Source organism: Amblyomma maculatum, chromosome 1, assembly GCF_055883805.1.
Source record: "Amblyomma maculatum isolate TAMU_Amacu chromosome 1, ASM5588380v1, whole genome shotgun sequence".
Lineage (NCBI taxonomy): Eukaryota > Metazoa > Arthropoda > Arachnida > Ixodida > Ixodidae > Amblyomma > Amblyomma maculatum.
Window position 1 is genome coordinate 94,369,032 of NC_139344.1, and position 138,920 is coordinate 94,507,951.

General features: G+C 47.1%; 1 protein-coding gene and 1 pseudogene across 3 annotated transcripts; both read left to right on the forward strand.

Moving 5' to 3' along the window:
* The first annotated feature begins 1,206 nt into the window (after positions 1-1,206).
* On the forward strand, positions 1,207-96,761 carry LOC146203225 (calcitonin gene-related peptide type 1 receptor-like). Of its 3 annotated transcripts, none has more exons than XM_084588580.1 (15): positions 1,207-1,641; positions 30,884-31,145; positions 33,326-33,522; positions 37,859-38,076; positions 52,015-52,137; positions 52,778-52,881; positions 53,465-53,556; positions 77,298-77,448; positions 78,402-78,552; positions 78,967-79,027; positions 81,216-81,279; positions 82,571-82,656; positions 89,388-89,523; positions 95,079-95,120; positions 95,190-96,761. In XM_084588580.1, the coding sequence occupies exons 2-15, from the start codon at positions 31,074-31,076 to the stop codon at positions 95,316-95,318; spliced, it is 1,626 nt and encodes a 541-aa protein (XP_084444706.1). In that variant the 5' UTR covers positions 1,207-1,641; positions 30,884-31,073; the 3' UTR covers positions 95,319-96,761. The 3 variants fall into 3 exon arrangements, with proteins under 3 accessions (XP_084444706.1, XP_084444708.1, XP_084444707.1); XM_084588582.1 differs by having other exon boundaries at positions 52,778-52,872; XM_084588581.1 differs by having other exon boundaries at positions 30,911-31,145.
* A 1,224-nt stretch (positions 96,762-97,985) lies between these two features.
* On the forward strand, positions 97,986-98,862 carry LOC146203226 (microtubule-associated protein RP/EB family member 1-like; annotated as a pseudogene).
* The last annotated feature ends 40,058 nt before the right edge of the window (positions 98,863-138,920 follow it).

The following is a 138,920-nucleotide window of genomic DNA, read 5'->3' on the forward strand; positions in this document are numbered from 1 at the left end:
TTACTGGAGCTTTGTATAAGAACGAGGTCAAACCACTGCATAATGCAAGGTATAAAAGCTAATGTAGCGCCCACTCTTTGGAAAGGAGCCGATGGCACAAAAAGGCCATCCACATATTTCTCAAGCACAGTTCTCATGCGATGGCTACAACGTGTGTGTGTGTTTAAGGTGTTGATTCCAATCGCGCCACGAGTGCCCTGGGGCGCCAGCACAAGTTTGTTGAGGAAAATAAAAAATTGAACTCTAGAGTTGTATTAATTACTAAGTTTTTCTTATAAGCTTGACGATATGTTCTTGCGGATATACTCCATCACGCACGCCCGCCGCGGTAGGGCAGTGGTTAAGATGCCTGACTACTGTGCCGGGATTACCCGGGTTCGATCCCGACCGCCGGCGGCTGCGTTTCGATGGAGGCGAAACGAAGAGGCATCTGTGTACTGTGCGATGTCGGTGCACGTTAAGGATGCCCAGGTGGTCGAAATTACTCCGTATCCCTCCATTATGGCACTCCTTTTTTTGTTTCCACTTTCACTCCCACTTTCCTTTTTTCCCTTCAGGTGTTCACAGAACAAGTGTGCCAGGTACTGCGCCTTTTCCAAGTGAACCAATTATTACTCCGGTACGCACGTGAGTTGAGTGTCCAATAATGCAACTTACAATAGCCTTATCAGCTCTGATACTTCCGTGCTTTTGCACTACTTGGAGCAAGAACCGGAGTGCCGTAATTCTTGCTTTAGTTCTCCAAATCGGGCTAGCTTATCACGTGACATCTGGTTGTTGATTAATTATAGCCCCTACCGTTCAGATGACGATCCACACGCTGACCGACTCATTTCATTGCGTTCGTGAAACATAGATTCCTCATGTCGCGCTGCAAACTGCATTTTTTAGGTCAGCCACAACGTTTACGACGAGAGTCAGTACGCTTACGTGGCTTTCGCAATGGAAGAAGATGCTGCTCTTGTGTGTCTGTTCTACATGAGGCGCAAGCACGTAATTCGCGATTGTGCGTCAGGGGTCTTGATACGGCGTCCGGACGGTGAATGTCGCCTTGGTGCTAAAACACCGTTTCTTATCGGTCTTAAGAGTTGCAAGACATAGGTACGTACCGGCCCGGCGCCGTACCTCTATCGGCGCGCTATCGTAGGGGCTGAGCTTATCGCAGTGCGTGGCAAGGTGCGTGTCGCGGGGGAATCCGGCCGAGCCCAGCAAGGACGCCAGAAGCTGGTCTCGCACCTGCAGCGGCGTGGGAGCCTCCGCACGGCGTTCCTCAACTCCGGCTGGCCTTCAAGCGCCAGTCTTGCCCCACCTGCAGTAAGCTGACCGCTGCTCTGCACTCAACTCAGGGCCGTCGACCACACAAAGGGCTGCGCGTGCCTTCCGCAGTCGTGCTGCTGTCGAGTCCGGCGGCTGAGGGAGGGCCCGCTGAGGTCCACGGAGGTGGAATACGGCCCGAAGAAAGGGCGCGTCGCTCGAATGTTCTCTGTCAACGACCACGGAGGCAACTCAGTTCACTGCTGTAAAGAATTGATCGCTTAATATTCTTTAGTCTCTCCTGCCTTCGCACAGCAAGTAACAGATATCTATAAACGAGACTCTTCCTGACCGCAGCAAGTCACTGGAGAAGCCAGGATATAGACGGTGAGTCTGCATATCTTCTTGCATTCAAAGAAGCCTGTGTCACACGAAAGTGACTCCTGGCCTAGACCTTATCTGCCCGTAGAGGCGAATTGAGAAGCTTTATTTCGAGCAATACTCTTCGAACAGCAGTGTTTCCTTTGTGGCTTTTATTCACGTTTACTAATCATTCCTTCGGTTCGGTGCCAATGCGGGTCGCTAAGATTATGTGCTCTCCAAGCTCACGTGCACGGGCACGGACGCACCATGACCGCCACCCTGCACCGTGCACGTCCTGCATGGAAGACTGCCGGCGTAATACGGCGTTCGCGTCAACATGTAAGGTGGCTGTTTCCCACCGTCAGTGCCAAAGTCGAGCGGAACTGCTAAGCAGACAGAGTGTCGCGTCCTGTTTACAAGCCTATCAGCTGTTAGTTTTGCAAAGGCCGCGAGTGCAGATGAATGGACATTCTTCCGGTGACGCTTTTGTGTAGCGTTAGACAGGGAGGCTGGCTCATCGCTAAGTAAACACACGTACACACACGCCTCTCTACCCCCTTAGATGCACAATATAATTGAGCGAGAACTTACTCAGGAGGTCACAAGAATGTTCTGTATTTTGCACAGCAGGAAATACATCGCATTTTCGCAGCCAAGGAGAAGACACTGACTGAGGTTAAAAGTGAGAAATTTGGAGTCTTTTGTGCCGCTGTAAATACTTCAGCAGTGTACTTACAGATTCCTCCTTTATTTGCACCAAGATTTTATCTGAAGGAATAAAAAAATGAGCTTAAATAACTAGTTTCAGCAAGAAAGCGCTGGCACAGCTACATAGTGGGAACTGCTGCTTATCATTAGGAAACTTACGAACTGCGATTCTATTATGGACGTTATAATGTAATGCGGTTTGAAAGATAACTGTCGTGATCTTTGCCAGCAGCCATGAATTCACTGCATGGCTAATACTTTATAAAGAGATGCACGAAAAAGAGAACTGTGGTTTATACTTCACTGTAAACGCGAACATGCACGATAAACCAAAAAAATGCTTGGCTGTACCTATGCCCTAAATAATTTGTACTCGAAAAGAACACCAAACGTCCCTTTTGCAATTTTGTTCCCTTCTTCACACCCTCCGTTCAATATTTTTTCAACATTACTACTGGATTGAACTTTGGCTTAATCAAAAGTCAAGACTACACCAGCACTATATACGCCCGTCTACGAGGCAGTCGCAGTAGCGAATGTCTGTACCTGTAACACAAGAAAGCGTTGACGTAGTGGTTGACGCATTTGCCTAGGAATTCGAACCCACTCGCAGCAGTCTAGGTGCATTTGGTAATACCTATATTACTGTCTGAAAGGAACTGGCAGTAACAGGAGCAAGGCTAAATGCCGGATTATTTCGGGACCAGTGGGACTATCGCCTGCCCGGGGCAATCACTGGTCGGGTTCGAACCCCGAACCAGGACGAACTTTTCTTTAACTATGAAGTTTCTGAGAAAGTTGTATATCTTTACTCTGTGCCGGTATGGCTACGCTCGAATGGATGATGATGAGAAATTACTCCCGTGTTGCAAATGTGCTCCATCTTGAGGGATTCCCCGAAACATTGGACCAAGAGAAGAAAAATGTGCTTACCGATGCCAGTTAAACGAAAGGTCTGTAATCTATAATTTGGAGGATATTAAATCGAAAAGACTGAATGAAATAAAGTTGCTCAAAAATGAAATCGAGCAAGGTTGTGAGGTGGAGGCGTCAGTTGCAATCAAGGATTATTAGTCATCCGGGTGTAGTAAGCTTGCAAAGCCTGCACAATAATCCACGTGTCACCACCACATTTCTGCCGCATACGTCATACTTTTATAACGAAGCACATCCCATGTTGAAGTCATTAGTGTATGGTTTTGTTCGATAATCAAATGCTTCTTGAAATGTGTGTGCAGGCTAACTGACGCCAAAGAGACCTAATTTGACAGCTAACTGCGTTGTGCGCAGTTTGACATATACACTGTAGACGTAGTGAATGATGGCCGCTCATGTAAATACCTTTTCGCGAGGACCATGCTACGCAGAGAACTATACTCTAAAGATATTTCCCCTCTACATGGCGGGGAGAAGAGAAATACCAGGACGTCTTGTTCTGCTGGTATTTATATCGACTTTCCATTATTCATTCTGGCGTTTCAACTTGATGTTTCAAATGTGCTTTGATTTCTCAACCCTTTAATTATAATTCTTATTTCATAATTAATTAATCAAAATGAATGCGTATTCACTTTGTTTTCAAAATGGCTGTAAATATCAGGTGTTCTGAAATCACGCATAGGCCTGACTAATCACGAAATAATTTGAGTGACATAGAGTTTGGAAGGTGAACTAAAGAAAGACAAACAGTTAATAATGCGACATTAGAAGCTCCAATGGGACGGAAACGCGGCTTCTCTCAAAAGGGACGCACGTCTTCTTCAGAAGGCGAAACTATTAACCACCTGCCAACATCCGCCTGTCACAAGTAATTGAACCAACGAACCTGAAATCATTACAAGCCTCATTAGAAAAAAAATACGATGTCTCTCAGAAATGGGCGTATATTCTGAAAAAAATTAGGAGGATGCTAAGCTTCGCCCTATGCTTAGCATCCGATATATATCGCGATATATCGCCTTTAACACCACCTTTTCATACCTCGAATTTTTGGGATTGAAACAGTGGCATAGAGTTTGGCAAAGACAAGTCTTTAGTTTTGATGGAGACGAAACGCAGAGGCGTCCGTGTGTCGTATACGATGTCACCTATACCAGATCGCACACCGCACCTGGCACACTAGCGCAGGCATAACCTTTTAGATGTTTCGAACGAATTTGCCTTGAATAGCACATGACGTAAGGAGTCCAAAGATCGGGCAGCAATTTTGTGTCGTCACCCGGGTAGTTCGTGGTTCACAAACATTATAGCATCACCGCCTAAAAAAGAAAAAGAAAAAGAAAATGCACAGGAATGCGATTTTTAAATCGCGTTTTAATAGTACGGCACGAATAAATTCAATCATACGATGCATAACCGTGCAAGGTATTTAACAAACGTTACAGCATGAATAGTTCCCTCCTCGGAGCGGGATTTCAACCCACGAAACACAAGTGCGACAGTTCGGCCTCCCCGAGAGTGGTGTCATTCTTTTAACGCACTAACCTGCTATATAGCCCTACTGCAGTTTGTTGTACGCAGTTTCGTTAAAAAAAAAAAAAAAAAAAAAAGATACGATGCTATTAGCGAATCATGTAACAAGAAAGTGTCTGGAGGACAGAAAACAGGGCAAGTTGGTTCGGATACTTGTGATAGTACTTGGTACTTGGCGACGGTACTTGTGAACCGCTGGGTACCTGAGAGAGCACGCTAGGTGTGAATGCGTATTGTTTTTAGTGAAATTGTTGCGGGTAGTATGGACAGCCTTAGGCGAACGGCAGGAGGGACCGAATTCCAGTTTCATCACGAACATCATCGCAATTACTGCACCGATCAGATGCGAATATTTTTGCTCATAAAGCTCGCAGCTGTCTTCTGAATGTTCAGTTTGCATTGGGGGTTACTCCGTCGTGGACGCTGCGGCCATGTTGCCACACTCGTGGCGGCCTAATAGGCATTGATGCAGTTCATATGAATCTGTGCTCCCATAGTTTCATTGAAAACGTCTTTTCATGACCCAGACCTTTGGCCGGTGATGTTTTTGTTGTTGAAACATGCTCCCCTGTATCGCGGCTCTTCGGCCGCACTCACCGTTTTTGAGTTTGGGCACATTTCGATTTTGTCTTTAGATCTTGCGACTCAGTGTCACATTTATCCTACACAGCACTTGGCTCTGTCAGAGCACGGTCGCCTGCTTACAGCAGGTTCCTTCAGGCGCCGTAATGGCGCATCATGCACTCGTATGAACGCTGTGCAAACCCTCACTGAAAAAATTCCAGGCATTGTAGGAATAGTGAGGGGGTATGGCACTGCCAGAGACCACGCGTAGCTCCGTCAGCACATCACAGCTGCAAATTGGCAGCCCATTATGTTGTCGGCGGTATGCGGCGTTCGGGTACTGCCAGTAGAAATATATTTCTAGGATATACAGTTTGAGTTTTGCATAAAATGCGTATTGAGGCGTCCTATTTTACGTACGCGCCGCGTACTCTGTGGCAAGCGGCCTCATAGAGCGTATATACGTACGTTCTCGCCGCGTCGTCTGCGTTGCGGCCGAGTGCGCTGGATGAAGATGTCGGAATCGGCAATGTGAGCGAAAAATCACAAAAATGCCCCAGGCAGGCAATAGATGGGAGGCGACGGGGCTGTCGGTGGGTTGTGTGACGTCACGAGACCACATGACGTGGCTAACTTGGCAGAAACTCCTGTGCGATGGGAGGGGGAAATGGGAATCAAAAACACCGGAACCCCTTGAATCCCGAGTCGATCATCATTTCAAAGTTAAGCGCTTATCATGTCGTGCATCTACCTAAGCACATTCATTCATAATACTACGTACTCTCTGAATGGAACGCTCTGCCATTACATGTCGCTACTGCCATTGACCCTGATAAATTTTACAAACTGATGCCTGTTACAACTACTTAGTTCTTAACTTCCTTGGGTTCACTGTTGTCAATTTTGCTTTGTATTCCAGTGAATTCATGTTGTATTATTTTTTATCTTGTTGAAGTTGTATAGTAGGTATTAACTTTTCCCCGTCTGCTTTTCTGTTCAAATATTGTTAATTTAGTTTTATTCTTTACTTATGATCTAATGTTAACTACAACGAATTAATATTTCCCTTCCAATGTCACATGCTGTGCTTTTTTTTATTCTCTTGATGCTTCTTTCTCAATATTTGAGTATTTTTGAGTAAGATTATACTGGGGCACTTAAGGCACCGGCATGCAGTTATGAAAAAAGCATTGGAAGGACATTTCGGCCCAACCCGCAGTTTAGATTATGGGCCACCAAATTTTGTTGATCGGCCAAAGTTTACACTGAACGTTTCGTGTGAACACCCAAGTTTCTTCGCGGTTTGGCCCGAGCCATTTCAAAACTTCAAGGATGTCTCAAAAAGTTTTGAAGTGGGCCAAGGTTGACTTAAAACTTTTCATGTAAGCTCTCAAATTTTTTCAGAGGTTGGTCCAGGCCCATAAAAACTTCCGGCATAAGCACCTATATTAATGGAACCGCCGGCTGATACGGTAGGTTTAGTACGGTTTATTATACGCTTTATTATTACCGCATACATTTATTAGTGGAAATGCGTCAGGTGTCATTTGCAAATGACCTAATATTTCTGTTCTTCTTAAGACCTTGGTCTTGTTGTTTCCTTTGCTGTTTAGCTTTATTTTAAAGTTCACGAGAAGGAGAAAATTTTCTGCATGGTTCAAGAACTGAAAAATAAAATAAAAAACAAAACGGCAATCATGGCCATTGAACCGCACTACGTCGAATAAAAAAAAAAGTCTTACTGTATGCAGGAAGACTTTTAGGGAGGAAAAAAAAAAGTCTGTCAAGCAAAATTACACTTTCTACTCATGCTTAGTATTTTTTTCTCAATATATATTTTTGATCAAACTGAGCATACCTCAAATTACTTGTGGGGGAGAAGGGGAGGTAATTATCGTGCTCATTCAATTTTTTTTTGTAGCAAAAAGCTTAAATCTTGTAATACCAGTGGCAGCAGCAATTATAAATTTCATTTTAAGTGCGTATACATTTCCATCGAAAGTTGCCAAAAATTGTCAGCCGATGTATTCGCCGAGAAAGAAATGTATTTATATTTGTGAAACGCATTGCAAAAAGATATAGAGTGTTCCATGGAACCTCATGGATAGTAGCAGCTGCGCTAAAGTCTCGAAAAAACTATCAGCTATATTTATTGGATGAATTTGCGTGCTCGCCTTCGTTCGCTCCATGCGCTGGTATGTTGTGTTGGGATGCCACGATGCCCGCTCCGGCTGGCCCATCGAGACACCTTCTATTAGCAGGAAAAATCAACATTGCGGTGCCAGTCAACTGAAACTGGAATCATAAGTGGTTACGACGGTAACAATGCTCTCGCGCACAAATGCGACAAGATTTAAAGCGAGCGGAGAAACAATGGGTGGACACCTTCATAGCGTGTTGCAAGGTTGAATTCAAAATGCTTCTTGTGCCACACCCCATTCATGCGAGTAAGACCGAACAAAATCAGGCAACTACAGAAGTGACGAAACTACTGAACACTCGAAGTGGGCTGTGCAAACTCAGGAAGACATAGGAGTGCAAAAAAAAAAAAAAAAAGGGCGGGGGGGGGGGGGGGGGGGGGCAAGACGAGCGCTTATCTTTTTTGCGCTCCTGTGTCTTCCTGAATACGCACCAACACGCCCAATGCTACAAGTACTTCTGAATTGTACAAAGCAGCGTCAAATATTTATAGAAAATGTTAGCTCAACCAATAGCTCACAAGCGACAAACTAAAATCATTTTAGCTATCAGCACAATAGCTTGGAAGACCCATAAGTTGGATCCCGGCCGTTACCGATCCCAACACGGGGCTTAATGAACTGGTGACCTCACTCTGGTAATCATGTTTGTAACTGAGGCCCCATCTTCTAGCACAACTGGTTGACATTTTGGCCATGCCTTATGTATCGCACTAGCCAGATGGCATTTTTGTCACGCCGACTTCATTAGCCGATAGGCTCTATCAGCTATCTTCAGCTCAGCAGTAAAGGATCAGGCCTATCCAGTGCTCAGGGGAACAGTGCCAGCAGTTTCACGAACCTCATGCAGCCTCATTGCCACATTCTGAACTACACCAAGTGAGCAGTTATGGGGAAAAACCCTGAATGCGGTAGACAGAACACGTGACAGAAGCCTCGATAAAGAATTCCGCGTCAGGAAACACCACGCCTGGCAGTCTCTCCCATTACAGGTCAGCACGCGCTGCTAGTTGCGACCACGCCTGAAACAACCCCTAAAGACGTTTTCGATAGGAGCCAGCCTGATTGTGCGTTTGCGGCTTGTGTTTGTCACAGGTGCGAATGCTCCCAGGCGCGCCAATTGAGTCACAATCACCTGCATTTCCAGCAGTTGCGAGAAGAGCTGTTATTTCCTTTACCATTAATATTTGTTCCTTCTCACGTGTTTTTATCCCCGAGATTAGCGTTTCCTCAGAGCGTGCAACAGCTATCCAAACTGTATGTTGTTGGGACTTGGTTAGCGACGCCATCGGCTCCTCCGGTGTCGGTGCCGTGCTCGAAGAAGCGAGAGGCTCAGTTGAGAGGAGAAGAGAAAGAGACTTTATACAAGAGGTTACATGTTCCAGGTTCACAGTGAGAGAGAGCTCGCATACGATGGAGCTCGGTATATCTACCGAAAAAGTTCCCCAGGTCCCCACACAGAGTCCCTAGGAACGCACGTCACATCACGTAACTGTGGGAGAGAGTCCAGAGGAACGCCCACGGTCAAAGGGCAGCTTGACGCGGGTTAAAATTTATGACCGCGGCGGAAGCGGCCGCTCCTTGGAGGTGGTATCCGAAACCCTTGGAAAGGGCTGCGCCGCCGGCTCCGTCCGCTCCGCTTCACGGCAAATGGCCCCGGAGTCGCGTCTCGGCCGCGGCGCGAAGTGACGAAAACCGAGCAGTTAGACAGCACCGCGTAAACGCAGTTCTTGTAAGATCGGCGCCAACTGCTCTGTTTGTTTCTCTTTTTGGGCGGAGAAGGCGCAGACAGTCATAAATTCCCAATACACGTCGAAACAAGGACCGAAGAGAATGCGTGGCACAGGAAGTCGTTCCCTGTGGCCTCTTCGAAAGGCACTTGGCCAGATGTCCCTTTGAAGCCGCCGTCCGGACGCAACAGCACCCCCGCCGCCAGACACTGCATCAGGAGGTCGCGCAGTTTGGCGCTGCTCGGCTGACCTGATGCGTTGACTCGAAGGCTCGAACGAGTGGTCGGCTCCGCTTTTCTCCGAATCTCTGGTTCTCTCTGCTGCATGGTGTCCTCCTCTCAGCACTCAGCGGCACCCGTCGCTGGGAACTTGTGTACGCTTGGCGCGCTCAGCAAGACTGCCTTTGCCAAACACACCCAGCACAGTAAGCACCCCGTGAAGACCACTCGAAACGCCAGATTTTCAAGAAACAATCGTTTCTGCTAATATGCTATTAAAAAAAAAAACGAACCAGAGTGCCCGACAAGTGTAAAAGCCCAAAGAAGACCTCCCGCAAGGGCACCTTTACACCACGACGCCATCTGATTATGCAATTCGACTAAATGAATGTCTAAAATGCTAGAGCATATCAGGCAGGCGAAGGCGACGGCTCATTGTACTAGGAGCGTTGCATTACTCCCTTCTATATCTAGCTGTTTCGATTTAAGGTGACTTCGAGGCCCCCGAGGTTTTGCACACCTTTTGACAACCTGCACACATTCCCTAGTGCGCATTAAACATAGTGGCACTGCATTAAAACTCAAAGCGCGCTTATTCGACTGCATGCGGTACATACCATTCTGAAATCATAAACTCTATCAATACAATGCATTCGGTTACACAGATGCATAACAAGGTAGGAAAGGGGTTGAATTGATTTCAGAATTCTCGACTGAGACCGTCAGCGTTGGTATGCAGCTTTCCTTTCTTGTATCGCACTTCGAAGTTGTGCTGCTGAAGAGCTAAACTCCACCTAAGTAAGCGGCCGTTCTTTGAGGACATGCTTTGCAGCCACGTTAAGGGGCAGTGGTCAGTCTCTATAGTAAACTTTGACCCGGCAACGTAGCAGGCGAGCTTCTGTACAGCCCAAATGAGGCATGCACACTCCTTTTCTGATGTGCTGTACGCTTCTTCTCTAGTGCTCAATTTGCGACTAATGTACAGAATGGGTCGCTCTTGCCCATTCGAGTCGGTCTGACAAAGCACGGCTCCCAAACCTCGGTCGCTGGCATCGCACTGAATGACAAAAGGCTTCGCAAAATCGGGCGCTGTGAGAACAGGTCTTTGACTCAACACCCTTTTCAAACTTTCGAACGCGGCCTCTTTCTTGGCGTCCCACTGAATGATCACGGGCTCTGTTTTTCGCAGGCAATCTGTCAAGGGACTTGCAATCTGGGAATATTGCCTGACGTAATGCTGGTAATAACCAGTAAGCCCTAGAAAAGCCCTCATTTCTGTCTTAGTCTTCGGGCGACGATAGTCTGCCACGGCAGCTATTTTAAGTTCAGATGGTCTACCCCTTCCAACGCTATGCCCCAGGTAGGTGACTTCCGCGCAGCCCAAGTGACATTTCTCAGCTCTTACCGTGAGCCCTGCCGCCATCAACCTCTCCATTACCTTACGCAGGTGATCTATATGATCCTCCCACGTGTTTGAAAAGATCGCTACATCGTCTAGGTAAGGAAGGGCGAACTTCTCCAGTCCGTGTAGAACCCTGTCCATTAGGCGAGAAAAACAGTAAGGGGCATTCTTCAGCCCAAAGCTGAGCATCACTGGTCGGAATGTTCCTAACGGGGAAATAAAAGCTGCGTAGCGACTGGCACGCTCAGTAAGCGGAACTTGCCAGTATCCGCGAACAAGGTCTAAGGTTGAAATATACTTAGCCTGGGATACTGTCTCAACCCTTTCTTCGATGTTTGGTATAGGGTACGTCTGATCGACCGTTACCGAGTTTAAACGCCGGTAATCTATGCAAGGTCTTGGATCTTTGCCAGGGACTTCAACTAAAATCAATGGCGACGTGAAATCGCTTTCGGTTGGAATTATCACCCCTAATTCACACATCCGGCGAATTTCAGCCTCCATAATTTCCCTCTGCTTGGGAGAAACCCGGTACGCCTTGCATCGAATCGGCTTATCATCTGTCAACTCGATATCATGTTCTACCAAGTTTGTTTTGCCTGGTCTGTCTGAGAAGACGAGAGAGAAATCCTGGACTACTTGTTCCAAGTCGCTCTTTTGACTTTCGCTTAAACCGGGCTCTGCCTCGATTTTGGCGAGCAGGACACTGTCTGCCGCAGTGGTTCCCGTCATGACAGGTGGAATCTCAGGGGTTTCCTCCTCTGGGAGGTTAAGTGCCAGGTTCACCACCGCCTCTCGCTGAATGTAAGGCTTCATGAGGTTACTGTGGTACACTCTAGAGTGTTTTCTTCCAAGCTTCACCTCATAATTGGTGTCAGAAAGCTTGGACACCACTTTGGCTGGCCCTTCCCATTGAACATCCAGCTTTGTCTTTTTCGAAGGGCATAGCAACATGACTTCATCGCCCTCTTTGAAATTTCGCCTGCGAGCCGTCCTATCATAGCGTGCCTTGGCAAGCGTCTGCGCCGCTTTCATATTGCTTTCCACTATCTCTCGGGTCTATCCCAGGCGTTCCAGCAATTGCAACACGTGAGAGACTACGTCAGGATTCTCGCCTTGACCCTCCCACGATTCCCGCAATAATCGTAGCGGACCCCTCAAGTTACGCCCGTACACAAGCTCTGCCGGACTGAAACCTGTGCTCTCGTGAGGAGCCGATCTGAGGGCAAACATTGCCGCAGGAATGCAACTTTCCCAATCGCGTTTTTCTTCAAAACAAAGAGCCCTTAAAATTCTCTTCAAAACGGAGTGCATTCGTTCAACCGGATTCGACTGCGGATGGTGAACCGAGCTATGCACGACCTTGATTCCACATCGCTCAAAGAACGTCGTCGTGAGACAACTAGTGAACACGCTTCCGTTGTCACTTTGGATCTCTGCTGGGAATCCGATCCGCGAGAAAATAGCCAGCAAAGCATCCACGACGCATGCCGAAGTTAGCTCTCTCAAGGGGATCGCTTCTGGAAATTTAGTGGCTACGCACAGCGCGGTCAAGACGTAGCGGCAACCTGATTCCGACATTGGTAGCGGTCCAACGATATCAATAACTAGCCGCCGGAATGGCTCAGTAATTATCGGAACCAATTTCATCGGTGCCTTCCACTTGTCAGTGGACTTCCCAATTCTTTGGCAGGTGTCACAAGAGCGAACGTAGTCCTCTACCTCTTTCCAGCACCCGGGCCAGTAGTACTCTTGTACTAACCTTGCTTTAGTTTTTCGTATGCCCAAGTGGCCGGCCCAAGCGTTGCTATGTGCCAGGTCTAGAATCTGCTTGCGATACTTCCGCGGGACCAACAATTGGTCGTATACTCTACCTCTACTGTCAGAGTATCGGCGGTACATTAGATCATCTTTTTCATAGAACGAAATGTTCTTTCTGGGGGCGCCTTGTTTGACACTCTCTAGCAGGGCACTCAATGAAACATCTCCTTTCTGCTCGGCAACAAGTGTTACCTTGTCGAGCAGAGCGAGCTGCTTCCAGCTGTCGGACGCAGGTGACAATACTGAGCCTGCGCCCGGGTTTTCCTCAGCAGGCGCCTCTGTGCTTTCAGTGCCCTTCCCTTGACTCCCATCGTCTGGAGCGCGGGGCTGAACAACCGGCGGAACAGCGTCGGACTCAGCTGTCGCATTTACTGGCGCTTCTTTTGGCGGTGTGCTTCCGAGCTTTCCGGAGAGTTCGCGAGCCCTCGAACGGGTTAACGCCATGCAAGCTATGCTATTAGAGAACGACTGACCCCGTTCCTTCAGTATCTGCTCAGATTTATTTGAAAACAAATAGGGGAAATGATCAGGTAGGTTGGGAGAAATCGCCGCCTCTGTGCATACTTTCCCGAACGGGCCTTCTATGCATATATGACCACCTTAGCCAGTGGCAGGCAGACACTCTGCTCTTCTACTACCTGCCGGATCCATGCGCATTCTCCCGTAAAATGTTCCGGAGAAACACAACGCGGATGCGCCACATCCATGGTGGCCGCAGAATCTCTCAACACTCTGCATTTCTTACCATTAACAAGCAGCTCCTGCATGTACGGCTGTAAAAGCCTCATATTCTCATCAGAATCTGCAATGCTTGCAAAAGCGACTTTCTTTTTGCAACTTCTAGCCAAGTGGCCCCGTTCCTTGCAGTTATAACAGATAACTGGCCTGCGCGCCTCGAATGCTCTTGCGTTGTCATCAGGTGGCTTGGACCTTTCCGCTGGATTCAGCGATTTTGCCTGGCCCTCCGTTCCGCTCCCCAGTGCCTGTGGAGAAGCTTTTTCAAGGTTTTTCGGAGGAGAAAATCTCCTTCCTTCGAGCCTGCGAGGAACAAAGTCCGTTCTGTCGCTTTTTTCCTGTTTTGCCAATTTCGGGCGTACATTTCGGCGAATGTTGTATTCTTCAGCCAGTTCGGCTGCTTTATCCAAACTTAGTTCCGTCATTCTATCCTGCACCCAGAATCTAACTTCCTCCGAGATTCCTCGATAGAATTGCTCTAGGCCAATGCACTCGACCACTTTATCGTGATCTTCATATGCGCCTGCGCTCTTTAGCCATTCTGTCATATTAGCTTTATCTCATAAGCAAACTCCTGATGAGATTCTGTACCCTTCCTCGCGTTTCTAAAACGCTGCCGAAAGGCCTCAGTCGACAGACGGTATTTCCGCAACAGCGCCGCTTTAACTTTATCGTAGTCTTTAGCCTCGTCGTTGCTAAGGCGTGCGACTACCACGGAAGCCTCGCATGGAAGTACAGTCAACAGCTTTTGTGGCCATTCGTCCCTTTCGAAGCCGACCTTTTCGCATGTGCGTTCAAAGTTAACGAGAAAAAGTGCTATGTCCTCGCCCACCCTAAACGGCTGCAGAAGGTCCTTCATTTTGGACTGACCACCTGAAGAAACAGAGCGCCCCGTGGAAATACGAAGTGCCTCTATCTCGAGTTTCTTCAGCTGTAATTCGTGCTCTCTTTGTTCTGCTTCCTTTTTTTCTCTCCAGCTCCTTCTCTTCTAGTTTTTTCCTGTCTAGAACTGTTTTCCAAGCCTCGTCGGCTTCTTCCTCAGTCACCTCCTCTGCCCGCATTAGCTCTAGAATTGGCTTTTTGCGCTTTGTTGGGCCAACTGATATGCCCAACTCCTGGCAGATTTCAAGAAGGTCTCGGACTTTAAGCTTGTCCATCCTGACTTTGCACTCTGCGTCGTTTGCTCCCTGCTAAATTTTGTGCTCAAACCACCCAATTCTTGGCCTGTGGCAACAAAATTTTTCTGCAATAATTAAATTGCACCAAACTCGACTAACGAGTCCCTGCGCTAGACAATCTGGCGAATCGAGAGACAAACACGCGGCACTCACCGCACCAGGATAGCTGACGCCGGCTCATCCCACCGAGCTGCCATCCACTGTTGGGACTTGGTTAGCGACGCCATCGGCTCCTCCGGTGTCGGTGCCGTGCTCGAAGAAGCGAGAGGCTCACTTGAGAGGAGAAGAGAAAGAGACTTTATACAAGAGGTTACATGTTCCAGGTTCACAGTGAGAGAGAGCTCGCATACGATGGAGCTCGGTATATCTACCGAAAAAGTTCCCCAGGTCCCCACACAGAGTCCCTAGGAACGCACGTCACATCACGTAACTGTGGGAGAGAGTCCAGAGGAACGCCCACGGTCAAAGGGCAGCTTGACGCGGGTTAAAATTTATGACCGCGGCGGAAGCGGCCGCTCCTTGGAGGTGGTATCCGAAACCCTTGGAAAGGGCTGCGCCGCCGGCTCCGTCCGCTCCGCTTCACGGCAAATGGCCCCGGAGTCGCGTCTCGGCCGCGGCGCGAAGTGACGAAAACCGAGCAGTTAGACAGCACCGCGTAAACGCAGTTCTTGTAAGATCGGCGCCAACTGCTCTGTTTGTTTCTCTTTTTGGGCGGAGAAGGCGCAGACAGTCATAAATTCCCAATACACGTCGAAACAAGGACCGAAGAGAATGCGTGGCACAGGAAGTCGTTCCCTGTGGCCTCTTCGAAAGGCACTTGGCCAGATGTCCCTTTGAAGCCGCCGTCCGGACGCAACAATGTCCGGATGTTGTGGTGCCTCGAAAGAGCAACGTTTGGAATTTCTGCGCGACAGTTGCTATATTGGAAGATATTTTCACAGTACTGCGCTATGGAACGCCACGTAGATATACGAATATAATAATTTGCTGGTCAAAAACAGTGCCGACCGAGTGGTTTATGGTTTTAATGATATCGCCAAGGGCTACCAGACTTAGTGGGATTTTTACCACAGGTTCCGCAGACTAGGAACAGAGCACTACACTTTCAAAATAAAGTGGCTACAGCATATACAGATGGCACTGCACTTTTGACATACAGGTCGAACATTGTTACAGTATAGCACCATCCACCCAGATGTAGATTCCAGCAAAATCAGTTTCTTCTATCCCTAGAATTCAAGGATAACAAAGACAAAGAGACAGTGTCAGAGAAAGACGTCAGTAAAAAACGGCTACAGTACTGGCAGCTTAAAAGGAGGCAAAATACCTAAAGCTGTGCTTTTAGAATCAAATTTTGTGCAGTTTAATGGTTGTTGGAAATTATATTCGAAAAAAGGGGGAATTAATTATTAGGCAGTTTTCAAGATACTTATTGGTAAGGTTAAGAAAATAATGTGAATTTACGGTTATGACGCAACGATGTTAACGGCTCTCATCCTGGTTCACGTACATGCACTTTCAGTCAGTCAGTCAGTCAAAGCAACTTTATAAACTGCTTGTTGGAAATTATATTCGAAAAAAGGGGGAATTAATTATTAGGCAGTTTTCAAGATACTTATTGGTAAGGTTAAGAAAATAATGTGAATTTACGGTTATGACGCAACGATGTTAACGGCTCTCATCCTGGTTCACGTACATACACTTTCAGTCAGTCAGTCAGTCAGTCAAAGCAACTTTATTTCGCAACTTTACAAGGCGAAAAAGGTGGTCACAAAAGAAGCGGCGTCACTGCAGCTTGACTGCGCTCCAGCCACCCATCAGCAATGAAAGCGTATTACATTCAGCTTTGCTATAAATACCAACCATATCTGAATAAATTAAAAAAAAACATAGATACATTATACATCACGCACAGTAATCTAAAAGACATATGGACTTACGGAAATTTTAAATTACCATGGTGTATGGATAAATAACTTTCATCAGGGACACTTGTGCCCTACGCCTAACTTAATTATGTACCACATTTCTTGGTCCGCCAGTATAAAAGTGATTACTCATGATGCAAATCATGTCCTACCTAACTTACGACGTTACCATTAGCTTTTTCTTCAGTTAACTCCCTTGTAACCCTCTCGCCTATACATAAAGTTTTTCATTCAGTTAATTCGTCCTTAACTCGAATATGCATGAGCTGTTCGGGGCCCTCACATATCTTATTTGATTGAAGTATTGGAATCAGTTGAAAACCGCACGACAAGATTCATCCACTCTAATTCTTCTTATCGTTCTAGTCTCACAGCCCTGGAAGGTAAAGTCATTTTGCTTGACCTCGAGAAATGGTGGAAGGGACTGAGCCTCTTTCATAAATTTTATCACTCATCCCTCGCAGATTTAAACCAGCTCGTCCCGTCTCCCTTCTTACCAGTAAGGCCAAAGCAGTTTATCCACCTCTCGCATATACTACTGCACACCTGCTTTCTCCACACCAGCACCGTTCATTTTAAAAACATCATCGACTATATTATGCTCTAAACCAAGTGTCACTCATTTTCTATTAGCATTTTAGTTGCACTGTAATTCCCCTCATGTAATACCCCGGCCAGGGGCATAAATAAATAGATACTTAATAGAAGGGCTGACTGTGCATGACACACATGTACAAGGAAAAAAAATCCTAATAAATTGACCACTCACGGGAAATGACTAAAAGACGACTGTCATTTTCCACACTGCACTTTGCACACAGTAAAGCAGTTGAGCATATAGACATTTGCGTCGGGCGCGGGAGTTGTCGAAATTTCTCCTCTCTGGAAAATCGGAAACCGGTTTCGTTGCAGCTTCCACAGTGCTTGCGAAGGGTGCACATGACAGTCCAGTAAACAATATGGCAGAGCCCAAGGAGCCTAAAATTTAAAGAACTTAAAATGTGCTGTGAAAAATAAGCCTAAATACGATCTTGAAGGAAATGTAGTGTGGTAGGACTTCCGTACCTAAGCAAAATGTGGAACCTTGGAATACTTGTAGACAAATAAATGTTCCCTATGACTTAAGTAAACAATTTGTTAGCATAGCGATGTCAATATTCAGTGAGTAATAGCGATTTAAGGCCTTAGCAACGTGTTTTGCATTCTCTGTTGGCCGTATACTTTATGCGCGAAAACGGGACATGCCGAGGAGGTTAGTGTGGTGACGAAAAGGATATGTTATAGTGGTGTACTCAGGTTGTGCAAGGTCGAGAAACACGTCTAATCTGCTCTGGCAGCTTTGTTACGAGAAAACAACAGTGTGCGAGAGTACAGGTCTTGAACCCTAAGATTAGATGTTTTTAAAGCGTAAGCTTTACTAGCCCTTAAAGACAAGGTCATCGTCACGGTAAATTTGACCTTCAAGTGGAGATGTGTCTGTCACGTGACGTGCTACGTGACTCTCCGCCACAGCCGTGGTGCTCGATCGTTCGCCTCTCACCTACGCGGAACCACGTGTTCCTCCGCTCAACAAAATAAAAGCGCAAGACGTTTGCTTGACGTTGGCAGACGGCCAGAGAGGAGCCACGTCCGAAATTAGTGCTTTGACTGTGTATCGCAGACGCCGAGCTGAATCTGATGATCCTTAGGATATAATGCAATATATAAGAGCGTGCACACACGCCAGCTGCCGCCTCACAGTTTCTCTCTATGGATGAAGCGCGAGTCGGCGAGGAGGGAGACACGTAGAAAATAGATTTTAATTAGTTCACAGAATTGCGTGGGTAGTTTTCCTTAGTCCAGGATTCCAATGGCTTGGGCTGCCTCCCGGGTCCTGGTGAGCAGCTCGCACTGCTCGGAGGATATATCGGGATTCCATATCCCGGGACCGTCTACGCTGTCGGCATGGTCTCGTAGACGACGGGCTGGGTTTGATCACCCGGCCGACGTTGCCAATCGTGCTAAGTATTTAGCACGATGTAGGGATGAGTATAACCTTAACCTGCTCTCGGAACAGAGCATAATCAAGCATAACAAAGGTTTCGCTTGCATAACCAGGCTTAGCCGAATAAGTCGCAGCACCCCCCCCCCCCTTTTTTTTTTTTTTAGAAAGAGACGCGTGGTGTGTTCTAAATAGGAAGTATTTGATATCGCGCGAACCACTTTTTTGTACTACTGTGAGTTTGAGCAACCTTTCATCTATGGTAACACCAGATGCCAGCTCACAATAACATAGGAGTTAAAAAGCACATAGTGAAATAATCATTTCATCGTTGTCAGGAGAGTTTGTTGGGGTCAGATTATCGTGCACACTGTTTTGCACAATTTACCCAATAACGAGTCAGCGTGCCGTTTCCAGGACATATATTCACTAACTGTTATGCCAAACGTTATCGCGGAATTTTTGACGGAAACCTTGCACAAATCAGGCATAATTGATCCAGGTGTCTTAACTAACGTTCCCAACGTAAGAAACAAGACACACTTTATTGCTAAATCATCATCATCATTAACTTGTTCTCTTAAAGATCCCATTAGGGATATTGCATAAGGGGGAGGGGAGGGGACAACGGTGTGAAGAGATATACTGTCGCGTTAATGAGGACCCTCGCAGTTGCGTCCGAGACAGAGCCCACCGAGTCGGGAACGGCAGGGTTCAGCCGTTCAGCGAGAATGCTCGAGTCTTGTTTAGAGCCGGCTCACTTCCTCTTTCTACGCTTCCTGTCATCGTCGTCACCTTCAACGCTTTCCGCAATACATAAACATATAAACATAGAAAAAATTAATGAAATTACTTTGGTTTGAAAGCGACTCAGGCTATGAGAGACGCTGTAGTAGAGGGCTCCGGAAATTTCGACCACCGGGGAATCTCTAACGTGCACTGACATCGTACAGAAAAAAGACGACACTCCTTTTTGTCTCCATCGAAACGCAGCCGCCGGCGGTCGGCATCGAACCCGTGTACTCCGGCACAGTAGTCGGCAATCTTAACCACAGCGCCATCGCGGTGGGGCTGAATAAAATTAACAAACTGGGTAGAATACATCAGGTAACCAAAACAACGCAAACCAAATGCAGCAAACCATGCAGCAATATGTTAAAAACGCTATGCGGCAAATAAACAATAAACCGAAGTGGCAAAAAAAAAAAAACAACAACCCTGAAATGCAGGAAAATAAGTTATGGTAAGACAGTACAAACAAATATCTCGCCTCTAAAGGGGCGTAAGGGGGGAGAGTGCAAATGTGAACAAGGGGGTTCGGTGGGAAATGTCAACCAATTATTACTCTGTGCAAATGTGAAAATTCTCGGGATGCCTGTCGCTAAGAAGAGTAGGAAGGTTGTGCTCACTACGCGCTGACTACAAGAAACCGAGAACACAATGGCAAATTAGTAGGCGGATGCTTTTAACAATGTCGACATGCTTTAGGACCGGTAGTTAAGACGATTCATGTGCTGCATTAGGTTGGTCGTGATTCTTTCTCTCTCAACAGACACATCGGCAGTTTCGCGACTAATATATTACTAATATATTCTATTGGTAGGACATCAGTACGCGTTGGCAACTTTTCAATCTGCATGCAGCAAACAGCTTGCACCATGTTGGCGGAATGGAGATGTCGGAACTCACATGTAGAGAATACGAAGTAAAAGGATTTCATGTATGTACGTCTGTCACAGCTTTTGGCCAGTGAAAGGTTCTGCCTGATTGAAACTGACTGATTGAAAGCACTCGAACTGGTTGGGGGACTAAGTCGGTTGAAGGGGTGTTTCTCTGTGAACTTGCATTATGAGACCGTGCTTAACACGACCGCCCTCCTAATAGATAGCCGCACATACAGCCCAACGCCCCAAGCTGCAGCATGACGAGGATTTCTGGCTACCTCATGTCAGAAGCTCTACTGCGTTCATTGGCGAGCTTCGCATTATTCCTGGACCTAGCAAATGGAGCCACGTACTTGTGCGCCGTATATTGTTTCATCTCGCGCTTTGCAACAAACGCCGTTTTCATCGTACTAGAGCACTATGCAGCCAATCATGCCTCGTGAGAAACTACATGCACACTTCTTTTTCTTCTCCCTCGTTATAAGAAGTGTTTGCGCTGTGCAGTAAGCATCGTGGTCTTCATCAACTTCCATCAGCAAAGCACTCTCGCGCTGTACATTGAACATCGCCGTCTTCATGAAGATCTATATGTACCGCTCCTTGATATAACATGGGTAAATGCGTTCTACACATATACCTCACTGAAGACAGACCACAGCCGTGTCAGACAGGCAGCCGAGATCGACTATATATAAGAGAGCACGTTGTTGGGCTAGTCGGTCATACATACTTAAAAAAGGGAATTGCGCTGAAAAAGACACGCACGAGAAGAGGACATGGACGGGCGCATGTCCATGCCCATGTTCTCTTCTCGTCCGTGTATTTTTTAGCGCAATTCCCTTTTTTGAGATCGACTATATTATAGCCCTTTGCCGAGAGGCTTACTAAGCGCGGAAGTAAGCCAAGATCGAAGCGGCAGGACTCAGGAGCGACTGCTGCCGATGGCTAGCGCTCGTGAAACTTGGTTCAAGGATAGTTGAATTTCAGCAATCATTTGAACATGCCATGAAACAGCCAGCAAGCGTTCAACAAGAAACTGATGCAGTGGGGTGTAGATGTCGCCAGTGGCGTCGCTAGGGTCATCCGCACCCGGTGCGGAGGCGCGACGCTGCACCCAATCACGCAGTGCGAGTGGCATTTCTTTTTTAAAGATTTATACGCAGTGATCGTGCCCCACGACTGATAATTCAGTAAAGCATCACATCAAAAGCACTTATGTCCGACAAAGGCAGAAACATTAGCACGTGTAAGTTGCGAGAAAATTCACTGAGCAAGAGGCTTATCAGACCATATCAGAGTATTAGACCATAGGAATAAAGTGGCTCCTGAACTACGCAATGTATAAACATTAAACGTGTGAATCACTGTAGCCGAATGCAAACAAATGTAACAAAGACGTGAAGTGGTAAATGCCACAATGATTATAACGCAATAGCAATGCAGCTTCGAATACATATTTAGAGACTATCAAATAGAATCAGCGAAGAAAACGTGATAACCCGTATAGAAGCGCCTTCCTGTGTCTGCCTTGGGTTAGTGCTTACTACACTGGTTACACGAATTCAGCGTAAGAATAAGTTTCCAACGTGCAATAAACAACTGCTCAATTATGCCAGTAATAACGGCTCAGAGGGAAGGAATGGCGAACACAAACAATGTCAGGCTATGCACGTTATCACGCGCACAGGAATATACATAGGAATGACAAGTGAGAACTAGATAGGCAAATCTATAAGTCAGCGACAACTGGAACACACAGAAAATAACTAAAGTCATGAAACAGACAAGCCGTTAATAAGTACCCTTAATGGACATGGCAGAAAACACGACACTTGCAAAAGTCACAAGGAGAAAAGAATTATGTCTGCCGCATATACAAAATTTAAAAAACTTACACTTATACCTCGAACGCGTTCGTTAAGCAATCAAGAACCGATCGATATGCAAAAAATTCATGTAAATTATAACAAAATTATCATGGTTATTTCAAAAGCAAAGAGTGCAAAGCGCAATTACAATGAAGAACTGATCGATATAAGTAAAATTTCGGTGATACGAATCCAGTTGATATGAATTTTGGGATGATACGAATTCGCGAAATTCCCCAGCCGGAGTGCATTGTGTACAATGTGCAAAATTTCGGATGTTCCGGTCACTTTCCCGCGCCGCTACGAACTTGAACACGCGAACTGCGACCGCAACCTTGAGCACTACGCAATCGCCAGCCGCGCTGTATGCACGCATCACGAGCAGTTCGCGGTGATGCGTAGTCCGCACATCGTACTCTTCGCGAGCAGTCTGCGGCGCCGTTCAGCCGGCGCGTCGCCATCTTTTGTCGTGCTGTACGCTCCAACGAGAAGTCCGCGGAGGCACGTCGCGCGCACAACGCCGACGTCGCGATTGCCTGTCGCGCTGTGTGCGCCGCGAGTGGCGGGCTGTGACAGCGCGACGGTAATAAACCTTCTAGGACGTAAACAGCCCTGCGCAACTGTCTTTCCCATGATTGTGCAAACTTATTCTCTTTCGTTTTGATGATACCAATGTTCGAGTGTTGCGAATTCTTTCGTGACCCCGTGAGATTCGTATAACCGTGGTTCTATTGTTACAAAATGTTTGAGCACTTAAAAACCACTTTTATTCATGTAAGTTGTAACAAAAAAAAAAAAAAATCTCGGTTATATTAAACGCAGATATTCACGGAGTGTAAACAAAAATCGAAACTTGAATCAAAATTTTGCTTTCCTGGCTTTCAGGACTGCAAAGCTGCTAATCACTTGATCAAAATCGGTGCTTTTTGCCAGCTCACTTTCAATCGATAATAATGCCAGATCTGATAGTCTAGACTGACCCATTGTAGACCTCAATTAGTTTTTTTTATTAGTTTCAGCTTAGAAAAACTCCCCTCACACACGAGCCCCCAGACACACATATCGTGAGAAATGCTACAAACCTAATGACAGGGTGGGAAGGGAGTCTACAAAATCCCACTGCATAATTAATGTCAAGAAGTTCAATGCTGCCTAACTGTTGGCGACTTCGAGGGCAATGCCGGCTGCTTTGAGGTGTCTCCTCATCCTAGGAATTATAAGGAGTGGTGTCGGACAGTCCGTCATAGCATTCGATAGTTTCGGAATAGAAACTTTGAGCTCTTCCTCAGATAAATAAAGAAGGCTATTTGCTTAAACAGTTCCAAACAGAATTGCCACTTCTCGAATCGCTTTTGGACCTTGTGCAAAGTTCGGCATAAAAGCTGTCAATGCATTCCAGCATTATTTTCTTCCTGCAACAGGAGTCTCCAATCTCTGGCTTGTTCACCTGCCATCCTCTTCCTCAACCTGACAAGCCTCTCAACTGCAATTCCAAGTTCATTGCATTTTATGAGCGCCTGCTGAACAGCATTTTCCACTAGGTGACCACGTTCCTCCCCGAGAAAAAGCTTTAGGGCCTCCAACTTTGCTACTACTTTGTCAAGGGATAGTCCTTTCGTCTGCAAATACAGTTGCGCACCATTGACTTCAAGTACAGAACACCACAGGTGCAAATAACACAGGTGACCTCCTTCTCATTTTTTTTTTTTTTTTCTTCTAGTCAGCCCATAGGGATCAGACCTGTCATCTCCTGAGCAACAGGCATTCCGTGCCCTTCGGCGTTTTGAAAGTGTGAAGCAGATGTGTGACTGGGCCGAGGAGCGAGAAAGGTACAGGGGATAAATGAACAAGACAAAATAAAAAGACTGCTGGAGAGATGCGGCCAGCGGGCCTAGCTTGGGAAAGGAGAGAGGTGCACATAAACAAGAAGAAGCGATGCGGTGGCGCAGCCGCCGACGGGTGTCGTTTAACAGGCTCCCGCGCAGGAGTTTCCGATGGGTATCGGGTTAATGCTGGTCTTTCCAGGGCACACGCACGTACACAGCCCCGGTCCAACGTTGACATGGCCTGGAGTCTCTGGCGTAAACTAAGGCGTGTGTTTTCAAGCGCTCCTCACAACAGAATGATTCGTTCTACGAGGGTATCACACTTGATATTCAATGTCTCCACCAATGCGCGCCTTTTCGCGTGTTTCCACAAAATTTATTTCGCCCCCCGCCCGTTCCCCCATCTAACTGCTGCACCCCCCCCCCCCCCTCGCACCCCCCGCACCCCCTGAGCGACACCACTGGATGTCGCCAGGACTCGGACCTTAACGCGCGCTTTATGTCTGGTGTTGGCCACGAGCTATGATGAACCGACATGTCAGCCTTAACATAAGGGATTTATTTTAGTACGCGGGCCCGCAACAGGTACACTTCGCAGCGTACGTGAAGACACCACGCAACCACGGGAAACCTGAGATGCGAGCTGGCACGCTATGCCATGCTCGCTAGCTCGGAGGTGACATGCTCGCTTAGAGGAACTGTCTCTGGAATACACATCCAATACACATATGGACCTCGAAATACGCCGAGCTGGACAATTTCTTTTTTTCTTTTTTTTTTTTTTACAATGTTAGACTGAGCATGTATTTGTTTGTATTGTATGCATAACTAGAAAACCTCTGAAAAGGCGTGGAGGATCATAAAAACTTTTGCAGAAACTGCTGTTTCTGTCTTGCATGTGAGGCAGCAACATTTGTGAACAAACTAAATAAATAAAATAATTAAATGCTTTCGCTCGTGTAATACTGTCCTGGTGACATCTATTACCAAGAAATGTGACAAAAATATTGTCGCGTAATCTAGGATTTCTGCCTGCCAATTCTTACTCGTCTTCATTTTCCTCTCCTTCTAAAATTGCCCGCTCCTGATCTCCTCCTCCTAAAACCACTTCGATAGCGAGGACATTCAATCCTGCTTAATTCATAATCGGCCACGAACCACGAAATATCATGCACGCTAACAAATATGCCCTTTATTTATATCCAAGCGTACTGTCATCCCTGTGAGCTGCGACGCAGATAGATCCGGCACGCAAGCCCAAGAACGTAAATGCGCGCTAAAGAAACGCACGCGGAAAACCATGCAGGTGCGGGCATCGCGCCGTAGTAAGTGCCCGACGTCGCTCGGCTGAACCATTTCACCGTCTGGATATCCGACGCTCAGGAACTGAATGACTTTGCCCAGGCAACCACAAGCGGCATTTGAGCCGTTGAGGCATTCGCTCTACCGGATGTCGATATTCTACACTCGGGAATCGGGACATCGGATAATTCTGGTATGGTAGCCTGAGAACAGAGAACAGTAGGAAAGTGTCCTAGAAGGGCTGCACACTCTACACCGAGCCGCGCACAACAGAGGTCAGTGTGTCCCCATTTTTGTACTAAATTGGCCGCTTTGATAGCTTAAATGCATCGAGGGGCATGTTGATTTAGTATGTGCGGCAGACTTTAATTATACATTTGTCGCTTTTACAAGCGTTGTGTTTTGCGGTGCGGCCACTGAATGCCGCGAATGGCTGCTTGTCTGTTGCATAACTCCAACTCTTTTCTGTGTATTTGAGTCGTCCTTTCGCTGTAAGCTTGTTTAGTTCTGGACTTCCATTTCCATGCAAATCCCTGCATATCACGTGGTCTAAACCAAAGACCGCCTTCCAAAGGCATGCCTGTGATGTTTCGTTCCCAATGCCGACGGCGAATGTTCTTGCGAACGGGACGGATGGAAGGATAGAAGGCTTGCACTGCCGCCAACAGACTTTGGCGTTTCATAATGATAGCTGCCTGATGGCCTTCTCCAGGGCATATTCTGGACACTGGTCGCGGTGTCGTCATATGCCGCTCTCAGAGGTATCTCCATATTCAGCTGTTAGCCAAAGGGAGTCTTATCCGCGGGTCCAGCACACATATGCGCCTAAAAGTAGGTGTGCTATCTTGAAGTTGGGGGAGGAAGATTCCCTTCACAGTCAGCTACACTTATCGGATTTCACTCAGGGAATAGGGGGTTTCTGGATATCTGTTTTCATGTTGTTTGCGTCCCGGGCGCCCAGATAGACACGTTGACATTGCACCATCGCCATACCCGCAGTGACCAGCCTTCAATGAAAGACAGAGAGAACGAAATAGATTGCCTAACTCAGTGTAATGCTGTGACGGACATGAAGACAAGAGAATGGCGCTTCCTTTAACAAGTAGCGCCGCCGCTGCGAAGCAAACCATCTGGATCACTTTGGCCCCAGCCTTGTGTGCGTTGTTCGCCCATATAAGTGATATCGTAAACACAAATGTTACTGGCTTCTATAGGATCTTTGAGGTGCATAATTGATTGAAACACAAACGATGGCCCTATAGGGTATTGGAATGGCTTATCGCCTACTATGCTGCTTATTCTCCAAGCACAGGAGGCAGTACGGAGGGCGGCGAAGCGATTGCGTTATCGGCGCTGCTGGCGCCCGTTTCCGCGTCGATAGCGCTTCTTGTGAAACCCATTAGTGGTACGGAGAGCAAGATTTCCCGAGTAAACTGCGCGTGTAGATTATGACACCTTTAGAATAGGGTCGGAGCGCCTAGGGAGGCGCTAACCACACCTCGCCACACCGTAGTATTCTGCGCGTGTTCTCTGGAGCCCAGCTATTCGCCTTAGTCTAACCGATAGGGCCGGGCCGCTCGTTTCTGGAACTCGCTACTATACTGCTGAACTATCACACGGTTTGATTTTCAGAACAGTCGAAAGAAACAATAAACGAGTGGACGGTACAGTTTACGCGATTGTAGGGCTTTCCGTGCCTTTATTATTTGAAACGCCATTGCCAGCAAGAGCTGAAGTTGTGGTTGGCAGAGAATACACCGCATTTGCTCGCGTACAGTAAGTGTCGAATTAACCTTTTTTTTTTTAATCGCGTTTTGTAAAGTACTAAGCAGGCCAACGTTCGAATCACGGCTAGGATGAGGCGCCAAACCGAATACAAACCGAGAGAAGGAAAGAGAACAACACCGACAAAGTTCTACCACGAGGCGTCCTGTACAGGACGCCTCGTGGTAGAACTTTGTGAAAGCTTGTGAAAGCTCGGAAGCATCCAGAACACGTGTTCTGGATTCTTCCGAGCTTTCACAAGCTACGGCATTTGCTGCCACCGTTAGGCGCCGCGCCTTTTTAAAGATAGCCACACAAAAGAATCTCGAATAAATCCGGTACAAGGGTAATCACGGATCTCCGCTTCGCGCACTTTAGAAGCCTCGTCGTAAAAACGAAACCTTCCCATTCGTTCAGCCGTGAGTTGAGTCATCCCTCTCGACCTTCGGCGACCGCTACCGACAACATTTAAACGAGCAGGTGTCCTTAGCGCGGTGGCGCCGAAACATTAAGTGGCAGAACACGAGTAGAATCTCGTTGGAAAGTGCGCCACAGACTGGGAAGGCATGCCAAACACCTTTTTATTTGCATTAGATACGCGAATCTTTCCGCGAATCCGTGAAGGATTACTGCTGTACGATAACGACACCCCCATGACACCCCCACGAAATCACCCTGACCGTGCACATTCCTCGAGAGTCGTAGAGCAAAACCGATGCTTATCCTCTGACAGCGAAGTGTAAACTTTTTCCACGCGAAACCTCAGCACCGCTAAAAGCTTGTTACTTGAACAGTTTAGCATTTTCTTTTAGCCATTTTACAAAAAACGCTAACTTTTATCACAAATAACTTTACTCTAAATGAAGCAGACAGCTGATATTTTCAGGAAAAAGCAAAACATGCACGACCTCCAACTGTGCAAAAAAAATCTCTGCATCACAATGCATATCTTGAAAGTTATTTTATACACAATTGCCGGTTTTATACACTTTTCAAAGACGCGTGGCTAATAAACTAAGCGATACACCCTAATAAAAATGCTTAACTTTGTTCATTAACATCTATTATCTAAACAACTCGAACGGGTTTTCTCTAGGTGCAACAGGTTTTGCACAATTTTGCAATTCCTGAGACAAGTAGAGCTTAAAAGCCGTTTCTTACCTTTGCATTTTTCTTTAGAGCTTAAACATCTTTGCAGCTATTTATAAACAAAATGCACCATTCGAAAGCAGAGGAAATACGTTTTGCAAAGATATTAAAACCACGTTTATAAACTAAGCGAGTGAGGCACACTAGTCGTATGAATATCACCAAAAAAAGTCATCTCTTCACCGCTGGAGTGGGACCGCCACCTTAACGCGTTTACTCTTCGCTTATTATTGAGCTGACCAGAATGACGCGTCTTCGTGGTCGGCATGTGATGAGTTTCTCACGGCGCTGCTGCAGCTGCATGATATTGCATGTTGACGACTCGGAGCTTCCCTCGGTGAACATTCCAGTTTAGTTATTTTTTCCCTGTTAGGGTGGCGACCTATACTATATACGACTTACATCGATGGATGTACCTGTAAATAAGGCAGACTTGCCTGTAGCGGTTACCATAGATGCGAGTCGTCATTCATCTCATTCTTTACCAGTGAATGATATAAAAGTCACTGTGAATTCGCAATTTCAGCACTGTTGAGTTATCAGTTTTACAAATATTTCTTTGTAATATCCAGAGCAGAAAAACATAACAAGCTTTTCTAAACGCTAATAAAAAGTGACGAAGTGAAGTGTCGCTTGGACGAGCGCCCCTTTAAGAACCTCTTCAGATAAACGAGGTTTCACCGCAGCTTCTGCCCTAACGCTAGTGTGTCCATTACAAATGAGTCTCAGTTCAATGAATTTCTGCTCACCGGGACCTTTGGGTTAACCGAAGCTTTTGCATATCACCCTAGCGCGGATCCAGGGTTTGGATGCGTTACTTCTGCAAACTTCAGCAATTACCGTCTACGAAACGGCGGGTACTGCAACTACAAACCTCCACTGCAACCCATTGCAGCTTCGCATTCGTTTCGTCTACAAAAGTATCACGAGCTCACCTGACATATCCCCTGTGCAAGTGATGCGTACTGGGGATGCATTAGGTGAGCGTATCGGTCTAACATTTGTTTGGGGAGTGTTGTAATCCCATTTTCACAAATACGTTGCTATTTGCTCCTTCCAGCGTACTGACCACGGTGTTTTCTCTTAGTTTGGCGGTTCTGGTAATAAACGTTATTCAACGGTACAGCTCAGGTTGCCTATGCGTTGTTGATTTTTGTGGTTGTATAAAACCCATCACTTTGAATTTATGTTTGAAAAGAGGTTAGAAAGTTTAAGTAACGGTACATAGGCATCATGTTATTTTTATGAGTAATTTAAAACATGTTGGTATTGGTAACGCTTTGGTAGCAGAGAGTATTGAGTTCGGAGTTCGGTATTGAGCATACTCTGAAGGAAGGTAGCCAGTTTGTTGCGGAAAAAGCGCACAAAGCTTTATTTAGTAATATTTTGGTCGTAAAAAGGTAGGGTAAAACGTAGGGTAAAATGTAGGGTAAGCCTGTCAGTTTACACGTAGATGTAGTTTTTGTAATTTGCTTACAAATACAGAAGATTTGCAAATAACATTCACTGCCTTTCTCGCGAGTTTAGGCGCAACCTTCCACAAAATAAGCGCCTATAATGCAGCCGTCTGTATTGATTGTGATCCCAGTGCGATTAGTGACGTGATCTAAAAGACTCTAATATAAAACTATCCCTGATTGTTTCGGTGTAATGCGCATTACGACAAAATGGACTCGCCTGCGCGCGGTCGGTTCCTTCAATATTTTTTTTTGTGCGTGCGTGCGTTCACCGCTTCTGCGTCAGTGAGTGGAAACTTACGCACGGTAGATGCCACTCAGTGCTGCGAACTGACTCACGCCCTGTAGCACGAGAGCTCGCCACGGGTAGCGCGCAACCTGACTCTGCTTTCGTTGGCTGCGTATCGCCAGGGGGCTTAAGCTAGGCGATTAGCCCCTGGCAGTCGACTGCGAGCAGTGTCTGGTTCGCTCCTCCGTTTTCTTTGTTTTTTCAGTCTATCTCTGTTTTGTTTCCGTCCCAGCCACGTCGTCTTATCACCGTATGCCACGCCGTTTGTCTGGCTACATCGTTCATCTATCGGAGAAGAACGTAACAATTAGGAAACCTATTCCGTCGTCATTGGGGCACCCTCGACATCAAATTTCAAATTAAGGGACAGAAGGTTGCGAATTCTGTCAACATATCGACACTATAGACATTGAGGAATGCGTTTGTTGAACGCCATCCCAGCATTTCTTGTTAGAAGAGGAATGACGTAAGCGCACTGCGGCTACATATATAGATTAACGTCAAGCGTTCTTCAGCGCTAAATTTCAGTGGTCTTGCCGTATAAAATTAGCGCAGAGAAAGCGATGGGAGGGGTAGGGGGATGAATTTTCCAGGTACATTGGTCAGAATAGTGCGCTGCGGCATGCGTCAACAAAAAGAAGGCGCGTGTTCGGCAGCTCAAACGACGTCACGGCAAGTCTAAAGGAAGGCGACAGATACGCGAATGAAAATCACTAAGGTCGCAGCAAGAGAGGCGGTTGCGATGTCCGATTATTGAAGAAAAATAACATTTGTACGTGTTTTAAAATATTAGCACTGCACCAGTGTTCACGTACTCACGAGTCTCTAAACTGAATTTTAGGTTACTTGTACTCCATTTGCTCCCCACCATGGGCATTTTTATCATTACGTGTGCATAATATCACGCAATATATCCTCGCTCATTTGATGTCGTTCTCTTCCAGCTCAAATAAGCTCGTTCTCATCCAGCGTCCCCGCCTTTCTTCTCATTCAATTACTCGTTCTCTTCCAGCTATACCGGTACTATCCCACTTCGCAGGTGACCAGCCTTGCCAGTCGATCCTGCGCATGCATAGTGTGGATCAGGGCCGAAAGTGGATGCGGCCATGACAACCTTGCAGCAGAGAACAGCGTGGTCATGCTGGCTCCACCTGCTCTGACGTACAGCTGCCTCAGCCGACCCGCCGTTGCTGTGGCCCGATATGTCTTACCACTCGTCACGTTGGTGGGCATACTGTCTCATCTTCGCGTTCGCCTGCCAGCTGCTGCTCCTCGTGAGTACCGCACCTGCACATGTTCGCTGCGCAAGTGCCAGATCTGCTGAGCCATTACATGCATCGAGGCATCTGCACGTGGTGAACACTGCACTCTGGTGACACGTCCAATAGCTCTGACGCAAAAAAAAAAAAAAAAAAAAAACTTTGACAGGGTCTTAGGCACTGCGGAAGAGTTGACGCCTAGCGTGAAAGTTTTTCCAACAGGTTTAGCGACTGTTGGCCCGCTCGATGCCAGAACGCGGCAGGGCGCCCTTTCGGCAGAACGAGTTGAATACGCAGCCTTTGCTTCGATTGCTGGGCCGTAATACATATCCTAGCGAGAAGAACAAATATTTTTTCAGGCGCTGGTGTAAGGCGTTTTCACACCACCTGCATGAACTTGCAGGGATCAGATTGCACGCTGTGTCGAAGCTTCGCATGGCGTGTGTGGGATAACCGGGCTAGTATCTATAACGCTGCTGAATATGGTCGGTCTTTTATCGCGAACCAAGCGGCTAACAGCAGCATTCTTGAGACGTGCTGTGGAACAATTGCAGCGCCACCCAGGCAGCGCAAGCTGCCTATATATCATCGCATAAATTAACAGAGAGTAGAACTCCACTTTAACCGATTAAGACGTGCGAAAGCACTGGTTCGCACGGTTTTCCACGGTTTGGCTAGGCTGTTTGGCACTGAGAGACTGGCACAGGGTCTGGCAAAGTCTTAGTTTATTTTTATTTGGGGGAAGGAAAAGCGCAGTATCTGTCTCACTTCTCTGTAGACACCTATACTTACATATGTCATCAGTTCGAATCCCTATCTCAAACTATCCTCCAACTTAACTAGAAGATGAGATCGAAATGGAAAGCGAAATTGCATGTCACCACCATGAACGCTGCGCAAAGTACGGTTGCGTGACAACGCGGGTACGAAATCACGCGCATATTTTTTTCCCGCACATTTCTTTCAATCATAGGTCACGGCGACGCTTTTTTGAACGGAACGAGCTCTATACGCTATCGCGTAAAACTCCGCTGTCGCACCATTCCTTATTTTATAGTCCGATTAGCGTTAGATGTGTGAAGGTTGAGTACGTTTTGTGGCAAACGAGTGCAAATGTCTTCACTAAAGTTTCATTAACTGGGATGGCAGTCAACCGAGTTTTTTTTGGCACCGAGTCGATAATGCACGTCTCGTCGGCTGCGAGCAGAACCATTACGGACTACAACAGCCGAATGCATATTATTAATGCGTAAGCATTGTATGGCTGTGTCGGCGGGTTTCGCGTGAGCATGACCTTGTCGGCACTGTGAAAGAGCAACCAGTTGCTATATCGGTAAAATAATGCTACCATCGGATAAAACGTCAAGAAAAGGTGTGTAAGTGACAAAATGGTTTGGTTTGGTTTGTGGGGTTTGACATCCCAAAGCGAGACAAAATGGTTGATGTGGGATAGGTAGTTAAATAATTACAGCCAGTTAAGTCAATTAGACTTCGAAATAGCCGGGAGGGGTATGTCGACGTTCAAAAGGGGTCACGTGGTACCCGGCTTCCGGTGACGCAGGCCTAACTACAGGTGGAGGGAAATTTGAAATGTTTGAACGTGAACGAGCTGAAACGGCTGTTATTTGCGTGCTCAAATGGGCAGGTAGGAGTGGTTATAAAGTGTGTAAAGAGACGTAATCAATCAACTGCAGTCTGAACATTTTCGAGAGCACTGCAGAGAAACGCAAAAACCTGAGAGCTGTGCTGCACACGGTACATCGCGCGGCCCTTGTCGAACACAACCAGCGTTCTGTTGAACGCATCAAAGTTCACCGGCGCTCTATAATTGGTTTACGAGAGAGGAAAAGTACAGTATCTGTCACTCGCAGAATCCCGCTGACACATCTCGCAGAGAGCACAGCAACGCTCAGACTTACGCATTTCTCCAGTGCAGGTTCTGCAGTGATCTCGGATTTTTTTTTTTTTTTAACTTGAAGCTATGTGCATGAGTCAGTGATAATACGTTAGTCTACGAGACGCTCACCGACCTGTCTGCTACGAGGCCTGCGGCTACGTTTCCGGGCCGACGCAATGCTTGTGGACTCGGGTTATCTTTACGCGCCTCGTGAACGTTGTACAAGTATGGCGCGCCTTTGTCAGAGACACAGAGCTGCACAGGTGGCGGGCCAACGCAGTTCTTTGGACGCGCGCAGGTCATGTCTGGTGCGGCGCTGGAGTTTCAGGGGCGCCACCTTGCCCACGCGCCGGAGGGCCACCGCAGTGACATGCACGTGGAGAATGAGACGTGCACGTTCCGCGGGGACCCGTTCACCGTTGACGAGTTCACCAAGAAGGCTGCTGTGGAGTGCTACATGTACACCAATGGCCTTCGCGAAGAGCACCAAAAAAAGTGAGCCCTCGGCCACGTAGTCTATCTTTTGTCCCATTGCCAAGCACCTATGCACCGCTGTTAGCCGGCACTGAAACGGAAGTTTAGTTTTGGGCCAGCGTCTCCAAGGCAGCACGGTACAAACTTTTCGGATGTTGCAACACTGTGATTGGCCGGCGTTTTGACTATCGTGCGCAGGGTTACAACGATGATCCGAATGACCTCATCAGCCTCGAGATGATCGCATGCACCAGGCGCATTACGAGTCCGGTCCTTGATTTCTTAGCACCAACTCTAGCCCCCCCCCCCCCCCCCCCTACACACACACACACATATCAATACCAAAGTATTTGAGGTGCAGAATATATCAGGTTTTCTCGGCTAAATTCAACGAAACTTTAAAAAGTCGGTGTATCCTCGCCTGAGTGAAAGCAACTGATTGCTGTTGAGAGCCGTATGGGCTTGTTGTAAACTTTATTAATTAGCAAATATTTTATACTTGGCTAAGCACTTAAATTGTTGTCTTGAGGAACATAGCATCAATACAACAGTTGTAGGTAATCTTCAATAACACCTGACTGAACTAGTTGCTCCAAGCTGCCAAAGTAATTATTTTACGAGCCTTAAAAATTACTTAAGCAATAAAAAAAGCTTCCACGTGGCAACGGTACTACGCAGTACCCAAAGACGAGTCTCAGATAACAAAAGCTGCTTTTTTCTGAAGCCCTCTCTCTCTGCGATGGGGCTTTGCGTGCACAGTGGGCGAGAGATATGAGTCGGCAGCTGATCACGAGAAAGATTTATTTGAAGGTCAGTAAATGAGGCTGCATAAATAGTACCTCAAACATCGAGCTAGCTGTTTTTTAAGACAGCCTACAACTTCTGGACTTGCACTTTGTCATTCACGCCAGTAATTAAAAGTAGATAATTGGTCTTCATTGAAATTACCTTCAGCGAATTAAACTATATCCTAGAGTGAGCCAAACGACTCTACATAGCTCTGAGTTGGTATCACTTTGCTGGGACACTTACGGTGTCTTCTAAAAGCTTGGTTACATTTAGCTGGGTCACATGGTATGTATATATGTGTAGTTTCAGTGTGTTTTGGTCATATTCGTCGATCAGGTCATGAAACAGGTGAACCTGGCACAGCGTCGCCTGTTAAGGCTTGCGCAAGCTGAAGCCCTGAAGTCACAGAGTGATCCGAAGGCCATTGAATCGAGACCGTGGTGCTATAGATGCATTCGCTTGGAGGTTTTAATCCTGTCTGTACGTGGGAAGGAAGAACAGTGTTGTGCATGGCTCAGTAGATAGCTTCATCATCATTCCGAACAGGCAAGTCCGAAAACGAGGTAAGGGAAAGAGGATGGCCATCCGTTCCACCGAAATAGGTGCGGCATTGTGCAAGAAGGCAGGTAGGCGCCTTTTCGCGCAGCTGTGATACGTAAAGAAAGAGGCTTGTTGTGTAACGCAACTGAGACCCTGCACACGCCAGCCGGCACAAACCATTTGGAGTACAAGTCTCTTGAGCTCAAGTACTTTCGCATTAGCGTCTTATCGCTTTTGCCTATGCCGTCAGCGCCTCCTCGGTGATCCGATGTACACGCATTCAATACCGAAGAAAGCAGCAAGAGCTGCAAACGTATCGTCTCGTGTATGGACAAATGTGCACTCCGGGTGAACATGAGAGTTATCTGGAACTGTAGAACTGCGTGTAGTTTGTTCGGGGCAGCATATGCTGCGAAATGCAGCTAGTTTTTCAATATGTAGCGTTCCGGGGAATTTGGCTTGAACCTTCAGAAATACGTTCGATCAGGACGTGGAATTTCTGCACCCCATGAAGATAAACCTACGAACTATGAGAATAAGTAAGCGGTAGTTGCAGCCCATTAGGGGTTGATGACTGAAACGAAGCCTCGGAAAGCTGTTGGCAGTACGTAGCAGTATTGATTCATCCCCCCGTGCACTTAGTGTTCCTCAACAATGCAGTTTCGCGGCTACCTAGCTGTTCTTTGTTTTAGTTACGAAAAGCTGTAAGGCAGGGAAGCATAGAGAAAATTTTTAGCAATAAGCCTAGCTGCAGAAATAAGAATGCACGTGTGGTCAAGCAACGCAACATTCTCTACAGAAGATGTTGCCAAGTATATTGCTCGATGAAACAGTTTTACGCTCTCAGTTTTAAAGTAAATAGCTTTCCCCAGTTCTTGATTCTTAGTCGCTCTAGGCTCTCAGTAATTACTAATGGGGAATACGACCCCACATGTTCAAATTGCAACAACGGAGAACCCGCCACTCAGGCGCACATCCTCTGGGGATGCGAAAATAACCCGCCCCCAAGGGCCCTCCTGCCAGCTCCTTCTTCGGAAATCTGGGACCAACTCCTCACCAAGCCAGGCAAGAACACACAACTTGCACTTATTTCGTGGGCCCAGGATGTCGCCCCCACCTGGGGACCATACAGGACCCACCTGCCCTAATTCACGACATCTGGCGGAAATTAAGTTGTTTCTCTCTCCAGTTCTTGAATTTCATAAACATGTAAGCACGTGAACGAGCAGCCACTTATCCGATCCTAAATGGAAATGTCCTTTGTAAAAAAATATATATTCATCTGCTTTACAAGAGTATAGTTAATAACTGGGCGCTGAAGTTCACATTCAGTAGGTGGCTTGAAAATGTATTTGAAATGTTTAAACGCGAATGTTTGATAAATGTTCTTCCGTGGTAACTAAATTATCCATAGAAATAAAGCACTCTAATTCAATAATCGATGGAAGTTTTCCACCCTCGCACAACTTTTGGCTTTTTTAGTGAAGACGCAAAGGCACCAATTTCGTGTTTCCCAAAGTTCAGTGTTTACAATGTGCGTATTTCTTAAATTGGAATGCAGTAAAAAAAAAAAAAAAAGAAAGAAAAGTAATATCAGTTGAGTTTTCCGAACTACTTGAGTTTTCCGAACAAACAAATTTTGACGAAAACAATGTAATGTTTGCCGAACAAGTAGACTTTTTGCTTTTATGTACTTAAGTAGGAGAGCCAAAGCCAAACTAAACGCGTCGTTTCGCGAACAGTGATGAGACATACACAGGAATTCACGTTGGCAACATACCATTCACTCCTCCTTTTCCCGCCCCTGTAAAAATATATAATAATAAACAAGGTAGTGTGTACAATAACTAAAGTTCGGGGAAAGCGTTTATGATGAAATCCTTACTGCAGCGATTGGAGGGCATGTCTTAGCACAGAACATGCACCTGCGATTCCGATCCGAAATGGGAAAGAAATCGTGACAAATATAGCTGGTAGCGTTTGCTGATATATTGTCATGCGTCGTTACTCAGGAGTGCTAGCAGTGAGGTGAAAGCGCTGCAGCTCTTGAGCTCTAGAGCTTACAACACGTCACCTATTGTGAATTAGTTATTCAGTCTGAACGACCACTCTTTATACCTGACGCAGTTTTTCGTATCACGTGTGAGCTTGTGAGAGTGATGTCTCGTATTCGCCAAAGAGAATTGCCTACAAAACATAACGGAGCTGTGTCTAGTTCTGACTGACTGCGGTGTTTTCTTCGTTTGGAAGAACGCGAATTCCGCTTATTATGTGGCCACCTTCTGCTATTGCAAGGGTGGAAGAACGGACTAGTTTTTAGTTCATCTTGGGAAAGAAAACAGCGCTGAACTCTTGAAACATGGACAAAAAAAGAAAGAAACGACAACACAACGCTGTGTTGTCGTTTCTTTCTTTGTCCATGTCTCAAGAGTGCGCTGTCTTTTTCCTTTCTGCTATCGCTAGATGTCTGCAACGTTCACACTTCGCACCAGTTGTCCTCGGATGCCGCGTGCTTATCTATTCACCAAGAAAGCCTTTGTCAAAAATGGGCAGCCCAACAGACTTGCGTCTGAGCTTTGTAGTGTAGCTCAATTTGTGTCGGCAACGCTCAAAATCTTTTGAAATTGACACGTTTACAGCCACGGGCACTCTAAAAGAACTTTATTAGAAAGGCAGAGCCGGTGCGCTGTACATTTCTGGCAAAAACTGTACAGGTAAAAATGCATTTCGATGCGACCGGAATGTGGAGGAGCGTGTGAAGTGCCGAGGCCCTGACGTAGTTGATGTAACTCATTTTGTTCGTTGTGTGAGCTCGCGTGGGCTCCGATCCGACGGCGTGAGAAAGTAAAGGCAGAAGTGTGTATGACGTGTGACAGTTGACGGTACTATGTGAGTAGCCCGCATCCACCCTCTAGCCACCCCTTTCCCCAATGTCAGAGCATCCATGTCATTCTTCGGGTGTCTTTTGAGCGCATACTGGTCGGAAGGAAACCGAAGCAAAGCTGTGTTATGGTACACGGCCTTGCAGGGTGTGCTACAAAGCTCGCTACCCAAAGATCTGCTTGAACTGCACTGACTCGAAGAATCCGAACGAAGCGGACTGCCACCTGCCCGACTACAACGACGAGAACAGCCCGCTCTTTCAGGCCTTCCGCACCAAAGCTATCGGCCGCCTGTGGGCAAACTGCGTCCGAGAAGCCATCGCTTGTTGTCGGTACATGCGGTACGCACCGCCGCGCAGGACGGGTAAGTGCGCCTGCCCGTTCGCTCGAGTTTTCTTGCTTGTCACGAGCAATGCTTTCTTCGCGTGCTGCACGCGTTTCGGGTACGCTTTACGAGGTGCTATCGTCACTCGTCACCGTCAAAATCTCTCTCACTGATCTCCGATTAATCTTTTCCTGTGCCAGTCATTGCCCAGCTCACTATAGGGCGCACTCAAGCTCACATTGAGGCCATGATCTGAGTAGTGAATGCATTCAGCCTAGGAGCATGGTCTTTGTTTTCGTGACGATGGTGTGCCCTTTACTTTTTACTAATTTTTTGACAATGGAGGAGAGGATAGGTTATTGCCGCGACCTGCACGCCAGAGGGCGTGGTGGCTTGGCGATGTTCACTCTAACCGAGGCCCTGGGGTTTAGAGGTAGCAAAGGAAGCGTGAATGAATCGGCGGTAGAGGTTAGCAAGAGGCGTTTGGAAGATTGGTGGATGAATAGCAGCCAGGGGACGCATGGAAGCTAAATCGAAATTAAAGAAGGGTATTTAAAGATAACCCGTATCTGAAAGTAAGGCCGTTAAGGATGGATGACTCCAAATTATGGTTATGACAGATAATACGACAGAGAGTGGATGCCATGGTGACAGGAGGACATGACTCTGGCCTACTCCATGTTGGAAGTGGCGTTTATTGAGTAAAAACAAAGGGATTCTTAGGGGTGCTACTAATTACATAACATGACACCACACAAGAATTGACAAAACGAAAAAAAATGACCACATGAGGAATCTTGAAGGAATTCTCACTGGCCTTCCTGAGCGCGTCTTCTTCGGGAGCGCTTGAAGTCGCGCAGTTCTCGGGTCTGAAGTTCTCGTGCGTGGGGAATGGTGCGGCTCATTTTCTTTTGTCGACTCAACAGGATAGTAGTCTTCAGGTTTTAGCCTGGGGATCCCTTAAGCAGCGCCGCACTCGTAGGTGATGTCGGTTATGCATGTATGCTTGACCGTTAGCTACTGTAACTGTATACCTTCATGACTCTGGGCTTACTTTCGTCATGACTGCCTTCTCCCATTTCTTTCCATTCCAAAACCGCACTGGCTGGTTCTTGCTTAATGGCGGCAAATCTCGAGCATGCTGGTCTGCGTGCGTGCGCTGTGCCTGCTGCCTTGTTTGAAGTTTTTTATCTGGAGCTCCTTGTGCGGGTAGTGTGGCAACAAAATACTGGAATGGGCAGGAATAAACATTCGTATCCTTCTTCCCATAAGCATCTCTGCTGGGGAAAGGAGGCCATTCATCGGAGCTGCTCTGTAGTTCAACAGTACCACTGCGAGTGCCTTGCCTTCGGACAGCGCGTTTCTCATTGTTGCCTTTATGGTCTGGATGGTTCCCTCAATTTGTCTATTTGAGCGAGGGAAAAGTGGTGATGTGGGTTTGTGGACAATGTCTCATTCCTTGCTGAAGTTTCTAAACTCGGTGGAGTCAAATGGAGAGCCTTGATCACTCACAACTTCTGAAGGTATGCCAAGCATACATATCCTTGAGCACTGTGATCACCGATGAAGCTGAGGTTGCTGACATTTTCTTGACCTCCACAAACTTTGAATAATAGTCCACTAAGAGTAAATAAGTAGCACCACTGTGCTGAAAGGAGTCCACTGCCAATTTCTCCCATGGACATGTTGGTAATTCTCTGTCAAGGAGCGGTTCTCGGTGGTTAGCTCGTTGATGCCTTTGGTAGACCTTGCAGTTTGATATCATCACCTCAATGTCTTGGTTTATTCTGGACCAGTAAACACTCTGGCGAGCTGTGTTCTTGCATGAGAAGATGCCTCGATGGGTCATGTGCAGCTTAGAGATCACTTCCTATTGACATGTCAGGGACACGACAAGTCGTTCACCAAACCACAGAAAACTATCAGTTGTGTACAGTTCATTCTTGGTGGAGTAGTAGGGCTTCACTGCTGGGGCAACTTTTGAGGTCTTATCAGGCCAGCCCTTCTGAATGTATGTGGCTACACGTTGGAGTGTGCTATCAGTACCTGTGTAGTTTCTTATCTCAGCCAGCTTGATGGTTGAAGCTTGTACCAATGTACATGCCATAACCTGATACTATTGGTCCGAGGTCTTAATGGTGACTGCTGGATCAAGAGCTCGAGACAGCGTGTCCGCAACTCTCAGGTGTTTATCAGATATGTACAGTCGTGAGCAAAAGTGGTATACAACACTCGGCCAGTGACGAATCTCCAGAAAACTGCATGTCAACTTATTCTAGCAACAGTTATCTGAGATTGAGGCAATAGTGGCGGTGCGCCATTTTATCCACATGCTGTGTCGCTATCACTGTCCCTGACGCTGTCGCAAATGGCATTTCAATGCAATTTTCCCGAGCATGGTCACCGGCTGAGTGTTGCATACCACTTTTACTCACGACTGTACACTAACTTCACAGTGTAGCGCTCGAGCCGAAGTAGTAGGCGTTGTAGTCTGGAGTAATTTTGTCGAAGCCCTTACATTGAAGACCAATGAGAGGTTTATGATCAGTTTCAACCTCAATGCTGCGACTATAGATGTAATAGTGAAACTGTTCACAGGCAAACACAACAGCTAACAGTTCCTTCTCAATTTGTGCATAGCGCTGCTGTGCTAGTGTAAGTGCTGCAGATGCATAGTCTACTGGATGTCCATTTTGAAGAAAGACGCTGCCGATTCCATAGGAACTTGCATCCGTGGATATGGTGATAGGCTATATCGGGTTAAAGTGTGCAACACTGGTGCTGTTGTCAGCGTGCACTTGATCTCGTTGAAAGCATCTGCCATCTTGGGAGTCCAGCGCCGTGAGATATCACACTTAAGTTGTTCTCGAAGAGGCTGTGTCTTTGTTGAGAAGTTTGGTACGAATTTCATTCATGAGGTATGTTGCCATTCCCAGAAAGCTCAGCTCAGCTATTCTTGTTGGAGCTGGTATAGCGTTGATGGCGTTGAGCTTGCTGGGATTTGGGGTTATGTCTTGCTTTGTCAGTTGATGTCCTAGATAGGTAACCGAGGGCAAGCCCAGTTTGAGTTTGTTGTAGTTCAGTTTAAGGTTGTTAGATCCTGCTATGTCAAGCACTCTGCGTAAATGAGCTAAATGTTCAAGTGTTCTTGACGCGCTAAAGATGTCGTCGAAGTATGGGGTTACAAGGCCTTGACATTCAAAGATACTATCAATTTTTTGCTGAAAAAGTTCAGGGGCTGTATTGAGATCAGATGCTATCCGGAGAAACCTGTAGCGTCCCCAAGGTGTGGAAAATGTGCATAAATACGAGCTGCTTTCGTCAAGTGCTAGCTGCCAAAATGCATTCTTAGTCCCCAAAACTTAAAACACTGTACAACCACTTAGTCGTGTAAACAGTTCTTCTGGAACCGGAATACGCTAGTGATGTCGCTTCACTGCTCCATTTTAGGTTTCTTATGTCAAGGCAGATTCGCGCACTTCCATCTTTCTTTGTGGTTATGACAATCGGAGACACCCAGTTTCTTGGTTTTATCACACGCTTAGTTATGTCATTCTGCGCCATTCGTTCTTGTTCAGCTTTGACAGCCTTTTCTAGTGCACTTGGTACGCGGCCAAGGGTGGCAACTGTAGGTTTTGTGTTTGGCTGGAGGCGTATGCTGTACTCTCCTGGTAGCTTGCCAGTACCTTTGAACACATAAGGAAATTCTTGAAGCAGAGTTTCAAGCTTCTGAGAAGTTGGAGGGCATGACTCTTCTGCTGTGATGTTCCTGACTCTGTGCACCAAGTTTAGCGCCGTGCATGCAGCTGCTTTTTGACTTGCAAAAATTTTAGAAAGCTTTGCTGTTTTGCACTGAGCAAGAGAGTTCACATTCATATCCAATGTTGAGATGCTTCCCTGAGGTAAGTTGTGACCTTTGCTTTTGTTATTAGGGAGTTTTAGAATAGGGGGAACCTATCGGTTATGGGGATAGGGTAATAGCGGGGCGCGAGTGCGCATGCGCAGAACCCAAGCGGGCCTTTGGTTTTTGGGTCAGCGGACGACGGTCACCCTACCTCGGCGAAATAGCGTGGACCCTATCGCCGGGTAGGGTCGGGGAAAATGACGGCGTCCGGCCAAGCGGCGGCCGCTCGCCTCGGCACACATTCGTCGTTACCGCTCCGTGGTGTCACGCGTTCAAGGCAAACGAAAGGCCAACGAAGCTTGTGTTATGTCTCATGATGCCCGCACCACCAAATATAAGCGATAAAACGCCCCATATTTCCTTATTGCTTCCGGATTTACCGAGTCGCTAGGCTTAGTGAGTTCGCCTCGTTTGGTTGCCATGGGGACCAGGCGTCGGAAAGCGCGGAAGGTTCAATTGAGGTTTCCAGGCTCAGCCTGGATTGGTAAATATTGGCCGATTTCGTCTTGTCTGAAGAAAAGCGTTTATATAACTGGTATTTTTAAGATAGCTTTGTGCAATGACAGCAGTTTCTGTTTAATAAAATAGCATTGGTTGGCTTTTATATATTTCAATGCTTTCACGGTTTACCGTCTCGGCGCTGCAATCGACAAACGCAAGCCCCGCTCCGCTGCGTCGGTAAAACCCTATTCTAAAATTCGCCGGTCGGCTCGAACTTTGCGCCACGGCACGCTATTTTCTTGGGGGCCCCAAGCATTGGGTTCCCCTATTCTAAACCTCCCTATTGGACACGACGTCCGATGTGAATATTCTTTCTGAGAGCTAGGGTTCAAATGGAAGCGTCAGCCAACTGTGACAATAGGGAGTTTTATAATAGGGAAACCCAAGCCTTGGGTTCCCCTATTCTAAAACTCCCTATTGTCACAGTTGGCTGACGCTTCCATTTGAACCCTAGCTCTCAGAAAGAATATTCACATCGGACGTCATGTCCAATATAAAATTCACGTTCTAGCCATATAATTCGACACTTTCGAACCAGTCTGACGATGTGTCGTCTGCAATTTCCACGGTGAGGCTTCCCAAGAAGAATTCTTGGTCGGAGTCGTCATCATGCTCAGCGCCAAGCATCCCAACTTTTCTCTGCGTTGTTGGTTGCTTCTGGCGACAAACACTCGCGTAGTGTCCTAACTTCCCACACGCGTAGCAGGTAGAGCTGTAAGCAGGACACTGTCGGGATTGGTGTATGGTTCCACACTTTCCGCATGTATGCTTAGGCACTGATTCGTTGGCTGGCTGTTTCTTCTATGAGACGCTGGTTGTCCTCTCGGCTGTTGCATGCCAGCTACTTGTTGTCGAACGGGCTTGTATTTTCTGCTCAGGTTATCCACCGTCGTTTCTTGTCCATCTGTAATCGTTGCTAGCGAAGACGCATGCTGCTTGGAGATTTCCGCTGCTCTCACGTAGCGATGAGTTTCTCCAGTGTCAAGTCTCTCTCGCGTCACAAATGCCGACGATGATCCTGTCGCCCAGGAGGCGGTCATGCTTGTGCCATGCTTGTCACCGAAGTCGCACCTTGTTGTCTGATGCTGAAGTTCAGCAATAAGCTCGTCGATCGGCTGGATTTGTTTCTGAGTCATGCTTTTGAAGATGGCGGTCGCTTGCATTACGTTTTTGTAAGGAAGGTACCTCTTGGCAAAATTGGCTGCTACCGTGTCGCTTCTCTGCTCAGCTTCGGCTAGCACAGGAAAACAATGTCTCCACGACTTTCCGCGCTGTTGGGCCATGACGTGAAGTAGCAGTGCTCGCCCTGTTGCTTCTGACTTTGTGGTACATTCGCATGCTGCTTCGTGAAAGGACGACATGACTCTGGCCTACTCCATGTTGGGAAGGGCGTTTCTTGAGTAAAAACGACGGAATTCTTAGGAGATGCTACTAACTATATAACAGTGCTGAAAAGTTGTCTAAGTTAAAAAACATAAAAAAGAAAGGTCGAGCATAGCGATGGCTATCAACAGCCCGTTTCAAAGAGGACGCTCTTAACATCCGTTCGTCCATTCATCCATCTATCCATCCATCGTCTCTGGGTATCACCGAAGGGAATTCTTTGAAACGTGTTCCTTCATGTACTCCCTGGCTTTTGTGCAGTTTGAAAATAATGAATGTTGCCAGTGTTACATAACATAATGTTAGGAGAGCATTTTTGTTTACTTTTGTTTATGACTGCAGACAATTTATAACATAAAGCTTTGATCGCGATTAATAACAAGGTAAAACTCGAGCGTGGCACTTCCCTAACATTATGGAAGGTGATCGAGCAGACCGCTTGAAGCACAAAAAACATAGCTCGCTGCTCAAAAGCAATTGATTGCCTTGATCTAAAGAAATCGGTCAACTCATCTGTGTCTTCAGTTGAATCGAGTGAGTCCAGATGGCTCGTAGGTCAAAATGAGTGAGTGAGTCCAGTTGAACCGTGCGTCAAAATGAGTCGCGAGTCGCGACGTGTGATTGAATGAATCCGGAGCGAGTTGTGAGTCTAAATAAGTTCCAATTCAATAGTTCGGTGAGCCAGAGTGCGATTAGTCCGAGTCTGACGGCGCTCGCAGGCTGACTGAGCCTGAGTGAGCTCTGGCCATTCTGATTAGGTATGGTTATCGTCCGTGCGCACTTCCACTTTTGGGTCTCAGCTCGGATAATGTTATTTAGAAATAGTATTCTGAACCACTCTGCTCCCTTCCTGCTTGTGGACGCTATCCTGGAAAATTGAAGGATGGCGTCCAATTTGCTTTTCCGTAGTTGGCTGCGCTGTCAATTTAATTTTAAGCCTTTTCATTAGCCTTGAAGTTTCTAATTCACAGACAAGTACTGGCAAGACCAACACCTCTCCGTAGTGGGGTTACGCTGTGTCAGTTCAGGCGTTCAGTCGTGTCCGACTCTTCGTGACCCTATGGACCATGTCACGCCACGCTTTCCGGTCTCTCACTATCTTCTTAACATCACATAACTTCATCTGCAGTGCCTCGAGGATGCCATCTAACCATCGCGTTCGCTGCCTACCCCTTCTCCGGCGACCCTCAACCTTTCCCAACATCAAATCTTTCTCCAGCGACTCCTCTCTTCTCATAAGATGACCAAAGCAGCTGAGCTTTAACTTTAGAATTTGACCCTCCAATGAGCAGTCAGGGTTTATGGTCGACAATATCGACTGATTTGATCTTCTGGCAGTCCAAGGAACTCTCAAGAGTCTTCGCCAGCACCACAATTCAAACGCGTCAATTCTTCGACGGTCAGCCTTCTTCACAGTCCAACTCTCGCATCCATACATCACAACTGGAAAGACCATAGCACGAGTTATACGGATATCGGTTGGCAGTGTAATGTCTCTGCTCTTTACTAGGCGGTCAAGGCTAACCATTGCTCTCTTTCCCAGAAGCAAGCGTCTCCTAATTTCATGGCTGCAGTCTCCTTCCGAGGTAATCTTGGAGCCCAAGAACAGAAAATCTGTCACAGCTTCCACTTCTTGTCCATTGATGCTCCAGGACTTGATAGGGCAAGACGCCATGATCTTTGTCTTTTTAATGTTCAGTTTAAGCCCAAACTTCTCACTCTCTTCTTGTACGCGCATCAGAAGTCTCTTGAGTTCCACTTCACTTTCTGCCATTAAAGTGGTATCATCCGCATATCTAAGGTTGTTGATACGTTTTCCAGCAATCTTCACTCCAGCTGAAGACTCGTCCAGACCGGCCTTCCTCATGATGCACTCTGCATATAGGTTAAATAGGCAGGGCGACAGTATGCAGCCTTGCCTCACCCCTTTCTCAATCGGAAACCAATCAGTAAGACCATGCCTAGTTCTGACTGTGGCCTCTTGCCCTTCATACAGGTTCCTGAGGAGACAGATGAGGTGAATTGGAACTCCCATCTCTTGGAGAGCTTGCCACAATCTGCTGTGATCTACGCAGTCAAACGCTTTCGCATAATCAATAAAGCAGAAGTAAATGGGATTCTGGAACTCTCTTGCTTTTTCCATGATCCAGCGAAGGTTGCCAATTTGGTCTCTAGTTCCTCTGCCCTTGCGAAACCCAGCTTGCACGTCCGGAAGCTCCCGATCTACATACTGCTGCAGCCTACCTTGGAGGATTTTCAACATCACCTTGCTAGCATGCGAAATAAGCGCGATCGTGCGGTAGTTGGAACAATCTTTGGCACTGCCTTTCTTTGGAATGGGGATGTAAACTGACCTCCTCCAATCCTGTGGCCACTGCAGGGTTGTCCAAATCTTCTGACATAATGTATGCAGAGTGTTAACAGCGTCGTGGTTGAGGTTTTGAAGCAACTCAGCTGGAATGCCATCAATTCCGCTAGCTTTGTTCTTAGCAAGGCTGGCTAAGGCCCATTCAACTTCACTCTTCAGGATGCCCGGCTCGAGATCAGTAATGACAACCGTCTTATGTTGGGTTTGCACATCCAGGTCCTTCTTGTACAGTTCTTCTGTGTATTCCTGCCACCTCTTCTTTATCTCTGAGGCTTCAGTGAGGTCCTTGCCTCGTTTGTCCTTTATCACGCCCAGCTTAGCACAGAAGCTTCCTTTGATATCTTTGATTGTCTTATACAGAACTCTTGTGTTCCTTAATTGGCTGTTGTCCTCAACTGCTTGGCACTGTATGTTCTGGAAGGCATTCTTATCTCTTCTTGCTATTTTCTGAAAATCCGCATTGAGAACCTTGTATATTTCTCTTTCCCCCATAACTTTTGCCATCCTCCTTTCCTCAGCTATTTGCAAAGCCTCTTCAGATAACCAGTTTGCTTTTTTGCATTTCTTTTGCTTTGGAACTACCTTAGTAGCAACTTCTTGTATTATATCACGAACATCAGTCCACATCTCTTCGGGCTCTTTGTCTTCTAGATCTAATGCTTGAAATCGATTCCTCACTTCCACAGCATATTCTAAGGGGATTTGATCCAGATCATACCTGAAAGGCCTTCTAGTTTTCTGCGTTTTCCTCAATCGAAGCTTAATTTTGGCAACAAGAAGCTGATGATCGGTGCCACAATCAGCCCCAGGCCTTGTTTTTACTGCTTGTATAGCGCTTCTCCATCTCTGCCGGCAAATAATATAATCGATCTGATTCCTGTACAGACCGTCCGGTGAAATCCATGTGTACAGGCGCCTCTTGTGCTGTTGAAAATGAGTATTCGCTATGGTCAGGTTGTTTTCTTGACAGAACTCTACTAGCCTCTGCCCAGCTTCATTTGGCTCACCAAGACCGAACTTGCCTGTAATTCCGGATATTTATTCACTCCCGACCTTAGCATTCCAGTCTCCTATGAGAAAAACGACGTCTGATGATGGGGTGCGGTCTAAAAGGCATTGTAGGTCCGCATAAAATCTCTCAACGTCAGCTTCCTCAGCAGTAGTGGTCGGTGCATAGACTTGGATAACGGTTATGTTCAAAGGGTGACCTTGGATCCGAAGTGACATCATTCGGTCGTTTTTGGGGTTGTACCCTATCACTGCTTTGCCCATTCTTCTGTTTACTATGAGAGGGACCCCATTCCTTCTCTTGGATTCGTGCCCACAATAAAAGACATAATGGTCGCCGGAGTTAAATTCTCCCATTCCGGTCCACTTGAGCTCGCTGATACCCAAGATATCAATGTTCAATCTGTCCATTTCTCGCTTGACGATATCCAGTTTACCTTGCATCATAGATCTTACATTCCATGTTGCTATGTGATATATCTCCTTACAACATCGGACTTTCCGGTCGCTTCCCGACACATCCACAACTGAGCGTCCTTTTGGCTTTAGCCCAGCCGCTTGATTCGTCCTGGAGCTACTAGGAATCGCCCTTTGTTCATCCCCAGTAACATGTGGGACACCTTCCAACCTGGGGGGCTCATCTTCCGGCGCCATATCAATAATGGTATTGTGACTGGCCATAGGGTTTTCTTGGCAGGAAATACTGGAGTGGGTTGCCATTACCTTCTCCAGTGAATCACATTTTGTCAGAACTCTCTGCCGTGACCTGTCTATCTTGGGTGGCCCTACACAGCAGAGCTGACGACTTCATCGAGTTTTGCAAGCCCCTCCGCCACGACAAGGCAGTGATAGTCAGTGTTAAAAAATAAGACGTGTCTGACTCGTAACCTTCTTCGTGTCCCGTTGTATACCTCGGTGTAATTAATAATGATGTGCTCTTGACAGCCCAAAGAAATACTGCTGTCGGTCTTTTAGAAGACGTTAGCGGTGTCGCACCAGCGTGACCTTAGTTTTATAACCTCTACATTAAAGGCCAGTCCTGGCCGGTTTCTTTTACGATACAGGAGGAGAACGCGTTAACGAGCGCATCAACAAAGAGAAGATAAACAGCGCGTTGACGTAAGGCTGATCGTACACTGAGCACATCTGATTGTGCTGAACCCAGTCGTACACGTGCGCAGGCTCTCTCTCTCTGCCATTCAGCGCTCCGCCGAGACGGAAAGGCCTTGCAGTGAAACAGTGATGTAGAAGAGCGTTTCGAGGCGACGGTTAAAGAACTGCGAATGTCGCTGATTACGAGCGGCTGAGGTACAAGGAAGAAGATAGCATATAATGTGGCAGCCTGAGTGAAAATTCATCACGCCAACTTTTCGGCTGAATAGTGGAGTCGTTGAGCTATTCAAGCTAGCGTTTTCTGAACCGGTCGACTGTACAAGCTGCGTGGTATACTTCCTGTCTTTAAATATGCAATCGTCTCTCGTTAATATAGACACTTTGGTTCCCAAGGAAAACTGCCCACAAAGAAAGTCGTCCGTAATATCGAATCGTGGAGAAAAATAAAGAGTTGTTAAGAAATAGCAGAGTTTCATCATAAGTTAAACTGAGTCAGACGTGGGAAAGCACGGCTTAATTCGGTTTAGCTTTTGGTCGGTATTTGATTTTTGTTTTTCGCTCTAAGTTTTGATTTAGTTATGAAATGGGTTGAGCCAGATGGGTTGAGCACAAACTCACGCTAAAACTTGGCTATAGCGGACATAGCCATGGCCAACTGCACTTCACAGTTCACCCGGCGTTCGTACATTTCCTCGGCGAGCCGTTCTCGTTGTGTTTCAACTTGGTATAGACATTGTGACTGCACTCAATCTCTAGGTGAACAGTTGTTCTGGTATTTCAGCCGCTAGCGCGGCCTGTCGTTTCTTCGTAAGCTCTTCCAGATCGGTACATTACGGCGTCTTCTCACCGTTTCCAACTCAGCGCGCCGAACACGGCGCCCTTCTTCGGCCGAGACAGTAAAAGTAGTAGAAGGATTCGGTTCACTCGGCATCCTGGCGTGGACTGACGTGCCGTAGCAACTGTGCGGTGCGCCTGTGCTGTGCAAGCAACCATGGAGCGCAGCAAGGTGCCAATCGCATCGCGTCGGGGCTGAGTCACCGTCGGTGCCACACGAGCGAGGCAATCCTGTTGTCCAGATAATCCGATAAGACCCCTGTCCCGAGGCGTGACGGAGGGACTTTAGTCAGCGTCCGTCGACACACCTACTAAAGACACCAGATGCGTGGCCCCCTCCCCACCTCCCTTTATGCAGCCTCTTTTGGGCCCAAATCACCCTTTAGTTGGCGCTTGACTACGGGTGAGCTGTTGCTTCTTGGTTTGGCAAGGTCACACTCAAGGACAAGCCACGCACATCCTGAAAGTCCGGTTGAGTGTGCCATTAAAGCCGGCATCTTTGCATAGCTATTGACATTGACGCAGAAATTAGACGGAATCTCAGAAACAACAAATGCATTATCTCGGTAACAATTATCTTCAAAATAATGCGGCGCAGTTTAAAGTGCCTAGGTGTCCATATGAGGCGTGATCGTGGGTAAAAGCGTGACGAAATGTGTTTCCACTGCGACTGTTCACATCCCACAGACCACTAGTGTATATATATATATATATATATATATATATATATATATATATATATATATATATATATATATATATATATATATATATATATATATATACGTGTGTGTGTGTGTGTGTGCGTGCGCGCGCGTGCGTGCGCGTTTGTGTGTGCGATTAGTCGGTTTACGGTCCCTGAAGGCGGCGTTCAACGTAACACAAGTTAAAGGCACTGCTTTCATTACCATTATTCATGCAATACGCAAATGGTAGAACACTTTGACGGGGCCCTATTGCGCTGCCAATATGAACCCCCCCCCCCTCACTCTCTCTCTCTCTCTCTCTCTCACACACACACACACACACACACACACACACACACACACACACACACACACACACACACACACACACACACACACACACACACACACACACACACACACACACACACACACACACACACACACACACACACACACACACACACACACACACACACACACACACACACACACACACACGCACGCGCGCGCGCGCGCGCACGCACACCAAACTAAAGCCATAACCGAGACATTTATACTTCCACACTGCTTCTTCTTGGTGGCCGACACTCAAAATGCCAGAACAGTAGCATCATGGATAGGCATTCGGGATTTTTCCAAACATCGATTTTTATGTTAACACAACGAAAATAGATGCGCCGAATTGGCTGTGTGCATTTTCACCCTGTCCAATTTTACCCTGCTTAAAGAGATCACTGCCAAGAGGGCTCGGGGAACTTGTTATATGGGGACCGGTGCACGGCTCCGTCACAGCTATCCATTCCTGACCCTGAAAAACTGGCACGGCATACCGCTCCGCCTGCATGCGCCTTGAAGCGTGATAACGCCCAAGTTTTTCGTGTCTCACAAACGCCACTTCAGGTTTTGGATAACGTTAAATCTCGCATTGTGGATGGTCTTTGATCACGGAGTCCGTGCAGATAAAGGCCGATAAAATACAATCGACCAAGATAGTCTGCCTGGTGATAGTACGGGATATCAGCTACATAGTGCGCCATACCAGCAACACTTTGCGTAGTCTTAAAACGAAAATAAATGAGCGACAACCTGGACATGACTTGCGTCTGTTCTCTGTTGCGCCTATCCGCTACAGTAAAAGTTAAGCGCATTCTTACTCTCGTATATATGCTCATTTCCGTCTCAAGTTCAGTGTACGGCCTGCTTATTTACGCACTCTGCAGTCTCGCCGCCTCTGTGAGGTTAGCTGCGACGTTTTGGGGGACTAAGACTTTTTATTCATAAACGCAAGGTGTAATTATGGCCGCCTCCTAGCATCGCAAAGTGTCCACGATCAAGAAGTTTGCAGTCATTATAATCACAAGTATGCAATGCAATGGAACACGTATCGTCATCCGTTCTGGGAAGCTTTATTGCATGCAGACAGCAGTATTGACTTCGTTCGTTGCTTCAGTGTTTGGCTGTTCAGCAAGGGCGCGGGAATAAATTCCTGCCTAAATAAAAAAAAATAGAATCAGGAGCCCCTAGTAATAGGACCACATAAATATCCATGGTCTTAAATCCCACGCTATAACGCGGGTTTAACGCCGCGCCAGTGCGTACCATTAGGCTACAGCTGCATATTTTTCATCCATTCGAGTTGTTTGCGCGCAGTTTTTCGTGTGTATTCATGATAATTATTTTTTGTTGGAATCATTTTGTAGCGGTAAAAACACGGACACAAAGAACACGAAACACAAGGGACACCCGCTAGACTGCAGCTAGTTTTTACTGTACAAATACATGATATATATACATGACAATCATTAAGCACACGCAGGTGCCTCGTCATTCAAACATGGTCTCACCCCCCCCCCCTACACACACACACTCCCCACCCTCTTTCCTTTGTGGCATGCGATTACGAAGATAATTTCTTTTTCTGCCAACGCAAGGGAAGGGGTGCTGACGTTTTAATCATGATAATTATGTTTAAGGGTATAAAAGAAAAACGTATGGTGTTTCTACTATACCGCTCGATACCCCGGCCCTCTAATAGATATTGCTATAGAGATTCGGTGTGAAAATCTTAACTCGGCTACTCCGAGCGTTATCGTTTAGCTGACTTGTGAAAAAATAAAATTCTCACAGTGAAGCAGTGAAGCGGGGTTCCAATGAACCTGTCTTCATCCTCTTCTCAGACGGCGTCTACTGCAATCGAACGTGGGATGGCCTCACGTGTTACGAAGATACCGACTCAAACAGGAACGTGTCAAAGCTTTGCCCACGAGTGCTCTACATCTATTCAAAGCCGCACTGCGACTGTAAGTACGCCTGCATCGTGTGCAAATAAACCTAGAATATAACGCACGACCGCGGAAGGCAATGTGTCCATTCCGCCGGCTACGGATTGAAGACGTATACCGCAGAGAGAATGCTGTATATACAGACTATAGCGTTTCATTATGATTGAAACCGTGAAAGCCGGCCGACGAACAATAGTGTTCACTCAGTTGCCGGTGGGGGTGGTAACAACTTTTACTGACAGCTTTTACTGAAAATCAAAATAAAGGCCGTCAAGGGCGGTTTCCAAAAGTGCACAAGCGCGAGCTTCACGGAAAGCTGTGACAGAATACTATACCGCACTTTTCGCGCTTCCAGTCGCAAGCATTGGCCGGAGTATTAAGACGCCCTATAGCGATTTACTGGCTAATGCTATCAGACAGCTCTCTATGATACCTTAATGTGCGCTTTGTTGCGACCATTTGCTTTGCTATCAAACTAGTATGCCGTGTTTTCGAAGTCTGGTGACACTAGTGCCAGAAGCCACCACTGTTCGATACCCTGCTGTTCCCGGTGCGGGCAACGTCGTGCTGAGCAGAAAATAATAGATGGAATGAATATACAGTGACCTCAGAGAGACTGCCCATTCGTTGATGCACTGTATTGTTGAATTCGATGCAGACTACTCGACAAGATGGTGTCACGAAAATGGTTCCTGGTACCGGTTGATGAACCAGCAGCGGACATTCTACACAAGCTGTGCCCCCAAGCCGTGGGTCAGTGGGGTCTGTGGCCAGTTCGGTTTCTTTGCTTTTTCGGTGAATTCACCCAATGGCGGGCGTTTTCAATGCTGGCAGTCTCGCGAGCATTGCAGGCATTTTTGTATAGTTTCGGGTGCTGTACTTGCCAAACGATCATTAAAACACTGTGCTACTCAACAAGAATTAGCGTTTGGCGAAGTGCATACCTAACATCATAAGTACAGTTGCCGCTGTGTACGTATTATAATCGTGTAGAATTCATCTCTCTCTCACATATGCTTTCCAGGTTGTTGGCACGCTTGACTGATTTTCTGTCAGCACTTGTCGCATCAGTGATAACCGAGCAGGAGGTCTTTGCACGCACTTGTGACGGCTTCTGTGCACGCTCAGAGTCTGACCGAAGCGTGCATTGCAGTCGTCACGCGCGGTGGCATGTGAGAACACGAAAGCTGCTTGTACTTTTCGGCTTTGCAGGTCATGAGGTTTACAGACACCGTACTTCGGTACAGTTTCTGTGGAATTTCGCCCCTTTTTGTGAGAAAAGCGAAATACCTTAATTGAGCAGAATGTATCCACGTGTGCCAGCTGCCCCTTCCTGTGCTTGCAGGAGTACGCCAGCGTGTACCACTACTCGATCGGCCTCTTCACGCTCTCCGTGTTGTCCCTGATACCGGCACTCGTCATCTTCAACTGGTACAAGTAAGTTCATCGTATGGTTATCGAGGATAGCTTTCTTATGCTTTTATGAAGTTTGTGGCAAATAATTGAGGCGCCGTTAAATGGAAGGGCATGGGGCTTTCCCTTGCCATTCGCCGTCACATCGCGCTAGGAAAAGTGGGACGCCTGGGTACATCTGTAGGACTACGAGGTTTCGTGGGTTGTCACATTACCTTGTTAATTTCAATGCTTTTGAGCGACATTTCATAAATTTAATTTGCCTGCGGTATGTGTGTGTGCGTGCGCGTGTGTGTGTGGAGAGAGAGAGAGAGAGAGAGAAGAAAAGCTCTTGTTTTAAAGGCGATAAATACCACTGTTCGTTGTTACTTGGAGCAGACACAAGGGGCATTGCGCTTAGTCAGCATCGACACATTAGAGATATGTCTAGCACAGCGCCTTCGCTGGCAAAGCTTTTTTTTATATTACTCGTCCAGATTGGCACTACGCACCGACTGGTATTTGACAGTCTACATTTCTAGTTGACCATGCATCTGTGCACTCGTGGCGTCTCCAATGGAGTAAAAATATCTCGCACCATCAACCGAAGCAAGCGCTCGTTCACCTCCAACAGCTGCTTCCAATGGTCAAAGCTTCAGTACCTCTCCCTCATCTTCGTCTACGTGGATGCCGTGCAGTAAATAGGCACAGTGTGAGATGTGTGCTCGGCTTCTGTGCCCTATTGCCCTGCTTCGAGCAGCATCGCGCAACCTTGACAGTGCTGGTCGAGAGGCCTTCGTATCGCGTCTCCGGGTGTCAGAAATTGATTTTTAATGTCCTCGGGGAGCAAACAAGTGGGAGATCTCGCAACCTGTCCAGAGATAAGCCGCGGCACGCAGCCAGTGAAGATGACGGGCTTGAGCTTCTCAAAGGAAACGACAAGGAAGAGACTGACAACGTCCCAGTAAAGGAGTGTGCCCTACTGCACCCACCTTATCTGTGGCCGACGTCCCGGCCCCAATCGGTGATAAAAGTTCACCGGAGCTGCACGCCCTCGTAAACGTCTCCTCGTCCCTAGCTAGCTGCGTGATAAGCGCCTTGCATGTAAAGTTATACTGTTTGTCTCACAGCGGCAGTTCCCTACGCGCCCGCCATCAATTCTTTTTTTCTGACCAGGGGTGTATCCAAAAGGTGTACTCTGTAGCGATTAATTTCCCAAATTCTGTTATTTAACAGAACTTTCGACCATCGTAAGCCTCAAATATCTGATCAACGCTTCTAGTCTGGCGTTAAAATCTACACGGAAATTTCTGATGTTCACTGCATCCTATTCATTTTCAATCGCCGCTTGAAATATTTGGTGCGAGCGCAAGAAGCTTTCTATAGAGAAGCGTTTGCAAGCGAGGAGAAAGAGTCGATCATGATAATCACCATGTTCGCTCGTCATCTCTCGGGTCACTCCAGTTCTATGGATATGGCATATACTACATATTTATCCTCCGTCACTGGAAACAATATATATATATATATATATATATATATATATATATATATATATATATATATATATATATATATATATTATTTCGTTAAATCGAGGGTGGCATTTCTACGCCACCCTCGATTTGATAGGAAGCGATAATAGGAAGCGGGCAGAATGGGTCAGAGAAATAACTCAAGTTACTGACATTCTAGTGGAAATCAAAAAGAAATGGGCATGGGCAGGACATGTAGTGAGAAAAGAGGATAACCGATGGTCGCTTAAGGTAACAAACTGGTTTCCAAGAAAAGGGAAGCGTAGCAGGGGGCGGCAGAAAGTTGGGTGGGCAGAAAGTTGGGTGGGCAGATGAGATTAAGAAGTTCGCAGGGGTCAAGTGGATGCAGCTAGCACAGAACCAGGTTAATTGAAAAAATATGGCAGAGGCCTTCGCCCTGAAGTGGGTATAGTCAGGCTGATGATGATGATTTATCGGTCACCTAATTCGATACTGTCGATTATTATATGGTGTTGCGTCATCAAAGAAGTAACGCGCGGCATCATATTTGGGAAGCACGAATGCGCTGAAAATTAAATGTTTGTAAGTACGTAACAGCCAACTTAAACGAAGGTCCAGGGAAGTTGTACTGTACAAACTCGTCCACTATCATGTTACTGCAATGACTGCGGCCCGCGCAACCAGCGACACCGATAGCGCGTATGAAAAGTAGCAACGAAAATTTTACCTCGGCAAGAAGGGTCCCAGAGGATTAAATTTCTTTCCCAGAAAAGACGTCGCTGATATTTGTTTTATTGCAGTTTGTAAGCAACATCTGCCCGGATTTTTCGTGCGTTCTTCCCTCGTGAGTTCCGGCAAACTGTCGCAGCAGATTAAGGGCAACCGTAATTTGTCCAGGTGTTGTCATGCGGTACCGCTGCCGACACCGGGTCGACGGGCCGGCTTTCTACCGCTGGCGAAATCTAGTGGATTAAAATCAATATAACTCACGTTTCGCACCACGCAGTTTGACAAAAGCGGGACGTAGTTGCTGCACGATGTTACCGTTGGCTCGCAGTCAGTACATTCTTGAGCGTTTTGTGCAGAATAGATGAAAAATAGACTTTTTCACCTTCATTTTTCAGCAAGAGGTTCGTTAAATCAGGACGGATGGCGAAATTAGTTTCGTTATTTCGAGTTACTCAATGCATTGGACCATATGAGCGTCTGGAATCGGGACGTCTTCGTTAAATCGGGACTTTCATTAAATCGGGTTTTGACTGTATACATATAATTGTAAAGATGAAGACGTACTTGCAAAGGTGAAGAAGGTCCTGCAAGCTGTCTTCAGTGGTATCACTACCGGTGTGTGCGCTTTTCCTGCCTGTACGAGAACTGTTCCTGCCGTGATTCTCTGGCCCCAGCACCTGTAATAAACCCCCACCTTGCACTTGGTAGAGGTGCTTGGAGGAAACGTCGATCCTGGAGCCCCATAGCCGCACTCTCCCTACAACTGCAATGCCAGACGACGTCCGACGTCAAGGCATGCAAGTGGGTCCAGCTGTCATCTGCGCCGGCTCCCATCGCCAGCGGGACCTAGCTATCTTCAGCGGGACTGATGAGCACGATGTCGAAGATTGGCTCACTTTTTACGAGAGGGTGAGCCTCTACAATAAATGGAACGACGAAATGAAACTGCACAAAGTAATATTTTACCTCACCGGCATGGCCATGAGAGCGACATCAGTACGTGGCTGCTTTTAAAACAACTTTAGCTGAAGTCCGGTCGCCCGGCTGTCAGGAAACTGCGCACCGAACAGCGCTTGCGTTAACGGTCACAGTAGGTTGGTGAAAGCTTTACAAGCTATATAGAAGAAATCCTCGACCTGTGCGAACGTGTGAACGCCAATATGTCAAAAGCTAAAAAGATCAAACTCATCTTGAAGGGTACTGACGATGATGGCTTCCAGATGTTAGCGCGCGACTTGCTTATCGTCACTGAAGTCTTCACGCTTTGCGAGAGCTTCGAGGAGCTGCGCAAGCAGAGGGTGTTGACGCGTCAGCCCCAAGCAGAGGTTGAATCGCTTGCCGGACTGACGCCTGTAGCCGACAACCCCCGTTACTGCAGTTTATTAAAGTATTCATTCATGAAGAGGTGGCGCGTCAGCTTTCCTTGCTTCCTAGCCCCAAGAGCAGCCACCCCATTTGGCCCCGGCCTTGCGGCAGGCTATTCAGGAGCAGGTTGCTGAGGCGCTTCCATCTGTCCATCCGCCATCAGTTGTCGCTGCTGCTCCTCTGACTTACGCCGACGCCGTTCCTATGACTATGTCATCCCAAGGCCTGTCTTTAATCCCTTGACTTACTCCGACATCACTGCACGACCTTGGCCGCCAGCTGGCACTCTACTGTCAGTGCCTGTGCAAGCGCCAGCACCCTATTTTCGACCGGCTCCAAGACCACGCAATTCCTGGCGCACAACAGATAACCAGCCAATTTGCTACACTTGCGGACTGGCTGGACATATTGCACCACCTACCCTAGATTCTGGGCACTGGTCTTCGACGCCTCAGTATTCCGCGCCTTCTGAGCCTGTAGCATGCCGTCATATCTCACCAGACCGGTCAGCCCTTTTCGACCACCGTTCACCCTTGCCGCGACGCGGTTCCATCTCTCCGAGGCGACGTCGACCGAACGCTTCTCGTGAGGAAAACTAGAGGCCGCAGCGCCGCAGTTCCTGAGGCGAGAACTGCGCCAGCATCGAACTTTCCAATCCTCATCTATCAAGCCAACTTTATTGGAGTTTCGGTCTAGGGCGTTTCTGTCATGGCCCTTATTGACACTGGTGCTGTGATTTCAATAATGGATGCAAAACTTTGAAGCTGTTTAAAGAAAGTCAAGACGCCATGCAGGGCTTTTGTTGCAAACGGCCAGCGCTCAGCAAACCAAGCCTTTAGCAGCGTGCACCACTCGAGTAGTAATTCAGAATTAGCTTTATAGAATCCAGTTTGGCGTGCTGTCGAGTTGCTCACATGCTGTTATCTTAGGCTTGGGTTTCCAATTGCGTCATGCCGCTATAATCGATCGTGTTCGCGCTGAAGTCGGGTTTTCTGCGCTGCCCAAGTCCGTACCAGATAGCGCTCCTTCTAGTCTATGCACTAAAGCCCTCGTCGCCGAAGACATCGACATTCCTCCCTCTTCTTCCCTGCTTGTAAATATCGATTGTGACTGTACGCGATCAAACTGTCCTCTTCACGCCAGCATATATATTTCTTAGCCGAAAGTGCCTTCGTTGTCCTATGCTGTACTCACTATTTCTGCTGGTTTCTGTGCACTCTTGGTCTCTAACCCGTTTCTTTACCCCACTGCTTTTCGTCACGGCTGAATGTCTCCGGAGCCTACAATCCATCGCATCTCTTCGCCGTGAAGAGACTGACGACGCGCCGCGCCTCGCCATGACAGCCCTCCATTTTCTGTACCCGCTCCCTCTTCCACCACTCCATCGACGCCAATCTTTCTACGCCTCAGCAAACACAACTGAAGTGAATCGACAAGTGGTTGGAGAAGAACAAGCAAGCTTTATTCAAGGTTAGTCGCATTTATAGCCGCTTGTCTTGCTAGGTCGCCGCAGCTACACTGCCGATAACATGTGGCTTAGCCGGTATCTCAGGTAAGATAAGCATAAAATAGAGAAGAAAGGAGAAGAACACGAAGAGGGATAGAGAAAGACGCTAGTCGCTGTCCATACTTCACAACAGCAACTTCTTGCCCTACTTCAATAGCTCAGCTCCTCGTTCGACTCCCATCAAAATTCCCTGGGCCAAAGTTCAACTGTCACTCATCAGATCGACACCAGAGCCCACGCACCACTGCGACAGTGGCCCTATCGTGTGTCTGCAACTGAGCGCCAGGTTATTGAAAAGCAAGTAGACCAGATGCTCCAGAACGGCGTCATTCAGCTCTCAAACAGCCTTTGGGCTCCGCCTGTTGTGCTCGTTAAAAAGGATGGCTTCATCCACTTCACTGTATATTACCGCCGACATAATAAGATTACGAAGAAAGATGTCTATCCTCTTCTGCGCATCGACGACGCGCTGGACTGTTTTCAAGGGGCGGAATTTTTTTCCTCTCTTATTTACGTTTCGGGTACTGGCAAGTTCCGACGGAAGCTGCCGACCGCTCTAAAACCACTTTTGTTACTCCCGACAGCCTGTGCGAATTTACTGTTATGCCTTTCGGCCATTGTAACGCTCATGCGACATTGGAGAGAATGAGGGACACCATTTTGCGTGGACTGAAATGAAAGACCTGCCTCTGCTATTTCGACAACATCGTCGTCTTTTCTCCTTACTTCGACACTCATCTCCACCGCCTGAAGCACGTCTTGGCCTTTCTGATGCCGGCTTGCTGCTCAGCTTTAAAAAAATGTCGTTTTGCCGCCCTTCAAAGGACCATTTTAAGGGACGTTGTCTCCAAAGAAGGAGTTTATCCAGACCCGGCCAAACATCGTGCTTTCGCTACCTAAGCCGAGATCCATCAAATACTGCGCAGCTTCCTAGGCCTGTGCTCCTACTTTCGTCGGTTATTCGAAACTTTGCCTCCATTGCTGCCCCTTTGACACAGCTTCTATCGGGCAGTTCCAACTTTTCGCTCTGGTCACCGTCATGCGACGACGTTTTCAATACGTTGCGCCGCATCCTCACGACACCGCCCGTCCTGCGTCACTTCGACCCGACAGCCCCTACTGATGTACACACAGACGCCTGTGGTGTCGGTCTCAGCGCTGTACTCGCTCAGCGGAAATCTGGCTTTGCTGATTCACCGTCGCCTATACAAGCCAAACGCTCATAAAGCCGGAGTCAAATTACTCACGTCACTGAAAAAGAGTGTTTGGCTACAGTTTGAGTTGTAACCAAATTCCGCCCTTACCTCTATGGCCGCCCTATTGAGATTGTGATGGACCACCATGCACTGTACTGGTTTTCCTCTCTGAAAGGCCCATCCGGCCGTTTTGCCAGATGGACTCTTCGTCTGCAGGAATTTGGTGTCCATGTAGTCTACCGCTCTGGCCGCAAGCATCAAGACAATGATGCCCTTTCTCGCTGCCCCCTTCCAGATGACGTCGCTAGTCTTTCCACCTTGGACGCCTCCACGACATCACTCCACCTGCGCAGCGGAGAGACGCCTGGGTCGCTTCTCTTATTCATCTCTTCTCCTATCCATCGGCTGCTTCTCCATCGCGTGCTCTTCGCCGCCAAGCATCACACTTTGTCATTTGTAACAACCTCCTTTATCGCTGCAACTACAGCGCCGATGGCCGCAAATCGTTACTAGTCATTCCTCGCCACCAACGCTCGCAAGTCTGACTGCTTCCACGCTGACCCAAAATGCGGCCATGCGGGTGGGGTTCAAGACGTACCACCGGCTACGCTTACGATACTACTAGAGGAGCATGTACAACTTCGCCCTCAAATACGTTCGCTCATGCCTCACCTGCGAACGTCGCAAGTCTCTTCTTCATCATTCTGATGGAGAGTTGCAGCCTTTACCTTGCTGCCATGCTCCTTTGGTCGCGTCGGTATTGATTTATACGGACCGCTCCGGCACACTGCCTCTGGAAACTGTTGGGCCATCGTCGCGGTTGACCACTTAACGAGGTATGCAGAAACCGCTGCCCTTCCATCTGGTACAGATCGTCAGACGTAGCCTCATTCATTTTGCTGCGATTCGTCCTTCGCCACCGCGCCTCGTCAGCTACTCAGTGATAGAGTACGCGTCTTTTTTCTGACGTTCCAAAGCTCATTTTGCTGCGATTCGTCCTTCGCCACGGCGCGCCTCGTCAGCTACTCAGTGATAGAGTACGCGTCTTTTTTCTGACGTTCCAAAGCTCTACTCAACAAGTGTCACATACTTCATCGAACCTGCACCGCCTATCATCCGCAGACTAAGGGACTAACCGAGCGCTTTAACCGTACCCTTGGCGGCATGCTTTCTAATTATGTTTCCTCCGACCACCCAGACTGGGATTTCCTGCTTCCATATGTGGCGTACGCGTACAATACCGCTACACAGTCAATTACCGGTTTCTCTCCGTTCTGTCTTCTTTAAGGCTGTCACTCTTCTGCTCCACTAGATACCATTCTTCCGTACCAACCAGACGCATCTGATTATACCCCTGCTTATGAAGCTACCCGAGAAGCAGAAGAGTCGCCAAGTTGCCCGGTCTCACGACTGAAACCCAGTCCGACCAGAAATCCTGCCATCACAACGACACCGCGCTTCTTTTCTGGCAGTCCTGTGTGGCTCTGTCTTCCATCAGGTGCTCCCGGATTATTCTTTAAATTTATTTCCAAGTATCACGGCCCATATCGTGTCAGTGGAACCCTGACGCCCTCACCTAATCTCCGCCGACGCGGCCGCAAGACTGTCTACGTCGAGCGCCTTTAGCAATTATACGACCCTGCCATCTTGCCTACGCCGTTAGTCGCCAAGGTGGCTCCTTTTCGCCCCTGTAGTCCTTGTAAAGATGAAGATTCGGCGCGCTGTCGTCAGTGGTATCTAACGCATCGGTGTGAGCGCTTGACCTGTCTGTACGCGGACTGTTCGTGCCGTGCTTCTCGAGTCACACTACCTGTAATAAACCCCCATCCTACATTATACACAAAGGATGCCCAAGCTAACTTTAGCCAAGGGTTCACTGAAACCCAGGTTGGGTTTCAGTGAACGAAATAAGCTGCGGCCTTGGCTCCACGATCCCTTTGCAACGGCAAGCCGATATGTCTGCGATGGTTTCTTCGTCCGCTTCAGACAGTCGGCGCACATAGCGATGCAAGTCGCAGCGAGCTCAGCGCGCTGGCTGCAGTCATCGCCAACATATCAGCCTACCGCTCGGACTGCGCAGTCGAGTCACGGCCGCAGCTAGTTTCATTCACTCAAACCATGATTGAGTGCATCACAATCACGGCGCATGAATGCGTTAGTCACGTGATATTATTGCGAAAGCAATGCTACGCCAGGTCTAACCGCTCGTCGCTGTGTGCCGTGCCCGTGTCTGTGGTCCCTCATAAAGAACGTTAGCCTGCCATGACGTTTGAATTCCCGTTATCCCAATGGCACGGGCAAGAGCTGCCAACTCGAGTCACTCCTTTCATACGGGAGGGTGATATCAGAATCAGCCTGCCAGAACCGTTTGCATTCTCGTTACCCCTGCGACACGCAGGCACGCAGGGGAATAATGTATCAGGCAAAAGAAGCTTCCGCCGTTGCTTTCACTATTGAACTGGGGTTAACCAGAGCTAAACCGCGGCTATTTTTTTCTTTACAGCTTTGAAAAAACGATAAACATGAGGTTTTCGTAATCGGAAATAAATGAAATGGGGGTTGCAGAAGGTGCTCTCCAACTTTGCAAATCACATTTGTTACCTAAAAGCAATACTTAGTAAATAAAAAACAATTATCTCTAATTTTTTATTTCTAAAGTAAAAAAATTACCTCTGGTGGGCCAGATGGCTGGTAGTTGTATACAAGTGGTTTCTCTTGCCTATCTCGCATTATTTTTTTATCCTTAGCTAAAGTTAGCCTCGACACTCGGTATATATATATATATATATATATATATATATATATATATATATATATATATATATATATATATATATATATATATTTATATATTTATATACAGGGTCTTGAATATTTGGGGCTGTGATTTTAAGAATTCGTATGCAAAATCTACTATCCCATTCGAGCTGAAATAACGTTCACAGAGTAGCAAAATATCGTCTACGTTATCTGATAAGTGGTTCAACATTGGTACTTGCCTAGATTTTCCGAAATCTAGAAAAAACTGCTCTCGGCGGCATGCACAATTTTCGCAGAAGAGAGTCGAAAAGCTATTTTGACATGGTGCGTCATCTGTCGGGCAGAGAAGCAAGCCCGCCAACGGCCGGGATGGAGCTTGTCTCAATGCTCGACAGATGACGTATCATGTCAAAATAGCTTTTCGACTTTCTTCTGCGAAAATTGTGCACGCCACCGAGAGCAGTTTTTTCTCAATTTCAGAAAATCTAGGCAAGTACCGATGCTGAATCACTTATCAGATAACGTAGACTATATTTTGCTACTTTGTGAACGTTATTTCAGCTCGAATGGGGCAGTAGATTTTGCATAGGAATTTTTTAAATCCCAGCCCCCAAATATTCAAGACCCTGTATATATAATGCCGCCTGGTATCCTCATCTTCTTGCTGCGCCTGGAAGAAGAGGACACTGAAGCTGACTCGCGTGCTGTGCGCCGAACTTTGCGTGCTGGTACAGCTTCGTCCCGTCGTTTTAGTCACGTCTAGCCCTGTTGTCCATGACTATATATATATATATATATATATATATATGTGTGTGTGTGTGTGTGTGTGTGTGTGTGTGTGTGTGTGTGTGTGTGTGTGTGTGTGTGTGTGTGTGTGTGTGTGTGTGTGAAAGAAAGAAAGAAGCCAACAGTCGGCGAGGCCAAGAAAAGCGTTGGGGATGGAACGTTTTTTTTTAATGTTTACTTGGATAATCACAAACGTTAGTAATGTAATCTGTTCAGGGGAAAGATAATTAAACACAAAGTAGAAGAAAGAAAAAACACCGTGCCGATGATGGGAACCGAACCTACGACCTCCGAATATCGCGTCCGGTGCTCTTCCAACTGAGCTACATTGGCCGCTGTCCCCCCCCCCCCCCCTGCTACTTGCTTGGGTATTTATGTTGTCTGTATATGAACCTTGAGAGTGTTCACCAGCGTCACCCTCAACCATAGCGGCGGACGTGGAACGTCCTTTGTTACCGCCAGCGTCACGTAGAACGTGATCAAGAGCGAGGGCGAAAGCTGTGCTAGAACCCTCTTACGCTACCTATGGCTTCAAGACTGCCAGAACCGAGACAGGGGAAATGAGGGTGCTCGTTATAATACTTGAAGGAAAGAACCCAACAGTCGGCGAGGCCAAGGAAAGTGTTGGGGATGGAAGTATATATATATATATATATATATATATATATATATATATATATATATATATATATATATATATATATATATATATATATATATATATGAAGGAAAGAAGCCACAGTCGGCGAGGCCAAGGGAAGCGTAGGGGGTGTCACTTTATGTCCTTTTTTTAATGTTTACTTAGATAATCACAGAAATTAGTAATGTAATCTTGTTTAGGGGAAAGATAAACACAAAGTAGCAGAAAAAAACAACGTGTCGATGGTGGGAACCGAACCCACGACCTCCGAATATAGCTCAGTTGGAAGAGCACCGGATGCGATATTCGGAGGTCGTGGGTTCGGTTCCCACCATCGACACGTTGTTTTTTCTGCTACTTTGTGTTTATCTTTCCCCTAAACAAGATTACATTACTAATTTCGGTGATTATCTAAGTAAACATTAAAAAAAAGGACATAAAGTGACACCCCTACGCTTCCCTTGGCCTCGCCGACTGTTGGCTTCTTTCCTTCATGTATTATAACGAGCACCCTCATTTCCCCTTAATTGATCTGCTTGTAGCTTACGGGGGTCTCGGTTCTGGCAGTCTTGAGGCCATAGGTAGCGTAAGAGGGTTCTAGCACAGCTTTCGCCCTCGCTCTTGATCACGTTCTACGTGACGCTGGCGGTAACAAAGGACGTTCTACGTCCGCCACTATGGTTGAGGGTGGCGCTGGTGAATACTCTCAAGGTTCGTATACAGGCAACATAAATACCCAAGCAAGTAGCAGGGGGGGACAGCGGCCGATGTAGCTCCGTTGGAAGAGCACCGGACGCGATATTCGGAGGTCGTGGGTTCGGTTCCCACCATCGGCACGTTGTTTTTTCTGCTACTTTGTGTTTATCTTTCCCCTAAACAAGATTACATTACTAATTTCTGTGATTATCTAAGTAAACATTAAAAAAAGGACATAAAGTGACACCCCCTACGCTTCCCTTGGCCTCGCCGACTGTTGGCTTCTTTCCTTCATGTATTATAACGAGCACCCTCATTTCCCCTTAATTGATCTGCTTGTAGCTTACGGGGGTCTCGGTTCTGGCAGTCTTGAGGCCATAGGTAGCGTAAGAGGGTTTTAGCACAGCTTTCGCCCTCGCTCTTGATCACGTTCTACGTGACGCTGGCGGTAACAAAGGACGTTCTACGTCCGCCGCTATGGTTGAGGGTGGCGCTGGTGAACACTCAAGGTTCGTATACAGACAACATAAATACCCAAGCAAGTAGCAGGGGGGACAGCGGCCGATGTAGCTCAGTTGGAAGAGCACCGGACGCGATATTCGGAGGTCGTGGGTTCGGTTCCCACCATCGGCACGTTGTTTTTTCTGCTACTTTGTTTTTATCTTTCCCCTAAACAAGATTACATTACTAATTTCTGTGATTATCTAAGTAAACATTAAAAAAAAGTGACACCCCCTACGCTTCCCTTGGCCTCGCCGACTGTTGGCTTCTTTCCTTCATGTATTATAACGAGCACCCTCATTTCCCATATATATATATATATATATATATATATATATATATATATATTGTAGGGGTGTGTTTATTCAGATGGATATAGCTGCTCAGGAGGAACTCGCAGCGGAGCGTCAGGCGTGGCGAATCAGCAAACCAGCGACCAACTTCTTCGTCCTCGAGCGCGCCAGCACGCGATGCATGGCAGTGGCTATGAAGACGAAAATTACCACACTACATTTTCCCCCCGGGTAGAGGAGCCATCCTGGCGACTTATGGAGCCGACAGAACAGACGGATCGTAGTATGGCTTGATTCGGTTGACATGAACTGTTTCGCGTCCACGGCGACGCAAGTCCGCAGAGGGCGTAACGGGCTCAACTACGTAGTTGACAGGAGATGTTTGTTGGAGAACTCGGTATGGACCATGATATCGAGCAAGAACCTTCTTTGAATGGCCGGTAGTTGTGGCAGGGACCGAGAGCCATACCAGGCAGTTAGGTGCATATGTAGAAGGCTCGCCGGTGTCGCGGTGGTGTTTTTGTTGCCACTGGTTTTCCGTTGTAAGCGAACGGGCGAGCTGACGGCATTCTTCTGCGTACTGGGCGGCGGCACGGGGCTGGGCAGGAGCACGGGGCTAGGTGGAAGGACATCAGCGATATGGTCTGGTACGACACGCCGTATGGTAGGGGCCAAGGATGGAGCCATGTCAGGAACAAGGCGACCAGTGTCTTGTGATTGAGGGACCAGGGATAGCTGGCGGGCGACCTCTTCGCAAACGAAGGCTTTGATCTGTTGAATCAAAGGGCTGTCCTCTGATGAAGTAGAACCACCCAGTGCTAGCGTAGAGATGATGTCGTCTCTAACACCGGACCGCCGGGTAGAAGCGCGCTGCTTTCGAAGCTCGTCGTAGCTCTGGCACAGTTTAATCACGTCACTGACGGAGGCAGGATTTTTCACCCAGAGCATCTGACACGCGTCCTCGGAGATACCTTTCAAGATGTGTCCGATCTTAGCCGCTTCGGACATTAGTGGGTCGACACGTTTGCACAGGTGGACGATGTCCTCTATATAACTTGTGAATGACTATTCGGCATGCTGAGTGCGCTCACGCAAGCGTTGTTCTGCTCGGAGCTTGCGAACTGCAGGACGGCCAAACACTTCCGCAAAATTCTTAAACGCAGACCAAGATGGTAGGTCTGCCTCATGGTTGGAAAACCAGAGGTTCGCCACGTCGGTCAGGTAAAAGATCACGTTACTTAGCTTGATAGTGTCGTCCCATCTGTTGTAACTGCTGACACGTTCATACGCCGACAACCAGTCGTCGACGTCTTGGTCAGCCGTGCCACTGAAGAGGCATGGATCACGCTGCCGTAGAGCGCCAGAACACAGTACCGTGGTTGGTATGGGCGCCGATGTCGAGGTGGTCTCGTCCGGCATGGTGGAAGCAGAGGTCAATGTGCGGCTTCTAAGTTCCAGGGTGGATGGGAACGTACCCAGCAGCACCTGCACCAATTGTAGGGGTGTGTTTATTCAGATGGATATAGCTGCTCAGGAGGAACTCGCAGCTGAGCGTCAGACGTGGCGAATCAGCAAAGCAGCGACCAACTTCTTCGTCCTCGAGCGCGCCAGCACGCGATGCATGGCAGTGGCTATGAAGACGAAAATTACCACACCACAATATATATATATATATATATATATATATATATATATATATATATATATATATATATATATATATATATATATATATATACCTTCTAGATAATACGTGAATACGTTGAAAGGTTCATCAATTTTTAACACATGACACGGTCATTGACCGTCCGCAGGTGCGCGAGCATATTGAAATTTTACTGCAATAAGTTGAGGGTCATTGGGACACCCATTGAAGCCCAGCAGTTCATGACATAGTGCATGCATCTCACCAAGAAACACGTCTCTTCGTCTTGAGTTGGGCGGTGCGCGTAACACATATGGCGCAAGAAGTCTAACGTGGTCTACCAAGACGACTGATCTGGAACCATCGCTAACAAGGTGCCATTATTTACAATGGCTGATCATTGCCTCATCATCATCATCATCATCATCATAAGCCTGACCATACCCACTGCAGGGCGAAGGCCTCTCCCATATTTCTCCACTTAACCCGGTTCTGTGCTAGCTGCTTCCACTTGACCCTTGCGAACTTCTTAATCTCATCCGCCCACCTAACTTTCTGCCGCCCCCTGCTACGCTTTCCTTGCCTTGGAATCCAGTTTGTTACCCTAAGCGACCATCGGTTGTCCTCTCTTCGTACTACATGTCCTGCCCATGCACATTTCGTCTTCTTAATTTCCACTAGAATGTCGGTAACCTGAGTTATTTCTCTGACCCACTCTGCACGCTTCCTATCTCTTAATGTTACCCCTACCATTTTTCGTTCCATAGCCCTCTGGGTTGTCCTCAACTTAAGTAGAACTCTCTTGGTTAGCCTCCACGTTTCAGCCCCATAGGTGAGTACAGGTAAGACGCAACTGTTATATACTTTCCTCTTTAGCGATACCGGTAAGCTGCTAGTCATAATCTGTGAGTGCTTGCCAAATGCGCTCCATCCCAATCTTATTCTTATTTCCTTTTCATGGTCCGGATCTGCGGTTACTACCTGTCCTAAGTAGACATATTCGCCTACTACTTTCAGTACTTCGCTACCTAATGTAAACTGCTGTTCCTTTCCGAGGCTGTTCAACATTACCTTAGTCTTATGAATATTGATTTTCAAGCCTACCTTTCTACTTTTCCTGTCTAGGTCACCAATCATTATTTGCAGTTCATCCCACGAGTTGCTTAGCAAGGCAATGTCATCAGCAAATCGCAGATTACTGAGGTATTCTCCATCTACCCTTATCCCTAACTGCTCCCATTCCAAGTCTCTGAATACTTCCTCTAAACAAGCTGTGAACAGTACTGGGGAGATTGTGTCTCCTTGCCTAACACCTTTCTTTATGGGAATTTTGTTACTTTCTTTATGCAGAACTATGGTTGCTGTGCAGCCACTATATATATCTTCCAGCACTTTCCCGTACGGCTCGTCTACCCCCTGATTTCGCAATGCCTGCATCACCGCCGAGGTTTCAACTGAGTCAAATGCTTTTTCGTAATCAATGAATGCTATGTATAAGGGCTGGTTATATTCGGAGCATTTTAACGCGGTAGCGTTAAGGAGCTCGTGTCGCAGAAAAGCCGGTGTCGTCGGCGTCGATGGCGTTGGCCGTGAGCGATAAATCCCGGCATGCACTTCATAAATAAAAAGCAACTTCCAAGATGGGCTGGGTGGGAATCGAACCAGGATCTCCGGAGTGTGAGACGGAGACGCTACCACTGAGCCACGAGTTCGATGCTTGAAAGCGGTACAGCTTTCTGATTTTTAACAATATAGCGCGAGCGTCGACCAAACTGCTGCTCAGCGCCTTATAACGGCGATAAGCGTGCAACACGGTGAGAGTTCGCGCACGCGCACGAAGAGAAAGCGTCTTCTGCTACGCCGTTTGGATCACAAAGACACACGCCCTGCCACAATATCTGTTTGCGACGTTCCACATTCTTGCGCATGCACGAACTCTCGCGGTGTTGCACGCTTATCGCCGTTGTAAGGTGCTGACCAGCAGTTTGGTCGATGCTCGCGCTATATTGTTAAAAATCAGGGCGGCTGTACAAAAGCGCTTCTAGTGAATGCGGGGTTGCCTTAGAAACGTGCCGTAGAACGTTATGCTGCGGTGTATATCGGTAATTATGAGCATGTTACTTACAGAAGTCGCAGTTACACGAGTAGCGAAGTACGTTTCCGCTACATTTCTTCTGCGCTCTGCGCACATGCAGAGCCATCTTGAGGCAAACGCAGAAGAACCCCTCCTCGCAATGTGCGGCGCTGCCCCGACACGTGGCGCACCACTCGCCCCTGACGTTTCGCCGTGCACCCTCACGGGTTGTAGAATCAAGCGTCTTTCCTTTCTTTAGATCACTCAAGAGCGTACCGAGCGAATGAGTGGGCGGTGCGAACGAGGTGCAATAACGCTATCGCGTTCCGTTCTTGAAGGCGAAGCTTAAGCGTCCTCCAAATTTTTTCTGTCACCTGATTGATGGTATGGATATGATTGATAGCAGAGTACCCTTTCCGAAAACCTGCTTGATCCTTTGCTTGATTGCAGTCTAAGGTTGTCCTGATTCTATTAGCGATTACCTTAGTAAATACCTTATACGTAACAGACAGTAAGCTGATTGGTCTGTAATTTTTAAGATCCTTAGCTCATTGCTTAGCTCATAGATCATTGCCTCAAATAGACCCAAATATTCGATATAGCGTTTCCATCAATGTCGCATGCTTGGCTAATACGATTGTCGACACCCCGAAAATGCGCTGCCCGTGCATCGCCATATCGCCCTTTGGGCTCTTGTATAGAAGTGGCGGCGCAAGTTATCCGTGCCATTCGGGAACAGACAAAAAGGCAGATTCTTCGTATACCAGATGGAGAAGTGTATGCAAGGCTGTGCTTCGGCATTGATTCAACGTAAGTCTTTATAATAGATTTAGCTACGGTTATTTAGCTAAAGGCCTATTTGGCTCATTATTTAATATAAACTACTTCATACCGCAGCATACAGCATACAACACACAGAGGTAGATGGGAGAAGCGACAAGTTTTCCGTCTCAAAAGAACAGACCTTGACAATGCAGCATTTTCCTGCGGATAGAGTCTATGGTAGACTTTTAACACATGTTTTTGTACACTGTCGCTAAGGTGCCAGAAGTTGCGTTACTTTGATTTGTTACTCATTTTGAACAGGCGGCCATTATTAGACCAGCAAGTGCTTACAACGAGGTACAATTCGCGCTCTAAGGGAGGCGTTACTCTGATGCGTTACTCAAGTGATCCGTTACTCATTTTGAACAGGCCACTATTCGACCAACAAATGCTTACAACGAGGTACAATTCGCGCTCTAAGGGAGGCGTTCTCTGATGCGTTACTTAAGTGATCCGCTACTCATTTTGAACAGGCCACTATTCGACCAACAAATGCTTACAACGAGGTACAATTCGCGCTCTAAGGGAGGCGTTACTCTGATGCGTTACTCAAGTGATCCGTTACTCATTTTGAACAGGCCACTATTCGACCAACAAATGCTTACAACGAGGTACAATTCGCGCTCTAAGGGAGGCGTTCTCTGATGCGTTACTTAAGTGATCCGCTACTCATTTTGAACAGGCCACTATTCGACCAACAAATGCTTACAACGAGGTACAATTCGCGCTCTAAGGGAGGCGTTACTCTGATGCGTTACTCAAGTGATCCGTTACTCATTTTGAACAGGCCACTATTCGACCAACAAATGCTTACAACGAGGTACAATTCGCGCTCTAAGGGAGGCGTTCTCTGATGCGTAAAGCCGCGTTCAGACTACGTGCGCATCCGTCGTAAGTATCGTATTTATCGCAGTGCGCATAGTGGCTGGAACTACCGTTTACGTAGCTTGCGACCGCGCATGTTCATACTGGGCCGTTCGGTAAGATGCGTTCTTTACGACCGGCCAATCAGCGCTCTCAACATGGCGCTGGTTAGCAAGCGGCTGATAGCGGAGGTCTGGGCTCTTCAAGCCCAAAATGAGATGTGAAAGAAAAGACTGGACACACAAATAAAATACGAAAAAGAACAATGGGTATATTAACAATTAACAACTCGATTATAAATACGCTTCGTTTCACACACGCACGTTCGCACACAGTTTTCAAACGTCCGCTCACCGTGTTGACGCACCGCTCACTCCTTCGCACATTTCACGCGCCCGCTCTCATTGTCGACGTACTGCGCACTCCTGCTCGGTGTCCCGTGATCGCACTCTCTCGCTCCAAAACAGGCGTACGGTCCGCCTGCATCCCTGCTTGCGATTTTACCAGTGCCCCGGAGCGATCTTGGAGACGGGCCGGGGCGGTGACTCAAAGGCCGTACTACTGACTCCAAACAATGAGCCGGGGCGCGCGGCAGACTCGGAAACGTCCGCGGAACCTCGTCCCCCCTCAGAAAATGCTGTTTTCTTTTTCTCTTTTACGGTGCGCTTCTTTCAAACTTCGACGAGTCCGCACCAGCTCCGTTCTGCGGCCCGACCGCAACGTCTCCCCGCATCGGCCTTTCGCTGCAGGCCAACTGTTTCCTCACTTGTCAACGGAGCCGATGGGCTGCGAGAATGCACGGGGATGAAGCGGGCATCCCCCGCCTCCATAACCTCACTTTTCTAAACTAGAGGAAACACTTGCTTGTTGAGAGCTTGTTCGCGCATGAAAAAACGGATTGATAAACCACTTACTACTTTGACTCAGCGCACTGGCAATTTGCAGCCAGGCATCGTTTTGCACTTCTCTCTGTGCGATTTCAGCTACTCGTAGTAGAGACAGTAGAGAGCCGGCCTCTGCCAAACTTTTTTTATGAGAGGCTGATAATTCCACAGCGAAGATTCCGCACTGCACATGATCAAGCTGCGGACAGACACAATCACCGACAAAACACCAATAACACCTGCGAGCCGAGACACTGCAGCAGAGTAGGAGCGTTGGATGATGTCGCCTACTAGTGGTTTGCGCGCGAAATCTGAAAGGACCGGAAGCCCCGTGACCGGAAAGGGAAAACCGAAACGGCTGTGCGCATTGGTCGCGCGTAACAGACGTATCTGTAATAGTCGTAAAAGTCGCGGGTCCTCCGACATTTACGCCCACGCTGGCTGCGTACGTTGCGCATTTTACGCTCAATACGACAGCAGTCTGAACAGACACGTTACGTTTTTTGCGCTTACGCTTACGATCCTTACGAACGATACGTGCGTTGCGCACGTAGTCTGAACGCGGCTTTACTCAAGTGATCCGCTACTCATTTTGAACAGGTGGCCATTATTCGACCAACAAGTGCTTACAACGAGGTACAATTCACGCTCTAAGGGAGGCGTTACTCTGATGCGTTACTCAAGTGATCCGCTACTCATTTTGAACAGGCGACCACTATTCGACCAACAAATGCTTACAACGAGGTACAATTCGCGCTCTAAGGGAGGCGTTCTCTGATGCGTTACTTAAGTGATCCGCTACTCATTTTGAACAGGCGGCCATTATTCGACCAACAAGTGCTTACAACGAGGTACAATTCGCGCTCTAAGGGAGGCGTTACTCTGATGCGTTACTCAAGTGATCCGTTACTCATTTTGAACAGGCGGCCACTATTCGACCAACAAGTGCTTACAACGAGATACAATTGGCGCTCTAAGGGAGGCGTTACTCTGATGCGTTACTCAAGTGATCCGTTACTCATTTCGAACAGGCGGCCACTATTCGACCAACAAGTGCTTACAACGAGGTACAATTCGCGCTCTAAGGGAGGCGTTACTCTGATGCGTTACTCAAGTGATCCGTTACTCATTTTGAAGAGGCGGCCATTATTCGACCAACAAGTGCTTACAACGAGGTACAATTCGCGCTCTAAGGGAGGCGTTACTCTGATGCGTTACTCAAGTGATCCGTTACTCATTTTGAACAGGCGGCCATTATTCGACCAACAAGTGCTTACAACGAGATACAATTGGCGCTCTAAGGGAGGCGTTACTCTGATGCGTTACTCAAGTGATCCGTTACTCATTTTGAACTGGCGGCCGTTATTCGACCAACAAGTGCTTACAACGAGATACAATTGGCGCTCTAAGGGAGGCGTTACTCTGATGCGTTACTCAAGTGATCCGTTACTCATTTTGAACAGGCGGCCATTATTCGACCAACAAGTGCTTACAACGAGATACAATTGGCGCTCTAAGGGAGGCGTTACTCTGATGCGTTACTCAAGTGATCCGTTACTCATTTTGAACAGGCGGCCATTATTCGACCAACAAGTGCTTACAACGAGATACAATTGGCGCTCTAAGGGAGGCGTTACTCTGATGCGTTACTCAAGTGATCCGTTACTCATTTTGAACAGGCGGCCATTATTCGACCAACAAGTGCTTACAACGAGATACAATTGGCGCTCTAAGGGAGGCGTTATTCTGATGCGTTACTCAAGTGATCCGTTACTCATTTTGAACTGGCGGCCATTATTCGACCAACAAGTGCTTACAACGAGATACAATTGGCGCTCTAAGGGAGGCGTTACTCTGATGCGTTACTCAAGTGATCCGTTACTCATTTTGAACAGGCGGCCATTATTCGACCAACAAGTGCTTACAACGAGATACAATTGGGCGCTCTAAGGGAGGCGTTACTCTGATGCGTTACTCAAGTGATCCGTTACTCATTTTGAACAGGCGGCCATTATTCGACCAACAAGTGCTTACAACGAGATACAATTGGCGCTCTAAGGGAGGCGTTACTCTGATACGTTACTCAAGTGATCCGTTACTCATTTTGAACAGGCGGCCACTATTCGACCAACAAGTGCTTACAACGAGATACAATTGGCGCTCTAAGGGAGGCGTTACTCTGATGCGTTACTCAAGTGATCCGTTACTCATTTTGAACAGGCGGCCATTATTCGACCAACAAGTGCTTACAACGAGATACAATTGGTGCTCTAAGGGAGGCGTTACTCTGATGCGTTACTCAAGTGATCCGTTACTCATTTTGAACAGGCGGCCATTATTCGACCAACAAGTGCTTACAACGAGATACAATTGGCGCTCTAAGGGAGGCGTTACTCTGATGCGTTACTCAAGTGATCCGTTACTCATTTTGAACAAGCGGCCATTATTCGACCAACAAGTGCTTACAACGAGGTACAATTCGCGCTCTAAGGGAGGCGTTACTCTGATGCGTTACTCAAGTGATCCGTTACTCATTTTGAACAGGCGGCCACTATTCGACCAACAAGTGCTTACAACGAGATACAATTGGCGCTCTAAGGGAGGCGTTACTCTGATGCGTTACTCAAGTGATCCGTTACTCATTTTGAACAGGCGGCCATTATTCGACCAACAAGTGCTTACAACGAGATACAATTGGCGCTCTAAGGGAGGCGTTACTCTGATGCGTTACTCAAGTGATCCGTTACTCATTTTGAACAAGCCGCCATTATTCGACCAACAAGTGCTTACAACGAGGTACAATTCGCGCTCTAAGGGAGGCGTTACTCTGATGCGTTACTCAAGTGATCCGTTACTCATTTTGAACAGGCGGCCACTATTCGACCAACAAGTGCTTACAACGAGATACAATTGGCGCTCTAAGGGAGGCGTTACTCTGATGCGTTACTCAAGTGATCCGTTACTTATTTTGAACAGGCGGCCATTATTCGACCAACAAGTGCTTACAACGAGGTACAATTCGCGCTCTAAGGGAGGCGTTACTCTGATGCGTTACTCAAGTGATCCGTTACTCATTTTGAACAGGCGGCCATTATTCGACCAACAAGAGCTTACAATGAGATACAATTGGCGCTCTAAGGGAGGCGTTACTCTGATGCGTTACTCAAGTGATCCGTTATTCATTTTGAACAGGCGGCCACTATTCGACCGACAAGTGCTTACAACGAGATATAATTGGCGCTCTAAGGGAGGCGTTACTCTGATGCGTTACTCAAGTGATCCGTTACTCATTTTGAACAGGCGGCCATTATTCGACCAACAAGTGCTTACAACGAGGTACAATTCGCGCTCTAAGGGGCATCCATGTATGTGTAAAGCTTTTCGTGCACCTCTCGAACCTGTCAACTGTTCCCGAATTAGGTGATTTATACATTTTGTGGCGGCTTGTGCAACTGTTTTAATACAATTTTATTTGTTCTTCTGCATATGCGGACAAACGATACAAGAAAGCAAGACGACAGGAATTAAAACCGGCAAAAGAAATATAGAATCAGTTACGGTTCATGCCGATACATCGTGCCGAATCGACAAGTCAGTAGAATTTCGACACTTCCACTTTTTCAAAATTTCGACTTTCGTTTGCGAAATTCCAAACCGCAACTACTTTCTAAGCCTTCTCACATTGCCGGAGACGGCGTTAGCTATCCTTCGTTTTGTCGACGGAGTTTGTGGTTGTTGTAGCTGTTATAGCCACCTTTCGGTAACCGGAAATAACCTCGCGTTTCGCTTTTTCACCGCTGTCATTCATATCTGCCTTGTGAATGAGCGGAATATTGGTACCATCAAGCACTTCAATTGCACTGTTAAATTAAAGAATGCAATCGTGCGCGGACCATGAAAATGAACTACTGCGCATGGCACTTGGGAAGCACAATGCGCTCGTGGTGGACCGTGTGCAGTAGCGAATTTGGAGAATGGGGACACTCCAATAACCGTGGCGACCTTCAACACGCTGCATGCAGCGACTTGCAGCACGTATCGCTCTATGCGACGTCGTTCAGGGGGCCGCGTACTCGAGTTAAGCGAAGAAGGTGCGCCGCGGCGCTGAATTTTCGTCTCATCAAGGGCAGTGGATCGAACGGAGAAACTCACCGTACGACCCAGCTATATAAAAGATGAGAACATTTTCCGCACATTCTGCTCGATGCTGGATAGAGCGAGTTGAGTTTAATGGGTTTTAATAATTGGGGCTGGCACGAAGGCCTATTTACGGCAGTTAGGAGTAAGAATATGGATATTAAGTTTTTAGGTCAATGCCTACCTCTACTGCACGCTCCTATAAGGGACAGCAGTGCGGTTTATTGCAGTATTTTCAGCTTGCCGTTTTGTGTTACTAAGGGAATGTTGAGTGGTCGTTGAAACTGATGTACTCTGCGCGGCAGTGAAGTTCGCTTAGGGTTATTTATATGGAGAAATTTTACTTCGTAAAAACGAGGGTCAAGTACACGAGCTTCTATGGGAGCTCTCACGGTGAACATACATTCTTTCCTTACATCCATTTTTTGTTATAAACCATTTCGTTATAGCGAGGTTCTACTGTAGGGTTTGTACAGTAGTGCTTTTTAACACATGCCGCCACGGTCGAATGTTAGTATCATATTTCCGCCTCCACATTGTGAGCTGAAATGCTGTCGGATGTAACAGAGTGCAAATTCATGAAAGCAAAATAAAAAGAAATGTATATGTGAATTAATTTTTTTATGGCTCAAAACGTAATCTTATTTATTACACGATATATTATCATCTTCTACGGCTATCCAAAACATTTTCATGGTCTTAAGCATTTTAGCTGTTCAATCATGACATTGCGAGTCCCGCTACTGTTGAATCCGTGGATGCAGCATTAGATTCCCGAGCGTAAGCCAGAGTGTTATTGCCAAGGTACTCGCATTTCAACGGTGGCGAATCACAATTTCACTGTTATCCTCAGATTCTGGTGCACATGAGCCCAAAGCGGACAATGTTAATTGCAAGCTTTTCAATGTCGCATGCATCATAGCCAGCGCACTGCTTTCAGAGCGTAAACATTTATTCACTCTCAGTCATGCAGTACGTGGAGTTAATGTCATTAAGAGAGTAATCACTCAGAACGGAATATTGCTGCGCAGCTTGTTCGAAAAAAATAATAAATTTTTTTTCGTGCCATCACAGCTTACACAGCAGATAGACACGTTTTCCTGCCGCCATTTCTTTGCGAGTTAGCGGTCGAAAACAATAATACTTGGACAACTTCTAGTTGGACCAACTAGACAGAACGGTATAGCGTGGTATTTCTTCATCAGAAAACAATAATACTTGGATAACTTCTAGTTGGACCAACTAGACAGAACGGTATAGCGTGGTATTTCTTCATCAGTATCAAGAATAAGTGTTTTTCTGGTCCTTTTACGGTGATTTAACGATATTCACCTCTTTCTCGTCACTCCAACCGGCTTCGCTTAAAGGAGAAAAACAACATGCTTTAGGTCGTTACAGGTCCCCCGGATAACGATCCACAAGCACCTCTGCTTTGCGGTCATGATGTGTGGAGTGATGTACATCATCGACCATTCAGTCTTCACGCTGGATGACATCAAGCCGACCAAGTACACCAAGAACCTTACTCACTTGAATACGGTGCGTTCATGTGCTCGCGACAATTGCAAGCTGGTAAAAATTATTTTGTCAAATACTAAAAACTAACTCTGTATAAGTGCCGGAACGGCCACCGCTCATTACCTCTGCTCGCCATCTATTGTTGCGAAAGAGGCTGGGCAAACCGTAAGAAATCTAAACGAGACCCCGTCATTAGTCTAAATACTTGTGCTAGCTTTATTGGGCCTTGAAAAGCCGAGATGGTTCGGAGGGCCATTTTCTGGTGAGGGTGTGAATAATGCTGCAAATGTGGCGTCAATGTTGATTTGTTCTGCTGTTTTTTCTCCCACCCTTCCGTGTTAAGTCTCCCACGAGTAATGAACAAAGCTGCAGCCGTCGTCGACTTCCTTAGGAGAAACATGTGGTATGCGGGTCATAAACGCACTGACGTTTCAGTCTAAACCTTGTGCCATCAAGAAACAATCAATTACTGCGCCTTTTCTTTGTGTATGCCCCCCATCATAATCCAGTGGGGTGATGCGCGCTAAGGAACGCTATATATCGGAACTTTTATAGTTCGTTTACGCCTCAGCTTCCAATCGATATAAATCAATAGCTCTCGACATATAGGATCTTGTGCTTTTTAACGACATAGCAGCAGTTTTTAGTGTAGCGAAGACGTACTAGCGTAGGCATGGGTAAACCGCTTTATCGGGCGTCTCCTTCTCACGCACAATGGCATCGGTGTGGCAAGACGCGACCACTGTGCGTGTACAGCTGGCGTTCGGTATGGCGGTGTACGTCTACGCAAGGCTAAAAATGACTGGTTAATGTCCAGTCTATAATATGAATGCAAAAAAAAATAATAATAATAATACTAGGGAGTATGTCTCCTTACGTTTCCGTACTACAGTGGAAAGAGTAACATACTGCATGCATGCGAGCAAAATGTGGCACCCATTTTTACGCGTTATTTGTCCGGCGCCTTGACACAGTGGTGGTGCAAGTTGTTGTCGGTGCTGAACCGCTACTTCATGGTGAGCCAGTACACCTGGATGCTCTGCGAAGGCTGCTACCTACACCGCCTCGTGGCCCTGGCCTTCTCCAAACAAATGAATCTCAAGTTCTGCTACGCTTTCGGCTGGGGTGAGCGGCATGCATGCGAGCGCGAATGGCACGCGGGGACCTGTACTACCTCTGCACTTTCGGTCTTTCGGCTTGGTCCAGTCATGACTGTTCGTTTCAAAAATGGCTCGTTAATTCTAAAAAGCGTGAACTGTCCTGGCCGAAGAAAAATGTTAGCTGCCTGGTTTGGCCAATGGCCCTAGCCGTCGGCTTTAGTGTAAAATACAAACCAAGTTCGGGCCTTCATGAGATCGCAACGATAGCGCCGCACAGGCAGACCATAAAATTCGCAGGTGTTACCGTATCTTACCGCTTATAAGTCGGACAGTTACACAAGTGTGCAAATTGCGGCGAAGTCGTCAAGTATGCAGCGCAATTCCTTGCTGACTCGTCATGTGTTGAAATTTCATCTTTATTTATTTATCTCTTCTGCAGGGCTGCCAGCCATCCTTGTCATCATTTACAGTTCACTTCGCGCTACGCAGTCCGACGACAGGTGAGATGTAGCCTCTTTTTCGTCCGTACAAAAACTATTGCCTGCTTATAAGCAGGCGTTTGACCACATCACCAAATACGACGGGAAACCAATAATAGCAGTAATCTATATGTGTCGCACAAGTGCATGCGTTGGAGTTGTTTTGTTTTTTTCAAACATGCCTGCAAAACAAAAATTCGTTGCAGGCACTTGAATACCCCCTATGTACGGTAAGGCGTATGCCTTAGCGCATATGTGACTCTTTGTACTCATTTGCCGCGTTTCTGCATATATTGATTTTGCACTCATTTAATTCCTTTCTGTTTGCGTTGTTTTCATTTGTGTTCATTTTCTTTTTTTCGTGACCATTTCGTGACGTCACAATCCGACTTTCTTCGTTTGTGACCAAAATTGACCCTAATTTTAGGTCCCTCGGTGATTGTAAGTATTATTTACGCTTAAGTAGACGTTTTCATCTAATTCAATACAATTCTGACGTTTTTACTCATTTTGGGAGATATCACACTGCCTCCACGTCTTTCCGCCAGATGTGACGTCATCATCCAATTTTCGTAGTTTAATTTTTGACCCAAATTATAAGTCATTCGGTGATCTTAACTATTAATTACTCTTAATTACACGTTATTAATATAACTCGACAAACATTCGGCGTTTCTAACCCAATTTTGACCATTTTGTACTGTTTCCACATGGTTTCCACTCCCGAGTTGTTTTCACCTCCCCTGACTATATCGACGTCCGGCGCTATTTCGACGCCAACTTCGCATTTGTGGCTGCAGTTAATTACTAATTATTCTGCAGTCATGAAACTTTCCTTCTGTCTTTATTTTTTCGTCCTCTATCTCACAATCCTTCGTTTCCTCCAATCTTTATTCAGGCGCTAGCAGGGGTTGACGCCTCGCGCGGACGCACACTTTCTGCGCATACCCATGTGCTGAGAAAATGTTTTGTACTAGTTATATTAACTCCGGTTTCACATGACTTGTCATGCTATCAAAACGTGGTTGTGTTATTCTCACAGGCGAATTTTTTAAACGTTTCCTAAGTGTAAGTGCGTTTCAAATGGCGTTGACGATCTGCCACAACTAAGAAAAAAAAAAAAGAGTAGGAGTAGGGGCAGTGTCAGCATTCCTTTGATAAGACTAGAATTGGCGAGCCAGGAAGATCGCTGCATCATGCTGCAAAGCCTGCGTGGTCTCAAACTTCCAGTGATTTGCAAGGCAGAATTGACGAAGCGATATTTATTAGCAGCAAGCCCACGCATATATGTTTCCGCAGCTTAAATGTGCAGCAAAGGTACGCCTTCAAATAGAATCTGTACAGACAGATTCAAAAACCTTCCACTCGTGACTAAAACTGGAATTCTCTGAACCTCATCGAATGTTTCTGCATGCAAGTTACGGTAACTTCGCTGCGAAATTGTCGACAATGTCGACGTTTGTATTTCGCACGCTTCCTTGCGAGCCTCGTCGTCATGAATTATTAGGGCCGAGTTACCAGTGGCATTCACTGTGGCATAGCATACCTGACTTTTCGCGGCAAGGTCATGGCCTGCAAGCATGAGCTCCAGGGAAGTCTGGATGTTAGCAAGTCCAAAATGCTATTTGGTTACAAGTCGCTGCAAAGGTAATCGCTTTCATATGAGCCAAACATGACCAATAAGCTATTGCTTTTTTCGTGGTCCCTTAATCACTTACTATGCAATAAATTTTCGGATAGAGGAACCAAGCAGCTATGGATGTCTCATCTATTTCGCTCAGCTGTCTCGTAAAAATATACAGTATTTGAGCTCTTAATTTCTAGTAAGGTCAGCCTGAAGGGTTCACACACAAATCGCATCAGATCAATCAAATCGTATTACCACACCATGTCACATAGAGGTCCATCCGAACCCCTATGAGTAGCTAAACGTTGTCTCCGTTCCTGCGTTTTATAAACAAATGGAACCATTGCAGTCGTAGGTGCAGGATGCTTCTGCTTATCGGTTGAAATGTCGCCGTCTTTCAGCTTCTCCGGTCGCGTTACTCCGAGCTTTGGCGTGTGCCCACTTGCGTGTGACGTGTCGAGTCATTTTGCAATGCTTTAACACCTTCTGTATTCGACGAACGAAGCAGCTTCTTGAGTATTTCCATGAATGCGCTTGAATTGTCTGTACTACAGAAATCACTTGTGTTCTTCGTGCCAACAGATGCTGGAGAAACATAGTAGTCTACGACTACACGTTCACTGGCCCCATCCTGGCTTGCCTCGCTGTAAGTTTCACTCGCGTTGAGGACACAGTGCGAAGTTCCACACGTCGTACGTGTTCCTGCTTTTTCTCTCCTTTCTTTCCTTGGGGAATCTACTGCTTCGGTGATGTCACGTTCTCTCTCTCTCTCTTGATTCTCTTCTTTTCCTGCAAGCGCGCGAAATATATGGTGCTGTTTCTTAACGCAGCATTTACCACCCCATTATGTTGTAAGCTGCCTGCCGCAGTAGCTCAGTAGCTCAGTCGGCTCCTGATCCCAAGGTAGAAAGTCCGATCCTGGCCGCGGCTGCCAAAATTGGACAGAGGCGAAATGCGAAAGCGCTCATGTACTGTGCGATGTCAGCGCACGTTGATGTGAGCCCATGTGGATTCCGGAACCCTATAATATGGCGTCATCATTGTGTCGTGTAGAGACGTTAAACCTCACAATTTGCAATTTTGACAGAGTGGACCACTGTGAAAATTTTGGCCAAGTTAGAATGAGATACGAGCCGCGCAGCGCTCATAAGCGATCGAAGTGCGGAGTTGCGAAGTAGCCGGGCGCTGAAGGCAGCGGTTCGGCTGAACCCGGCATGCCGTAGGCAGAAGGTGGCTCTCCAAGTCGCAATACGAGGGGAAGCAGAGGAGAGAGTTCCGAGAAGTAGTGAAAGCTGAAAGAGTAAAAGCCAGATGGGTTATACGAATAATTTTTTCGCTCTTGTCGCGCCGTAAAAAGAAATTGAAGGACGCCCCACCTATTCCCCGCCATTTTAGATGAGCGACGAAGAGGTGTTTTCAGCACCAGGGTTTATATTTTATTTGTCACATAATATGTTCAGGCGAGCGATTTGGCATTGAGACGTAGCAAGCATTACCCAAACACAAAGTCACGAAAGACGGGATGGCGCGCGTAGCTTGTGTCTTGTAGTGGGCGTTCCTTATCCGAACAATTCGTTCTCGCACACATAACAATTCCCATATCTGCGTTCACTGCAGGCTATTCTGATCTTCTGACGAAAATGGCTACACTGAGTGCTCTTTGTGATAGGTCCCGAGTTTGAGTTTCCGCAGCACATAACTTTGTCGACTTCCTATTAAAAATATTTTCTCGTCCAGACATTTTTGGCATGGCATAATGCAATAAGAAATATTAACCAGTAACGTTATTTTCATTATCTTTGTAGGGAATTTTATTCTCCAAGTACCCGTTGACATGCTCGCCCTCTCGGCACTTTAATCGCGGATTTCTCTACATGCATTTTTCTCCTGTTCTTTATCAATCATTTGTTTGGTTGTTGTTGTTGTTTTTTACACAGGTTAACATATTTTTCATGATTCACGTCATCTACATACTGGTAACCAAGCTGCGGCAGCGAAACATCAACGACACTGAAAATTTCAGGTACAGTGCAGCCTTTTTTCTGGCTGAATTTCTTGCAGCGTTGCGCGAGAGTGATATTTACTGTTCCCCTTAAATTAAATAAACACTCTAATTTTATTTAGTTTGCTGTCAGCTTTTCTCTTTCAAAAACACGGAGCGGTAAGGTTTAGTGGGGTGCAATGAATTTTGTTCTTTTCATTCGTTGATAAGCGACGATAAACTGATTTTATCAAAGTATATGCATGGGCGCACTTGCGTCGCGAACGGCAATCTCCTGCTTAGCAGTATTCTTCAGTACCGTGTAAAAAACAGCTAAAGAAAACGCACACGAGTGCGTTTAAGGAAACAATAAAAACTGTTCGGTGATGGCTTGGAAACATCTGCTCGAAGAACTTGACAACCACATCTGTAATTAGTGAAATGTAAGAGAGTGCCAGGTCAGAGGTATATAGCTGCTGGCGTTCGGTAAGTCAGGATAGAACAGTTTAGGTACACTCGGCGTACGGGTGAAGTAGCATGAAGCTACGCCAAACTGACTGAATGTGCCAGTATTCCCGAATAATGCTTGTGTATAACTTCTCGTTTCCCTGCGCGTCATCTGCTCTCTAATTCTACTCTTGGCGCAACAGTATGCAGATGATAAATATTTCCGTCGCGAAGCCTCTACGCCCTAAATATTTGAGGAAGAGATGTCGCTCAACGTAGCAGACTGGGCCATTCAGAAGTGACGCCGTGTTTTCTTTAAAGCTGTCAAGTGTACAAGTAGCTATGTGACTAGGCGCACCGGACCTTGTACAGTCTTGCTTCTCTGCGAGCCGGGCAGGTTAAACGTAAAAAACGGTAAACGAGAGCCTCTATTAGATAGGTCAGCGTCCATGCAGCCACGTTTGGCCAGCAGGCGCTTCGACCCATGAGCGTTAAAAAAGAAATAAAAAATTCTGAGATCACTGCAAAATCTACATTTGAGAAATGCGTAAGCCTGAGCGTTGCTGCGTTGTCCTCGAGATGTCTCTGCGGGATTCCGCGAGTGACAGATACTGCGTTTTCCTTTAAACCAATTATAGAACGCCGGTGAACTTAGATGTGTTCAACGGAATGCTGGTTGTGTTTGACAAGGGACGCGCGATGTTGAGTGTGCAGCGCAACGCTCAGGCGTTTACATTTCTGCACTGCATATTCTGCAGTGCTTTCGAAATTTTTCAGACGGCAGTTGGTTGATTACCTGTCTTTACATACTTTCGAACCATTCCCACCCATTTGTGCACTTAAATCACGCCCCTTCCCACTCGTTCACGTTCAAACATTTCAAATTTCCCGCCACTTGAAATTAGGCCTACGTCACCCGAAATCGAGCACCACGTGACCCTCTTTGGATGTCGACATTACCCCTCCCTGCTATTTTGACGTCTTATTGACTTAATTGGCTATAATAAATTGTGGGGATTCTCACGGGGCTGCGGCTCCGCTCTGAGAACCGAGGCCACACCGCTAGCTCTGACCACAGCCGTGAAGAACGTCACACCGAGGCAAACATAGCCAGCGGGCCAAGTTGTTTATTGGGAACGCCCAATGTTCTTCCTCGGTGTCATAGCAGCATCCGCGCGCTACGGCGTCGCGGCCTCGTCCCCCTGGGTGCTGTCCGCTGAGATAGGAGGAGGAAGGAGGGGCCGTTCTCTCACCCCTGCGCTCTCCGCCACAGCACCGGAGGAAAGAAGCCAGAAGGGGAAAGATGAGGGCTCCACGAGAGAGAGAGAAGGGTGTTCGCCGCGTCGTGCGGGCGAGGGTAATGTTGAATTCCCACACCCTTTCTCCCTTAATCGTGACCTCCACCTGGGCGCCGTTTTCCCCTTCGAAGTTGCACGGCTGATCCCTCAGCAGGTCCATGCCGCAGAACAGGCGGCCAAAGCAGGAACGGCCGCCCCCGCGTCGGGCTGGCTCCGCGTGCCGGCCGCACGAATCCCCGCCGCTGCTGTCACGGGGACGAAGTCCGCTGGCCCGCCATCCGGTCGCGGGCCGCCGGTACGCCCGCAGTGCGCTGATCGCCTACGACCGCGTCGACTCCCCGCACGTCGTCAATCAGGGCAGCAGGCTTCGCGTATAGGAACCACTCCGGCCTGCATATCTACACGGGGCCGGTTTCTTCTCCAATTCGAGCTCGGATGCGAGCTGCTCCATGAACGAGCTCGAATTCGAGCTTTTTTTTTTTCTTTTTTTTCTTTTTTTTTTTTCGGGGACCATTGTATGCCTGCGCAGCCATTGGGCTGGTAGACTAAACATCACCTTCGCCGCTCCCCGCCGCCTGAATGCAGACAGCGTGGCCCATGCGCCCGGAGTGCCGGTGTCATAAATAAGGCCAGTCGGCGGGCTAGGTCCCTCTGAACGTGCTCAGCACAGGCTTCGCGTACAGGTACACTGCCGGCTTGTGTATCGACACGTGCCGGATAACTTCACACGAGACCGCTCGTGCCCTTGCGGTTGACATTAGGCGATTGCGCCTACCTTCCGCACAGTAACAACGCGGAAAGGACTGCCTTCCCTTTTATCCGCTCGCGCGAACTCGCGCTTCTGGCGTTTGTCCGTCGTCAGCTCAAGCTGCACAGGCAGCCGACGCCGCCGGCGCTGCTCTGCGTGGGTGACCTCCACGCTCGGAGCACTCCCCCTTCTTGCACTCCCCCTTCTTTCAGCGATCGCGCTGACGGAGGGTGATGTAGCGATGCCCACGGAGTAGCTGTGCGCGTTATCTCACATGCGCAGCATTTGACAATCCTTCAGCGATTTCACTGACTGTGGGTGCTACAGAGCCGCTGCTTGAGTGATTGCACTTGCGCGGCATTTTTCCCGTTGTCGCAGCGACTGCGCTGGATTCGGGTTTTGCAGCGGTGCCCGTAGAGACCGCTCTCGGGATCGCTTGCCTATGCGCTGTTATGCGCATGCAGGGTCCGCTTCTACAGTTACTTTCAAAGGAAGTACTGTTGGTATGGGTCCGCCGATTCCGCCCGACCGCGGGCCTTTCTGCTTTGCAGCCGCGAAACAATCTCAGCAACCTCTAACGGTCCCACCCATCTGGGCGCTCGACTCGTCGCGATCGCGCGTTCACGTCGCTGAGTGCGTAAGCATAGCTAGCCATCGGACTTGCAATGTTCTTACCACGGCTGAGGTTCGCCTTTCCATTGGCATTGACCGTACTCTCGCGCAATTACTTTGCGTAGTCGTCGACATTGGTCTCGACCTTTGCGTTCATGCGCAGAGCTAAGGAAATGGCGTACCAGTGCACATTCCGGTAGTTATGCGATTGCGCATATTCACCCTAGAGCGGCTCTACATTCCGATATCGGCGCTCGCTCCTTTGCGAATAACGGCTTTTCTGCCCTCATTTGAGGCGTCACTGCCTAGCACGTATTGTAGCAAAGCTTAATCATAGACCAGCAGGAAGTCTCCAACTCACTCGTAGCAATACCAGCTACACTAGAGTCAACTAACGCCAACCACAGTACAAGTGGCTTCACAGCGCAATTTGGCCTGAATCGTCGCGGGGTTTTGTCTCTTCAATAAGACTAGCGACCCTCTTACGAAAAAAAAAAAAAATATGAGCCTTCCTACTAACCCCTGACAGCTCTTAACTGCTGAACGCAAGCTCGAGTGGGCATCCCCACCCTTACTGGAGGTTTCCGCAACAGGGCGCTCCCCGATGCGACCTCCTTCCGCAAATTTGGTGTACTACGGCTCCTAGTGACATCGCAGGCGACTATAATTCACGCTCCCTTTCCGAACGGCATTTGGCTGCTCGTGAACTGACCTGCCGAATGCGAGTGACCTCACCGCATATCCATGCGACGCCGCTCCAGTAAACTTGGCTCTCGACTCTCCTGAGCCGGTGAACTTTGAACTTGTGCTCGGCGCCCTTCGGCAGCGCTCTCACCCGCATTCTCCGCTGTACAGGCCGCGCGGTTTTGAGCCAACGGGCAAAACGGACTTACCGCATCGGCGGTTCTGGGCGGAGGTAGGCAAAGGGGCACTTAGTTATCGTGAGCTGGACCAACGGGCCGGCTTTCCCGAGCGGATGTAATTGGGGTAGCGTAGGCAACTGGCAGTAGCTTGACGAGTCGCTCAGGATCTCCTTGAGAATGACTCGTTCGGCGGACCACACCTTTGATTTAACTTGAGGCGTATCGTTATAGCGGTTGGAAGCCCCTGCCATTGGGCTAGGCTTCGCATACCGGCCAGGATCGCCCAGCCGACTTCGGACGACTTACTGCATGAAATTCCACCATTCTTCGTGAGCTAGCCTCCCCAACTGGACTGCCAGTGGGGCCCCACGTTGGTGCGCCATTTTGTGGGGATTCTCACGGGGCTGCGGCTCCGCTCTGAGAACCGAGGCCACACCGCTAGCTCTGACCACAGCCGTGAAGAACTTCACACCGAGGCAAACATAGCCTGCGGGCCAAGTTGTTTATTGGGAACGCCCAATGTTCTTCCTCGGTGTCATAGCAGCATCCGCGCGCTACGGCGTCGCGGCGTCGTCCCCCTGGGTGCTGTCCGCTGAGATAGGAGGGGGAAGGAGGTGCCGTTCTCTCACCCCTGCGCTCTCCGCCACAGCACCGGAGGAAAGAAGCCAGAAGGGGAAAGATGAGGGCTCCCCGAGAGAGAGAAGGGTGTTCGCCGCGTCGTGCGGGCGAGGGAAATGTTGAATTCCCACAAAATTAACTAAACCCACATGCACCACTCGATTTCTCTTATAGGATTTTTCGATGCTCTATCCGATGCAACCATTCTTTTTATTATAAACTTATTCGTTCGAATGTAATCATGCGGACAAGCTCGCGATGACACGAAACCGTAGAGCCATACAGTGCTTACGCAATAAAGTTTTCTCCCGTGGCTGACAGGCTGAGACATGACCAGGAGCGGATTTTAAGGCGGAATCATTTAATAAAAGTTATCTGTTGTTAGCAGAAACTGTCACAGCTTTCTGGCCTCCTGATTGGTCTCCTCCGTGCCGTGACGTCACTGTCGCTAGGCCCAGGTGTGCACCTCCTGATTGGCGTTCGCGAGCGTGACGTCACTGTCGTTGGGCGCGGGTGTCGGAGTGGTTCGGCGCTGCGTGGGATGACTCGATACATCGGCGAGCCTGGCGGCCGTGTGCTCGACGGCGCGTCCTGACTTCACTGACGTCAGGCACTTGAGGTGGCCTCCCGATTGGGCGCTGTGTGGCATGACGTCACTGTCGCGAGGCGTGTGTGGCGGCCGTCTCCTTGGGTGCGGTGTGGCGGCGGCGGTGGCGGCAGTTTGCTTGTGGTATCGTCTGGGAAGGATGCCTCATCCCTCCAAACCAGTGTCTCTCAACACGCGACGTGCGGCAGCCGCCGAGCGAAAGCGGCGCTCAAGAGAGGCTGGCCTCATCAGGGCGGCGAGGCAGAGTTCAACGGCCATGAATTGCAAGCTGACATGCTCCCAGACGACAGCTTTGAAATAATGGACTCAGAAGACATCGAAACGACAGACATGGGCGTAGACGACGTTGCAGGTCTTTAACATATAAACATCCACATAACAATATATGAGTTGTGTACTTCCGTGGCGTTTCCGATGCAACAAATCGCCATTGGCAATGGCGTCAGGCTTCCGCCGTTTCGCACTTAAGTCTTGACAAAATGTCTTCCGCAATTTTTTGGACCAGGCTATCTCATTTTCGCCGTCCACTTCAAACCTGTTTCATAGAAAAAAAAGTGTGGGCCAATGTGCTAATGTCGCAAAATTTCCCCCCTGCGGACTGGTGTGGTCGCCTTTCCCGTTTTCATGACCCCCGAACGAAGCCGAAAGAGGGCTTCCATGCAATCGGCAACTAGTCTGTCTTCTGCTCCATTGATCCTTGAGACGCATTTTGCGCGTATGAGGCTTACAAAAACCCATGTATAATACGGTTCTATCTAACAGACAAAAAAGAAAACCTACAAGACGGCGAGCTGCAGGAGTGCGCCTCAATAAGAGGCAGCTCATCCAGGCCTTCCATGTGGATGTTGCGGAAAACCGAGCGACCTTGCGCAGTTTTGACTCTAGGACAGTTGGTGTGCGCAAGTGTGGGTGTATGGAGCTGCACACTTGGGAGTGGGCTGTTAATTGGCGAGGAAAGCGTTTCTGAGGGCTACGTATTGCATATCGGCAGTCCGCAGGCAGCACGAAGGCTTGCGGTAGGTACAATAGCTTGTGTGATGGCGCTAAAGTAGCCCCCCCCCCCCCTCCCCTTTTTTTTTAATAGAAAGGGGGTCTGCTAAGCAGTGCTGTGTTTACGCTATCGGCATGCGTGTTAGCTCGATCTTGGCGAAACAGAAGAACTGCGATGCGCATGGCAGTGTCAGAACACATATTATTAGGCTTGCATTACTTTCGTCAAGAGCAACCGCCACTGCATGCTTACATTTAGTATTAAATGGTGCTGCTGGCTCCGATATTCGCTCTGTAAGAGCTTATACCCTGCTAAATGCTGCTAGCTCCAGCTGAAGCAATCATCTCGACCGAAGCCTCTACATGTGCTTAACCGTGGCACTGCATTGTCATTTCAACTGTGCGAGGATATGAAGAAAAGTTTCCTGTGGAGTGTATCGTGAACTTTTTAACGGCGAGGTACTTAACTCGCAGTGGTGACCACAGTGAAGAAGGCGTTCGTGCGTGGAAGTGGCTCGCTGGGGTCCTCTGCGTGTGCTCCCTAAGTGGTTCTATATGTTACCTATCGTCACCGATATTATTTTTTGCAGGAAGATACTACGCGCTGTCGTGATACTGATTCCTGTTTTTGGGGTCCACTTCGTGTTGACGACATTTGTGAGCCCATCATCATGCAGCGCGTACCTCCAGAAGCTCTACGCCGAATGGGGCATCGTTGGCTTGCAGGTATTTGACTATGTTGCGCAATGTTAATCAAAACAAATGTCTTTTTTTATGACCTAAACATGTGCAAATACTAAGCGTTTAGCGGTTTTCGAAGCCCTTTGCTTACAACTTAATTTTCTGCAAGGGTGTTAAATCAAGCTCATGACCTGCTGCTGCTATAATATAACGGGCGTCTAGCTAACATGTGCCAAAGGTTAAAAAATTAAATATTTGAGATATGCCAGAGAAACCAGTTGCATACAGCTGTCAGCCGTCTTGCTCATCATGGCATTTTTTTTTTTTCGCCAGTAATTAGTTTTAATATCGACTTAAGGCTAAAATATGTGATTTGCAAAATTGGAGAGCACCTTAAGAAACCCCCATTCCATTTATTTGCGATAAAGTCGCGCATGTGCCTCTTTTCCGAGCTCCAATGAAAACCCGCGAAATACAAAAGCAGTCACGTGACTAGTGCATTCGCGCGCCGCGATTGTGCTGCTCTTAACGGTGGCTTGAGTGAACGAAATCAGCTGCGGCCCATAGAGCTTTGTGGCCGTGGCTGCATGGCACCATTTGCAGCGGCATGGCCGATATGTCTTCGGTGGTTTCTGCGCCCGCGTGAACCACTCGGCGCATGTGGCGGTGCAAGTGGCAGCGAGCTGGCTGCAAACATCGCCAACTTATCAGCTATAACGCTGGAACTGGGCTGCCGAGTCGCGGTGGCAGGTGTTTTCCATGGTTGAGAGCATCCCAATGGTGGAGCACAAATGCGCTTGTCACGTGTTGTTTTTGTATTTCGCGGCTTTCTTTGGAGCTCGAAAAAAAAAAAAAAAAAAAAAGATACGCGTGCAGCTTTATTTATCACAAATAAATATGATGGGGATTTCTGGAGGTGGTCTTCAACTTTACACATCCCATTTATTGTCTAAAGTCTATAAATTAGAAAAAATAACCTAATTACCTAAATAATTATTTCTGACACGAAAAACTGCTCGTGGTGTTCAAGACGGCTGGCAGCTGTATGAAACTGGTTTCCCTGACCTATCTCAAATATTTAATTTTTGAACCCTGGGGGCAAGTTAGCTGGATACCCTGTATATTACGGCAGCAGCAGTTCGTGAGCTTGATTTAACACCCTTGCAGAAAATTAAATTGTAAGCAAAGTTTTCGTTCAATACAATTGATTAATTAGTAAAGACTAATTAGCTATTTTGAATTATTGGCTTGTAAGAAAAAGTGTCAATGAAAAGTTGTAGATCTACGTTGTTTCCATCACGCTACGACTTACGCCGCTCTATTTACAGGCCTTCAAAAAATGCTGTCACGTGACCAGCTGTTATATGAAATCATTTGCCAAGTGCGTACAACCAGCTTTATCGCAGAGAGCACGGCTCAGAAAAGTGGGCCTTGTTATCTCGGACGCGTCTCGAGGCTTATTAAAGTGACGCCGCAGTCACGAGGAAAGCTTTTTTTTTTTTTTTTTTTTTTTTTTTGCGCCAGGCGTCGTCTTCGGCTGGTAAAAATATCACTTTACGTAAACGACAACGCATCTAGCTATTCTTCGAGGAGATTTACAACTTTTACATTGACACGTTTTCTCTCCAGCCAATAATTATAAAAACTAATTAGTCTTTATTAATTAGTCAGATGTACTGAACGAAAAAATTACTCGAGGTTAGCATATGCGTCTCTGAACATCTCTGAATTTGTTTCACTGCGCTAGGGCAAACCGTATTTTTTAAAATCTGGGTCCAAATTAGCTGGGACACCCATATATGATTGATTGACTGATTGTTTGAGTTCGTTCAGTGAAAAGCGGTAATCGGGGTCCCATGACCCTTTTTAATAAATTTTTATATGTGGTCGGCAAATGTCTGTACATAAAGTAATGAACCTTAATTTTTCAAGATACGCAGTAGTATCCTGGGAAAAAAAAAATCGTATATCACTTGAGGTGAACGCCGATTTTGGAATATAAGAAAGTTGCAAGTTCGGAGCCGTGCTGCTTGCGCACTAAAATTATGTCGTGCATTATTTTTATTCAACAAATGCAACTTTAACTTTTAGGAGAGTTACTGAAAACGTTTTTTTCTTGTCGCTGTTGCTTTAGTACAAAATCGTAAACTTTGCTCTGGAGCGACGCATGGCAAAAAAGTCGGTACTCAATCCAACAGTCTGGCACGAATCATTAAGTTTTTGTGTGTAAGGTTTTTTTTTTATTTGTCTTTATTATGCAGGTTATTTTCTTACTTTCGGGCAAAATTTGAGGCCCTAGACTGTTAGCTGCTTTCTCTACAACGCATCAACTACGGCCAAATTTCGAAAACAGCAAAAAAGGGACAAATTTGATTCGAATCTAAACAAAAATAGTAATCTTCGATTTTTATTAAACTCTCCCTCAGCAACCCTAAACATCAGTACCTCAGAAATATTAGGGACTAAAAAAGGTGTTGCATTATGTTTAAAATTATAAACATATAAATCTGACCGCTTCTACTGAAAATGGTCTTTACATTTAGTCCTAGATTCTTGCACGATGCAGTAACTTATTGCCATTGAAACGTTTTCTCTGTACTACGCAGGCCTTGTTCTTTATTTCAGAAAAAACTATTTAGCTCCGGTATTGTCCCTTCTTTCTCTTTATTACTTCTAAATTAGCCAAAACTAAAAAAAAAAGACATCAAATAATGGACAACTCTGATTCTTGTTTAAAAAACAGCGCCACCTTCGATTTTAATTAAAATCTCCTAAAAGCAATCCTCAGTTTTTCGTAAATATCAGACACTAAAAACTATTGCATTATTTCGACTAAAAATACGTCTCAGTCGCAGAAAAAAAAAAATATATTACAGGATAGAGTAACTACTAAAATATCATTGCGTTTCACCATGAGATGACGAGAAGTGGCGGATTTATTCTGTTTTAAGCTTTCATCAACCCTGCCAACAAGTAGAAAATGACTCTATAAGCACTGAGAAGAGTTTGGATATAGCAAAATGTAAAATGTAATTAAATTCAGCAAATACTGAATCGAATTTATGATTCCTGCTCCTTAAGTGGAAGGCTACAGCAATGCTATAAAAACAAAAGCATGCGCACAGTTTTATTTTTATATCTTTAGTCTACATAATGAAATACTGTTTAAGTGCCTGATATTTATGAACAATTTAGGTTCTTTTTAAAGAGATTTGAATTAAAATCGCAGATGTTGTTTTTAAATTCGAAACAGTTGACCACTTTCTGCTATATTTGAATTTTTGGCAAATTGGAAGTATTGTGGAGAAAGAACCGGCAAAGCCTGAGCTACAAAGTTTCGCCGGTATAAAGAAGAGGCGTGCGTAATGCAGAGAAAAGTTTCAATAGCAACAACTTAATGCATCGTGACAGAAGGTACAGCGAAATGTTGAGAACTTTCAGTGCATGTGCTACGTGTTATCTTTATTTTTAAACTTTTAACATTATAATGGGATACCTTTTTTGTTTCTAATATATTTCTGAGATACTGAGGGTGGCTGAGGGAGGTTTTAATTAAAGTAAAAGATAAGGCTTTTCTTTAAATTGGAATCAAATTTGTCCTTTTTTTAGTGTTGTCGAAATTTGGCCGAATCCGATGCGTTGTGGAAAAAAAAAAAAACATCTAATAGTCTAGAGCCTCAAATTTTGCATCAAAGTAAGAACATAGCCTGCATAATATAGGCAAAAATATTTAGTGACAACAACAACGGTTTATGCCAGAATGTAGGATTGAAAATCCACTTTTCTTGCAGCGCTTCGCTGCTAGACTAAAGATTGAGATTTTATTTTTATTTTTTTTTTTTCACTAAAACAACTGCGGCAGAAAAAGAAATTATTTAATAATTCGCCGAAATGTAAATGGTGCATATACGCACAGTAGTGGTTTGTGGGATGTGAACAGTCGCAGTCACGCTTTCACACACAATCACGCTTCGCATGAACGCATCTAGGTTTTCAAGGCAACTGATCAAAATAGTCCGTTCAGAGGGTCACGCTGAAAAACTTACACATAAAACGTCGTATTGTAGCGGAATCGCTCTCTGTTTCTACGGCATAAAATGTACAAAGCGATACCTTTTTAAAAATGTGCATTTCGGGAAGCCACCTTTACGAGCAAAAATTCATATTTTTGATGTTAAATATCTCGAACTGCATTGTCGATAATGAAAATTTAAAAGCTGTACTCAGGCTTTCCATTGAAGGTGGGCTTCATTCTCTATGTAATGTTGGCCCCTAAAATAAAATAAAAATTTATTTGTTAATTTTTGTCAATCGCTTAATTACTAAGCTCTGTCAGGTACACAATGTCCTCCTTGCTGTACAATCCACCTGCACTGACCGCTCTGGCGTACCTGATGACCTGTAAAAACTAAATGGAGCGTAGTCCGTCGTGAAGTTTTCAGCTAGCATGCACCCGCCCCCCTGAACAGCGTTAAAAAGCACGATAAGCGCGCATTACTACGGGTGATAGCCGAACTAATGTTCTTTCCTCGCCGCTAATGTGCTGGAATTGAAAAAAAGCAGAAGCACCAACTCAACTCTACGCTTAAAGGGACAGTCTATACTTCTGGAGAGGAATATATTTACATATCCTTGAAGGTATTTTCCTTTGACAGGGATCTCGAGAACAGAACTCCCTGCTTGACAGGAATTTATATTTTAAACTGCTCTCAGTGCCGCCGTGTTACGGTGATCCTGCGAGTCTTGTAACGCGCGCTGCAATTTCTTCAAGAATTTTTTTTCTCCCCTATACTATTTGGGGGACGAGCTCCAATTCTAGAAGTGCAACATAACCCTAAAATAGAAAATAAAAATCCAAATAACGTATATACCTAATTACTTAATTATAAATAACGTTTATACTTAAGCATTACGCCTCTACCTGGTGTCTGCTGTTGCCCCTACTACAGCGCCAGTGCTAAAATAACTGAAGAACTGCGCTCAAATTTCGCCTTACCGAGTATCGTAATCGTCGGTCAGTTTTTCCCTTGCATCTCTTCAGCGTTTCTCGCATGGTTTAACATATTTTAGCATGTTTTGAAAAAGCAGACTGCCACCATCCTTACAGGGGTGCTGCCATTGGCAGCGCTCCTACTGGCAAGAAAACGGGTGCTGATACCTGTGGTAGGTGTCGGCTAGCATCTTTAATAACACTTAGCGTTATTTTAGTTTTACTAAATTAAGTCCACGCATCTCGGTTAATGTCAAGCTCATTATGGACTCTGTTCGCCGCCAAGGCAATGATCAGCTGTCAGGTCTCTATAACGCCATGCATGGTTTGCAGACGCCAACTATCGCAGGAAAGCGGCATTCCAGTAATGAAACACTACATCTCAAAATGTTCTGTCGTGTTTCTCAACACCACAGCCGAACAAAGATTGACATGTGCAAGGAACTTTCGATCGCTGTAAATGGCTGGGAAAGTATTCCCTAAGTATAGGGAATATTTTGTGAATGCGAACACGCTTGATTTCCAGCGAAGCCCTGCATGTATTTTCAAGTGACTCTTTTCTCTGCAATATTTTTTATTATCCTTCTGTACACTGTTCTCTTTCCTGCAGGGCTTTTTCGTCTCCCTCATATTCTGCTACCTCAACAACGAGGTGAGTACACACGTAGAACACGTATTAATTGCGCGCGGTACAAGCGCGTTTCCCTCACCGCCCTTTCAGATCCAGAGCCTGGTGAAGCGTTCGTACAACCGTTACAAGAACGACCGTAGCCTGAGCAGGCGACATAGGCCTAGCGTGCCACAGACCACCACCACCACCACTACCATGACTCACACCACCCCTATGTGAGCCACGAGGCCCGGCAGCTGCTGCCCCTGGCGCCACGCACCTCTTCGCGCCAACCAACTAAACTAGGGGGCGTCGGCCAACCGCCCTCCCCTTAAAACTCGTCCTCGACGGCTGCAGTTATGCTGTGTCAACGGACAAAATGTGCCACCCTCGATAAGATATAGACTTGTGCACAGGCTTCCACCGCTTTGTCAGCCATCGACCCATGTCTGTGCTTCCATTACAGCGGCATATTCCTGCAATGGTGCGTCTTCTTGTGTGTCTGTGCAGCACAAGCAGTTCGATGCGTGCACTGTGTAAGCGGTGTTCTATACGTTAGCCATGCGAAAAAGTGCCGAAAATGCCGATGTCTTAAACAGACACCCACGTACATGACTGATGTTGCACCATCGCCCTTAGAGTATCTTCTCACATTCACAATCCAAATGACGCACTAGAAACCACTGCATCACGATTATACACTATACCTACACGTGTACATATATAGGTATACGCCAGCTCCAAGCTCTAAGCGTGTGTGAGCATCCCCGTCGGCTTGCAGGCCCACGAGAAGCATTTATTTAGGTAGGGAAAAAAAAAGTGCTTTGGTGAGTAACGGTGCTCCTATTCTAAGTCACAGGCATACTGCAGAGAGTTGCTTTGTACTCGTTTTAGAAGTAAGAATCTGTACATTATTATTTTGGCGACACGCCAATGTGCATGATTTTGAAGAAAAAAAAAACAGCACGTTTCTATGAAGTGTATGCCGCGATTTGTGCAACATGTAGAAATTGCCGATCGCATGGCAAGTAGTTTGCACCTGCTTTTTCGCGAATTCCGCAGTGACTGCGACTTCAGCAGTGACGTGGAAGCGAATCGCGAGGACCGGTAATGTCTCCAGAGGACAGACAAACTTCGCATTCGGGAGGTACCGGATTTGATCCCTGGTGCCGCCGGGCACCCACCGGTTTTTCAATGAGTACAAGATTTCCCTCGGCCAGATGCTCGCCTCTCCTGGGCTGAAATGCTTGAGAAAAGTGTCATTGACGAAAAACGTTTTGGCATTGGAGAAGTCCAAACAATCTCTTTGGACCGAAGCGGTGGCCTTGTGGAGGAACATCCGCTTCATATTCGGGAGGTACCAGGTTGGGTCCCCGGCGCCGCCACGTACCCACCGGCTTACAATGCGTACAGGCTTTCCCCCGGCCTGTTATGATTGGGAAAAGACCCATTGACCAAAATCTTTTGGGCGTTGGCCAATTCCAAAAAACTTCTTTTTAAATTGTTACACCGATGGGTCAATGATTTGTTCCGACGTCGTGTAACCAGAAGTCCGCTTCGTGCGTCATAAACCCGTATGAGGCCTTATCAGCCCCAGCACAATTCGTGCACATTCACTGGAGACGATTCGACTGCTCTTACTTGTCGAAGCTTTCCTGGAATGAGCTTAATGGCAGTCATCTGTGCCGGTCAAAATCTACGAGTTGTCTCGTTATTTAATGGGCGCAAAGTTGCTACTAAAGTAGGTTGGTTGGTTGGTTTGTGGGGTTTAACGTCCCAAAGCAACTCAGGCTATGAGAGACGCCGTAGTGGAGGACTCCGGAAATTTCGACCACCTGGGGTTCTTTAACGTGCACTGACATCGCACAGCACACGGACGCCTTGCTTTTCGCCTCCACCGAAAAGCTGCCGCCGAGGCCGGGATTCGATCCCGCGTCCTTGGGAACAGTAGTCGAGCGTCGTAACCACTGCGCCACCCCGGCGGGACTACTAAAGTAGGTACGAATGATAAACTTTGCACGAACATATGACACCTTTCTTCACGGGCTCCTGTTGGCGGGAGTGATTTCAGCGGTCTAAGAGCCATCGCGGCTGCTTTCTTCCTAGATTGATGGAGTTTCGTCTTTGAGACATTCGGACTCTTCAAGTAAAGGTTTGTGCTGATTAAAGGCTCGTCAATGCTGCATCTTTCACTTCTGCACCCTGATTCACTACAAAGACGTCTGAACGGGCATGGGAAGGGTGATGGTGCTTCCATCCTTATCATCATCATCAGCAGCAGCAGCAGCCTCGCTACGCCCGCTTCAGAGGAAATTCTGCTCCCCTGTCTCTCCAGTTAACCCTGTCCTGTGCTTGCTGCGACCACCTTATCGCGGCAAGCTTCCTGAAAGGGACTTTCTTTAACTGCTGCCCCGTTTGCTTTGTCTGTGATCCACTCGGTTGGTTACTAAATTAATAATTCCGTTACTCGAGTTCGGTTTTTTTCGCATTGCGTGCCCACTCCAATATTTTAATTTCAACTGGGATATCGTTAACTCGCGTGTGTTCCCTGGCCTGCTTTACTCCATCTATTGCTATGCTGTAGCCACATCACCATCATCATCACCGCGCGCGCGCACACACACGCACACACACACACACACACACACACACACGCACACACACACACACACACACACACACACACACACACACACACACACACACACACACACACACACACACACACACACACACACACACACACACACACACACACACACACACACACACACACACACACACACACACACACACACACACACACACACACACACACACACACACACACACACACACACACACACATGTATATATATATATATATATATATATATATATATATATATATAGGGCTGCTGTCGGCGGTTACTGGTTTGCTTGTCGTACTGGGGCAGCGCTGATGTATGGGAGGGGCCTGACCTCACGGCAGAACAGGGGCCCCTGTGTAAACGTACATGCCACCAACGCCACGACAAAGAACCTCGGCCGCCATGAGCTGCTTCGCTGGGTCAACGACTTCCTGTGTCTCAGCTACGAAAAGATCGAATACCTGTGTTCAGGTTCACCATATTCCCTCTTCATGGACACGGTGTTTCCCAGTTCTGTGAGCTTGAAGAAAGCAAGTTACGAGTGCATTCAGAACTCGTTTCTTCAGGAATCTTTCAAGAAAGTGGGCGTAGAGACAAGCCCATCCTTGTGGACAGGTTCATAAAAGGATGCTTCCAAGACAACTTAGGGTTCCTGCAATATTTCCAGTTCTTTGATGCCAACTTTGACGGACGCCAGTACGACCTCGCTGCAGCCAGAGGTGGTACCTTGTTCATCAGTATGGAGGCATCAAGTTCAGCATCGCGATTTGCAAAGAAAGACCACGCTGCCACAAGACCAGTGCGTGCCACCAAACCCTTGACACGGAACCCCCATCCAGACTCCAAGCCGATTGGAGTAGCGACGCAGACAACGGGTGACACAGGTGCAGGCGACCCTAACAAGCTGGAGGAACTCACCATCCGGTTACTCACCTGGAGACTACTGCAGATGGAGCTAAAAATGAATATGGGCTGCAGATGGGGCTGGAATTCTACTCGGGCTGGCAAGAGTCAAGTCACCGACTAGATTTTCCAAATCCTGTACGCTACCGAAGGTTTCTGTGTTCCGAAAGAGTACGTCGAGGACGATGGGCCTGTCTGCTCACACGTTTTGTTTATTTGTATGTACGTGTGCGTGTATGTATGTGTGGGAGAGTGGGAGGGATTGGGCGTCTGCTGCAAGCAATGTTTGGTCGCTGGACACTTGGGAAGGAAAATAAAGCTACTTAAAAAAACTGCTGTTTACTTAACTGTCATGCGACGCCTTGAAGGCTTTGTTAAGTCCTCACTTGAGACTGTTTTCAGTTTTCATTTACTAATATATATTCATCCGCTCTTTCCTGTGGAAGTGTCGATCAATAAGCCAATTGCGGTGAACACATCACGCGTTGTGTTGTCGTTTTCCTCGCCTAACAGACACGCAAATTGCTGCGCCGGACTATTTCTGGCAACAGCTCAATATGTGCCGCTCGCTGATTGCAGTACTTTCAGAGTTCCAGTGATTTTAGACTGGCTGGTGAGTGGTATGTAAACCAGACTTCCCACCCCTGGCCCAAGCACAACGAACCTAGACGCTCGTGTGCCACTAAGCGTCCTGATCACCGATACGACCGCCGAAAGGCGCTCGAATGTGAATTTGGACAGCACTTCCAAAGCTCCAGATAAATCAAACCTAACCACTGCCTACTTTCGGTAGGAAGGATAATTTACCCCGTTATTCTCTATAGTCATTTCGTCAGAATGATGTATAGTATTTCCTCTGCATAGCGTTTACTAATGAACAAATTTGGATTTATTGAATTAACTTGAGTATGATTTCCGATTAAAACAATTTTTGTTCATACTTTTTGCGCCATACACACAGTCTGTGACGTGATATCACTGCTTCAACGAATAGGGACATAAAATGCACAAATGACATTTATTTTCCATTCCCACAAACTTGCTGGGGTGCCAGTAATAAATTCAGGAGGTTCTCGGTGTGGTCAAGGTTCTAAGTCTTTCGAGCAGCATATAGGTCCAATTTGCTTTGTGGAGCCTATTTGTCATTAAATGCTCAGAACATTGCTATAAGCCAACTGATCCTATTTACCAAATCGACTGCAGTGAGCTAGCTGTAAGGCAACGCTCGACCACACCACAGCTTGCTCAGCCGAGTGCAGCAGCTCAAAATATCCTTGCATTTCTCCAGGGGCTTGCAAATATGAATAAAAACAATGCAAGTGAGGTTAAACTGAAGCATTAAAAGCAACTAAACACAATTCTGATGTCAAAATTCACATTTTAACTTAGTTAGCGCCATACATATAATTGGTGGTTCATGCCATGAGGTCACCACCTATGTATGCCTGAGGCAGTGGCACGTCATTACCAAGAGTAGACTTTTCATTCTAAATCATTACACTGCTAATGATCTTTCACGTATAACTCACTAGTTCTGACTGTCCAATTCGCTATATCTCAAGCGGGAATACCAATATGCTAGTCCCATGAGAAGCGAAGCACAAACAAAGCCTAGCCCGCGTTTGACGCTTTATTGCCCAGGAATTTGATTTGGATATGGATCACATGCAGCTGTACCAGTGAATTTGCGCTATCGCTGGAGTTTATTGAGGCCGCTTTTCGAGAGTGGCGTGCATCTACGACCTCTAAATAATTTGACTGAATTAACTTTAGTTATATTTACCAGCCACGTGAGGAAGGCTTTGGCGTCAAAAATCGGGAAAGGTCATTTGAGCCACATTCGGTGTGATAACTTCTGCTGAACCAGGCAGCAATATAGTGAATACAATGATGAAGCAGAGATATCGCAGTTTCTTTTTTTACGCCTTCTATGGCCTATACTGATTTCTGACGTCATAGCCATTGCTCGCCTGTTGAAAATAAAACATGAAGGCAGAGATTTTATTATAACTTGTTTAGCAGCCGTAAGCAAATACCGTTGGCAATTCATGTGTACTCAAGTACACTGTTACAAAAAAAATTACCGACGATTACGTTACTTCCTAATGCGAAATTTGAGCGCAACAAATAAGCTGTTTCACCTTTTCGATAGATTGAGGCAAATCCGCCGCCACCGATCTGGCTCTCTGATTGCCACAGCACAGGGGTTGCATTGGAGGAGGAGCGAAGAAAGGAATTAAGTTCGAGCCGGCGCTTTGACAACCGGAGACTCGCAGGAAGAGGGGGGAGGGGGGCGGCGTATACATCCAGCGGCAAACGATGGGGGCAGAAGCGCACGCAGCAAGCGGACAACGCGATAAAGGGAGGAGGGAAGAGATACCAGCGACTGACTGATGCTGCTGACGACGATAGTGAGTCAACCCCAGCTGCGGAGTTGGTTTCAGGGACAACGCCGTCGATGCCGACGCAAACAATATGATACCTTCGTTTCCGCAGCGCCAAGAACCAGGTCTAGCCGTGGGAAGGTGGTCACGTATTCGTCGACGTGCCGGAGCCTACGTGGGATAACCGGCGCGTCGGCAACTGAAAAGCACCCCTCCCCTCCTCTTTCTGCATGGCGGCGACGGTGTTCTATGCAGTCACATTATCTTGACTCTCTAGCGGCGTCAGCGGCATCCAGCGGTACCAGTCGGTCGCTGCTAGCGCTGGGGGGATGAAAGGGGGGCGGAGCTGGTTACGAGGCCGACGACGACGCCGACGCCGACGCGAAACCCAGGAACGGACGCCAAAGAGCTGCGCTCTAAAACAACACGCAACAAAAAATATGGGGGTACATAAACTCCACCTTTAAATGTATGATTCAGCATGTCGAGGCCCCCTGTGGGCCCTCGTTCAAGTACTTGCGCTTTCAGTTCAGTTCAGTCGTTCAGTCGTGTCCGACTCTTCGTGACCCTATGGACCATATCACGCCACGCTTTTCGGTCTCTCACTATCTTCCTAACATCACATAATTTCATCTGCAGCGCCTAGAGGATGCCATCTAACCATCGCGTTCGCTGCCTACCCCTTCTCCGGTGACCCTCTCCGGTGACCCTCAATCTTTCCCAACATCAAATCTTTCTCCAGCGACTCCTCTCTTCTCATCAGATGACCAAAGTAGCTGAGCTTTAACATTAGAATTTGACCCTCCGATGAGCAGTCAGAGTTTATGGTCGACAATACCGACTGATTTGATCTTCTGGCCGTCCAAGGAGCTCTCAAGAGTCTCCGCCAGCACCACAATTCAAACGCGTCAATTCTTCGGCGGTCAGCCTTCTTCACAGTCCAACTCGCGCATCCATACATCACAACTGGAAAGACCATAGCACGGGTTATACGGATATCGGTTGGCAGTGTAATGTCTCTGCTCTTTACTAGGCGGTCAAGGCTAACCATGGCTCTCTTTCCCAGAAGCAGGCGTCTCCTAATTTCATGGCTGCAGCCTCCTTCCGGGGTAATCTTGGAACCCAAGAAGAGAAAATCTGGCACAGCTTTCCACTTCTTGTCCCTTGATGCTCCAGGACTTGATAGGGCAAAACGCCATGATCTTTGTATTTTTAATGTTCAGTTTAAGCCCAAACTTTTCACTCCCTTCTTGTACGCGCATCAGAAGTCTCTTCAGTTACCCTTCACTTTCTGCCATTAAAGTGGTACCATCCGCATATCTAAGGTTGTTGATACGTTTTTTAACAATCTTCACTCCAGCTGAAGACTCCTCCAGACCGGCTTTCCTCATGATGCACCCGGCATATAGGTTAAATAGGCAGGACGACAGTATGCAGCCTAGTCTCACTCCTTTCTCAATCGGAAACCAATCAGTAAGACCATGCCCAGTTCTGACTGTGGCCTCTTGCCATCATACAGGTTCTTGAGGAGACAGATGAGGTGAATTGGAATACCCATCTCTTGGAGAGCTTGCCACAATGCGCTTTACTACAGCCTAAATTAGTAACACCACAATCTGTTCCTTTATTATCTTGTACATATTTATTAGCATACCGTCGTAAGCCACCACATTATGCTAAAGACCACCTAACACAGATATAGACCCCTGCTTTAACCAAGGCGTCTGAATGTGGCTAATTTGACCTCGGGCTAGCCTGTCTGACCCTAGATTGCTTGGTTAAAGTAGGAATTCCCATCTCCTCCCAACTTGGCCATGTCGTGTAAACTGGTGACGTACGTGCACAAACACTGACTAGTGTCCAGCCATGTCACAGGCTAACTACCACCTGCTAGTGACATGGTCATGTGTTTTCGCTCAAAATGCCCATATAGGTCTATATCCAGAATAAAGCTCTGAATGCTGTGACATTCTATGCTCTTGTCGAGGCGGGGGGGCTTGCGAAACTCGATGAAGTCGTGAGCTCTGCTGTGTAGGGCCACCCAAGATAGACAGGTCACGGCAGAGAGTTCTGACAAAATGTGATTCACTGGAAAAGGTAATGGCAACCCACTCCAGTATTTCCTGCCAAGAAAACCCTATGGCCAGTCACAATACCATTAATGATATTGCGCCGGAAGATGAGCCCCTCAGGTTGGAAGGCGTCCCACATGTTACTGAGGATGAACAAAGGGTGATTCCTAGTAGCTCCAGGACGAATGAAGCGGCTGGGCTAAAGCCAAAAGGACGCTCAGTTGTGGATGTGTCGGGAAGCGACCGGAAAGTCCGATGTTGCAAGGAGATATATCATATAGCAACATGGAATGTAAAATCTATGACGCAAGGTAAACTGGATGTCGTCAAGCGAGAAATGAACAGATTGAACATTGATATCTTGGGTATCAGCGAGCTCAAGTGGACCGGAATGGGAGAATTTAACTCCGGCGACCATTATGTCTTTTATTGTGGGCACGAATCCAAGAGAAGGAATGGGGTCGCTCTCATAGTAAACAGAAGAATGGGCAAAGCAGTGCTAGGGTACAACCCGAAAAACGACCGAATGATGTCACTTCGGATCCAAGGTCACCCTTTGAACATAACCGTTATCCAAGTCTATGCACCGACCACTACTGCTGAAGAAGCTGACGTTGAGAGATTTTATGCGGACCTACAATGCCTTTTAGAACGCACCCCATCATCAGACGTCGTTTTTCTCATAGGAGACTGGAATGCTAAGGTCGGGAGTGAAGAAATATCCGGAATTGTAGGCAAGTTCGGTCTTGGCGAGTCAAATGAAGCTGGAGAGAGGCTAGTAGAGTTTTGTCAAGAAAACAACCTGACCATAGCGAATACTCATTTTCAACAGCACAAGAGGCGCCTGTACACATGGACTTCACCGGACGGTCTGTACAGGAATCAGATCGATTATATTCTTTGCCAGCAGAGATGGAGAAGCGCTATACAAGCAGTAAAAACAAGGCCTGGGGCCGATTGTGGCACCGATCATCAGCTTCTTGTTGCCAAAATTAAGCTTCGATTGAGGAAAACTCAGAAAACTAGAAGGCCTTTCAGGTATGATCTGGATCAAATTCCATTAGAATATGCTGTGGAAGTGAGCAATCGATTTCAAGAATTAGGTCTACAAGACAGAGAGCCCGAAGAGATGTGGACTGATGTTCGTGATATAATACAAGAAGTTGCTACTAAGTTAGTTCCAAAGCAAAAGAAATGCAAGAAAGCAAACTGGTTATCTGAAGAGGCTTTGCAAATAGCTGAGGAAAGGAGGATGACAAAAGTTATGGGGGAAAGAGAAAGATACAAGGTTCTCAATGCGGATTTTCAGAAAATAGCAAGGAGAGATAAGAATGCCTTCCTGAACATACAGTGCCAAGCAGTTGAGGACAACAGCCAATTAAGGAACACAAGAGCTCTGTATAAGACAATCAAAGATATCAAAGGAAGCTTCTGTGCTAAGCTGGGCGTGATAAAGGACAAACATGGCATGGACCTCACTGAAGCCTCAGAGATAAAGAAGAGGTGGCAGGAATACACAGAAGAACTGTACAAGAAGGACCCGAATGTACAAACCCAACATAAGACGGTTGTGAATACTGATCTCGAGCCGGGCATCCTGAAGAGTGAAGTTGAATGGGCCTTAGCCAGTCTTGCTAAGAAGAAAGCCAGCGGAAGTGATGGCATTCCAGCTGAGTTGCTTCAAAACCTCAACCGTGACGCTGTTAGCATTCTGCATACATTATGTCAGAAGATTTGGACAACCCTGCAGTGGCCACAGGATTGGAGGAGGTCAGTTTACATCCCCATTCCAAAGAAAGGCAGTGCCAAAGATTGTTCCAACTACCGCACGATCGCACTTATTCCGCATGCTAGCAAGGTGATGTTGAAAATCCTCCAAGGTAGGCTGCAGCAGTATGTGGATCGGCAGCTTCCGGACGTGCAAGCTGGGTTTCGCAAGGGCAGAGGAACTAGAGACCAAATTGCCAACCTCCGCTGGATCATGGAAAAAGCAAGAGAGTTCCAGAAACCCATCTACTTCTGCTTTATTGATTATGCGAAAGGGTTTGACTGCGTAGATCACAGCAGATTGTGGCAAGCTCTCCAAGAGATGGGAGTTCCAATTCACCTCATCTGTCTCCTCAGGAACCTGTATGAAGGACAAGAGGCCACAGTCAGAACTGGGCATGGTCTTACCGATTGGTTTCCGATTGAGAAAGGAGTGAGGCAAGGCTGCATACTGTCGCCCTGCCTATTTAACCTATATGCAGAGTGCATCATGAGGAAGGCCGGTCTGGACGTGTCTTCATATGGAGTGAAGATTGCTGGAAAACGTATCAACAACCTTAGATATGCGGATGATACCACTTTAATGGCAGAAAGTGAAGTGGAACTCAAGAGACTTTTGATGCGCGTACAAGAAGAGAGTGAGAAGTTTGAGCTTAAACTGAACATCAAAAAGACAAAGATCATGGCGTCTTGCCCTATCAAGTCCTGGAGCATCAATGGACAAGAACTGGAAGCTGTGACAGATTTTCTCTTCTTGGGCTCCAAGATTACCTCGGAAGGAGACTGCAGCCATGAAATTAGGAGACGCCTGCTTCTGGGAAAGAGAGCAATGGTTAGCCTTGACCGCCTAGTAAAGAGCAGAGACATTAGTCTGCCAACCAAGATCCGTATAACTCGTGCTATGGTCTTTCCAGTTGTGATGTATGGATGCGAGAGTTGGACTGTGAAAAAGGCTGACCGCCGAAGAATTGACGCGTTTGAATTGTGGTGCTGGCGAAGACACTTGAGAGTTCCTTGGACTGCCAGAAGATCAAATCAGTCGATATTGTCGACCATAAACCCTGACTGCTCATTGGAGGGTCAAATTCTAAAGTTACAACTCAGCTACTTTGGTCATCTGATGAGAAGAGAGGAGTCGCTGGAGAAAGATTTGATGTTGGAAAAGGTTGACGGTCGCCGGAGAAGGGGTAGGCAGCGAACGCGATGGTTAGATGGCATCCTCGAGGCACTGCAGATGAAGTTATATGATGTTAGGAAGATAGTGAGAGACCGGAAAGCGTGGCGTGAAATGGTCCATAGGGTCACGAAGAGTCGGACACGACTGAACGACTGAACTGACTACCCAGGCGAGAACATGACAATGTAAACTTTGTAATGAGGGTGATTTTGCAGTAATGAAGTCTATCAAACGACAAACTATATAGAGAAAGCCAACAGCCAGCGAAACGGGAGAAAGCGTAAAACAGTATTCTTTCTATTTTCATTCGTATTTGTGGTGTTTGTACCTGCTGGAAGCCAGACAAGACAGGGCGATTTTATGCTGGCGGCGCTCGTCCAACTAGTAGACAATGAACAGGTGATAGAAGTGAGGAATATATGCAGCTATGTTTACAGACTAGAAGGACAGGGCAACTTCATGCGACACTTCTTCCATCTTGAGGGCAGCGCAGTTGCTCGCTTCAGCTGATCTGTGGTGCACACCTATGGCGTATTTTTCAACTGTCGCTGGTTACTTATTTTATATGCATGTGACATTGTTCATCACGCAGTTTGCAAGCGTAGATTCCCTTTTCAGACTCAACTCACTGAACTTTCATTCACAAAATATGTTTCATTCGTCAAGTGCAAACCCTCGGCTTATTTTACGGTACTGTTCGAGGATCTTCTCGAGAGTGGCAGCAGATTCTAACTGCCAGTACGTGCTCAGGCAAGTGAATTCATGCAAGCATGTCGTCAGCTTGTGAACCGTGGTTTGCGAGTGTGGTATTTCAATATTTAAGCACAGTGGAAATGAATTATATCTTATGATAACGGCTCAGAAATATTTGATTTACCACATACATGCTCTATTACGTTTCATTGATTCATCACAGCAATACTTCTCAAATGGGGGTCTACGTTTTTAAATTGCAAGGTCTTTATGAACTTCAGGACTAGGCGATGACTCCCTACTGAAAAACCAAAAGTTCTACGGGGCAATAACCTCATAAAATCTCATTTAATCGCATAAAGTCTCATACGATGCACATCATTATCATAAAATATCGTACATAATTTATGATAATGTACAAGAAACTATGAGAGCTTATGCAATTATATGCGAATTGTACGTGATTTCTTATGTGAATTGTGTGAGATTGGGTGAGAAAATGTGAGGTTATTGCCCCTTACAGTTTTTTCAGTAGGGCTGTACCGCGTCACTCAAACCAGCTCTCGTGTTCACCACGCTTTCGGCTTCACTTCGTCGACACGGGATGTGTCGGATGAGCTGCTGTTTCTCGGAATTATTTCAATGCCTCCCAGGCGAAAAAGGAGCCATCCTGGTGACTCACGGTGAAGTAAGGGTGAGCGTATCATAACAGGGCTTGAGGCGGTCGACGTGCACAGTTTCTAGGCCGCGGCAACGATGGTCCGTAGAGGGGTTCAGGGGCTCCACAATGTAATTAGCGATTGAAGATTGTTCCAGAATGCGACAGGCTCCGTGATAACGAGCTAGCAGTTTAGTTGAGAGGGTGGGATTGGAGAAAGGCACCCTGAGCCAAATGAGTGCGCCGGAGGGATATGAAGGCGTTGGGTCCAAAGTGTCCTCCGTAGTGAATGAGCGCACCAATTTTCGGCATTCCTCGGCATACGTGTATGCTCCAACAGTAGAGTAGTCTCTCAATCATCCGGGCAATAGGACATGATAGTATTCATGGTGGACGTAGGTTCATGACCGTATAAAAGAAAGAACGGGGAGAACCTAGTCATGGTCTGCGCAGGTATTGTAGGCGTTCGTGACAAGAGGCAGTGCCTAGTCCCAAATGGAGTGAGCGGTGTTAACGTACATGGCTAGCATGTCACTAAGAGTGCGGTTAAATCGCTCAGTCATGCCGTTTAGTTTGGGGCCGATAAGCTGCGGTACACTGGTAAATTATCTGGCACTGCTTAAGGAGTGTTTCGACGGTGTCGGACAAAAACACGTCCACAGTCACTGAACGGTTCTTTCGGTGCGCCTTGACAAAAAACTAGGCGATGAAGGATGAACGAAGCAACATCTCATGTGGTGGTGGATTGCAAGCCCGATGTTTCCACCTAACAGAGAGCTTTAGTTTAGCGTCAGCGCAAGTAGTGGTGCTAACGGAAATAAAGTTAGCGTGCCGCAAAAGACTCACCATGAGAGCTAGTTTTAGTAAAGAGTAAAGCGTTCAGCAAACGGTACACAAACATGAAGTATCAGCGATTGAGGATATATTCGAGGTGCTTGCCAACGCCGCTTGGTAAGAAAAATGTTCATTGAAATTAAACAAGGCGTAGGTTGAGCCACAGGGAGCCGAAACAATCTACTTTGAAGCCGCGAGCAAAGCGAAACGTTTAGATGCAGACGAACGTCTGTGGCGCCTGTGGAAGAAGACGAACCTGGAAGGGCACGCCTTCTGCTTTAGAAGCAGACGTGCGGAACGTTTAGAAGCAGGTGAACGTCTGCTTTTACAGGTGCTACAGACGTTTTTCTGCTTCTAAACGGTCCGCACGTCTGCAAGCGCAGACGGCTTGCCCTTCCAGCGCTGCGCTACTGAACTGCACATTCTTCAGGCGTTTTTCAACTATACCGTCGAATATCTTGGATGAATCACGATATCTGTCGGTGTTGACATGGGTGGAGTATGAAGAACGGTATCTAGTAGCGCGTACGTCAGCGCGTGCTCGCGAGCTCGCTCGCGCTCACTTTTTTGAAGCACACAGTTTGGACATCTCGCTGCAAAGCAGAAGTGAGCCGACTATATGCCGCTACCGCTCGAAGAATGGTCAGTGGGTGTATCTGCTGTGGACACTGCGCTGCTCAGAATGCCGTTCCGATTCGAAAAGAGGATTTTGAGCAACTGTACAACTGGCTTGCTGTGCCAGACACTTTCACCAGCGCCCAAGGCATTAATGTCCCTAGCCGACAGGCGCTTTGTATGGCACTGAGACGGCTTTCGTATTCCAACCGCTGGTGTGATTTCAAAACTATCTTAGGTCTGCATTCATCAGTGATGTCCAACGTATTGGGTCAAACTATCAGCTGCATTGTTGGTAGTTTTATGCACATGTTTAGCGATGTCAACAATCACAGCTGGCTGACGGAAGCAACAATCAATCACAGTCTGCTGACGGAGAAATTCGCGACAGTGAGTATTCACACAATTCACTTTTGTTTTCTTTTTACTGTCGCTTTCTCTTCGAATCAAAGCTAATACCATGTGAAAAGTAGCTATGCAAAGACGACGATTGTTAAGCAGCGGGTGTTCGGATGCTCGAAACAGATACAGGTTCCGCACTTCTCGCAGAAGTGAGACGTTGTCATTGTTGTGGGCGCCACTGACGACTGCGCCCCAAGCGGCAAGCTAACCAGGCGGACCGCCGGGAGACGCCAGCATGGGCGACCGCGCTATAGTGCTTAGAATATACCGCGCCAAATAGAGCGAAAACGGCCGCCATTACCTGATGTATAGATAAACAGTTTTGCTTGTTATACCGGCTACGTCTATCACAAGGTGGCAGCGGCAGGATAACCAACGCAGCGTGACACCCAGAAGGACAGCGAGCCCAACGTAAGCGGCCGCAGCGTCATGCCAGACATTCGCGGCGCGAATGAAGAGCGCGCGAGCGGCACTCCGAGAATGACGTTCAACCCGCTCGCCTTGGAACTGCCGACAAAGCTCGATTTCCGCAAGCCCAAAGATTGGACACGATGGCACCGCAGGTGCCGCAGGTGGGAATGCTACCGACTCATCTCCGGTCTGACAGGACCAGGACGAGACGACGCAACTCAACACATTACTCTACGCTATGGGCGAATTAGAAGCGGAGGACGTGCTCGCTGCTTTGAAACTGACAGAAGAACAGATGGCATCATACTCCGCCGTGGCGAGTGCTTTTGAAAAGCATTTCCTACCTCGAAAGAATGTCATCTATGAGAGAGCGCGATTTAACTCTCGGAAACAAGAGCAGCATGAAAACGTCGACACATTTGCGATTGAACTGTTCAAGATGGCCGAAAGATGCGATTACGGAACTCTCAAAGACGAACTGATTCGGGACGGGCTCGTGGTCGGCTTGTGAGACGTAAAACTCAGCGAGAGCCTGCAGCTTGAAGCAGAACTCACTCTCGAAAAAGCAATCACAGCTGCCCGCAATTCAGAGAGCGTGAAACTTCAACACAAGGAAATTCGCTCCATCGAACAGCCAGCTCTCGACATGGGAGAAGTTTGCGGCCAGACAAACGTCAAAACTCGCCGGAAAGAAGCGAAGGTGCCTTTCAAGTCGCGCCCTCAACGTACACACAAGACGGGAGACAAACGCTGCAAGTGGTGTGGTGGTGTGCGTGACCACACGAAGACACAGTTTCCCGCGATAGACAAGACGTGCAACCAGTGTGGGAAAAAAGGCCACTACGCCCGCGTCTGCATGTCTAAGCCGAAGGACGAGACCTCGAGTATCCGACAACGACGAAAAGATCTCGGTAAGCTGTATCTAGGCGAAATCGAAGTGGGAGTGAACACGCCGTGGAGGATTACTGCTACCGTGAACAACTTGCCTTTTACCTTCAAGGTCGACACCGGCGCGGATGTGACTGCAATCGCACACGACCAGCACGACAGAACCGTCATGGGACCCATCAAGTCAACGCAACAGCTGTTGATAGGCCGAGGCCAGTCAGCAATAGCCACTGTCGGCTACATAGATGCAACAGTCACCTGGCGCAACACTGAAGTCCAAGAAGCAGTCTTTATCATCGAAAGATTAAAAGAACCGTTGCTCAGTCGACCAGCTATAGAATCGCTTGGGATTCTACAGCGCCCTCTTGAGCTAGACGAAACCCTCGCACAATCAACTGATGTCCCCAACTTCTTGCCGTCATACTCAAAGCTAACGTCCGGGCTTGGAGTCATGAAGACTGAGTACCGCATCAAAGTCAAAAAGGATGCTGAGCCATACGCAGTCAGTTATCCTAGGCGCGCGTGCCTCTTCCACTGCTTCCAATTGTGAAGGAAGAACTAGAAAGGATGGAAGACTTGGGAGTCATCCAGAAGATCGAGCGAGCAACCGAGTGGGGTTTTCCAATGGTTGTTGCACGAAAAAAGAACAATGAGCTGCGCATCTGCGTGGACTATGGTCAACTCAACCAACAAATAATACGCGAACGTGTGCTCATGCCTACGGTGGACGAGTGTCTTGCAAAATTAGCAGGTGCAACAGTTTTCAGCCGCCTAGATGCACGAGCAGGGTACTGGCAGGTGCCACTGTCCAAGGACTCTCGCGAATACACAACGTTCATCCCACCAGTTGGCAGGTTCCAGTTCTTGAGGCATCCCTTCGGAATCTCCACAGCGCCCGAGTTCTACCAACGAGAAATGCTCCGTGTGCTCGAAGGACCAGATGGTGTGAGTTGTCTACAAGATGACATCATTATCTCAGGGAATACAACTGAGGAACACGACACCAACTTACTGCTGGTGCTGAGGAAGCTGGAAGATGCAGGTGTCACCCTCAACATCGACAAGTGCTCCTTTCGACAAACAGAAGTAACATTCTTAGGACACGTCGTAAACTCAACAGGAGTCAGCGCCGACCCGGAAAAGGTCAGGGCCATAGTCCAGCTCGACCCACCATGTGATGTGTCAGAAGTCAGGTCGTTGTTGGGCTCTGCAAACCACCTAGCGAAATTTCTTCCAGAGCTAGCAGACTTTACGAAGCCTTAGGAGACTTGCTCCACCAAGATGCCGACTGGCACTGGGGCCCAGCTCAGCAGCAGAGTTTTGACAAACTCAAGCAAGCTTTAAGCAGGACGCCGATTCTCACTCACTACGATGCTCAGTCGCCTCACACAGTGTCTGTGAATGCTTCCTCATACGGTCTTGGGGCTGTACTTCTACAGCAGTCGCACGAAAAGCTCCTACCTGTAGCATATGCATCACGCTCCCTTACGGATACAGAACAAAGATATGCCCAAACCGAAAAGGAGGCACTGGCAATCACATGGGCTTGCGAACATTTCCGCAAATACCTGCTGGGATCAACCTTTCACGTGGAAACAGACCACAAGCCGTTAATACCGCTGCTGACGACTAAACGAAAAAAAAAGCCATGATTACAGATGTGTGATATTACGCCCCTGCGGAGCGTAAGAGACCGACAGCAACGGCTCCATTGCTAGAACAGCTTCTACTTCTGGGATTCCTTGTGACGAAGGGCTAGCGAGGACAAGTGCATTGATGGCGGCAAACAGCATCGGAATCAGTAGGCTTGTGATTTCTTGTTCGGTGCTTCCGCTTTGCTGCCTTTCGCTGATCTTCTTGTTACATTGCGTTGCCTTAGGCTGAGAGTTAGAAAGGTTGTTTGTCGGGTCTTGTGCGGAGTGTGGCTGCTGCTTTGTTGGCGGAGAAAAGCCAGCGGACTTTCCACGCTTTTTTTTGGGTGCAGCCGCGTACGTGTCATCACACGTTTTTCCATCATGTGATTTTACATGTTATGGTGACTGATTTTGGGATATATCTAACGTTTTTGTAAAAACCACGTCAGGATTAGGTGGTGGATCATGACGCTTGGGCGGTTTCCCTTGTGCTTTCTCCACTGAGTGTGCAAGTGTAGCAGCTTTCTTTTTAACACAACCTCCATAAGAAGTAGGGTGAGGGCCATCGTAATTTGCACATTTAGGTTGCGCTCTCGAGGTGCACTCTTTGTGCGAATGGGGGCCAGCACACACTTTGCATCACACGGGGCCGGTACAATGTCTCGATATGTGGCCATGCCTTTGGCATTTGTAGCATTGTGTCGCTGCTCCGACGTACTCAGTTACAGGGTAACTACAGAACCCAAGCGTGACTCTTTTAGGCAGTGGTGCATCTTTTGAGAATTCTAATATAACAGAACGACGGCGTACCTCTTTGAACTTGCGACCGTCCTCAGGAATGTATGTTGTTTGCCTCCTATCTGAGAGGACACCTTGGTCACGTAGATACTCCTGCAGATCTTCATTTGAGTAGGTGACATGTACATCTTGAATTTTCCCGTAGCTGGCTGTGTAAGAATACGGTACCCGGGCCTCTATAGCCACTCCAGCCAGCTTAGTTACTGTGAGCAAACGGTTTGCAGCCGGCAATGTTGATACTGTAACCATTGAGCTCCCATCCTTATTGAGACGATGGCTGAGAACTTTTTCTTGTGCCGACGCTACAACTGCCGAAGCCACGATGTTAGGGTTGGCTTTCCATAGATTGCCTCCTACCTCGGTGGGTCTGAAGACAACCGGAACACCAGCAGCTCTCTTTTTTTTTGTAGGAGACAACCGTGAAGGATGCGTGGTCCATGTCCTCTGCATGGTCACCCAAAGCCGCATCGCTGACTTTTTCTTCGCGTGGTCTCTTGTTCGCAGGGCCCTGATCTGTTGCCGCTACTACAGGGGCCGCTTGACTAGCCGATGGCTCTGCTGCCATTAGTGCAGCATGGAGGTGGTGTTTCGTGTCGGAGTGCATCCGGCGCAGAGCGCCTAGGAGGTCGCTTGACGTGCTTCCGCCGGTGGCCAGGGACCCCCAGATCGTCGCACGTTGAGGACACAAATCACAGGAACACTTAATACTCTAAAACTTCAAAAAAAACACCAAAAATTAGAGACCGGTCTCAGACAGCCGATCAGCTATCATCGTCTTCTCCTTGATTTTTCCCTCACTCAACCTATTTGCAGTTTGGCTCCGTCATAGGGCGCTTAGGATAGAGAAGCGGTCACTCACAGTCTGAAATATTTTGGCACCTGTACATCTGCCCTATTTCAGGTGATATTCAAGTAATATTGCCTCTCTGTTGCATTTTCACCTGGGAATTATAGTAAATATGTGATTTTTCCTGCACATGTGACAGCTTTTCCTTTTAATATACAATTCGGCAAGGTTTGACAAGTTGCAGGGTAAAGCAAGAATGATACCGAAAAGGCCGCGGTTCCTCCACTTGTACAGCATATGCAGGCAAATAACAAAACATTTATCGCCATTAGTCGTGTAAGTGCCTTATGAGAATCATATGACGGAAGATGAACACAGTTACGAGCCTAATGCAGCTCACGAGACACCTTCAGCAACCAAGCAAGCATCGCCCCTGAGCAAGCAGCTGTCTTCTAGGACCGTATTTTGAACAACGTCAATGTGAGTGCAAATGTGTTGCTGTACACCTGGAAGTGCAAGAAACAAAGCTATAATGCCTCACTGAGCCAGACGTAAAAGTGAGTACTTATGCATATTTGTGACGATAGAAAAATGACAGTTATTAAAACGTACATGCATGCACAAGACCAAATATTTTGTTTGTGTACGGAAGAAAATGAGGTCCCAGCATCGCCCAAACAAATAGCGCCTGCACGATTTCGCTGCATTGTCCATTAAAAATTCGTGTGATTTACGTGTGCTCGAAATGTGACCGAAACATATGTCGCAAGGAAATGTGTGCTTTTGTTATCGTGGTTGTCCTATGCTAAGAGAAGCTTATAACCTTATAACACCTCCCATGCTCGAACAAGTGGCAATGCCACTGCTCACGGTACACGAGGGGCTGACATTTTCGTAGGTGATCAAAGGAGCAGACGGTACGCCGACAAGATTTTACACATGCATGACCGCTGATTGTACTATTATTTTATGCGGTATCATGCAGACAGAAGGGGAAAAGGAAAAAGTAACAGGCCGTTAACAGCAATTAGACGCAGCACCTACAGGCTGTAGAATGAATGCGAAGGAAGAAATAAAAAAACATCGGAGGGTTTCTATAGATGTCTCTTGAAAGGAGAATGGTTTAGCGCAGTTAATTCGGGTCTGATGATTTTCAAGGCTCAACTGTTCAGGGTTTTAAAATAAAAGGCCATGAAATACCCAGAGTAGCAGAATACAGATATCTGGGGGTATGAGTAAACGAAGGATTGGCATACACTGGAAAGCATGAGCAATCACTTAAGGCCAAAGGACGAAGGAATGCCGGGATAATGAAGCATATGGCATTGTGGGGATATAACAGGTATGAGGTTTTGAGGGGTATTTGGAAAGGAATTATGGTGCCCGGACTTACTTTCGGAAATGCGGTTTTGTGCCTAAAATCAGAGGTACAGTCGACATTATAAATAAATCAGAGAGCCGTTGGACGATTAGCACTAGGTGCCCACGGCAAAACCACAAATGAGGCGGTACAGGGAGATATGGGCTGGGCATCTTTCGAAGTACGGGAAGCTCAGAGTAAAATATTATATGAGGAACGCCTGAGGAAATTGGACAGTAACAGATGGGCAGCAAAAGTATTTAAATACCTGTACTTAAAAAGCGTTGACTCACAATGGAGGAAAAGAACTAGGAAACTAACTAGTAAGTATGCTAGTCACAAGGACGGAGAAATAAAGAGCGTTAAGCAACAGGTGAAAAACACTGAAGGTAAAGATTCAATAAATTTGATGGAAAAGAAGCAGAGTGTGGAATTATACCGAAAGTGGAAAAGGCAGATCAGGAAGGAAGCTTTCTTTGGTAGAGGCAGTGCCCTACTTTTTGAAGCTAGATAACCAAGTTCCGTATAACTCGTGCTATGGTCTTTCCAGTTGTGATGTATGGATGCGAGAGTTGGACTGTGAAAAAGGCTGACCGCCAAGAATTGACGCGTTTGAATTGTGGTGCTGGCGAAGACTCTTGAGAGTTCCTTGGACTGCCAGAAGATCAAATCAGTCAATATTGTCGACCATAAACCCTGACTGCTCATTGGAGGGTCAAATTCTAAAGTTAAAGCTCAGCTACTTTGGTCATCTGATGAGAAGAGAGGAGTCGCTGGAGAAAGATTTGATGTTGGGAAAGGTTGAGGGTCGCCAGAGAAGGGGTAGGCAGCGAACGCGATGGTTAGATGGCATCCTTGAGGCACTGCAGATGAAGTTATGTGATGTTAGGAAGATAGTGAGAGACCGGAAAGCGTGGCGTGACATGGTCCATAGGGTCACGAAGAGTCGGACACGACTGAACGACTGAATTGAATTGAGGGTGCCTTAGAACACGCAACTACAAAAAGAAATTTAACAATGAAGGTGACGCATGTGCTGTATGTGGTAACTCGAGTGAAACAATTGACCATATTATACTCGAATGTAATGGAATCCACCCGGAAGTTGATGCAGGCGCAGTAACTGTTTCTGAAGCTCTGGGTTTTAGAGATACCAGTGGCCGGGTGAATAAACCGGCGGTGGAAACTAGCAGAAAACGACTGGAAGATTGGTGGCTTAAAAGCAGAGAAGTGACATAATGTTAGTAATGTAGAAACAAAAAAATTAAGAAATAGAATGATGGTTTAGTTAACCAATCTAAATCAATAATTAAGATATAGGGAGAAAAATGAGCATGATAGCTACTGCTACCACCCCGTTTCAAAGGGAACGCTCCTATATTCCATCCATCCATCCATCCATCCATCCATCCATCCATCCATCCATCCATCCATCCATCCATCCATCCATCCATCCATCCATCCATCCATCCATCCATCCATCCATCCTGCCATCGTAAGTCTACCCTTCCTCTCCTATCATTACCTCTCATTGTTTGCCTCTTATCGGCGTTCGTTGCAGCGCTGCATATAATTATAATTGGTTTACAGGAATGGAAATGCGCAGTATCTGTCACATTTTCTCCGACAAGTGTGAGTACGGGCGGTACACCCTCGCTCCTGTCACATGGCGTTCCTTGGCGCGAGTTCAAGTGTGGGATTACAGATGGCAGGAACGCTAGACAGAGATTCTCCGCTAGGGGGCCAACGGAGGCGCATGTGCTTCGTGTGGGCTCCGCGTTTCGAGCACCTGCTACAAGGGACAACACCCGGATACGTCGACTGCGACACACGGACAAGAACCGTGAGTGTACAAGGCACATTTCAAGACCTTTTTTACGCAAATCGGAGCTCGGGAGACCGAGCTCCGACTGTCTAAATCCAGCGTCGCTCCGGCGCCCTTGCTTACCCGAACGCCAGGCCTAGTGCGGCGCGAACGCCACGGCGGCAGTCATGGAATACGCCGTAGTTGGGACGAACGCTTCTCCAGCCGAATTCGAAACGCCAGACTGGAAGACAATTGTTTCTTACCGTACCAAGAACCCCAAAGCTGAGTCATTAACACCTCAGAAGAAAAATGAGCAGTCCGAGAAACCGAAGGCGAAACCTCTCCCTCCGCTACATCCGAAGAAACCGCTACCCCGACTCCCGGAGAAGGACTATAAAATCATCTACAGACCAACGGGTGGCGTAGACATCACGCGCTACACCGAGAAATCTATCAGACAAGCGATCGCAACAGCGAGCGGCGTCACCGCGTCCGCGGCCGAAAACGACCAATCTAGAACCAACTCTGCAAAAAATGTGATCACCATATCGACGCCGGTGCAGGCAAACGCACTACGCTACGTCGCAGTCAAGCAAATCCAAATAGAAGGCAAAGACATTGTTATGACGTCGTACATCGCCCCTCCGGACAGGGCCCTGCAAGGCATTATCTATAGGGCTTACGATGGCGAAACGCACCAAGAAATGATGACCGAATTCCGAAAAAGAAACCCGGACATCGTTCAAGCACGCACCATGGGAAGAACATCAAAGTCCCTCCTGCTTCACTTCGACGCGGACGAACTCCCAGATAGCATCGTCTACTTCGAAGTCCTGTACCCAGTTTACCTCTTCATTCCTAAAGTAGAGGCGTGCACAAACTGCAGAAGAGTCGGTCACAGAAGAGACGTATGTCCGGAGCCACCACAACAACGGTGCCCGTACTGCGGAAACCAACACCTGAAAGAAGAAGTCTGCGACCCGGTCTGCATTATCTGCGGAGGAGGGCACCGCACAGGCGATAACAGCTGCAAGAAGCGATTTCAACGACACCAAAAGAAAATGTCGGAGCACCAATCAAGACCCAAATCACGGACATGTGACGACCCAACATCTACCGAAAGGAAGGACCGCTCGAGCTCCTTCCCGTCCTTGGACAGCGGACGCAGCAGCAGCCGTAGCGGTCGGAGCAGCAGCGGCGGACGAAACGGAAGCAGCAGCAATGGAGGAGGCGCCAGCACTAGCAGCCGGACTCAGAGCCCCGGGCCGAAACAGGTGAGCTGGGCAGGAGTGGCCTCTCATGGGAAGGGGATGGAGCTGCAGACATTACAGTCTAAACTAGATCAGGCACTCCATCACATTCAAATTCTCACGGATAGAATCAAACACTTGGAGGAGGAAAATAGTAAACTAAAAGCACCCGCCATATCTAAGGACCCACCTCCGAAACCACTCCCATTGCCGGAAGTCACAGAAATGGAAACTACTGTGACCGCCTCAGTCGAAACCCCAGTAAGCGTAGTTAGCAAGGAAGAAACACCTCGCAAAAAACGAGCAGTAGCAGCTGACGTAAGAAATACCTCAGTGGAGGATAGAGTCCCAAAACTCGAACAAAAAGTGGAGGAGCACAGCCAGAAACTCGATAGTCTAACCCAAAGAGTTGATAATTTAACACAAAGACTCGAACAACACATACAGGATGTAAATCACAAATTCGGAGTAATTGACACCGTTTTACAGGAAATTTTACACCGGCTTCCCCCTTTAGCTCAAGGGGCGCCAATCGATCTATCCCAGCAAAATGGCCAATCCTAAAACCGTAACAATTTGGCAGTGGAACTGCAGGTCTATGCGCAACAAAAAAACAGATCTGCAGTTACACATTCAATCGCAATCCGAAAAACCTGACGTTATAGCGATTCAAGAACCCAGAATGTCTCGACTAAAACTGCCAGGGTACCGGGCGGTTCTGCCATGTCACATCAAAGAAAAGCCTTTAACCACTACGTTGGTACATAGAAATCTTACCGTGGTTAACCACGAGATTGAAAACGTAGAGCTCGATTGTATATTAATTGAAATTCTGCCTAGCAGAAGAAACTCCTCTTCTCTGTTCGTACTAAACGCATACAGCCACCCCAGGGCACCGGCTGGACCAGCGAAAGCCGCTATACTCAAAACCCTCCAAATCGCAGGCCAAAACCCAACCCTAATTGTGGGCGAGTTCAACGCTCAACACGTGCAATGGGGACACGCAACCATGTCCAGGAAAGGAGCGGCCCTAATGGATTTTATCCATCAAAGAGGGCTCACCCAATACACGGACCCCATGCAACCTACTAGGATAGGAAACAGCGTGACCAGGGACACGTGCCCGGACCTAACGATAGGCAAAAATCTCCCAGACTTAAGCTGGAGCAACACCAGACAAAATCTGGGAAGTGACCATTATATCATAATGTCTAAAATCACCATTGCCAATCTCAAACGCCAACCCAGAAAAAACAAAATCACCGACTGGGACAAACTTAGGACTATCCGCGACCAAAACAACGAACCAATCATAGACTTAGAACACTGGACACAGACCCTCCTATCGGATGTGGGAAAGGCCACTAAGGAACTAGTACATGACTTAGGCGTAAATACGGTTGACAGCCGACTTACGCACATGTGGGAGGCAAGGCAGAGCCTAGAAAAAAGATGGCTTAAGCAAAAATATAACAAAAAGCTTAGAAACAGGATCGTCACACTCACGAAAGAAATTCAACACCACACCGCAGAACTAGCGAGACAGCAGTGGAGCCATATTTGTGAAAATGTGAATGGCAATCTAGGCACGAGGCAGACGTGGAATCTTCGGCGGCATCTCCTTGATCCGGAATCCAACAAAGCTACCACTCAAAAGGAAATCACCAAAATTTTAAACATAGACCCAGGCACGGATCAAGATATTATAGACACGCTACAGCAGAAATACTTCTGCACAACCCGTGAGACGAAGTCCCTGCCCAATTATAAAGGAGAGCCTAACTCCATCCTGGATGCTGACATAACAATGGCGGAAATAAGAGCAGCCCTCTTTAAGGTACGTACAACATCCGCCCCAGGAAAGGACGGCATTAACAATAAGACACTCAGAAATCTAGACGACGCTTCTATCACAGCCCTCGCGGACTTTGCGAACGAGTGTTGGAGGGAGGGAAAACTCCCAGCGTCTTGGAAACATGCCATCGTTAAATTCATCCCAAAACCTGGCAAAAAGCTCGCGCTCGAAAACCTCAGACCTATTTCGCTTACTTCTTGCATAGGAAAACTGATAGAGCACGTCATACTAGACAGACTCCAGTCCCACATGCAAAAAGAGAGTTTATATCCAAACACTATGGTCGGCTTTAGACCACATTTATCAACACAGGATACGATGCTAAGACTAGCAAACGAAGTCCTATCTCATGAGCAAGAAAGGAGTACCAGGGCAATCCTAGCCCTAGATTTAACCAAAGCCTTTGATAACGTTAAACACAAAGCTATCCTAGAATCTCTTTCACTGCTGAATGTAGGCGCAAGAACGTTTAACTACATCAAAGACTTTCTCTCCGATAGGACGGCTAAAATTCAAAGTGACACTATCAAATCCGACACCTTCACTTTAGGAGATAGAGGAACTCCGCAAGGATCGGTCCTCTCCCCCTTTTTATTCAACATAACCCTAATCAAAATGGCACACGAACTCGCAAGAATCCCAGACCTAGAACACTCTTTGTACGCGGACGATATCACCCTTTGGACCACCAAGGGGAGTATTGGCACGATACAAGATACGCTACAACAAGCGGTAGACGTAGTCGTAGAGGAGGCGCAAGCCGCGGGACTCGCGTGTTCCCCCCAGAAATCTGAGTTACTCATCCTACACCCAAAGCGTCAAAGAAAGAATAAAGCGCCTGCGATAAAAATCTACGCGGAAGGTGCAGTCATCCAAGAAGTGGAAACACTAAGAATCTTGGGAATGCTCATACAGTCAAACCAAAAAAACGACACACTAATTAAGAAACTGAAAAACACCGTCAACCAAATTTCCCTCCTCCTCAGACGAATCGCGAATAGGCGTGGAGGAGTTAAAGAAGCTGAGACCAGGAAACTAGTAGAAGCCTTCGTTCTTAGCAGAGTTATCTACTCTACACCATACGTCACCCTCACAGTTAGAGAAAGAGACGACCTGGATTCACTAATTAGGCAGTCCTATAAAATTGCGCTAAACCTCCCTCGTCATACCCCAAATGAAAGACTACTAAAGTTAGGAATTCATAACCCCTTAGCGGAAATGGTGGAAGCACACCTCACCGCACAGTACGAACGACTGTCAAGTACTGAAACGGGACGTTTCATCCTAAAAAAAGCAGGAATACAATATGAAGGGACCCGGGCCCACACTTTGCCGATCCCAAGACACGTGCACGAGCAATTAATAGTCCGTCCTCTGCCTAAAAACATGCATCCAGAATATGATACGGACAGAAGAAGGGCTAGAGCGCAAAAATTACACGAAAGATTTTCAGTACAGAAAGACACGGCGCACGTGGACGTGGCAGAACATGCGGACAGAAATGCCTTTTCCCTGGCAGTTGTCGATCATCGAGGTTCTCCCCTCGCATCGGCGACAATCAATAAAACAAAATTTCCGGAGGAGGCCGAAGAGGCTGCCATAGCTTTAGCCATTACCTCCACCACTGGCAAATACATCCTTAGCGACTCTAAAACCGCAATTCGAAATTTTGCAAAAGGAAGGGCCCACTCCGCAGCCATCAAAATCTTACAAAAAATCTCCCATACCCGCCTTATCACATTGATCTGGGTCCCTGCCCATTCGGACCATCCTGGGAACGAGGCAGCGCACCAATTTGCCCGAGGATTCGTAGTTAACCGGGAGGTGCGCTGCCCTGAGCTCAGGTCGGCTAGGGAGTGGATGACAACCTACAAAGAAATTACTACTCACTTCAAGAAAGAAAGACAAATCTTCCCAGAACCACATCGATCTCTAAGTAAAACACAACAAGTCACCTGGCGCCAGCTTCAAACAGACACTTTCTTTAATCCGTACATGTACTCCATATGGTTCCCAGAGCAGTTCAGCCCTGTCTGTTCTCTCTGTGGACATCAAAAGGCAGACACACCACACATCCTATACTCATGTAATCAAGACAAGCCATCACAGAGTCTGCAGCTCTCTACCCAATCTCAGTGGGGGGCCGCGCTGCTCAGCTCCGACCCGGAGGTTCAACTCCGAGTCACGGAGCGAGCCGAAGAGGTCGCCGAACGACATCGTCGGTCGGCCACCTGGCGTCCGGCCTAGAAGAGGAGCCCACCGCGGGGACGGGAACGCCAACCCACCCCGCGCCTACGACCTCTTCTTTAATAAAGTTTACCTCCTCCTCCTCCTGAACGCTAGACAAAAAGTAATCTCGGGAGATATGACAGATCTGGCGCACAAATCTCGCGCACTATATTTCGTTTCATGGGCCTCGAAAGGTGTTCATCTTAAGGTGGCGTTCCCTAGCGGTGAACAGACGATATTTTGGTGACTTCGTACGTGTACTGTGCCTGACTAGTTTAGTTTATAAATGTGGTTTTAATATCTTCGTAAAGATTATTTCCTCTGCTTTCGAATGGCGCATTTGGTTTATAAATAGCTGCAAAGATGTTTAAGCTGTAAAGCAAAACACAAAGGTAAGCAACGGCTTTTCAGCTCTTGTCTCAGGAAATGCAAAATTGTGCGAAACCTTTTGTCCCTAGAGAAAAACATTTCGACATGTTTCGAGATGAGATGGTAATGAACAAAGTTAAGCCTTTTGATGAGTGTGTATAGCTTGGTTTATTAGCCACGTGCCTTTGAAAAGTGTAAGAAACAGGAAACTTTATATACAATAACTTTCAAGATATGTATTGTGATGCAGAGATTTTTTGCACAGTTGGAGGTTGTGCATGTTTTGCTTTTTCCTGAAAATATTATCTCTCTGCTTCATTTAGAGTAAAAGTTATTTGTGATCAAATTCAGCTTTCTTTGTAAAATGGCTAAAAGAATATGCTAAACTGTTCAAGTAACAAGCTTTAAGCGGTGCTGAGGTTTCGGGTGGAAAAACTTCACACTTCGCTGTCAGATGATAAGCATCGGTTTTGCTCTGTACGACTCTCGAGAAATGTGCACGGTCAGGTTGACTTCAGCTAATTTTTTCGTGGTTCGCTTGAAGCACGCGAGCTCTTCATGAAATATTTTAAGCACGATTTAGAGGCTCCATGGCTTGTTTTTTTTTTCTGGAGAATATAACTTAAAGTTTCGGGCTTTCGTTTCTTTATTCAACTGGTAACAATTATTAACTACAAAGTGTACAAAAGCATATAATGGCGGAATATCAGAGACACGTACGATAAATGTAATTGGTAGCGCCATCTACAAAATGTACGAGCACTAAGAATATCGCAGTTCAGAAACATTACGAGGGTGGCGTTACAAACACCCAGGATCACGTACGATAAATGTAATTGGTAGCGCCATCTACAAAATGTACGAGCACTAAGAATATTGCAGTTCAGAAACATTACGAGGGTGGCATTACAAACACCCAGGATCAACCTGAATCGAGGGGTATTTACGAGAGGATATGATGTTTCTACAAAATTTTCACTATGCCCTTTCCTTTCCATCGGGCAAGGGACGTAAACACTGGCGGGTCGGCTCGAGTGGTCGAGTCGACCTACGTTGCAAGGGTGAGGGGTGGGCTGACTCGGCTCGACCCCGCTGCAGAAAGCATATAAACGCGATCTATTTGAGTCGGGGCACAATGGGACATCGCGGGACGGATTTGTCACGGACGGGGACATCCCAACAATTGCTGGGGTATTGTTCGGGTCTCCCCCTCCTCTTGACTAACCGAGTCTCACGACTTCCGCGAATGGATCTTTTTCCAATAGCGCACCCTTCTTGCGGGCGTCAGCTGAATTACTATATTGACGGGACGGGTTTCCTAGAGAAATTCCTTCCTATATTTGGTCTCACAAGATATCTACAGCACTATGAAAGGCAGAAGAGCCCTTTGCAATTGTGTTCCTAAGTGCCTCTCGCCCCTACGCACTATAATAGAGAATTGTGCTCCTACTGCCACCCCCGCCAATTTGGGGGGCGAGAGGCGCGTAGGAGCATAATTGCCTATTGTAGTGCGCGGGATCCTGATTAGACCGGGATGCCTCTGCCTTTCGCAGTGCTGCACACATCTTGTGAGACTAAGTATAGTAGTAGGGTGAGCTTATCTTCCAAACAGTAGTTGAGTGTAGGGCTGGTCTCGTCTAGCCAGTGTGGAGACGCGTGAGTCATCTGTGAACACACCTTGGTACACTACCCCCACCTCTCCTCTGTTAAACCATGACATTGACAACAGGAAGCTGGTGAATCTGGAGGAGGCGGGGATAATACAATGCGTGCATTCGGAAGGCCTAGAAGATGCTAGATCTGCAAGCAATTATTGTGCAGCAGTACCTGGCGTTGATGAAGCGAGGGAGGTTGTTTCCTGAAAAAGGACCTGCAGCGAAGTCTTCCCCCTATTTTCGAGTAGCATCCTGGCAAAAATGGTGTCCGAGGAGGGTGCGCGCGTGCGCAGTAGCGCTACTTGAAAAAGTTCCATTGCCAGTGTACACTTGCTTGCTTTGTGAATTATTTATCCCCTCCCATTCAGTGTGTCATACTGTTTGTGTGCCGAGTCTGTCTTCGAACGAAACGCCGTCAGCTAAAGCTCTCGCGCGTGCAGCTGAGGTGCGCCCCGGCTACAGCCAATCTGTACCCCGGCGACCAAAACGTGCTCCCGGTTAAAGTGTACTAGAAGAGGTCAGTGGGCTCACTGGCACCCGTTCCCTAACGCCGTTCATGTCAAGTACGAGAGGTGGCGCCACAAGTGACCACTGTAGCTTCTTGCTGGTCCAGCTTACGGCACTGCGCGGAGGCGCGCAGTTATGTGCGTGTTGCTTAAATTCTTGTACCTATTTTGATGGAGCTAACGGCTGACGGACTATCGGCACATGATATATCTGCAATGATATTATTTATGTAGCGTTACTAGATGTCACATGCAGGGCGAGATGTGGCACGGACACGCAATCAGCGATATGTCACCGGTCACGTAGTTAGTCAGAACTCATCCAGCCTTTATTTTTAATTTCTTGCACGTCAGCAAGAAATACAAAGCGCGGCAGTGATGGTACTTTGAACCATTTACGACCCTTTCATTACAGGTTTTAACTCTAATTGGATGACGAAATCTTTGCTGGTCCTTGTTGTCAACAAAAATTTTAGCACATGCAGCCTTCCTTGAATGGTCTCTTGGATAACAAAATTTTAATACGCGTCAACTAATCGAGTGTGCAGTGAAACCTGAATGTGCATGCTTCTATTTTACCTTCTTTCACGCCCTCCTAGCCTATTGACTTAGCTGTTAATATATGCAGTGTGAAAAGAGGGGCCCAGCAAAAGTAATGCATTGCCAGACCTCGAGAAAATTATCACTTATTCATTCACATCATGAGCAACCGGTCAGCTTAAGGTTATTTGCTTCTTTCTCCCTTACCCATCTTCATGGAGTTTAACCCTTTAACATAAAAGCGTAGCCGAGTGATTACATAAAAGCTAGTGATCCAGGCATAAAAATAAATACGCGCAATAGCGAGCTAAGCACACAACCTATTGCCCCAGTTTATTTTGTTTTTGTTTTTTTGCTTTCACAACTGTCAGCACATACTGGACGTTGGCAATCAGCAGTTAATGGCAACTCAAGCATTTAGTGAACAGGTTTTAAAGCTTGCTGGCAAAACCGAGTGCAGACTCGACGGGTACAGCAGTCCCCCCTCTCTTCTCAAGAAAATGTGTTAACCAAGCGATGTTGTAAGTGATCACCTGAAGATGGCATTGTAAGGAGTGCCATTTAACTTTTGCTACTTATTTTCATCACACATCGACGCCAAACATACCCTGCAATATGAAATATTAAGTAATAATAACTGCTAATGATATGCTATGGTCAGACACAAATGTTTGTGTTGGCAAAGATGCATTTGCTGCCGATCTGGTTGCATGAAGGCTGGGAGGGTCAAAGTAACGTCAGTTTGTATATTATCATCTGAGCTGATTTCTAGCAACTAGGACAGCGGTGCATGTTCTTCGCCCATTCTTTCCGCAACTCTCCGTTTCTCGGGACTGCAAATAATATATTTGGGGCACCCTCGACGTGAACGTAACCCGTACGTCTTTTTCCCTGATGTGTAGCAATGGTTTTATCGACACTGCATTCTAAACAAATTTACGTGAAGTCTTCGTCACATTCGCTACACGCGCCTTTTCTTCATTTTTCCGAAAAACTAAATTTCATAGACAAAACGCGAGAAGCAGGGCGTTTAGGGAAACGCTATAACAGCACGCGCGCACAGGTTTCAACACGGTCGGCATGGCCAAGCGCTACAGTGAACTTGACATCAGCGCCGCGACGCAGCCACTCGAAGAAACAAAATTTGTTGACATTTGCGGCGCCACCGCTGGCGTGAGCTCGGCTGGGGAGTAAGCCCACTGCCCCCTTCTAGTACACTTTATCGCCATCCAGTACAATTTGTGGCTTTCGTTACTTGTTTTTAGTTTTTTTTTAGTAACACACATGATGTATGCTTGTGTTTGGCAAAAGCCGGCATCTCGCTGCTCATGGGAATGCTCGCAGAAGAAGCGAATAATCGCTAGTACACTCAACACAGGGAAACCAACGAAGAGAGAGGCCTCTTTCCTTCCACAGAAACGACTAAGCGGAATCAGCCATTCAAAGAACAGTGCTGTCATAATTTCAACCTACCTGCTAGAGATACGTCGAGACAACGCGGAATCTCTCTGCATTCTCATTATCAAGTCAGTCTACACTGAAAGTGAGGCGTTGAAGTCTCGCGCGTTAGAGGGTCGGTATTATGCAAACCCTCAAAGGAAAAATAAAACTTGATGCTATGGAAATTATTGAATGAGGAGAGGAGGTTGTTACGTACCGCATAAATTGTTTGCATGATACGATGATTTCACGAGTTCACAACAAATATAAAAGTGGTAAAATAAATACTAAAATTCTGCTTAGCTCTGCAAACACATGATAAAGAATGCATCGGATGCTAAACCGTCGTTTAATACTGGTACGTTTATCAGCCCAAGTGCATTGTTGTTTGTTTATTTTCCCCATCTTAGACAGGACAGGAAAACGTGTGTTATAAAAGTGTAAATAGACTTTGCTTTGACTTTACCGCTGCACTTCCGTTCATTCGTTGTCGGCAACTCATGCCATGGCCGGCCTTTAGCCCGGCCATGCTCATGCAAGCTAGTCCAGCCGAGGGAGGAAATAACCCCCCCACACACACACGCGCACGCACGCCCGCACAAATAAAATGAGGACTCTGCGGAGCATCCAACTGGAAGAGGAGAAGAGGACGCCATAAGTACCTAAAAAAATGGCTCCGTTCGGTCGGGCCTTTCTTCTGGCAACGTTCCTGTACACCCCCTCCCCCTTCCCCCCATTTCCTACATAGTTCAGTGTGAACCCGCCTCTTCAGTGGCGAAGAGAACATGAATACATGCTGGCATCCTGCATGGTACATAGCTAACATAGCCTCTTGGTGGATTTCATGTCTCTTTCGCAATATCGATTCTTCTGAAAAGGACAAAATAAAGTGGCAGTCATCCACTTATCTGCACTTTGTAACTTACCAACTCTAGTTTCCAAGATTGAACAAGCATGAACTATAAAACCAAACAAGGTCAAATGTTGACTGAAGTTCAGTTAATGATAGCTGCATTATCATATATGTAATAACGTTTGATACAACAGCATTATTTTGTTGAGCGCAAGAGGTGGCAGTGTATACCACAGTCCAGGAGTGTTCTCGTCCTGGTGTATATATGGCATCAACAATAGGAAGCTTTATAATAGGGAGCCCCAATCGCTTAGGGGAATAGGTTAATAGTACCGCAGCGCGGAGTGCTATGATGAACAGATGGGGTGCGGTAATGACTCTGGGCATGCGCACTTGGCCCCGCTACTATCCTATCCCCCTAACCGATAAGGCCACCTTATTCTGAAGCTGGGTAATGATCACGTGATTGCACAGCGCTAAAGAATGGGATGAAAAGAACACAAGACAGGTGCCGACTGCAACTAAGGTTCATCAACAAAGCCTGCAGAAATATATGCATGAGACACAAACAAATAATTTGCATGATATCAACACTTTTCCCTTTTTGGCATCAACTTTTCCTTTTCACTAGTACTAAATTTGCACAGTGCCCCCCCCCCCCCCCCCCCCTGGCAGCGAGGCAAGCGCGCCAATTGGCGCGCTTGCCTCGCTGCCCGACAGATGACGCACCATGTCAAAATAGCTTTTCGACTCTCTTCTGCGAAAATTGTGCACCCCACCGAGAGCAGTTTTCGCTCGCTTTCGAAAAATCTAGGCAAGTACCGATGTTGAATCACTTATCAGGTAACGTAGACGATATTTTGCTACTTTGTGAACGTTATTTAAGCTCGAATGGAGTAGTAGATTTTACATGGAAAGTGTTTAAATCCCCGCCCCCAAATATTCAAGACCCTATATATTAGCGATTTAGCTTTAACATCCGAGAAGCATATACAGTCTTCGTGTCCTTTCTCTGCAGTTTTCGTCTGTGCTTAGCAGGTACGTGCACCGTCTTTGTCAAAGGTAACCCAGTAGTGCATCTTGCTTCTAAGTCCTATAGTGCCTGCAAAAGCTCCCCAGAGATAATTACAGATTCGTCATTCTTTACACAATATTTACAACAGTGCAAAGCATGTCAAAATTGTTCCACTGCCCAGCAATGTTAGAAATCTTACATCCTGCTTACTTTTTTCTCAAAGGTGGCACTCGATACTTAGGTTGCCACCCATCGCACCTTCAGAGCACCCAAACAAACATCGAAGCATATATTACTTACACCATCTCCTTCTGCAGCTGTTGCTGGGATAAATTTCTCACATGTCTCATCGTCTGGTAGAATCGATTCTTTCTGTATTTGGCGCTCTGCAAACGCATTGAAGAAACCTGAAAGTCAGCTGCCCTCCGACGCAAAAGCGACTCATAATGGCGCCCCCCCCCTCCCCCCATGAACAGAAGTTACGTGCAGCACTGAAGACTTCATTTGCAAGCTTTATGAGCTACGCGAGGCAGTTTCGCTGCACTTTAAAATATTGGCTCCTCACAACTGCTTCATAACGTAAAAAAAAAAAAGAAAAAGCCTCCAGGAGAGGAACGCGACATTACTTTCACCTGCTTTTGCTGAGAAGTGTCCAGTGATGCGCCTAATTTCTACTCCCACGGTTGTTACGGCAGCCACGGTGAACGCGTTTTCTTGTCAGAAAGGGTGACTTGCAGATTTCCGCAACACGTCCATTTTGCCTGTATTAAAGCACCACTTGTTTTAACTGAAATACGTACCACGCATTGCAAATACCTACCTCTGGTATTTCCGAAACTTCTTTCTTTGAACGATACAAGCCCGACTTTTCCTATGCTAAACTGAAACTCAGACGCGTCGAGTTTTAAATAGCTGCCAGCCTCTCTAAACATCAGTCACCAACTAAGAAGGCTATATGTTGTAAATTACTTCTTAAACGGAAATTATCTCTTGATATAGCCTCCATTTCGGCAATAATACAAAAGGTGCACGGCACGCCTTTGACAGAGATGCGCCTGAATATGAAATATTGTAAGGAGCGCAGTGAAGTCAATGTGGACAACATTGTTGCCGAAAGGAACAACACCGAGCGGGCGATGCGTATAAGCAACCTATTTATTGCTATCGGCACACATTTCAACATGGAGTACACCACTCCATATCAAAAGAACCACGCTAAAGAATTAGACAGACAAGCGCTCACCCCAGGCAATGCTCCAGAAATACACAAAGCATGTTACAATTTGTGCGACGACAACATCCGGTCGACACTCTGGAAACACCTCAAGAATGAAGTGTCGATTGCCTCTCAGGGCAGGCTCTCGAACCGTTAGAGTGAGCCGATTTTCATGACATCGCCTTCAACCTACAATGAACGAATTTTTATGCTAGCGAGGCAGGGGCTTAATCGAGCTATAACCATAACTTCATAATATTCAAACAAGGTCATTGATTGAAGGGGCTGATTTGGGAGGCATTCGCAGCTTCTCTAATCTATATACGAGTACCAACACCATGCAAGTATATACCAAGACACATACAAGGTAATGCTCATCATGTCTTGCATCATGCATGTAGAATGAATGATGCATCGTGAATTCCCTACAGACTCAAAAATTCCATATCACGCATGTTATCAGAGGCATCTCCAACCATAATCATATACTCAAGGAGAAGAAGGGTACTCTACTCATTACAGACGCACTATTCCTCCGTTTAGAGGCATGCCGTTTACCATGTCATCGGCCTCAATAAAACACAGCACAACTTAGTATACTTATCACGTGTCAAGGCATAGCTACGCCAACCTCACCACGCTAATGACACGAAACTACCACCAATGGGAATTGCATAACAACGAAGAAATAAATGCCCTCGCTATTCCAGTCAGCACTCAATCTGCATTAGCACATTTACTTCTTCGCCCCTTCCTCGGGACCTCTCTTCTGGCCCCACGAGCCGGAGATCAGGTCAAGCTGACTGGCATTTACAGACTGGAGGAACTGTCCATTCCTATGCCTTTAACTACCAATCGTTTCCTTGCCTTCCCTCTACATGGATTGCGAATATCTTTTTTATTTCGAGTAGAATATACTACTACTGGAAAGAGTGGGGTATTTGGGGGGGGGGGGGGTATACTGGACGCGAGTTATGCCGGCCTAGGTTGTGGCGGCACTCTTGGTGTCCAGGAGAAGGGGAGATGGGATGTGGGGAGGGGGGAGGGCCATCATGGTGCCACTCTTCGTCGTCAGCTTCTTCGCCAGTGCCATGGTCCGCAGGTCCGGTGGAAACTAGAGATGAGCAGCCAGGCCGGTCTCCTCCAGGAAGGCCAGCAGGAGCCGGTGGGCTGCCACGGGGTTCCTGGCCGGGAAGAGCACCTGGTCCTCCGTGGAAGTAGGGAGACCATACCGGTAGCCTGCCTCCATCCGTCGACGGTGGTGGGCATGTGTTGGGCACGCACACAGGAGGTACCCCAGCGTCCCCGCGTCGCCACAGGAGGGGCATGCAGGGGAGGGAGCCCGGCCACGGACATACCTCTTCATGGGTGTTCAGAAGCCTCCGGTGCGGAGGCGTAGGAGGAGAGCTCGCTCCCTGCGGCAAGCTTGTCCGAGAGGCGGTGAAAGATCCTCCCCTCAGCGATGCGTCGATCAGGGTGCAGGGCCTTTACCGACTTCTTGAGAGGGAGCCCGGAAAAATCGAAGACAGAGACATCGTTAGATACACTTACCTCACTGGAGTGAGCTGCATTGGCGAGTGCATCGGCCTCATCGTTGTCCTGGATGTCAGCATGGCCCGGGACCCAGTGCAGTGACAGAACGAAGCCGTCATCCTCTAGGGCCTGGAGGCGCGCTCGTAGGTGACAAGCCGACAGCTGTGAGCAGGACGTCTTAATCAGGAACTGCCTGCCTCAAGTCGCACAGGATGGCATAGGGGCCTGGGGTCTGGCCGGTCTCGAGGTAGTCCGCCGCCAGGTGGAGTCCCGCCAGCTCGGCTGCAGTAGAGCTGCCTGGGAAGAAAAGCCTGCAGGAGCTGGACACCCCCGTCTGTGGGGCCATCACAGCCACTGCAGCCTGGCCTGTGGCGCTTCCAGGGCAGGCTGGTGCCGGCAATCACGAGCTAGGGTGGTAACACGGGCTGAGGCTCACACTCCCAATGCAGAATATCGTTACCTTCCATTTGTTCCCCGAACTACCTTCTCACCCCTATTTTGCCTTTTTGCCCTACCTTATCACCCATTTTTGCGCAGCTCGACGTGTTGTCGTAAAATGAAGTTAGTTGAAGTTCCACCCTTTAAAGGGTCAGCCGTCCACACCATTGCGAGTTTTCTCCTACAACAGTGAAATAATTTTAGCCGCCTGGAGGTCATGACGTGCGCTGACATCCTACAAAGTTAAAGGGTCTCTTAGAGTTCTCTCAAAGCGCAACTCCTGTAGTTTTTTCGTCAGTCTCAGCTTTTGATTACATTGAATTTCTCGGTGCGTCCAGACGCTAACATAAAAAGCCGTTTTTCAAAATTTCGAGAAATATTTTAACTAGAAAAAACAACAAATGAAACCCGAGACTATTTTCATGGCAAGAAACGACGTTCCAGCTGACGGAACAGTGACGACAAATACAGTATTGAAAAGAAACATTCGCAAGTGAGTTGGATGATGGAAATAAAGTATTTAAATCATTATGCAGTATTAAAATGTCCGACATAGCCTAATACAGGCCTCGTAATTTCATGACAACGCGGAGAGTGGGCAGTAACGCGATTATAATCTTGTGACATCACAAATGCAGTGTTGTTTGTAGAAATCGTCTCGACTGAAGCCATAAAAACAAAGCATGTCAAGATCGTGTTGCGCGTGTATAAATTATCGCATGGCGCCAAATTTGGTTGAATGCGTCAGGTCGAAGAGGAAAACCTAGCTTTACCAGAATATTCGAGTGTTGAAAAAACCCCGGAATTGCCCTTTAAGAGAAGGGTGAAAGCCTACCCTTCCTCTCCTATCATTTGCCTCTTTCTCTTGTTTCCAGTCAGTTGCGGTCATTCAAGTCGTTGTTTGACATATTGGTTGTTTCGTAGCACTTGCTGCTCATCTGATTCTTTCCTGAACCTGCCGCCCTTTGAAGTTTCGGAGGTAGCAGCAGCTATTCGTGCACTACCACCCAAAAGAAGTTGCTGTGCAGACGACATTTTAATGCTCGTAATCAAGGGTTTGACTAGTTTACTCACGCCTGTCCTAACACCCGTTTTTCAGCTGTCTTTGCACACGAAAACGTTTCCGTCTTGCAAAAAAGGTGCCAAGAATGATGTCAGCAACTACAGGCCAATCTCGCTACTATCATGTCTAACAAAAAATTTTGAACGTGTATTGCACATCAACGTTCCCCTTTATCTAAAAATGAAATTAAAGCTGAACAGCATGGCTTTCTTCCTGGGCGTTGTGTCGAGACAAACCTTGCTAGCTTTTTGAACTTCGTCGTCCCAAGGGTCGCAGCAAGAGGATAGGGGGATGGCATATATTTTGACTTAAGAAAAGCTTTCGACCTTATCAGTGATGATCTCTCGTGCAAAATGCGACAATACGGATTCTTACCTTCTCTGTGTGAATGGTTCGCAAGTTACCTTTGCGACTGCGTAAATATTGCCAAATACGGTGCTTCTCATCTGCATATCCTGCTAAAACTGGTGTACCGCAATGGTCTAATCTATCACCTTTACTTTTCAACCTTTTTTATTGTTGACGTTCTGGACTCCGTCCGATACTGTGACATAGTTTGCTGATGATCTGAAGATTTTTCGCTCAGGGGACCCAACAATAGACTGTAACGAGTTACAGAAATACGTTAACTCAATATGCGAATGGTGCGCGCGGAACGCATTATTCTCAACTGCAACAAAACGGTAGCTATTTCCTTCACCAAAAGGAAGAAGCCAATATCGTACAACTACAGTGTAGATGGCAATCTTGTACGTCGTGTTGTCGTCCGCGACTTGGGTATATACCTGGATTCCCAGCTGACATTTACTTCCCAGGCTAACAACGTTACATGCTCGGGCTTCTTGTCTTTAGGCATCATTACACGTGCTGCAAGGAATTTCAGGTCGAAAGACTGCCTTCTGTTCCTGTACAAATCGCCTGTCTTGTCAAAATTGAATTTTCGCAGTATAGTCTGGAACTCTGACAATCACGCAGTGTGCCGCAGTTGAACGTGTACAAAAGCGCTTTATTATGATGTAAGATGGATGTTTATTGAAGTACTCAGACTGGGTAGGTCAGCGATAGCGAGCAGTCAGGTCCAACACGCGCAGCGATCATGATGCCACTGACTGGAACGTTCCCCGTGCACTTCCTCTTCACAATGAATCTTTATGATTGGCATATAGGTTGGCAGTACTATACTTTGACTACAGCCGCATGTTGAACTCTAAAGCTTGTTTCACCCTCTACACGACACAAGTTACGTACCTTCTTGCAGCAAATTTTACATGGTGTCCCACGCTGACAGCCACGCTATATATGAATGTGCCCAGACCAAATGCTCGAAGCAGAAGATATAGGCGGAGGAAACAGTATATCCGTGTTGGTACGCATTCAGCACGTTTTTAATAAGTCTGCCCTGTGTAAACAAACCGCTGTGTACATTTTCATGAAAAAGTTTTACACTGTGCTAGCTAGCCTCATAAAGTGCTAGCTTCTTTTAGCCCTCCCTGGACGGTGAAACAAGCTCCTCTACGCATGTCCCCATGTACCTTCTATTCTGACATGTGTTTAGACGTACACTTCACACATGTATGTGTCAGGTATATAGTGCACCACTGTTCAGGCAGAACTGGTGTTTGTGGGCACTTAAAGTATTCAATAAATAAAATAAATAAATGATGAGTCATGCCTAATCATTGTAGCCATTACCACTCACTACTAAGCATTTTTTTACTCATTTGCAAGCACTTGCGTTCATTATAAGTGGTAGTTTGACATATTGGTCATTACAAGTCATTTTCAGTCCTTATAATTCGTCATTATTAGTCATTAACTCTATAGGTGTCTGTTTATAACATTTATTCATCACCATCAATCGTTTTCATTCTCTCTCCTCATACGTCCGCTATTGCGAGTGACACAACAGCGCACAGATGGGATGCACAGGTCACGCACGTAGCTCGCGCACGTCATTCAAGCGCAGAAACTGCCGTATGTGACGCAGACACTTTTCGGGCAGGTTCCCCAGCTGTGTCTTCCCGTCGGCGCAAGGATTGCACTCAACAGAATAGCGCACGACACCTGCAAGGCACATGAACTTTCTGAAATGCGCTAGTTGGCGCTCACTTTCAGCAATCAGTTGCTTCGCTATGTCTTTGTGGATGACCGCCGCAGCCTCAAGCTCCTCTATTAACTCAGGGTATATCTTAACGTAATTCAAAGGCTTGAGCGGTGTACTTAGCCCGGGTTCTCGTAACGTAGGCAGCAGCGCTCATTTGCAAGGAACGGTTTCTTTGTAGGATGCTTTGAATGTCTAGGCGTTCGCTCACCATTTCGCCGAGTGAATAAGAAAATTTCAGGCGCTTAAGAGCGTGATTCTTCTCAAACTCGGACGTGAGGAGTTCCGTGACGAACTCAGTTAATGATTCGGAGCACGGAGGTTTAAGTTCAAACAGGCGCAGGGTCCTGCTGCAGCGAAGCAGGAAGCTTGCCAACGCCGCTATGTCAAGGCCCGATCACCACAAGAAGAGGACAGCCAGACCCCTGATTGTTAGGTTGCGAAGCACGGCATCGCATATATCGGGTGAGAACGTATTCCAGCAGTTGTTGCAACCCACGAGTTGAAAATCCCGCACCAGGTCTCTGATGAAAGGCGCTCTCTCGATTAGCTACGATGGCCGTTGACATTGGCGATCCGTTTCACCGGTTTCCAGAGAATGGAGGATACTTGCAGAGTAATCTCCGTGATGTTAGTAATTGCTCTCACACAGTTTGGAGCAGCTATGAGGATGCCGAAGGGCCGGGCGACAACACCGCCAATCCTAAGCGGGTCGCCTATGCCTGGGTAGTGCAGGATACACTGGCTGTCGAGCAGGCCCCTTTTCTGCACGCCACTTTCTCTAAGAATGTTGCGTACGTGCAATGTGTTCTGGTACAGACCTATCATCGTGAGTCGCTCGAGAGACGTATTCCTGACCATTGCTCGTAGAAATCCCTGGCATTTCAGTGTGCAGAAGGCCTATACATTGAGAATGTCAGTTCCTTGAGCGACATCCCATCGGCAAACAGTGTCGTGAACAGTGAGTTTCAGCTTCTTAGTTACTTCAAAGTAGGGTCTTGGGCAGCGTGGGCAGTACCGAAGTAAAGCCGAACAATCCTCGCTGTTTGCTGTCGATGTCAAGGATGCGACCGGTAAATTTGTACGATAGGCAGTACTTCACCGTTTTGTTGCGAATCAACAGATTCTTTATTGGTGTAGCGTAATCAGGCGTGCGCGTGCCGACCTCTAGGTCTAGCTTGATTGACACGGTGTTATCGGGCAGAACAAGGCAGATGGTCCAGACGTCGACCAGCGAACTAAGGCATGAAGAAGTTATTTTAAGCGACTTTAGCGACGTGCTTGTTCGCAGGTACGTGGCCAGGTCGAGATCTAGGTTGCGTGGGCCATAGCTTCGAGTGCCGCCGTGCTTGCCGGCAGATTTTCTTCATTCATGTCGGAGGCACGAAGGACTGTTAACGACGAAGTGCCCCCAAGGATGGGTGCAAGTTCGTCGAGCAAGGTTTTTTTTTATACCTCCATACAAAAAGAGGGATTCCAACTGCGGCAAGGACGCTATGGCCTGGACCAAGGGTCTCAACGAACGCCATATTGGTGTCGACAGCTCCAACATAATCCTCTTCAATCCTCTGCTGTCGCAAATCGCGTGGTACATCTGGAGTGAAAATATAGGATTTCGTCGCTGATAGTTTCGGCAGCACAGTGGTGCCTGGTTAGCGGTTAATACAGGTGCAACTCTGCTTGCATTCTTTCGTTCTGTGTGGCCATCCATGAGACGGTTATGCCATCACTTGCCCTCACGAGGGACAGTTCTGAAGTGGACTTCTCCTGCAGTTCAAACCCGACGACGCAGAGGAAGCCATTTCAAGCTTTCAAGCTGACGAAGATGTGACACAGGTGACCTTCCCGGCTTGTGCATGGCCGGTGGTGGCCGGCGGTTAGACCAGTGTAGCGGCTGAGGCCCATGTCTTCAAAATCCTATGGCGGTGCCACTACCACATTGATGTTTTCTTTCATCTCGGCCTTTGCAAGGCAAAGTCCGCTGGAAGACTCGTCGCTTTCATGCCTCCGCTTTGGCGTCGCAGTAGCGCAGTCACGTCCAGAACAGACCAGAATGTCAAGGGCTGGGTGAAGCCAGTGTTGCAAACTTAAGGACACAGCACGTAAGGGGACACAGCGGCTCTCCTTGCAAAAATACCACTTTCAGCAGCAACCCAGTTTTTAGGTAGGAAAAGGCTTTGTTCGCACAAATATGCATCTGTCACTACGGGACACACTGCGCCGCCTGAAATTGGCCAAGATGTCGCGTAACGGCATGGCAAGGAGCGGAGAAGCTGCCGATGTGGCTCCGGCGCAGCGCTGCGTCCAGACTTCATCTCTCCAATCTCTCCATGGTGTTGTGAAAGTGATCAGGGCCCACTATTTCCAGTCAAATGACCATCTAGGGTTTCACCTTATGCAATCGTACCACTTATGCCAACAAACTGTGCAGCACCTCCGTTGTGCAAAGCGGACGTCGGCAGCCAGCGTCTACCGTATTTGAAAACTTGATCTGACACACAGAATGATCCTTTCAAGAACAGTGCATGCCGTTGCAGAAATGATATTGTCCTCAGAGAAGCTGTGGCACGCATATTCTTGGAAAGACAGGGATGCGAACAGTGCACATGCCAACTACCACAATGTACATCTCATGTGCCACCCGAAAATATTTGTACTCAAGCTAACTCTGGCTAAAAATTCCCTCTGTCGTACATTGCAAAAACGAACAATTTCATGGAAAGGATGAAACAGCAAAAACGTTCTGCAATGCATGTGAGACATGAGACCATTTCACGACGCTCGAAGAAACCAGTTTCATCGGGGAGTAGCCCAGTGCCTCAATATGGCAGCGCCCTTCACCTCTTTGTAAAAAAAGAGTTGCGTGCGCAGAATGCAGCTTGCGTTATGTCACATTAGGGATGAGGCGAACATGTGCGCTCACGTTATAAGTTTAGTGACTCAAAGGTTGACGTGTGTTAAAAGCCAAGCTCTAAATCCTTCAGACTACAAATTACGCTATGAAACGTTGTGTTTTCGTATAAGGGCCTTTTCGGCGTTCATTTCACACTGGCTGTCCAAAGTCAGGCAGAATTATGGGAACTGTTTTCGTGTGAATCACATATGTATTATTCCTGACAAGGCAGCAATGGGGGCGAAATCACGAGGCCACTCATGAACAACTTCGATTACTGATTGATTCTGCGAATCTAAGAAAAACTCACTGAGTGCGCACCAGATCCGGAAGCGCCCAGTATTAGCTAAGCCCTGTGACATGCGCCTGCAGTGGGGGAGAAGGTTTTTCAAGAACATGAGGACAGCTGCTCTCTTTTTCTCAATCGCCTGGCCGTTCGCGAAGTTTGATCAGCGCGTATGGCTGATTAGTTTCGCGATGTTTATTATGGAAGTCTTTAGCGTATGCACCCTGGCGGAAATAAATGAGACATGCAAGTAAAACTACGCACCGAAGCTGTCTGTCCCCCCCATCGCGTGATCGAAGTCCGTGAACTGACCGAAATCAACGCTTAACGCCAAGGTTCAGCTACGAATGAGACCTGAACTGTCGGAAAGAAATGGGATCATAATCAGAAGTAGAAGCCCTTACCTCATTTTTTCCCTTTTAAGTAATCGCGCTTTGTGGGAATGGTGACTAAAATTATTCTTTCGTTCGAGAAAATTCAAGGAACTGCGTCACGGTTCAGACATGCCTTTTCGACAAAGCACTATAGATCTCACAATATGGGACAAACTGAAAATTCGCGCAGCCACGAAAGTACTTCAGCAGAGTACGCTTCCTTTTGTTCTGCTTCAACTTAACTTTCCAGCAGCTCCCCATTCCGCTGCCAGCTTTTGATATAGCAACCGTGGAAGACAACATTGCACCCGAACTATAATGCCTAGAATAATATATTGTAGGCACTGTGCATGACTTAATTGACATGTTTTGTGCGTCCACAATGCACGCTAAAAGCTTTCTTTCG

What these genes read in the sequence shown, in the direction of transcription:
- LOC146203225 (XM_084588580.1), top strand. Translation starts at nt 31,074, where the DNA reads ATGTCTTACCACTCGTCACGTTGGTGGGCATACTGTCTCATCTTCGCG. An exon ending in CGCGAAGAGCACCAAAAAAA is followed by an intron (nt 33,523 to 37,858) that starts GTGAGCCCTCGG and finishes ACGGCCTTGCAG; the next exon opens with GGTGTGCTACAAAGCTCGCT. An exon ending in CTGCTACGCTTTCGGCTGGG is followed by an intron (nt 78,553 to 78,966) that starts GTGAGCGGCATG and finishes TCTCTTCTGCAG; the next exon opens with GGCTGCCAGCCATCCTTGTC.